Source organism: Nannobrachium achirus (assembly GCF_963921795.1).
Source record: "Nannobrachium achirus genome assembly, chromosome: 21".
NCBI lineage: Eukaryota > Metazoa > Chordata > Actinopteri > Myctophiformes > Myctophidae > Nannobrachium > Nannobrachium achirus.
In genome coordinates, this window is record NC_137828.1 from 47082938 (window position 1) to 47227116 (window position 144179).

The 144179-nt window shown below is 41.9% G+C and overlaps 4 protein-coding genes across 6 annotated transcripts in view; 1 reads left to right on the plus strand and 3 right to left on the minus strand.

Annotated features, from left to right (window-relative positions):
• LOC308307025 (uncharacterized protein) overlaps nt 1-41247 on the plus strand; it is a 154238-nt gene extending 112991 nt beyond the window's left edge. The window contains exons 7-17 of one of the 3 annotated variants that reach the window (XM_080752114.1): nt 21829-22844; nt 24423-24713; nt 28415-28598; nt 29004-29054; nt 31304-31620; nt 32562-32618; nt 34302-34394; nt 36474-36555; nt 37121-37233; nt 39730-39922; nt 41115-41247. In XM_080752114.1, the coding sequence (XP_080608240.1) occupies nt 21829-22844; nt 24423-24713; nt 28415-28598; nt 29004-29054; nt 31304-31620; nt 32562-32618; nt 34302-34394; nt 36474-36555; nt 37121-37233; nt 39730-39922; nt 41115-41119 (2402 nt within the window). In that variant the 3' untranslated portion in view covers nt 41120-41247. The other 2 variants (XM_080752113.1, XM_080752115.1) reach the window with 2 other exon arrangements.
• Nucleotides 41248-55536: 14289 nt separating this feature from the next.
• LOC308306456 (myosin-7-like) lies at nt 55537-75205 on the minus strand (the record flags this gene model as incomplete). The annotated part of the gene is made up of 37 exons (XM_080751464.1): nt 55537-55557; nt 55661-55792; nt 56798-56893; nt 56997-57101; nt 57807-58103; nt 58489-58692; nt 58805-59113; nt 59193-59317; nt 59420-59585; nt 61280-61463; nt 61586-61782; nt 62513-62631; nt 62803-62929; nt 63014-63403; nt 63650-63740; nt 63856-64001; nt 64090-64266; nt 64347-64589; nt 64682-64937; nt 65029-65165; nt 66948-67071; nt 67162-67367; nt 67480-67538; nt 67642-67957; nt 68103-68273; nt 68803-68952; nt 70830-70948; nt 71261-71399; nt 71954-72057; nt 72151-72249; nt 72344-72407; nt 72533-72625; nt 72800-72905; nt 73026-73053; nt 73197-73353; nt 74743-74886; nt 75005-75205. 37 exons carry the CDS (start codon nt 75203-75205, stop codon nt 55537-55539), a joined length of 5802 nt encoding a protein of 1933 aa, XP_080607590.1.
• An 11394-nt stretch (nt 75206-86599) lies between these two features.
• On the minus strand, nt 86600-102836 carry LOC308306760 (myosin-7-like; the record flags this gene model as incomplete). Its single annotated transcript, XM_080751805.1, has 37 exons — nt 86600-86624; nt 86710-86858; nt 88284-88379; nt 88460-88564; nt 89247-89543; nt 89660-89863; nt 90408-90716; nt 90797-90921; nt 91017-91182; nt 91272-91455; nt 91577-91773; nt 91895-92013; nt 92222-92348; nt 92435-92824; nt 93258-93348; nt 93486-93631; nt 94015-94191; nt 94277-94519; nt 94823-95078; nt 95165-95301; nt 95905-96028; nt 96121-96326; nt 96475-96539; nt 96894-97206; nt 97334-97504; nt 97592-97741; nt 98529-98647; nt 98742-98880; nt 99205-99308; nt 99396-99494; nt 99592-99655; nt 99749-99841; nt 99972-100077; nt 100190-100217; nt 100612-100768; nt 101819-101962; nt 102636-102836. 37 exons carry the CDS (start codon nt 102834-102836, stop codon nt 86600-86602), a joined length of 5826 nt encoding a protein of 1941 aa, XP_080607931.1.
• A 24784-nt stretch (nt 102837-127620) lies between these two features.
• The window catches only part of slc22a17 (solute carrier family 22 member 17), a gene marked incomplete at both ends in the record, with an annotated part of 24047 nt that continues 7488 nt past the window's right edge, over nt 127621-144179 (minus strand). The window contains 7 exons of the mRNA XM_080751946.1: nt 127621-127897; nt 128505-128616; nt 134241-134464; nt 135295-135400; nt 137002-137126; nt 138325-138490; nt 139609-139763. Of these exons, the coding sequence (XP_080608072.1) occupies nt 127621-127897; nt 128505-128616; nt 134241-134464; nt 135295-135400; nt 137002-137126; nt 138325-138490; nt 139609-139763 (1165 nt within the window). The remainder of the gene's footprint in view (nt 127898-128504; nt 128617-134240; nt 134465-135294; nt 135401-137001; nt 137127-138324; nt 138491-139608; nt 139764-144179) is intronic.

Consider the following 144179-nt stretch of genomic DNA (forward strand, 5'->3'; position numbering starts at 1 on the left):
AGGACCCCTTAGTTGAGAAAGAGATGAAGCAGGGACCCCCACAACCTCTTCGAAGATTCCATATTGTTTGACAGCACAATCGTCAGTGTATTTTGGATTCATGTCAATTTGTGTTTTCAGATATTTAACTGCTTGAACCGTCGATACTTAATAAACTTGACCTTTCACTCTGTACTTAGTCTGCTCTTTTTCCCCTCTTTGCCGAAAATAGCCAATCTGAAAGCTTGTAGATCTGCTATTTTTGGCTAAAGTTCTCTATATGGACGCTAGGGTTCAAGTGGTTAATATAAAAAAGATTTGGAGGACCCCCTGTAGTAACTCTGAGGACCCCCTAGGGGTCCCGGACCCCCTGTTGAAGACCCATGCCATACAGTATAAGGTGTATATACACAGTATAAATATACACTATACTGTATATAAAATGCAGACTACAAGTGCATACCCCCTCACCAAAACTATACAGTATGCTACTTTGGGTTATTGATATGCTTAGTTTAAGTTTTGGACAGGAGCGCATGTGATGCTCATTTGATCCTGCTGGATGTGTCTGACAACCCGGTCATTTACGACCTGGCGTCGAGTCGTTCGTTACCTCAACCATAGTCTCTCAAGAACAGCCGAACTGAGCTCGAGTTAAAACTGAGCTCCAGTCGAGGGGAAAGAGCGACCGAGCGACTTTTCCCTGGCGATGGCTAGCCAGATTGCCTCAACCATAACCTCGTCGCTCAGGCTTTTCCACACAGCGAAGAAACTGCAACCGAGAGAAGCCAATGTTTACGTTGTTTGAGCTAAGCTATTTGTGCTAATAACACAATGTTCTTTCAAACATTGTCATTAAATTCTAGAGTGCTCTGCACATAAATACCCAAAGCGTTTGGTACCCAGCAGCATTGCCTGGATTATTGCATGGGTGGAATAGTCTCTCTTTCTCTCTCCCAACAGGGCAACCACACATATTATTTTTGAGCTCCTACTTCTGGCTTTGTGTTTGTGAGCACGGATTTGTGTGTATTATGGTCAGAAAGGCCAAAAAACATTTCTTAAACGAAAACATCGAGGAAAACAAAAGCCACCAAAAAAGGTTGAGGAAGCTCTCAGCTCAGAAGTCACCAAAATTTGTACTTGGCTTACTGACAACAAACTGTCTCTACACCTTGGTAAAAGAGAATCCATTCTTTTTGGGACCAGACATTCTCTGAGTGAGATAAATGTAAACAATTTCAAGGTCAAAGTTGATGACACAGTAGTCTCTATTAAGGAAGAGATTACCTATTTGGGCTGTATTCTTGACAAATACCTGTCTGGGGATAGCATGGCAACAATGGTGATCAAAGAAGTAAATTCCTGGGCAGAATCTCCACTTTTGTCAACAAAAGTGCCCTCAGGACTCTTGCTGGGGCCCTCATTCAGTCCCACTTTACTACGCTTGCACCTCATGGTACTCCAACATAAAAAAAAAACACTAGACTAAGCTCCAAACCTCCCAAAACAAACTGATTCGGCTACTTCTCGACCTGGGGCCCATGACCCATGTTTCTCCCACATATTTTGCTAGCCTAAATTAGCTCAGCGTTGAAGACAGGGTTAAACAACTAAAAATGGGATTGACTTTCAAAATAGTCAACGCAAATCTGCCCTCCATCCCCTCAGTACCCGCATATCTGAGGGAGCGCACACATTGATCTGATAACACAAACCCATAAGACAAATATGGGTAAATTCTCCTTCTACAACACTGCCACCCAAGTGTGGAATACCTTGACTACCTCCCTTAAAACATGTAGCTCGCTGGCATCCTTCAAAACTGCCCTGAAAACTCAACTTTCAGGAGGCCAGAGAAGGAGGTAGTTATCACTTCTCCCATAGACAGGCGAGAAGTGGGCACCCCCCTACCTTAGCCCAACCCCCTTGTTTCCCCGATCCTGTACATATAGTGTTTTTATAACTGCAATATTATTGAGTGTTAAAATGTTTTCATTTACTGCTTTCTATCGTTTTAGTGATTTTAACGATTTTGATTTCAGTGTGTGGGGGCATGCTTACAAGTGGCTAAATATGTCTGTTTAGACACAATAAGCCCATTCCCAAGATGCACCGCAATCTTTCATGGGCAGATGTGACTTATGGCGGCTAGTAGCGTTACTGTAAATAGTAATAAAGAAATTAGCGGCTTATTGTGTAGTATCATCAAATTAAATGCATGTATTTGTATTTGTATCTGCTAAAATGATGTGATTATTCATATATATATATATATATATATATATATATATATATATATATATATATATATATATATATATATATATATACAGATAGTTTGAGAAACCAGTTAGATTGGGAAAGGAGCGCTTGTTGTAGTTCACCTGGATGTGGAAGAAGCCCATGTCTCAGTGGTAGAGCATTTGACTGCATTAGTCCCACGCTGGTGAATGCTAACCTGGTGAATGCTACTATGCCTAAACCTAATCCTAACGCTAAACCTAACCCTAACCTCAGTAAAACTATGCCTAAACCTATCCCTAATCCTAACCTCAGTCAAATTATTCATAGTTCCCCGAAGGAGGCGCCGCCTCCTTCGGGGACAAGTATTTGTGGTAAATAATCGCATAGTCTTGTGGAGTCGCAAGCCTGCTTCTGAGGAAAATAAAGGGGTCCAGACAAAAATCTGCTTCTATGTTAATGCCATCCTGGTGATCACAGCAATTCTGATGAAGTGCGAAGCCCCTGTTATGTTTCTACTTATTATTATTCTTCTGCCCTTATAAGAATAGTAATATGCAAGAATAGTAATTCTTGCATATTACCTATCTGTATTCAGTCATTTAGAGGTGGCACAAGACAACTGCTGATATTTTATACATATATTATTGTATGCTAGCTTTGGATCAAGACTATTTGTATTTTATTGATTTTTATGTACTATAGGCCTACAGTATGATTGCGACCGCAGGTCACAGTTATTGTGAAAAACTGCAGCAATTGTGTCACACGTTACTCTTGCCTGTCACACTGCCTTTAATGCTTGCCTGTAACGCCACACACACACACACACACACACACACACACACACACACACACACACACACACACACACACACACACACACACATCTGTCTCGCTTGCCCTGCTCTACACTGATTGCACTCAGCTGCGACCCCTACACACACACACACACACACACACACACACACACAGTCTGTCTCGTTTGCGCTGCTCCACTGCACTGATTTTCTATTGGAATACTTTTAGGGTAGAATATTCGAATACTAGAAATCACTATTCGTGAATGCCCTAAAACACACACCTTTCTTCTGCAGTGCTCTAAAAGTGACTGGAGTCTGTCTCATTTCTGTCTAAAAGCCCTTGAATATGATGGAAAATGATTAAGGATAAAGCTGGTTAAACACTGCTGCGTTTTTCGTTGCGTTTTTGAAATCCGCAAAACCCTTTTTCAGGCCAAGGAGAGAGAGAGCAAGGCACCAAGTGGCGACAGTTGCGAAAATTGAAAAAAAGAAAAAATACAAAACGGTTGGCAGTATGCAAACGTGATTGACATAACGTGAGGTTGACAGACAGACAGACAGACTGCGCCTATATTCGGATGAAAAAAACGCAGAAGTGTGCAACGACCTTTACTGTGATTATGGTAAGCTTACATTTCATATCACTTTCACCATACCTGCAACTTTCCCCAGGCCCCCCAAAGAAGTTAAAAAAAAATACAGTTGCCCCTCGCAGGCTGCAAATGGCCCGCGGGCCGCCTATTGGGGAACCCTGGTCTAATGCAATCCTGCGACTTTCACCAGGAAAGATATTTATAATGAGCTCAGCACTGTGGTATGCATGCATCACTCAGAACCACGTTATTGTGGTAATGTGTTTATTATCCCAGCACCATTTCTCACTTCTAGAGTAATTGTCTCTCTGATAATACAGCCAACACAATGCACATATCTCATGTTTCAAACTAAAACAATTTGTTTAAGCGAGTGTGTATAACTATTCTAATAGCAGATCTACAAGCTCACAACACATTGCAACATTAATTTTGTGAGCCTGGTGTAAAGGAGAAAAGGGAGCGAGGGGTCAAGTATAGACCCCTGGGGGATCCCAGTCAACAATATAGGGATTAAATTAACATACAGTCCAACTCTTGGATAATTCATTGTGGAATGGAACATTGCTTCACATGGCACCGTACATAGTGTACTCTCAGTAGAATTAATCTCGGATGCGCACAGAGAAAGAGATACAGACAATATTTGAGAGTGTCTGTGTGGAATGATTGGGACTACGGGGTAAAGTTCTTATCGGTAGCATAGTAACTTTTGTCTGGTCTGTGTGGCCGGCATATGGTCTGTATGGGCTATTGGCCACGGTGCCTCTGTCACACCGAGGGATTATATAACACTGAAGGCTTACGTGTGCGTGCGCGCGTGTTGTGTGTGAATGCCTGCTTGTGTTGTTTGACAGTGAGCTAGTCAGGCAGGGTGAGGTCATCGTTTTGGGGTTGTGTGTGTGTGTGTGTGTGTGTGTGTGTGTGTGTGTGTGTGTGTGTGTGTGTGTGTGTGTGTGTGTGTGTGTGTGTGTGTGTGTGTGTGTGTGTGTGTGTGTGTGTGTGTGTGTGTGTGTGTGTGTGTGGGTCCTTGTTGGACTATTGCTTCAGTGTTTTACTTGGGGAAGCCAATGTACTGCAGGGGAGGTCAGTATGTCAGATATGATAGAAGTTAACAACACACCAGCATGAAGTCTGTTTGTCACCTTGTCATAACTTGTTTACCTGTCTGTCACTTCTATCGGTCCATCCATTTGTCAGTCTACTGTCCTATCTAATAAAGTCATAAAAGCCGGCAAAGGTTGTCCGGATCGGGAATCGAACCGGCGACGCCATCAGACATCAATGCAATGCCTATGTGGTATGCGTCTGGACCAGTAGGCCAGCGGGCGCCCCAACTATGTTCTCAACACTGCATACAACCAGCTCAAAGGCGATGGCTAATAGCAACTTGATTTTTACTCCACTACATTTCAAAGATAAATATTGTACTTTTGAATCCACCACTAGCATTTCTATGAAGGTTGTCATTACTTGTTACTTTTTAACATAGTTTCTGAAATGTAAATTACTCACAATAGGAAACCATTCACAGTACCTACTCTCAGTCTCAACCGTATGTAACATGTATTAAATGCTTTCAACTGAAACTATACTTTACAGAGCAGTCGATGGCAATAATGATGACAGACGCATACTTGGCATTTACAGTTAGAGTTATTGACATCTTACTACAAGGGATCGTTAAGATTTTATTTATTTTTCCGGTTCCGCAAATCGACCGATTCCTTATCGATTCTCTTATCGATTCTCATTGGGCAGGGGGGGGAGAGAAAGAGTACTAATGGCTTCATTAACATACATTCTCTTTTATATGATATTCTCTGAATAGATGATGCACAGCATACACAGCCCCTGTGGTCATCTATTGTGCTATAGTATAGTGCTTGCAGTCATGCTGGGGACTGGTCAGAATTAGTGGCCAATGTTCTTTTCTACCTAACCCTCCCCTCCTTATGCTCCTCCTGTCATTTTATTCTTTTTGTATTTTTATTTTTATTTTTCACCAAAAAAGTAAATCTTTTACAGTGTGCTCAATCCAACGTCCCTGTTTTCGCGGTGGTCAGAATGTAATTTTTTACAGTGTACTCAATAGCGTTGGTCAGCTGCTTAAGGCTTTTAGTACAGCTGGATTGATCCAGCTGGATTGAGCACAACTAATACTAGTGGACACAATGTCATTAATGTGCCATAGTGTCGTAGTAAATCACTGTCATACATATTCTGAAGAAAACCTGGAGACTTGACTTTCAGTAATTGGATATTATGATTAAAATAAGAACATTATAATGGTGTGTAAAACAAAAAAATCTACAATATTATATGTTGATATTGATATTGATGACCCCTGGTTATGTCATGTACAATATGTGTGCAAGTGTGGATGGGGGTGTCCAGTATCTGCTCTACACTTACAGTAGCTGATATGTTAGGGTCTGTCTGTCTCTCTGTCTACATTGAGTTGATTTCCTATAGTGTGATTGTATGTTCATCCTTGTCCTATTTGTGTGATGAAATGTTTCCTGACAGGCTGCAGCAGCACTTCACTGGAGGCCTTCATGCTTCTCTCTCTCTCTCTCTCTCTCTCTCTCTCTCTCTCTCTCTCTCTCTCTCTCTTTGAAAACACTGCATGTGTTGCCCTTACACACACATGCACATGTATGTATGTACTTTTGCATGTACTGTACGTACGGTAGACATACAGTGTACATACAAAATGTATTCACAAACATTTTCTCATTTCCTTTCATTCTCATACATTCAAACACATTTATTCGCTACAATATCTCCGTCTGTCTCCATTTCTATGTCGTCCTCTCTCTTGTTGCTCCACCTTCAAACATACTACTGATCACCTAATTAATTTAAACTATAATGTATTAACTGTTTTTAGTTCTTGTTCTTTTTTTTCAGTTTTATTGCATTCTACCCCTTTTCCCCCCAATATAGTCGTTTGATTCCTCCCCACACGCATTTCTGTGTTGTCACTGCTGTTGTATCCGACTGACTCACCTGCCAGTGAGGAGCCCCCACCGGGAGGACGTAGAACATACATGGGCAACTAGCGGCCCGGGGGCCACATGCTGCCCCCACCTTCACTTAATACGGCCCGCAGGTTAATATCGGAATACTGATATTAGTGATTTCAGCTGTTACAATTCCAAACATGCAAACATGACCCCCCCACTTTAATTACTTCAGTCTATATTAGTAGTTGAATGACTAGTATAGTAATATTAAAATGTTAGTCTTTTTTATCCAATGTATTTGTATTTAAGCTCATAAAGTTAACATACAGTAAGTATAACTAAATGCCTTCTAAATGAAATCAAAATGTAACATTTGAGGATTCCAATTAAAAAATAACAAAAGATAATTCACGTTTCCAATTCTAAAGTAGCAAAAATAGCCGATCTACAAGCTCAAAACGAGTCACAGCAGTAACAATATGCGGACATATAGTGGCCCTCTCTATCATCAAAGTTGCCCACCCCTGACGTAGAGCCTTCGACTTCGTCCTTCTCCTCCCGCCCAACACTCCCTGCTCACAGGTGCCGCCCCAGCCCGTAGGATTACGTACGTCGTGCAGTTACAATATTCTCCCTCCTTGCTCGGCTTCCCTTTCCCTAAGGGCTCATACACACTGCCCGACCTTTTGAGCCGATTATGCTGTCGCCGACCATTTTTGGCGCTCGCCGACAAGACCGCCGACTGCTCGTTGTGTGTGAAAGGAACTACAAAGAATCTGGCCACGATAATAGTGCTCGGCGATCCCTTCCCGAGCCTTTCTAGATATATAGCAGTTTGATATTTGGCTCTGTCGCAAACTGGACATCATACTGTATGAAGGAGGTTGCGAGCGCCCAATGAGAAGATCTGTGTTAAATGAGAGCACAGGACAGCTGTGCTCACAGACAGAAAGTCTGTCTGTCTGGATAGATGTCTATATCATGAATATATATAGTCCTTTATTCCGAGGGTAAATTCAGGTGTCTTATTGGTAGTAATATTGCTGTTAAATAATGTTTCATTGCAATATAAAACCAACGCATCTCACTTCAATATGTTGATAAAACTGTGCAGCATCACTGCTGGTGTTATTATGAAAACATTGAACAGGTGCGCAGTGTGCTCTCTGTGTGTGTGTGTGTGTGTGTGTGTGTGTGTGTGTGTGTGTGTGTGTGTGTGTGTGTGTGTGTGTGTGTGTGTGTGTGTGTGTGTGTGTGTGTGTGTGTGTGTGTGTGTGTGTGTGTGTGTGTGTGCGCGTGCGTGCGTGCGTGCCTGATCGCTCTTGTGCACAATTGGAATAAAGAATAAAGGGCATTCGTGTAGACACTCGACAAAGCCGGATGCCCCAAGGTGGTTTCAAACCCACGACCACTGTGGTGGTGGGCAGGCACGTCCACTGTGCCAACCAAACGCTGAGGGTATTAACCTTAACACAAAGGTTTGCCCCCCATTAACCCTTTAACAGTTTATTGTGTAGAGGGAAAGAGAGTCCAGCCTCGCTCAACCAGTCCCCATGCGGAAATAAATTCTGTCCTGAACCAGTCTAAAAGTCAAACCAGTACCAGCAACAATGTGTTGAACCATAGCCAAATGTTGAAGTGAGAAACATCCTGACTCAGATTCAGGACCAGAGGCTGACAGAGAGCGATATCTGCATCATGATGAGGACCAGCACACTGATCAGACATCAGACAGACAGACTAGAAAATACGGTGTTGGAAATGAAGTGGAAAAAGTAGGTGTTCAAGATAGCCGAGACAGCTGTTGGGCCGAAATGGATCACTTTGCTATTTGAATGTGTGTGCGTATGTGCGTGTGCATCTGTGCATTGGCATGTGTGTGTCCATGCGTGCAAGTGCATTTCTCTGTGTATGCCTGGAAAATGATACAAATGATACAAATGATACAAATTGTGTGTGTGTGTGTGTGTGTGTGTGTGTGTGTGTGTGTGTGTGTGTGTGTGTGTGTGTGTGTGTGTGTGTGTGTGTGTGTGTGTGTGTGTGTGTGTGTGTGTGTGTGTGTGTGTGTGTGTTGCATGTCTGTGGCTGTGCTCCTGTTTGCGACAGACTGGGAAAGAGAGAGAAAGGGGGCCAGGAGTGAAAAACGTGGAGTGAAAGTGAAAACAAGAGGGGAGGGGGCTTACTCACTCCACCAAAGGGGGCGTGAGCTGTGAGCCGGCAGCAGCCAGTCGGCAGCCACAATGAGGTCACGTGATCAGGCCAACAGTCAACCAGACAGAGAGAGGGAGGGAAGGAGGGAGAGAGCCTGCACATCGTGTTCGCTCTCAGCATTTCTTGCTTGATAGAGAGCTGGGAGGCACACAGACGCTACACACAGCCATGCAGAGCACACCTGTGTGACTGAACCACAAGGAGTGACGGTAAAACAAAGGAGAAACAGAAGTGAGTGCTACGAGAGAAACACAAGATACCAACACCTGGGAGAAAGACACATTTTGATATATAGCATAACTTAAGGAAAGGATAATAATAGAAAGGAGAGAAAGCATGTCTTCTCTCTCCGACCAGCCCGCTGGCTCACCATTCACAGAGTACAGTGAGCTGTGCAAGGTGACTCCCAGCGGTGCAGCTCAGAGCTGGGACTGGCAGGACCACGGAGCGGGCATGGATGACCCCCGGGGCCTGGTGCCTCCAGCCGGACTCACGGACGAAGACAAGCTGTGCTTCTTCGAGCAGCCGGGTGGGCGCGCCGCCGACCCGGAGCTGAAAGCAAAGACGGGAGGCGGGTCAGCGGGGGGCATTCCCGGCAGCACCTCGCTGGGCAACGCCTCACTGGGCAGTGCCGGGGAGGGTCCAGACAGCCCCCTGTCGTCCTCCCCGTCGCCCTCCCCAGCCTCCCCAGGCAGGCTTCCGCCCGCGCTGGGCTGTGGGGCTGGGAGCCGCGGCGGCATCCTCCTGCCCTCGGTTCCTGGATCTCCGCCCGGGAGCATGGACCTGCCGTCGCCCTCAGGCCCCATGAGGCCCCTCGGGTCCTCTCCGATGGGCGCGTCTCCGGAGGACGGACCCTCCCCTATGGAAGCATGGAGTATGTTGGGTTTCGGCGAGTCCGTCCCCAAGGCCGCCGTGCCCCAGGCCGCCCCCAACTACTGTGTTATAGGCATCAGCGACAGCTACCTGGAAAGGGGTGAGGAGTTCGAGATGGGAGAGGCTCTCGGGGGCCGGCAGCTGGCTGAAGGGTCTTCGGCGGACGAGAGCGAGGAAGAAGAGGAGCTGGAGGAGGAGTTGAAGCCGTGTTACATGGGGCGTGCGGAGCAACAGAGGAAGGCCATGCGGCGCGCCATGTCTGACTGCTCCCACCTGTCGGTGCCATCCAGCCTGGAGCTGCCAGACAAATACCCAGGAGGAGCCGAGGTGGACGAGCTCCCTTCTCCACGCCGCTCACCTCACTCTGTCATGAGGCGCTCGCTGACTGTGGCGGACGGCCAGCCACGCTCCCCGTCCCCCACTCTGTCGGGCGCGGGCGCCACTCAAGTGGACCTACGACATGACGCCCTGGAACCCTGCCGCCTTGGCCTGTCGCCCTTCCCCCCGCTGAAGCAGGGCAGTGCCAGCTTCCCGCTCTCTCCACTAGAAGGCATGGTGATGGAGGGCATCAGGACGGATAAGGAGACCGGGGGCGTTGTGTTGCCCGTGCCCCTCAGCCCAAAGGGGTTCCCTGCCGGCGCAGGCGCAGGCTCTGACTTTGACCTAATCGCTAACCAAGGCGTGGAAGCTGACAGCGAATATAACGCAGGACAACAAGACTCTGGACGGTTGGGAGGCATCGGGGGGCCTCTTGATCTGTGCATGGTTACAGGGGTAGACTTTGGCCTGGAGGCTGCTGCCAAGTCGACCGTGGGAGGGGAACTAGTTGATGACTTTACCCTCGGTGGGGATGGAGCCAAGCTCAGCTTCAGCTCCAGCACTAACCCTTTCATCACAACAGATGGTAGGTGAAAGTGGGGTGTCGCCATGTGACACAGTGTGTGCAGATTGGTTCCCACCTGAATTCTATTATTTAGACGGCTTACATTGATTGCCAGATACTGTATGTATGCATGGCATATGTGGACTAGCTCACAGTGACATACAAGCAGGAAAGCAGGCCACCCAGTTGAATCATTTGCAATTGGTTATGTTCCTTTTTTTCAGCAGTTAACGTATTAGAAACCTACTGCTTATAGTACCCAACGAAAACAACACCAATGGTAATCATGCTTCCATACTACTACAGGGTGAACCAAAGACAGAAATGGAATCAACCACTCTCCAGCTAACCTTTGGATTGAAATGGCAAAACGTATTGAAAGAGAGAATGACAGTGGTTTGTAGAAAGAGAGTAGCAAGCGTAGGAACAGCCCTCTTGAGTTTCGTACTTGACATTCAGTGGCTGTGTGTGCGTGTGTGCGTGCGTGTGTGCGTGTGCGTGTGTGTGTGTGTGTGTGTGTGTGTGTGTGTGTGTGTGTGTGTGTGTGTGTGTGTGTGTGTGTGTGTGTGTGTGTGTGTGTGTGTGTGTGTGTGTGTGTGTGTGTGTGTGTGTGTGTGTGGAACACTGTGAACTGAATGTAGAACGGTTGTGAAACACATGTGCTACAAACTGTCTTATGCATTATGTAAATGCATGCAACCAGTGTGTATGTATGTCAGTGTCCATGCGTACAGTACTGTACTGTATGTGTTTCAGTCGCTCTGTGCAGATGGCTGCTTGCGCGTGTGCTTGTCTGTGTGTGTGTCACAGAGGGCATATCGTCCGCAATGCATTGTGAGGTTAATAGTATTTTTGGTCTGCGGCGCCGGTGACAAACTATAATCCAGTTGTCATTTTTTAGACACAACACACGTGCTCTCTTCCTTATCTCTTTCTCTCTCTGCTGCCCTTGTCTCCTGACGACGTTCCATCTCACTTTACTTGTCTTTAGGAGTACTTGCCTCTCCTCTGACTTTCTCCTTCTCTACCTGTATCTCTCCATCTCTCTGTATCTCTCTGTCTCTCCTTGTCTGTCATTAGATGGTTGGTAGTGATAGTCATGGCTTTACATGGCTGAATAGTGGGTGAAGTCTGTCTGGCTGAGTGTCAGAAGAGGTTGGAAGACTGGGCCGTGAACCACGGTACTCTGCAATCGTCTTTTATAATTTCCATTCATTCTGTTAGAAGACTCACTCTCTCTCTCTCTCTCTCTCTCTCTCTCTCTCTCTCTCCATAATGAATGCACTCTCCCCTCTGTTTATTTTTCTTGCTCCATCCATTTGAATGTCTCCTTCCCTCCGTCCGTCTCTTTATCATCTCTCGTCCACTGATCTCCCTCTTTTTCACCCTTTGTCTCTCTCTTTCTCTCTTCCTCCCCATTTCTCTCCATCAAAGGGGCAGTGCTCTGTATTGTCTGCATGCGAACACATTTTGCTTCATTTACAGGGCATTAGAACAAAGAGTACCATGCCTACTATAGGGGATATACTGTACAATATATGTACAATCTCTCAATTAATTAACACTGGATTTGACTGTGTACAGTATAATGTATATCTAGGTCAGTTATATGAATTATGTGTCCGTGATGCCACAGATGGCCTGTATGTCGCTGTTTTTAACCCCCAATGACCCCCCCCCCCCCCCCCCCCCCCCCCCCCCCCAAGAGTGGTTGTGGGAAACAATGATAAGCACATGTATAGCAAAGAGGGGCGGGGCAGGAGGAATTATGTAAAAAAAAAAAAAAAAAACAGGCTTGATCGAGAGTGCAAGAAGAGTCAATCCATCCATCTATCCATCCTTCTTCGATAGAGAAATGAAGTCTAAAGGCAGTCGCTGTGTCTGGAATGAGACAAAGGACGTCACGTCACATGTCTAGCATATGCCACTGCTCACTTAAGACAAGCCGTGGCCAAATAAATATAATTTTGGGGGTCCTTCACATGAAAAGGTTTGAGAACCACTGACATAGTAGTCTCTCAAGAACAGACTAACTGAGCTCCATTTAAGTGAAAAGGACCTTTTCTTTGACGATGGCTGGCCAGATTGCTGACATAGAAACATAGGTTTTTCAAAAAACCTTAGAAGGATTCAAAAGACACTTATAGAATCGGGTCAAAATTCTAATTTTTACGATTTTTCAAAAATAGCAGATCTACAAGCTCGAAGCTGTGAGCTTTTATATCTGCTATTTTTCAATAGTTAAAGCATAAAATAATGATACACAATAATGTGTACCCGTTCTAAATGGGTTAATTAGTTGTCATGTTGTTTTTGTCTGTCCTCCATGTCCTCAGACTCACAGATAATTGTCACACTATGGTTTGTTATGGTCTGTGGATGAAATAGGGCTGTACCGTGAAACTCAATTCATTTCAAACATGATATTTAGTCAGCTGTTGCACCTTGGCCTCGTCTCCTCACCATAACACAAGGATTGACAACCAGAACCGTCTCTCCATCTATCTGGCTCACAAGAGGAACAATAAAATCACAGACGCAAATCAATTACTCTTTAAATGCTTTTTTTTTTTTTACCAAATATATGACACAGAGGTGAAGCCCTGTGAAGCCCATGACACAGAGGTGAAGCCCAGATACTGTCACAGGTCCATTTGCGTGGCGCCCGCAGCGGACGATGTGGGGGGGCAGTTTAGTGTTTAGTGGATGTGCGCTTGCTTGGTTCTTGCCAACGCTTGGCAGAGCATTGAAACCGCTCCGCTGTCTGCTAGATCTGTCTCCATGCTCCTCGCTTGTTTGTCTGGGTGTCAGTCACTTTTGCTCTCTTTATGCTTATGCACTTTTGTGAAAGGGTGCACGACTGCAAGTACTGCAAATGTGTATTGTGCGTATTTTGCTTGGTTGTGGGCGTGCGTGATTATCAGCGTGCATGAAGTACATTTCATCTACTTTTTTGAGTATCTGTTCTTTACCTGAGTATTCTTCTTTTTGGATACTTATGACTTTCACTCCGCTATTATATATTTCAAAGACGAATGTTTACTCCATTACATTTATAGGAAGGGAAGGGATTATGAATTTGCCACTTACTGTAAATCCTACAAGCCCACAATGCTTGGTGAGCTTGTAGATCTGCTATAAGTATTAATATGTGTTGAATATTTCTAGCAAATCTTGACTTGTTTAATAAAGCAATGCATTGATATTAAAACTAAAATGACAATGTAATTTGTACTTTTGAATACTCAAGTATTAGTAAAAGCAAGTGGTTTACTCCAGTACTCTAACTCAAGTACAAATCTGACTGATCTCTTATAGTAATATGTAGATGTTTTAACATGGTTGGGGACTGCATGGACCTTAGAACACTGATAGAATCATAGCTGCTCAAGTGTTGGTCTATTTCTGTTTTGTTTCGGGTGGTTGTATTGGATCTACAAGCTCAACGTGTTGAAAAATTGGCTATTTTCGCTATCGGTCATACTATGACAAATAAGGGCTGAAGTGTTTAAAGCAAATTAATAAATCAGGCTGGAATGTTGTTTATAGTAATGTAGTTGTGTGTGTGTGTGTGTGTGTGTGTGTGTGTGTGTGTGTGTGTGTGTGTGTGTGTGTGTGTGTGTGTGTGTGTGTGTGTGTGTGTGTGTGTGTGTGTGTGTGTGTGTGTGTGAGAGCAGTGACAACCCTGTAGTGTAGTATAAACCTTTTCAGGACTCCTTGAAGGCAACCTGAGCGTGTTTGAAGTCGTAGAGAATGACTTCACACTGTGTAGCTTTGGCGGCTGGAGATAAACCCTCTTGTCAAAACTAACAGACCCCCCTCCCTCCCTCCCTCCCTCCCTCCCTCTGCCAGCCACCGCCAGTTGTTGTGGCAGAGAGAGAGAGAGCGAGCGAGTAAGTCAGAGTAATTCAGAGTAATAAGACGTTGGACGGACTGACGTGAATCACTGCTCACGATCTCCCCCTTAACCCATTTTGTGCCCCAGAAATTAACGGATTAAAATGTCCAGAGTGCCTCTCGCTGGCTCCATAAACGGCCAGTCTCTTATTTTGAAGGCCAGAAGTCCATAGCTTAAACACTTCCGGTTTGACGTCATCGCATCATTCACAGGAAGCGGTCATCAACCACGTGGTGTTGTGTAATGGCGGAACGGAGCTTTTCAACATGTGTTTTATTAGCGAGCATCTATTGCCATCCTCGCTTTGAAAGTGTTGTTTGGAGATAATGGACATTAAAGATGAGATTCCCCGTCTGCCTCAATGTTATGGGATTACTATTTTGTGCTCGTGGATCCGTGATGATGATAAATCAGCGAGGGAGATCGTCTCGGGACCTTCCGCCCATGTACCCGGTAGGATAACCGCCGTTACAGTAATATATTACTTTTCGCGAGACATCTCGCGATTTGCACTGCGAACATCAAAGGGAATTTCGCCGGAAATCTCAGGAGAGGCCTAATGGCTCAATAGAGGGTTTGCACGTGGCATCATCATCATACCTGGAAGTTATACGGGAACGCCTACTGAGTGGCAAAAAACTACTTTCTGGCCTTGACAGCCCATACATCCAAAAAGAAAAGTCCTATCTAATTGCATTAAAAAACTTTAAATGACGTTAAACTCACTTTGCCTCTCAATTTGCCATTCACTTTATCCTCTATACTGCCCTACAAAGGCAGAGTGCAGTAACTACGTTTTCGGACACACCGACTTATTTGTGTTGCCCAAAGGTCAAATTAGCCTTCATGATATTGGGGGATGAACATTTAGCTCAAGAACAGATATACAATCAGTGTAATATCATATGCCTATATCTCATTTGACTGATCAGTTGTAACACTTTTAAACCAATTTTTTAGTGAAATTCTTGTATGTAGTTACTGCACTCTGTAGGGCAGTATAGCGCCCCTATAATACAGTTTCACCTATATGTATAAAACCTGGTATACACCTATTTTTGTTGCATGTTATTCCATTCTCAATGGGGAGAGCATGGTTAGTATATTTTAGCATATTAAACAGAAACACAGGCCGCTCTTTTAGACTCCAGAGGCCAGGCACAGCAGCTTAATTGAGTCATAAGTGTTATGATTATGCTGATGAAACCCTCGAACGAAGCGGCTTGTTGCAGCCAGATGCTTATTGTCCTTCTATGCTGTCCAGAGCATCATACAGTATCAGTGGGCTCAGTGGGCTGAGATCAAGCCCCCAGAACCCAGGGCTAGATTTGAAGCAACCCCGATGGTGGCCAAAGTTGGAACTGCAGCCTAAACGCGCATTTTGGCCCCGCCCCCTCCACTCCAGACAGGAGAGGAGAGCAGCGTGACGTCATTTTGGAACCACGGTGGTTCCAATTCCCCCAGAATGCACCTGGATTTAGCTACATGCTAGCACGTAGCCGTTGCTTCAAAACGCCACTGAGCACTTGCATTGAAATGATAGTGGGGGGCGGGGCTCGTCCGCTCTCTATTTTATATATACTCTATGGCTGAGATCCAGCTCTCGTACCCCATGTCATTCATTTCCTTGTGTGTTATTATGAGTGGGAGTGTATTGTGTTGCTCTCCAGAAAGTAATGTCTGGCATACCTTCTTTTTTTTGGTGGTCTGGCACACCATAGTATAGGGCTCATTTCACTCGCTTCTCTGCTTGGTATTCTGTCTTTTCTTCTCTAGTGTGGTCTCCAGTTAAAGCAAAAAGTGTGAGGAAAACCCCTCTTACATTTAGTTTTTAAAATACCGTCTTTGTTCTCAAAATAATGTTGAATTTGGTTAAGTGATAATTAAGTAGTATATGAACTCTGGCATTATCTATTAACTGCTTTAGCCTCCTTAGCTGGTATAGCACTAATTGCACAGCTGTCTCGGGTTTGTATTAGCGGTATTAATCATTTCACAAGTGACGTCCACACCAACGTTTAATAATATACAGTATGGAATCCTAATGTCCCCATGGGCGCTGAGCCCTGAGACTGTGATGGATGCTTCCAATCGTTAGTGCTTTAAATTATTCAAGCCCCCTCCCCTGTGTTGGGGTGGTCCTCCAAAATGGCTGCCTGTTTACGTCTCGCACACCCTGTTGCTATGTAGTCCTCCGCCAGACAGGGCAGATTTTGAGTCTGTCTGAGTTTAATGCTTCTCGGAGTTAAGAGCTCTACGTATTCTCTTACTGTGTGTGAGTCTGTCTGCTTCATTGGTGTGCGATTGATGGAGTGGAATTGTCTGGTGAAAAAAATGTCCCTCCCATGTGATTGAGGGAGAGGTGGGAGAGAGAGAGAGAGAGGGAGAGGAATAAAGAGTGACAGGTAATGAGAGAGGAACTGAGAGAATGAAGCAGAGATGGATGCTGGAGAAAATGTGGATTTAGCATAATCTGAGAGACAATTTGAACAGGAAGGAGAGAGTGTGAGGGGACAAGATGAAAGGAGGGAAGCAGAAAGATGAGGTGAAATGGGGAAGGGAGAGAGGAGGTATAGAAAGAGAGAGAGGAACATAAGGAGAGAGAGATCACCTGTGCCGAGGGTTCTGACACCTGCTGTTTACTTACAACAGTAATGTTCAACAGCCTTGACAAAAATTGCATGATGCCGATTAGTTCATTATTAATGAGAAATTCATTCATTAATTGGCACGATTAATTAGAAAACACACCTCAATGTTTCCACTGCGGAAGAAACAAAAGAAAATCAGTTCAATCAATCAATCAATTGTTTGTTTTCTCACATTCCTCCTCTTCTGCATCCTAACCCCTCGTCTACCCACACCCACCCTACCGAACACACCTGCCTCTTGTCTCATCAAACACAGTGTCAGTGTTTTGTATTGTTGTCTTATGTTAATGTGTTTTGTTAGCCATGCATCTGCACTTGACGCATTCATCGTGAGTCGACGAGTGAGATTGAGGGGTTCATTCTTTTGTAAGGTCTCTCAGCTCAAGGGCTTAGCCTTAGACCCTCATTCACTTCTAGTATTCTCTGTCTCTATTGTTCTCTCCTCCTCCTGTTGTCTCCCCTCTCTCACTCTGTCCTGTTACACAGTGTACCCTCTCTCTCTCTCTCTCTCTCTCTCTCTCTCTCCCTCCCTCTCTCTGTATCTCTTTTCTCCTCTCTTGTTCCCCTCCTTTCTGTTCTTTGATCTGTCTTTCTCAGAATCTCTCGAGTACTGTATCTTCATTCTTCAACCTGCTTGTTGCCAGCCCTTTTGTTTTTCTGTTTTTCACCATCGCTCGCTCCCTCTCCCCCCACTCTCCCACACACCGCTCAGCTCTAAATGTGCATGTCGATATTTCCCACACCCACTTGAGAGTTGGGTCAAAGTCTTTGTTTCTCTCCATGTCACGCTCCGTCTCTGTCTATCCGTCTGTCTGTCTTTCACCTGCCCTCTGTCTGTCTGTCTTTCATTTGGTCTGTCCGTTTCCGTTCCCTCAGTACTGTATCTTTCTCTGTCTCCCTGTCTCTCGTTCTGGCTCTCTCTTCAATAATGGTCCTTCCTTCCCAAACCACTGCTCATCAACAACTTGTTTGTTTCCTCCGCCAAGATCAATTGAAAACTCATTACACGAAGGCATTTGGAGAGTCTTGTAACTGAAGTGGAGACGTTAACCGGCTCAGCAGAGCAAAGCGAAACGAGGCCTCCATTAAAACAAAACACTCAACCTGCTGCTACCAAAAAGTGACATTGGCAGAATAGCTCATTTGACTGCTTAAGTGTTACACGCACTCAGTGGAAAACACAAGTAACAGGATTCTGATGAAAATGAGATACTTTCATTAATGACTCAGTGATTGTGACTGAATTTCGGAGCACGTAAATAAAGAAATCAACCTCACGTTATCTCAATCACATTTATTTTCGGACCACTGATGGGTCCCTTGTTCTCTCTCTCTCCTTGGCCTGAAAGACGCATTTCGCAAAGAATAAACGCAGCAGAGTGCAACCAGTTTTAGTCATTTTCTACAGCTTTTCTGATCATCTGCAACAGTGACAGAAATAGGTCATTTGTTCTTCCGTGTTTTGCAAAAACGGACTGTTCTGTCGCAGATAGTCACTAGAAACCACCATGCCGCCCCGGCGTCCCCCATCGTTATTTCAACCTGTAACGGAAGTGGAATGTTGCAGATTATTTACTCCATCTCCAAAGACAAGAAATATATATTGTTGCTGTTGTGCAAAAACCTTGTATCTCCATGTTTCACATTATTGTGTTTTGTCACAAGTGAATGCCCTATGTTATACTTATATTATATGATATGATATATATGACATTTGTATGCCAAAACTTGTAGATCAGCTAATTCTTTAAGCGTTTGGAGCACAGGTCTCTGCCAGGGTTGGGTTGGGTGGGGTCGCCTAATGCCTACCCAGGGCCCGCAAACTTTGGAAAATGTATCTTTATCTTGTTTTGTGTTTGATAGATTGATTGAATATTTTATTAGACAAAAATGCAGAACAGTACAAGTATAGTCAATACAATAGAAATGTAGTACAGTACAAGTACTAAAGGAACATCCCAAATAAGTCCTTTTACGGTCTTTTTTTACGTTGGAAGTCCTGGTATTCAATTCATGGACATAACAAATAGCAAGCAAAGAAAACATTAAATATCATCGCAGTTATAAAAACACTATATGTACAGGATAGGGGAAACAAGGGGATGGGGCTATGGTAAAGGGGGGGGGGGGAACCTTGTTATGCTCTAGCCCAGGGGTCTTCAACGTTTTCAGGCCAAGGACCCCTTAGTTGAGAGAGAGATGAAGCAGGGACCCCCACAACCTTAACATAGATTCCATGTAGTTTCATCTTTTGACAGCACAATCACCAGTGTATTTTGGATTCATGTCAATGTGTGTTATCAGATATTTAACCACTTGAACCGTCAATACTTGTAAAACTTGACCTTTCACTCTGCACTCTGCTCTTTTTCCCCTCTACACCAAAGCTCTTTGCCAAAAATAGCCGATCTACAAGCTCACAACGCCTCGCAGCGCGAGCCGTTGTGAGCTTGTAGATCTGCAATTTTTGGCTAAAGTTCTCCGAATATGGATGTTAGGGTTTAAGTGGTTAATATAAAAAAGGAGAAAAAAAAGTTTCTATCACTCAAAGATTTGGACGACCCCCTGTAGTAACTCTGGGGACCCCCTAGGGGTCCCGGACCCCCTGTTGAAGACCCCTGCTCTAGCCTGGTAAACACACGGAATTCAAGTTTAGCTGAATGAAAATGAAATTGATTTCTGCGACCGGGTGGTTTACCAGGCTAGTTGTGCTCTGCTGTTTTCTAGTCTTTTGAATATCTCCAAGCTGAAATCTGAGTATTGATAAGACCAACAGGGCACTGTAATCAGCTAATCTTTATCTTTTATTCTTCCCTTTGACTGGTAAATGAGCAATTGACTTTTGATTTGAGAACCCCATGTTCTATTGGCTTTTGTTAATGAGTTCTACAGATAATAGTGTCATTTGCAAAGCTTGCACAACACGCTGGGAGGATCCCATGTGCTTTTATATTCTGGTATACATCTGGTGAGTCTTGTGTTTTCATCCAAAAACTCTTCTTGGATCTTCTTGGCGCTTGCGAGGCGTTAAGAGCTTGTAGATTGTCTATTTTAGCAAATAGGTTGGGTATAGTGGTAAAAAAAGAGCAGACCAAGTACATAGTGAAAGGTCAAGTTTACACAATTTTTACAAACAATCAAAGTGGTTAAATATCTGAAAATACACATTAACACAAATCCAACATAGACAGATGACAGCGCTGCTAAACAAGTCTATGAATCTATCTATGAAATCAATGAAAATCTGCATCACACATTTATACAATATGTAGAGGGGGTCCCTGCTTCATATCTCTCTCAGCTAAGGGGTCCTTGGCGGCTTGGCCTGAAAACGTTAAAGACCCCTGCATTACTCACATTTAAAATCAGATACGATGAATCTTACCATTCTGCTGTGGCCCCTCCACAGAGTGTGGGAGTGGTGGTTGTCCATGATGGTCCATCTTCCTCGCTATACAGTATGTACTGTATCTTTTCCACCTCCCTAATGAGGGAGCCAGCTTTCTAACTGTTCAGGTTACTCAAGAACTTTGCTTGTGATTTTGTGAACATAACCCACACCGAGTGTGTGACATCATCAGTTTGTCTATTTAACTGTTGACAACAACCACTGGAAAAGATTAAAGTGACACAGTAGCCTGAGGTTTTAATCGTTTTGGATTGCATTTTTATGGCGCTTTTTCTAAGATAATTAATATTATACAGTACAATGTAGTTGAGATTTGATGGACATGTTGGGTTTACATAATGTATAGTGAGAGGGCGTGTCTGTATCTGTTTGGAGATATAGCCGGGGACCCACAATCCGAAAAACTCAAGGAATAGGGTAGGACCTGTGATTTTCTGCCGTACTTTTTATTTCTGTTTTATCTATTCGTTTGGTCATTAACTCATTTGCTGCCAAGCCCGAAAATCCCGAAAAAATCCCATTGTACCTCCCTGCCAAGCCCGTAAATCCCGGAAAAAATAAAATCAAAAAAAAAAAAAAAAAAAACAATTTTTTTTTATTTTTTTTTTTAATTTTGACCCCAAAAAATGTTGTAGGCATGATAGCAATCGCAAAATCGCATGTTTAACCCCCATAGCAACCCCATCTTTCAAGCATGGCAGCCATCTTTGTTTACATTTTAGGAAAACATAATGGCTGTTATCTCATGAATGCCTGAACGGATTTCCATTCGGATTTTTTTGTTTGAAAGCTGTGAGCAATGTGGACACACGTGGTGCATGATCTAGGCATGGGTGTGTATGATCCGTGCACTATGAATTACATGGAAGTCTATGGAGACTTATGGCAGGTGGGAGTAGGAAGGTATTGTTAAATGGCAGCATATGAGTTAAGGTCCACAGAATGAGAGGCCTGCTCTGACGGAAACATCGCGAAAAAAAGTTATGGCCATTTGTATATTCACTGTCCAATGGCCTCCACTAGAAATATTAAAAAAAGGAAAAACGTATTTAATTAGCATGTGAGCGGTTAAACTAGGGGTTCTTTGTGATTCTGAATCCATTGCAAGCATTTGTTATGCATAACAAACATTGCTTGGGTTAACTTTCGGCAACCCAAAACTGTGAAAAGTGGACTCATAGAGGTTTTTGGTCCCAGAAGGTTGTTATTTTAGCTTTTACTTGGTAGCAATTGACTGGTATAACATTCCAGATGGACAGTATCTTGTAACTAAGACATCATTCTCAAGCCATGTCTTTCTCTCTCTCTCTCCCAGGGACATCAGACGTGATGGTCATGGCAGATAAGGAGGAGGAGAAGGCGAAGGACCATGCGAAGGTGAAGGTGGACATGTTTGATCCTCTGCACAACGCAGAACAGAAGAACGAGAAGGCAGAGATGGCTGGCGTTGATACAGCCAGCAAGGTGGAGAAAGTGACAGTGACAGAAACAGAGAAAGAACTGGAAAAAGAGAGGGAGCTGGAAAAGGAGAAAGAGATGCAGAAGGAGAAAGAGAGAGAGCTGGAAAAGGAGAAAGAGATGCAGAAGGAGAAAGAGAGAGAGCTGGAAAAGGAGAAAGAGATGCAGAAGGAGAAAGAGAGAGAGATGGAAAAGGAGAAAGAGATGCAAAAAGAGAGAGAGATGGAAAAAGAGAGAGCGAAAGCGGAGTTGCAGCAAAAGATGGACAAAATGGAAACGATAGAGAAAACACCAGATAAGGCGGAGCCAACGAACAAAAATGAGAAGGTGACCGTAACGTTTGACAAAGCTGAAGACAAGGCTGAGAAAATGGTGAAAGTCGATGAGGTGCAAAAAGATGTCAAGGCCGACAACCTCGAGCAGGAGGCTAAGGTCGAGAAACCAGAGAAAATGGAGGTGATGGACGACAAGGAGCAGAGTGTCGAAAAAGTGAAGACCCCAGAGAAGCAACTGACGCCTGAGAAGTTAGACACTTTTAGTCTCCTCGATGTAACAGAGAAACAGCCTGAGCCCAAAATGAAGGACGACGCAGGGAAGGAGGAAAACCTCGAGGCGGGACAGATCGACACCCACAAAGACGACAAGGCGGCCAAGGAGGAGGCAAAGGAGAAGCATATTGAACTGACAGGCGAACGGAAAAGCGAGAAGGAAGAGAAGCAGAAGAAAGCTGAGGAGAAAAAAGACGAGAAGAAAGACAAGGCTGCGAAAGCAGACACAGCTGAGAAGACCAAAAAGCCTGCCAGTAAGCCCTCTGTCAATGGGAGCACTGCTGCACCAGGCAAAGATCTGTCAAGTCCAGACAAGAAGACCAAGGTACCTGCCTGTATCCATACTGATATACAACATGCTTCTAGTACACAGAGACAAGCTTACATTTATCACACATATGTATGTAATAGTTCTAGAAGACTTAACATACTATAACAGAACACACAGTCTAGACTCTAACACAACAAGAGAACACAGATACTTCTTGACTTGAACACATGGACAAACTTCTAGAACACTCAGACCAACATGAAATAAGAACACACAGACTTGCATAAAACAAGAACACATATTACACCAGAATAAATTCTTGTATAAGACTGAGACTAAAACTTACAGAACACCCAGATTATCATGCTTCTGAACACAAACTAGCATTTCTAGATTGCACAGATTATATTTTACTGTCTAGAATTCATATAGACCATTCATGGTTTAAAAGTCATGCTGTGTAGGAGCTAATCCCCATTTCTGACAAAGAGTCAAAGACTGAGGTGAGTTATAGGATGGTTTTCCCTGTATGCATACTTGCATACTGCACTTAATACTGCATACCAATTATGCAGCCTTTGCTGAGATAGGTTAATGTCCAGCATGACAGAAGTATATACCTTCATGCAGTGTTCTGTATGGGTATTATGCTCTGCGCTGATATCAAGTACGGTCATCCATCACTCATGCTGCTGATGCTTCCGCTACTGCTTTGAGAGTCGAAGCTCTTATTTGTCCAGTTACAACTCTTTAATCAGTGCTAACATTATCATCATAATATATTGATCTTCCTTCATTGTTCTTAATTGAATTGGTTAGTATGTCGTTATGTTTTGCTGTTTTCTTAATCAATGTCGCTGCTTTACCTAGAGTAGCTGCTGTTATCATGCATTCTTAGTGGGAGAAATATGTAACAAAAAAAGGCAAATGTGTTCACTTCCGGCAGAAAGCGTGAAAATCTGCACCTAGGGGTATTTTTGTGCGCTGAATTCAAAAATTGACGGTCCCAAGCACTTTTCCCATGGGATCTGGTGGCTCTCATTCACTTACCATACTAAGGAAAAAAGACCCCCCAAAAAATCTTCTTCAAGTAGCATGTGAGGGGTCAAACTAGGTGTTTTTCGGGATTCTGAATCCATTGCAAGCATTTATTTTGCACGAAAAACATTCCTTTCCGAGAAATGGACACAACACAACTTTGAAAAGTGATGACTCATCACTAAACCATAGTTTGTGGGGTCCATTTCTTGCCCAAGGAATGTTTTTTGTGCAAAACAAATGCTTGGAATGGATTCAGAATCATGAAAACCCCCTAGATAGACCCCTCACATGTTACTTAAAGAAGATTTTTGGGAGGTCTTTTTTTCCTAACCCTAACCCTATGGTAAGTGAATGAGAGAAAAGTGAATTTGAGAAAAGTGCTTGGGACCGTCAATTTTTGAATTCAGCGCACAAAAATACACCTAGGTGCAAATTTTCACGCTTTCTGCCGGAAGTGAACACCTTTTTCACATATTTCTCCCACTATCTCCCCATGTCGTTTTTATGATTTTCTTTTCTCTTTTTTTTTCTTTCTCTCTTGCTTTTCTGCCTTATTTTGCCCTCCATCCTGTGTGGTTTTCCATGACGCAGCTTGTTGCGGGGGCCACCAAACCGAGTGCTGCTGCTGCTGCCAAAGCGCGGCCGCCTCCCACCACCACTGCCCCTACTAAACGCCCCGCCCCCTCTACCTCCACCTCAACCGCCCTCAACAAAAAAGCACCCGCGGCGGCAGCCAAGCCGCCGTCCGCCACCTCACCCGCCGGGCCCAAGAGGCCCACCGCCACCTCCACGGGCCGCCCCGCATCCTCCACCACCAGCCGCCCTGCCTCATCTACCACCAACACCACTAGTATGACTGCTACACGTGATATCAGACCCAAGGTGAGTGCAGGGCCACTGGCAGGAAGGCATGAACAGGACCGCTGGCTCAAGCCGCATACACAATAAACCAAGGGTCCACAAACCTTTCAGAGAACCCCAAAATAGCGAGAGCTTTCCCTATTATGACGTGGTTTAAAAAACCTTGTTGTTGAGTGGCAAACACATTGTCCATTTTTACAGTGACTACACCGATCTCCCACTTACCAGTGGCATAAATAAAGAATGCCAGAACGCTCGCCCCAAAACACACGCCTCATGCGTCTATCCGGCAGAACGGTTGAACGGTCTCTGCCTGGTATTCCTATATGTAATCTCTGTAAACTATGCTTAAACGGTTAAACCTAAACTTATTCGTAACCTTAACCTCAGTAAAATGGTGCCAAAACCTAAAGTTATTTCTAATCTTATCCCCAGTAAAACATTAATACAAGAACCGACCCACTGAGTGGTCGGTGTGAGGTCAGCGGAAAAAAATGGTTCTACAGACAGGGATCTCCATATATGGGCATGAAAGGGATTGTATGTATGATGTCAGATGTCATAGACTTCATAGGACTTTCACATAACGAACTAGAAGCAGTGCTCTTCCGAGCACAGGTCTCCACCAGGTCAGGCATGTAATGTGTTTTACATAAGTCGGCCTCCTGATGGCGCTATAAAAGGCTGATGTAAAAAATGCAGGGAAAAGGTTTTACCTTGGCCTCTAAGGAGTGCGCATACAAAGTTTGACACTAATCGGTGGAGTTATAGGTGAAAACATGAATCGGCCTGTTATAGCGCCACCATGAGGCTGATTTGATTTTTCTTAAGTGGCATTTATTCCTCTGCCTATTGGGAATGTGCATGCACAATTTCACCAAAATCGCACACTGCGTTCAGGATTTCAGGCATTTTATTCAAAACTGACCAATCCTGCAAACTTTGAAAGCCAGTTTTAGCCAATCAGGATGGAATATGGAAAATCTGACACATCCATGTCGATCACATGACTGTAGAGATACTGTCTACTGATTTACGTGATTTTTGGACAAAATCTGTAGGAGTACTGGCAAAAGTTAGTTTTGCAAAAGTCGGCCTCCTGGTGGCGCTAGAACAGGCCCATGTGAAATATTTGGGGCAGAGGTTCTGAATTGGTGTCGAGGGAGTGTGTGTGCACAGTTTGGCAGCGACCGGGCCAACGGCGCCGGAGATTAGCTGGTAACGGACAAACGGACGGACGGACGGACGGACGCACGGACGGACGCACGGACGGACGGACGGACGGAGGGGAAAACATACTCTCCCTCAGCCTTCGGCTGGTGGAGACAATAACTGAATAAGCATGTTTGGGGTCTCACAGCATATCTTCATATACAGTACATGGATCTCCATACAGTATATGGGTACCAGGGGTCTCCATATAACAATATTCTGAATCAGTAACATTTTCTGCTTGCTAGCCTTTCAGTATCTCTGTACGGTAAGCTCAGTAAGCTTTGTTTGTCCATGGTGCTGAGGGAGATTGCTTCCTGCAAGGACCCATGCATTAAAGATAGAAAGGCAGAAAAGATTAGGATGGAGAAAGCGAGAGAAATGAGAAGAAAGCAGTGATAGGGAGAGGGAAGGGTTGGGGCAGTGAGGGGGGCCGAGGGAGAAATGGAGTCCTTGGGCTGCAAGATTAATAAGTCTCCTCACAGTGTTCGATATGAAGGCTTAGGGATTCAGGGAGGGTTTACAGCCTCAAGGTTCCACTGACACTACAGCGCTACCTTTTTATTGTGCTTTCACATTGTGAGCAGAAGAGATAGAAAATGAATGACACGCCAGCCTCTCAGCTGCAGGCTTTTACAAACATCATTATTCCTCACAAGGAGAAGAGAACAGGTGCGCTTCCTCTGATTGCTGCCACTGATTTGGGCAGTGGGTGCTCACTCAGCTCTAGGTACAACTGAACTCAAGGATCCACAGGAGTGGACAGAGCAGCACACCAAAATGAAGATGCAAGACAGGCTCAGATGCAGTGTTCAATTTTATTCTGAACGCTATCGAGTTTCGGCACGAAGCCTTCCTCAGAGCAGGTTAAAAGTCATCATTATTCCTCGCTTCTCACCCTCAGTTTCAAGCACAACAGATCCATTCCATACTGAACATTCTCCTGCTTTAGATGCAAACTGAAGCTGGACATGTATACAGTCCCCAGCTCCTGAACCTGACTAGACATGAAAAAGATTGTCTTCGATTTTAGAAATTACATATTTATTCGTATTAATCCTACACACTTTATATGAATTATTTAGAGAACGAGAGAATGGTAAAAATCTTTTCTCTTTATTGTCATGTATTACTTGTTATAAATATTCATCATTCAATCTTTAATATATCCTAGAATGTACAAAGTACAGGCTGTTATATCCTTTCATAATCCTCTGCTGCCCTGTACTCCACACATGCCATCATGCCAACAGATTTTGTAAAAGCAAAAAGCTAGCTTTAATTGATAAAGCAATTCCAAACTTTACTCAACGAAATCAATGGTCTGAGATCAATACTTATGCCTCATTCACACTACAGATATATAGTTGAACGTTTAGCTTGGTAATTCAATGTAATCTCAATGGAAACCAGCTTTAAAGCTTTCAAACCTTTGTTTGGAGAATCTCATGCATCTTTAAAGCTGGTTTCCATTGAGATTACATTGAATTACCAAGCAAAACGTTCAACTATATATCTGTAGTGTGAATGAGGCATTACACTTCTTCTTTCTTTTTTTTTTTAAAGATACTTTTGGGGCTTTTCTGCCTTTATTGGTAGTACACACTTACACAGTGTAGATAGACAGGAAACCGGGAGAGAGAGACGAGGAGTGACACGCAGCAAAGGTTGTCAGGATCGGGATTTGAACCTGCAAAGCAGCTACATTAGAGCCTATAATATGGTATGAGCCTGGACCGCTAGTCCAGCGGGCGCCCCCTAAGCCCCCTTCTCATGTCTACAACAAACCCCATCAGTGTTTTGTCACCCCCTGCTGGTGGCCTCTTTATCTGCAAACAGTGTGACACTATGACCAATAAATGAAAGTCTTTTCTTAGTCCAGCAATGGCTCCCGGGCACGGAATGTTTTCAGTTACACATGGCCAGTCTGTTTTGCAACAGTGCAGCTGTATGTAGATCATGATGCCACAGATCCAGGGGAAATAATGTGGCGAGGTGGCCTTGAATGAAGGGTCGTAAAACCGGTCTGCATCAAGCTATGAATATGGGCTATTGGGCTAAGATCTGACCGAAATTTCTCAATGAAATCATTAAGGGAGTGAATGACCAGGCTGTATGGAAATTATATTATTATTTACTATACAAACTATATAGGCTATATGCACAGCAGCAATATTTGAGAGAAGTTGGGTCTGGGTGAGCCAACATGCACAATATCAGCACTCTGACTCTGTTTGACCAGAATGGAACAGAGCCTTCATTAGTATTATTGGTTTAACCTGTGTAGGAAGTGAGACGAGACCCAACTTCTCTCCAAAATGGCTGCTGTGCATATAGCCTATTCATTGTTTTGTCTCTGTGTGTTTCTGTTTACAGTCTGACTCTCTACGATCTCTACGATAACATACGTGACATCATGCTTCATGGCGTTCCATGGTCCTCTCCTGCTCTTCTTCTACCCTACAGTACCTCTGATACCTCACACTCCTCTCTTGTCCATCTCTTGGTAGATACCCGCGGAGAAGCGCCCCACAGTGCCGAAGGCTAGCTCCACTGCGTCGACTCACGCCGCCACCTCCGCCACCACCAAAAACGGCACTGCCACGACAGCGACCAGCAGAGCCGCCACGTCAACACGCACGACTGTGTCCACTCGCACTACAACAACCTCCGTTGCAGCCAAAAAGCCCCTGGGTACCACGCACACACATGTACACACACACACTCACTCCTCCACAGCATTTCACAGCTTTGTTTGCGCTGTTAGTTACTCTAGGCTCTGCACACACCTGTAGTTCCCTTTTCCAGGAGATGGCATGAACATTTCCTTTTCTGGGTCAGTTTCCCATAGCTTCATTTGATTGGTCAGATTTGACGGGAAACGCATATGAAGGTGTTGTGTGTTTCCAGTTCAAATCTGCTGCTGAGACGTGAGATGTTTTATGTCGGCTGGTGGATATTGTCCTACATTTATTGACCATTAAATGGTCAATAAATGTAGGACAATATATAGAACAATTATTAATTTTGGTTAATGCCCCTACTGAAAGCACATACTGTGGCTTCAGTTACTCAACAACACATTGTCATGTCTTTCAGCCGCTAAGCCAGGAGAGGAGAAGAAACCCAGCACTCTGAGGACAACTACAGGTAATGATGATAAATTATTATCATAACTCGTTATGTAGCACTTTTCTTAACATTGTTAAACAATTCAGCCATTGATGCTGCATGAACAGTAGTATCTTCACATGATCCCCTACATTCAACTAACAATTTAAAGATGATAAGTTGGAATTTAGTAGAAAACTATGTTGAGACAATGTGACTGTCAACAAAGAATGTTGACATGTTGGTTGATAATCATTTCATTTGCACTTGAAAGATTCTGCACATAAAGTGCATCAAACATTTTCTGGCAGAAGCCAAATTTAGCATCATCTCTTCTCCATTGCTCTCTTAGTTCTCTCTCCCTTTCATCTCTGTTTGCTCTCCTCTTCCCCCCTACCTCCTACTAAACTCCTTTCTACTCCCTCACACTCTCTCTCCCCCCCATCGCTCTCTACACACTGTCACAGCCTCTGCGGAGCACAGATTATAGGTAACAATTTGGCATCAATAGAGCTCTTACAGTGAGGGTTACCTGCATTGTCCATTATCACAGTCATGACACATGCTCTCCGATCCCAATGACACCGGGAAGACATACAGAAATATATTTCAGAAATATCTACAGGGAAGCTAAAAACCCTCAGCGCAGCAGCCTGTGGATTACGCTGGTCCCTGCATCTCCTGCTGATACCTCTCTCTAATAATCTGCTTGGGCTCCAACAACAAGCTAAGCACTGCCTGTCACTGCATCTTATTTCCCCTTTTTCAACCTTAGAATTTACTTTTTTTTAGATGTTTTTTGCTTTGTTTTTCTTTTCTTTTTCTTTTTGTACTTCTTTGACTAAAGGTGTTTTGTTTTGTAAAGCAGTGGTTCTCAAACTCAAGGACGCCCAAATTAATATGTATTTGGCCGCTGACCCCCATCTTGAGAGATTGTCTAGTTTGTTTTTGAAAATAGCTGATGTACAAGCTCACGATGCATCGCGACGCTTTGCAAACTTGTAGATTCGCTATTTTCAAATAGCCAGTGTATCCAGGGTTAAGGTGGTTATTCTGATTGTGATGCTATATTAACACATTTGACAAGGACCACTGCCGGTCCCCGAACACCTTTTGAGAATCACTGTTTTAAAGTGACTTTGAGTTTGCCTGGTAAAAAACAGACTGCACAACACCACCCCCTGGCGGTGGTGGTGTGTGAAAGAGGCTGGCCCGCCAGGCTAACTTTGAGTACCTTGTATACCTATATAAATGCCATGTAATATATTATTATTATTATCTGGGGAGGACATACTACTTCTCACTAGAAGATGTCCGATGGATCAGGAAAGATCAGCTGGCTTAATGTTATTTTTGTCTAGTGGTTCACAATTGGATTGAAATATTATCTGGTTATTATACTGTACAGCTTCAGATAATTGGACTTTTGAGCAGAGCAGAGCATGTAATGAGGCAGAACCACAAAACAAATTCTCTCCAACAACCATTTAGGGGCAATACAATCTGATGAGATCTCAGTCCAGTATTACATGATCCAGATATTAGCAGCCCAATAATAGAGTAACGAAGTCATGACGTGACTCACTCATCCCCCGGTTCCAATGAAGTAATTCTCTATGGAGAATAACATTGAGTCATCTTAAAATCGTCTCATATAAGCATTGTGGTCCAAAAATAAACAAACGGTCTGCTCGATATTGTCGGGGAGGTGGATCTGTGTGGTTTATGATAGGCAGTCACTCATATTTGATAAAGCCTGTTTCTAGCGAAAATGTAACTAATTGGGCGACAGTAACATTAGCGTTTTCTCAGCATCAGTTGATTCTTCATATCCATATGAGTCAAACCGCTGAGATAATTTGTTTATAATTGGAACACAGTTCTTATATGACACAATATGAAAAAGGTCTATGGGAATTCAGAATGGGGGAAGAAAATCGCGAACCAGGTAGGATGTGTAAATTACGTCACACTTCACTACTCTATACTAATGGGAATTAGACATGGCTATAATTCCCCTTTTGATGGGGTCTCTGCAGTTTGCATTTATGTATTCTTTGTTGAAAAAGACAGGGAGACATTTAAATAATGACATTTTGAACATTTAAAAAATGTAATGACTTTCAAACTGTCACCTCCTTGTGTAAAGTTATATTGATTTGACCTGTGGCCCTTTTAGAACTACCATAATTTGTTTTCGTTTTGTAAATAACATTTTTGCAACCCTCTTATTTTAGAAGGTTGATTTGGTAACGCAACTCTTCTCCTCCCTCGTCTCTTCTCTCCAGTCGACTCCCCCAAACCCAAGACCAGCACTGCCCGTACCGCTCCCAGCACTACCAGCGCTCCCCGTGCTGGTGCTGCTGTCCGCACTACAGCCACCAAAACGGCCACCTCTTCCTCCACTGCCACCACGGCAGCCGAGAAGAAGCCCCTGGTGCCCCGCGTTCCTCGCACCAATTCCTCAACCACAGCGACCACCACCGCTGGCAGCACGAGAACCACCTCCCGCCCTGGCACCGGACCATCGGGCCCTGACATACGCAATGCACGGTCCAAAATCGGCTCCATAGATAACATGAAGCACCAGCCAGGGGGAGGGAAGGTACGTAAGCCCCTGAAATCCTTGTCCTTGCACATTGGTGTGTTTTTCAGACGAATTTCGGGGCACGTAAATAAAAAAATCAAGCTCACTTTATGTCAATCACGTTTGCGAATTACAAACTTCCAGTTCGTAATTCAAGGCGCAAATGGGTAACAAAGAAAGATTATTGACAATTAGACTTACATAATCAAGTAGTTCCTACTCTCACCTGTGGTCATGACATGAGGGTCATGAAAGTTTCCAGTTGAGGTCGTTAGGGCATCTAGTAACCTCCTGGTTAGTAGGTTTTCCAAGCACGTCCAGCTGGGGGGGAGGCCATACATGGGGCACGCCGAGAACCAGGTGGAGGAATTATATCTTCACGTCCACGCTGGCCTGGGAAGACCTCTGGACCCCCGGTCAGAGCTGGCTAATGTGGAAAAGCAAGTCTGGGTTCTCCTGCTGGAACATCTGGCTTCCACAACAACCAGACTTGCGATAAGTGGTTGAAATGATGTTGGACACTTGAAGAGTGTCCTGGTTTCCAATCCCGTCTTGGTTCTGTGTTGCAAATCCTCCCTCTGTTCTTTCCTGTATGTGCTGCTTCACTGTCTGTGAAAATTAACGGAAGTGCATTGAAGATACACTTTTAAGAACCCTGTGTGAAGCACTTCTCCTCTCCCTTCTCCCATCTTCCTCCATGTTTCCTCACCCAACCTCCTTATCTGTCTTTGCCTCCCTCATCCCTTTCTTCTTTGTATCCCCTATCATTTTTCATTCCCTTTTTTCTCCTACGCCTCCAACGTTTCTTCCTCCACCTACTACTCCAACTTTGCTTCTCTCTCTTCCTCCCCACATTACTCTCCACCCTCGTTGTTGTTGTTGTTGTTGTTGTTGTTGTTGTTGTTGTTGTTGTTGTTGTTGTTGTTGTTGTTGACTCAGGCCCGGGCTTGTCTCCTCAGGTGTCCTCTGCCTCTCTGAACAGGGGCATTGTCTCCAAAGAAACCAGCCAGGGCAAAGTGAGTTCATACCCCTCCATTACACACACACCACCACAAACCTCCATCCATCCATCCATCCATTGATCCAGCCATATACCTACCCACCCAACTACCTACTGTACCTACATGTTACAGACAGACACCTCCTGTTGATCTAGCTGAGTTTAAGCAGAATTACAAAGCAATAATATTATCTTCAGGTCATGTCTTTGGTTTCATTTGGTGTCATAGATCCCACCAATGGTGTTTTCGAGTGGTCATTTTGTGTGCTCTCCCCTGCTTACCGGTTTCACTCATTTTGGCTACAGGTCAAAGATCAGAGATAAGACCAGATTAGTCCATTCCTGTCATGGGATGTTGGTCTCTCCTCATGCTTGGTACTGAACAAAGTTAAAATATTAAGCTCAACAAAGGTTTTTATAATCCTTGCATTTTGCAGCTTATTGACTGTGGACACTTCTTTACTGTCCTTGCCAAGATGTGCACACTTATTACTGGAGGTATTACTGAACAGTAGAAACTGAGCAGTAGCTTTAAGTGCGACAGAGCATAAATTAGGTATTATTTCAGTGCATGCAGAAAGTTCTTTCTTATGATGTTATAGCTGGCTGACAGTAAGGAGGCACAATTGTCTATAAAACATATTGACTCAACTTGAGCATCTTGAACCATGAGCAGGTTATGGTTTGTCTTTACACAACATGCAATATCAATTATTTGCTTGTTGGGGGCGGCAGTGGCTCAGGAGGTAGAGTGGCTGCTCGGGAAATGGAAGGTTCCCAGTTCGATCCCGGGCTCCCCCAGAGTTACTGTTGAACACTGAACCCATTATAGTACCGTACTGGAATTTTTACTGTTAAAGCTATAATCCCTATGTTATACAGTATGTACCGGTATGTTATCTCTCTCTGACCAACGCTGAGACGTTATTGCAATTATGGCTGAGCTACAATAAAGATGGTGGTGTACAATCCAGTGTGCCGTCTGCTTCAAACCCTGACACCAGGGTTTACATTTCTCAGTGGAAGTAGAGAGACATCCAACCACTGCAGATGTATACAGTGTATTTTTAACATACTCTACCATACAGATTTGTAAATAAATCCTGGACTGTAGATTTAGTTCTGTTGTTGCAACAAACTCATAAAACAGTACAACTGTGGTTTTGGGTTGATCAGTGGCCATGTTTTGGTACTGTATACTATGCTAAACTGCTATTTCTCCTGCACTATGAAACAAACACTGATGTATTATTCCAAGATGTGCATACTGCACATCTTGGACCATGTTGGAGAATGTACTGTGTAACAGAACATTTCTCTCATTATTGGACAGGGACAGGTCTATGTATGTGTTTTGATGCATGTGTGTGCTATTAAAGATCCTGTGTGGCACCCTATAGCTCGCTCTATTTCCCCCTCCAGATTTGGGCAAATCTATAATTGAATACTTGTTTTTAATATGAATTGTAGCACTAGTTTGTCTTCAGTGGTCAGTGAAAGCTGCAGCAAACAAATGCACCTATTATGACATGTGAAGACACTTTCAAATATACTTTTGCCCTGGTCTCAGTTCCTTTCTCTGTCCCCTCTGTCTTTTCCTCTCTAACCGTAACCATGGTGTTGAATACTCCCTCCTCCTCCTCCTCCTCCTCTTCCTTCCTCTCTCTCCTCCTCTTGCTGCTGTGCTGTGACCGTTTAGGTTCAGATAGTCTCCAAAAAACTGGACTTCAGCCATGTCACCTCACGCTTGGGCTCCAAGGACAATATGAAGCATGTTCCTGGTGGAGGGAAAGTAAGTACTGGCCCATTTGGCTAGAGCTGGTTAGAACTCCTATGCACTGGGCCATTTGTCACTACAGTAAGTACTGGGCCAGCCGTTTGCTAGGGCCTCGTATGCTCTGGGGCATTTGTCACAACACCTCTGTTGAAACGTTGTGTAGCCTACCTGAAAGAGTAAAGTCATCAAAAGTCATCATTTAGGAACCTGTGGTTAAATGTTGTCAGGGCCGTTTTTAGCTATAGGCGAGCTAAGCGGCCGCCTAGAGCGCCATCCTAGAGGCGGCGCCGAAATGGAGGGAGTGGACCCAAACCAGCCCCAAACCGGCCCAAAACCGACTGAAATCACGCCAAAACCCACAAAAAATTAGTGGAGAGAGGTGCTGATTAGACGCGAAACGGCCCTGAATGTTGTTATCCTATATTAAAATTAGGCCTGCCGGGCAGGTGGGCAGACCTCTGACGCCATTCTACCTCAGCCATAAACAAATCACGGCCACGTCAGTATAAATAATTATAGTAAAATAAATAATTCCCCTAAATCCACCACTGAGTGAGAGGCAATGGGCTGCTCTGAGCAGGCACTTGCTCCCACAGATATAAAAAGCTATATACCTCCCTCCGGTGGGGGGGGTTGGTCAAAGAGAGCTGGCAAGCCTCCCAATAACTCTACGCAAGCCTCCAGAATTCTGAGGTGGGGCTCTTGGGAATTCTGAAGGACGCTTCCTTGTGCGTCACAGAATGGGAAGCTCGGTAGGCCAATCAGATGCAGGGCTGGCAGGACTCCCTCTTTCCCATTGGAGGGGGCAGAGTGCCTTCCGCAGTTCCACAAGTTATGCACTTCCGCCAGCGGTGTGACCAGTCGCGCTAATGAACTGCAGCGGCAGAGGAGGTATCTAGCTTTTTATATCTGTGCTTGCTCCTAGTGGCTCACCTAGAGCCTCATGGCCTCACTGTTTGTTTTTGTCTCTTAAGAGCAAAATCAGTTGTGATGTTGTATCGGCCAGCACGCTAATCATCCTTTTGCACAAGCGCAATCTTTTGTGTTAGTTTATCTCTGAGAGTGTAAAAGGACCACTGCCATTGCTTAAGCTAACACTCAGAATGTTGCTGTGCAGTACTAGTCCCGTTTCTACTGTCCCTTGCTTCTGTAGACTCCCCTGTCCTTTTCTGTCCTGTCCTGTCGCTAACTAACCCAACACCAGTCAACCAAACTAGAACCTGTCTGACCGATATATATCGGTTATTAACCGTTAACCGTTAAACATACTAGCGTGACACTTTTTGCAGACACTTGTATGTGGGTTAGTTGACTTCCACAGTGGGCTCTATCTCCACAAAGGCCACTTGGTTTGATTTTAGGAAAAGCAATGAGAGGATAATATCGTCATAAGAGCTAAAGTTGAAAACCAAAGCTGTGTGTGTTTTAATAGTTGGAGTTCATCGGTAGGTGACAACAACATAAGACATAACATCCACAGACCACAGCATCTGGGGACCTGTAATTCTGTTTCTCTGTAACTGTCCTCTCCTGCCTTTATTTATTTAGGTTGTAGTGGCTTTATTCTTACTGTTCTGATTGTGCTACACTGTTTGTTAACACACGTACAGAATGATATCTCTTAGGAACTACCTGTCACCTGTAAGTGACACAATTATGTTTTGATCTTGCTTGGCACAGAAAGGTTTCTGTTTTAGTTATTGAAATCCTCCTCAGCTTGTGAGTGTTTGGTTTTTGTCATCAAATATTGCCATCTATCAAATTGTTGGCGTTGCTGCCCTTGATGAAACAAAGCAAGCCATGACCATAAAGCCAACCAAATATAGTAATTAATAATTCTGTATTAAATCACTGAAAATCTGCTTCTGTGCATATCAAAAGAATCCTAGAGCAGAGTGGATGTTGTTTATACAATTATAGTTATAATTATCAGGGAAATCATCTCACTTGTCAATGTACTGTAGTAGCTGAAGGGTAAAATACTTGAATTGTCTTCGTTAAATCCCCAGTGTGAAATGTGCCTGAGTTTATACATAGGCATATATACTGCACCTACTGTATGTGATGATGAAGTCTTTAAATGTTAATTAATAGGTGCAAATACTCAACAAGAAGGTGGACCTGAGCAAAGTGACGTCGAAGTGTGGCTCCAAAGACAACATCAAGCACAAACCTGGTGAGGTGCTGCTGGGAATTGTAATCCTGTCCTGACCTATTATATGCTGGTACTATCCACCTGTTTCCGCGAGAATTTACCATAGAATTATCTGTGGGACACTTCCGGAGAACAGCAGACATACAAGCTCACGTCGCGTCGCTAATGCAACCGTTGTGAGCTTGTAGATCACACTCGGCTGCGACGCCGGAACTGCCGCACACCTTCTGCGCAATGCACGATGGGATGTTGGAAAGTTGTGGATAGCCTGCTTGTCTTTAACCACTTAAGTCCTATTTTATAGTACGTATGATGGTGTCAAGCTGCAGAAATAGTCGATCTGCAAGCTCACAACGCATTGCATGGTGACGCATTGCACGGTGCGAGCTTGTAAATATAATATTTTTGAGATTTCTGAAAGTTTTTGCTTATAATGCCATGCCCAAGATATGGATGGCAGGTGGTTAAAGTTACTAAATGTTTTGCTTGTGGGTGCATGTGGCAGCCTGCACTATAGACGTGAGTGCCTGCCTATGGTTCAACTGTGTGAGTCATGACACCAACTAAGTTTGTTTGTGTCTCCTAGGCGGTGGGGTCGGGAAAATCGAGTCCCAAAAAGTGAGCTTCAAGGACAAGGCTCAGTCAAAAGTGGGCTCTATGGACAACCTGGGCCACTCACCTGGTGGTGGCAACATCAAGGTGACATTATCACTTCCTATATAATAGCCTCCCCGTATAATAGCCTCTCTCTTTCAATCTTATTTCTTCAACTATGGCTCACAAAACCACGTTATTATTATGGGGTTTACCGTTATGGGTCAGGAGGTTCCTAAATTGGCTTCAGGCTTACACTCCTCAAGCAGAACTAAATACAAGCGGATCTGGTGTGATGTCACCTGTCCCCTCAGCCTACAGCGTTCCATTTGTGTGTTGTGAGCATTGTTTCCATGACCGCATCATTCATGTACTTGTTGTTCATTCAGGCCTTTATTTATTTTCGAAAAGACATTGAGGTTGCCCTCATTTGCAGTGTCATCGAGATACATCACATCAGTATTCACATCAATGATAAAACAAAACAGAACGGAAACCTTCCCCTAAAGTGTGATACAAAACAAGTTTAAAAACAGTTGTAGACATTTGTGGGTAGGTCTGCAATTAAAGATTTAAATTGACCGTATGTTATGGGAGAACAGATCTTTAATTTAGGTTGTAGTAGACCAAGTGGTCGTATGGGACATTAAAACAAAAGACTGTCTTCCCCAGTTCAGTGTTTGTTTTGGGTACCTTTAGTATGAGCTAGTCACTGGAGCGTGTCCTATATGTCACAGGATTCCAATCCAGCAGAGATTTAATATTATACAACAGTAAAGTCCCATCAATTGCCTTAAAAATAAACCTGTACCAATGTTCGTTTCGCCTCTTGGCCAATGAAGGGGAGTTCCACAGTTTCAATAAAGATTCAATGTATCCTTTTGTAGGCCAGCATGGGAGTTACAGTACCACCACTGCAGTCTTCTAGTGGATTTCTTGCTATGGGTTTTGATAATTTACTAAGAAAATAAGCTCTGTGACTGTTATTGTAGCAAACAAAGGCTTATGATTTTAAAAGCTTTTATTCAAGATAATCTCCACAAATCAACGCAGACTTATGATTATTAAAACAAGCACACAATTAATTTCAGTTACAACTTAAAAAAGTGTGTGCCAAGCTGTGTTGCCGAGCCAGAACCCACAAACTGTGATCACAGCCACTTATGGAATCTGAAAAATCTATCTTGATCACATCACATGTGTATGGATTTGTGAGAGTTTTGGACAAAGTCTGTCTGTTACTGAATAGTAGCAAAAAGAAAATGCAGAAAATGTCTCAAACAAGGCCTATATGTTGGGTCATGATTCATGGGATCCAGGGGAAAAAGCTGTTGATTGTACGACCTACAGGTATGGTTCAAACCAAAAACGCAAAGTGGGCTGTTGTAGCGCCACTATATGATGGATTTGGACAAAAACTGTAGGAGTAATATAAATATAATTATTACATTTTTGTTTAGCAAAAATCTGCCTCCTTGTGGCGCTATAACAGGCCGATGTGAAAAATGCTGGGCAGATGATTGGTGACTGATTGGTTTCTCTTGATATCTGTAGTAACTGTAGCCTTAATGAAAGCTGATTCCATTTTATTTGAATCTTTTATTATACCTAAAATAAATAGCATCAGGTGTTATATATATAGCAGATTAGCAGTTATTCATTTTGATAATTTCTCCACCTCTGTTCATATTTTGCTCCATAGCTGACATTCTTTCTTATTTGTAATCTATTCTATTCCATGTTTTTCCAATTAATTTCTCTATTATTACATCCAGTGTTGGAACAGCCATAACCTGATTTGAGTTATTTTTGTAGCATTAATTCCTTCATCTCTCCATTGTAGCCTGTCTCCAGATCTGTGACAATATAGCTTGCCAAGGATTTTTCTTTTTTTTAATTTGCGTGAATTATTGAACGTACTAGATCGTCACTGTCAGGGTGAAACTGTGTATGTCCAATACTGTTTCCTTTCGGAAAATAGGTTTCAGAACCTCCAATTGATCATTAATCTCGTTAATACCTTTCATTGGTTTAATATTTCTGAAGCCCACAGACACACTTAACCACTTTAATCTGGCATCCCAATTTAGGGCAAGTGATTCTAGGCAATTGTAAATTTCTTTCGCAAAAACTAGTAGATATACTCGCTCACAAAGTGTCACAGGCAACATGTTACAAGCTTGTAGGTTGGCTATTCTTGCTACGTTTGCAAAAGTACATAATGGGCCATTCATTCATGAATAAAAATAACACCTAGTGTAAAGTGAGTGGTGCTATTTATGAGTTAATTTCATTAAGCATCCCGCAAAGCTTGGCCAATGAGACCCTGGGTGTACAACAAACTTTGTGCCAAGATCATGTAGGCCACATGTATGCCACGCTTCGCATCCCGGACAAAGCCAGATGTTGGAGCTTAGCTGCTTCCAGGAGCAACACTCAGAAAAGTAAAACATAATATTGTGGAGGTTTTTATTTTACTTTTACATTAAATGACATAATAATCATAGTCATAATGTTCAGTCATAACGCCCTGCCAGAGTTGGAGCCAGGCTGTTCCATCCCCATCGCCACCATTTTGACACCCCTGCTGTGTGTTTCTAGGCTGAGGGGCCCAAGGAGACAGAGGAGGGGAATGGGGCTCCACCAAGTGGTCCCCCGACCCCGGCCCCAGCCTCCGAGCCAGGGCAGGCAGGGAGCCCTGCTGCCCAGGAGAATGGGCTGAAGGAGGGGGTCCCCTGTGGGAGCGAGGGCATCCGGGACCCCCAGCCTCTGGACACACGCATCCCAGAGACAAGTAAGTAGAAATTAGGTCGAAAAGGAGATAAAAGTTCCTGAGCCCCTGGGAAAGTTCCTGCAAAAAAAAGAAAAGAAAAAAAAGTTTAATAAAGACTGTGTGCGGGTGACCAAATGGCAAACAGTGAACAGTAACTGTATCTTTTTGGGGTAACACTGATTGACAACAGCTGGCTTAGGCAGTGTAATCAGCTGCTGTAATCACATTTTATCATCTTACCGACAGGAAACATCTTTAGCAAGTTTCCACTCCTTGTTTTACATTTGGCCATTGGAAGAAACCACACACATCAGCATTGCTGCCTTCACTGTGTGTCGTTTGACACCTCTAGAGTGTGTACCATATCCAAGATCATGGATTTGGGAAATGCTTCTCTTTCATCTGTCCCAATGTTTTATTTCCTAGTCTGGTGAAAGATGCCAAGGTAAGAAACCTTGGAATCTTTTCACCACATGAATCCTAGTATCCCTATTCTTGGGCCAACCTTTGTTGAAAGTAGTCGATCTACAAACTCACGTGTTGCTCACATGTTGTGACGCATTGTGAGCTTGTAGATCAGCTATTTTTGGGGAAGAATAAGATTATGTAATATAGAAGGGAAATAGAATCAAGCCTCTGGGGACTCTGGTCAACAAAGTAGGACTGTACAGTATGCAGTTAATCTTTTCTATTATGTACTTTCTACTTTGCATTACCTGATGCAACTTGATATATACTGTACGTGTGTTACAAATGCTGCAAATATAGCTGTTCTCATGATCTACTGATTATCAATTTTATTGTGTTGTGACTTTTGCATTGCTTCTGTATTTGCATGAAATTGCAGAGCACACCTAGATGCAGTGCATGCGTTGTCAAATGGGTAAATGTTTTTTTTTGTTTGTTTTTTTCAGATTTTGCAGTGCATTTCTTAAATATTGTCTCAGTGTTGTCAGATTAGTGCAATTGTTGTCTCTTTGCAGCATGTCAGGCTCTCACAGCCCCTTTATACGTGCTCTGCTGTCCGAAATACCTGACCACCCGTCATCTTTTGACTTCTTATTTTGCAGGCATCTAATTCTGCTTTCTTGCTATCTATCCCTCTCTCCTCCTCATTCCAACCCCCACAACATCACCTGCCCCCTCTTGCCCCCCTCCTTGTCCCTTCTCTCTCGCTGTCTTTTCTCCTCTGTTTCCAAACTTTCTGATGCAGATTGAGTCTTTCAAGCTCAAATTCCGCGAGAACGCGCTCTCTCGCACGGACCACGGTGCCGACATCATCACCTGGCCAGCCCTCACGGGCGACAACCCCTATCACCACCAAACACCCCCCCGCAGTGTCTCCCTCAACGATTCCCTGTACTTTGCAGGCTGTCTGGGTTCCCTCTCTACCCCCTCCCTTCAGGTGGAGGTCAGGGGGTCGACAGTAGTGCTCTAACAGGACTTGGATTTTGAACCTTCTATTTTCCCTTCATCATCCTCATCATCATCACAGTACTGTTCATCCTTAAACTTTGTGAATCTGTCAATCAGAGCCCCATCATCCCAACCCTACATCACTGGTATAACAGATCTGAAATCACCCTCTACTGTCAAAATCGTCCTGACACAGTTTGATTCATGTGTGAACTTTGTCTTTAGATAATGAATACACTACCCTCTCTTCCTCCTCCGGCGCTACTAGGGCCCCCCTTTGCCCCCATTCATTTGGCTGAGTTGACTGTGTATAGACTTGAGCATTGGGGGGCGGTTATCAGCGTGTGTGAAGAAAGAAAAAAAAAGAAGGGATTGCAGCGTTTCAGATGAATCCCCATCACAGTATACACACTGGTGGTTGGCTTCACTTTGTTGTATCCTCTGTCGTTGTCCCCCCCAAACCCTTAACAACTACAGCTCTCATTTCATCCATGAACTGACCACCACTTCCATAATTATATGGGACACCTTCCTGGACTCACCTGTGGCTTCCGTATACAGAGTCAAATGTGTAGTGTACCTTTTATTTGTGACCATAAGCGTGCTGTTGTGTGTTTTTTCCCTGCAATCGCATATTCATACTCACTGTTCATCTCAGCTAGTTCGTCACTTGCGGCCGCCCGCATAGCCACACCTCTTTGTCTCTCCTGTCCGTCATAACAGCAGGCACCTATACAAGCTGACAAACACACAGAAGTTACTAGACTACTAGTAGGCTCTTTGAACTGTTTTAGGCTATTTAACTCTTTATTCTCTGTGTTTGTGATGATGTGTTTGAGTGAATAATACTGTAACAATGAACTTTGGCGTTTTGTTTTGTTCTGAGCATAGTCTTTTATTTTTATCTTGTGCTCGATGACTTCTTGTTTCTGTTTCCCCCGTCGGTTTTGTTTTGGTTTAAAAAAGGTTTTATTTCTTTATTTATTATTATATGTTTCGTCATGTAGTAAGTAATGCGGTGGATGGTCCTTTTGCCAATAGCACTCAAGAAACTCGTAAACACGCACAGGTTTTGTGGAAAGCGAGGCACACAGTCGTTGAGAGGAATCTAGACGTTCAGAGGGCAGAAGGATGTGTCTAAAGGAGGTGAGGACAACAGAGGTGTGAAGGAAAAGAGAAAAGTGACATTTGAAGAATATTGTAACGTTATGACAAAACGATAGCTTTCAAACATGTTACAAACTGAAAGAATATAGAAAACAGATAGAGGAAGCCAACTCAAGTGTTGATGGTTTTATTGGGAATGCTGTCCAGAGGGACATAGTTGAAGGAACGGTTACTGTGTGCCTTGTATGTGCCTCCTGTCCCGCGTCCCCAAACACCGCAGTACACAAGCATGATGGACGCTCACACACTAACAGTGGTGAGCCTCCTTCTCCGTGGAGAGACAGACAGACAGATGGACAGATAGAAGTTGACAATAGTTAACAAAACAACGAGAAACGGTAGAAGAAGCTGCCTGGCGTTGCTGTAGTGAAGACGTACCAACTGTCTGTCCCGGTAGTCATGGATAGGGTTGTGGACTCGTTTGGGGTATTTTTTGAGGGTTATGGTAGTATGTTTTTGGCAGTTGACAAAACATAAGGTTTGATGGAAAAGGATTAATAAATATGTATTAATTGGTTTTCTTGTCAAGGTATCGGCAGTGGAACAGTCGACGTGGCTTATCTTCTACTATTGTAGCAATGTATTGAAGTATTGCCTCCAATTGCCTTTATAGTGCATGGCTAGATAACATAATATGCCCAGAGCTGAGCGCCTTTGTGCATTATGACTTGCAGTGTTGTGGTTTAGTACTGTATCTCTGTCCTCGGGGCAATCCTAGATATAGTAGCTTTCCTTGTTATAAAGTCAAATAATGATTGAATGATAAACAGGCAGAAATAATTATTTTGTATTTGTTGGTAGCAGTTCTACATGTTAAACTCTTGAACAGACGACGTAAGATGCATTTACATTGCTGCAATCTATGTGCATTGTGCAGACTTCTACAGCAGGAGAATGGATGCAACATTTGCGTCCCAGCACAATAATGCAGCAATAATGGATTGTCAATATGTTATCCTCCATCATATAACGATTAATTGAATACATTGTGATCCCGAATTATTATTAACATACGTTCCCCTCTATCTATCTATTACACGGATAAGCAATTTAAAATGTTGGTTTCATTTTATTTTCAACAAGTATCTTACACTCAGGGGTTAAAGTTCTCAGTCCTGGGGACTGATTTCAGTCTTGAGGATTCCATAGGGTCTGTTTCTGAGATCAGTGCAAAAACACGAATAAATAAAATAAGGGGGAGGTGTAGCGATGGCCACGGTGTGAATGACGAAGTTGTCAAAAAGTCTAGTGATCTCCAAACTAAAAAGCAGTTACAATTTCAAGATATGAGTATTTGAATTGGCCAGACAAGCAATAGAAGACAACAGAACTTCAGAAGATATTTCTATAAAATAAAGCATAGATTGGCACACATACATTCAGTGAAAGCAGTTCAGAACTTCAGGAGAAAAATAATAATAATATAATTTTAAAAGAAAGTGTGCGCTGCACATGCCATGTTTCAAGAAATCACATATTGGGACATGGTCTGAAAATAATTTCAGTCTTGTGATTCTTTTTGGCTTTAACCCCTGTACACTGTCTTTACACTCTTTACACTGTTCCCCTAATCCCCCCCACCCTCATATTAAATGTAGACTATCAAGTTTAATTGAATCCACAAATTCCCCAGCCCTGATGTCCAAAACACAGATATACAGTACCATGCAAACTGCAAAACGCAAATTAAATTGACACTTAAATGTCACCTTTTGTAGAGAGTTTACACAAGAGAGGGAGAGAGGGGCATAAATACAAATCAATAGCACCTTAATGCTTGAATATCAAAGAACATCATTTGATTAATGATTTAAGGAGAAAAGTTGTAATATTGCCCAATAAGAGCTTTGCACATGCTCTTTATACTAGTAAATACTCTTATTTTTTATTTTATTTGTGTTTTCTTCCCAATTAACAAAATTATATCCCTTTACATTTGAGGAATAGCTTATCAAGCCAACTGAGAAGAATGCAAGTGTTTTGGAAGATATTGGCAATAAACTTTTACTGAGCGAAAGAGTGATTTCTTCTAAAAATGGAAACCTTTTAAATATGGATGTAGGAATGCTTTTTAAGTCCAAACCAGGGCAAGATTTGTGAGAATAGCAGTTGACGCCGTGGATAGCTTTCTTGTGCCACGGTTATTTTAAATTTTCCTTGTGCCTGTTTGCAGCCGTGTTATCTTCAGCTTTTATCCCAGGGTTTTTATTTTACTGTTCTTTAGCACTCTATTGAGATTGCACACGGATGTATATAGATATGTTACCGTTTATGCACTCTGTATCGCCACAGGAACAAAAATAACACCAATGGGGGTTTAAAGCCTAATTTATACTTTCTATACTTTCAAGTGTTGCTCACCAAAAATTTCAGTTTTCTTTAAATCAGTTATTTTCACAGAGCGGCATAAATTAGGCTTAAGTTTGTTAAGAGTAACCTTATGTTCATCTTCCTTTTATGAGTTAATTATAGGAAGTGTTTTATCATTCTGATTATTACGATTATTAATATGATACTATTATTATTGGGCAAGTCCAACGTTTTTGTAAGAAAGGGGTCGTTGAAGTGAAAGAATGTCTTTTGAGAAATAATGTACTAAAGATGCAACACTTTTGTATATGTATTTATCGTTGTGTTTCAGTTGCTATGTGGTGGTTGCGCTGAAAGTGTTATATTCCCCAGGTAGTTGCTCAAATGAGGCCATTTAAGTGCAGCCACATTGTCTATCTACAGTACACAGCCTGCACAAAACAGTGCTCTGAAGTTACAATTTGAAGGGGGGAGGGTGCACACAGCAAGGTCTTTGCTCCAGCACACAAGGCTGAAAATCCCACATAACAGGCTTTGTAGCAATGGCTCAGATTTGAAACTTTAGCTGGCATGTAAAGGTTAATTGCGGGGGGAAAACAAATCTTGTGGTCTGCTGCATTTACCCTTAGAAACAACACCACCCAGGTAAACTTTTAAAATAATACCAGAAACCCCAGTCTTAAGAACTGAATATATATTTGCTGGAAATGTATCTTGATATTAACATGCAGGATACAGTGACCTCTGTGGGTTGGCAGGGAAATTACAACAAAATCTGAATCTAATCTGTATGAGTCACATTGGACATAAATAATGACTCATTGGACCAGGGAATTAGCCAGTAGCTATGCCCCTCCCAAAAAGCTTTTGTCCAATGCTAGCTTAGAATAACTTCCTGCTTGCCAAGTTTTGCCTTGGCAACAGCCTTGGCAAGCTGCTGGTTGCTAAGCTAGCATTGGACATAGCTTAGCATAGCTACTGGCTAATTACTCGTTAAAGCAGAGTTTTGGGGGTTAAGGTCAATGTGCAGATTTTTACTTTGGGAGTATTGTTGCCCATGCTGTTTTGGGGGCATCAGTACAGATTGACCGTTGCATAACTTGACAGTCCTTCACAATAACACAGCAATACACTTGGATATATACATGCCCTAGAGTGTCACAGACAGCCGCACCCTAACACAAACCTTGTTGAAGTTTAAGAAGACTAACTGTAGCTGTCAGGTTTGGCTTGTGTAATAAAGGCTCCCAAGTAATCCATGCTAGGAGTAGGGCTGCATCTAGTGCACACATACCCAAACATGCAAGTGTACTACTAGTTAACAACAACACTTACTGTACCTAAAGAGCATGCGGAAACACTGGGGATGTGTTTGCTAATTGCTAGACCTACATCATTTGCAGAATTTCCTTATTGTTTTATTTTTGTTTTTCATTTATTTCGAACTTTATTTTTATTTTTTGTTTGAAAGAAGTTTTTATTGTGATTACTTGTTAACTCATTAACTGCCAAAAACGTGAATCCCTTAAAAATCCCGTTGTCCCACCCTGCCACGCCCGTGAATCCCGTGAATAAAAAAAAAAAAAAAAAAAAAAAGTTTTTTTTTTTTTTTTTTTTTTTTTCAAAAATTTTTTTTTGGACCCCAAAAACGTTAGTAGGCATGATAGCGATCGCGAAATTGCTTGTTTAACCCCCATACAACCCCCATACAACTCAGGTAGCAGACCTCCAAGCTCACAACAGTGTAAAACATAATGGCTGCTATCTCATGAATGCCTGAACGGATTTCCATTCGGATTTTTTTGTTTGAAAGCTGTGAGCAATGTGGACACACGTGGTGCATTATCTAGGCATGGGTGTGCATGATCCGTGCACTATGAATTACATGGAAGTCTATGGAGACGAATGGCAGTTAAAGAGTACGAAGGTATTGTTAAATGGCAGCATATGAGTTAATTAGTGATGTGATTATTAAATATGAAATAAAATGCATAAAACTGTTAAACGTTTAGACTTGTGTCTTGATGTCCTTGTCCTATACTGCTATCTATCTATAAATGCGACAGATCTCTGTGAGTATGTATGTATGTGCCCCGCGTATCTCGAGAACCGTTCGTCCCACCGGCTTCAGATTTGGCACGCGCGCTCCACGCCACGACGCAGAGTTCAGTGCCGGGCCTCGACCCGACCCGATGCGCGGTTTTCCGAAACCGGCGCAAAACGTTCGGAATCTCCTTATGCGGAGCTGATTGTTGACATCAGGCTGTTCCGGAGGAAGCGCTGACTCATTGTGACATCACTTCATAAAAGGCTCTGACATCACGTACGCCACATGAGTCAACAAAAAATCTCTGTGAATGTGTATGTAGTTAAAGCGTGGAAGCTTCTGCTTTGTTTAAATCAATTCCGTCGCAGACTCGACAAGAAGAACAAACGAGTGTGGAATGTGGATCATAATATCACGCAGCGTGCTCCAGTCCAGTGACACAACAACGGATCACATCAGCGAACATTGGACACAATGGACAGGGATGTTATAAAGCTAAACGTGGTACTAATCTTGCATGTTTAACCAGTGGGCTCACGAGTGCTGTCTGTCTGTATCTGCATTCGGTCGTGTCGGGTGTTCACTGCGCTCCGCTGAGCAGCTCAGTGCTGCTGTAAAAGACGCATGTCTGTAGAGTCGCTACAAGTGCTTTTTGGGGGAGGGCTGATGGGGCATTCAATGCGCCTCTTAAACACAGGATATAATGAAATACTATTATGCAAAAACCGATCCAACCGTGGAATGTACCGATCCAAACGCTCACGATACGATACATCACGATTCCAGCCGTCAATTGTACCGATCCACCCTGAATGAACCGATTCACTCGTATCGCGCACGTTTGTATCGCGATTACGATCCGTACCGGTATATCTTCGCATCCCTAGTATGTATGTATGTAATCCGCGTATCTCGAAACCGTTCTTCCCACCGGCACACGCGTTCTCCATATATGGGCATAAAATGAATGCCCGTATGCGGAACTGATGTCTGACATCAGAGTTTTCTGCAACCGGTACTGTGTGTGCAGAGATCTCCATATATGGGCATAAGGGGACAAAGGCAAACAGATGGTCAAAACGGGTCCTATGACAACAGGTATATTGGGGTTTGCATTAAAGGGTGTGGGCATTCATTCCCTATTTCAAATTCGGCACGCGCGTTCCCCACTGCAGCAGGTAGTGCAGTGCTCGGCCTCGACCCGACACACGATTTTCTGGAACCAGCATGAAAGGTTCGGATTCTGATGTCTGACATCAGGATTTTCCGGAACTGGCACTGTGTCTGCATAGATCTCCATATATGGGCATAAAATGAATGCAGACAGACAGATACAGATATCTACATATATGGGCATAAATGGACACAGGCAAACAGATGGTCAAAGATCTCCATATATGGGCATAAAGTGGACGCAGACAGACAGATACAGATATCTCCATATATGGGCATAAATGGACACAGGCAAACAGATAGTCAAAACGGGTCCTATCTGAAGGGACACTATCTGCGGCATAAAATGGACGCAGATAGACAGATATCTCCATATATGGGCATAAAATGGACCCAGAACTATATCTGCAGTGATCTCCATATATGGACATAAAATGGACGCCGACAGACAGACAGCTACAGATATCTCCATATATGGGCATAAATGGACACAGGCAAACAGATGGTCAAAACGGGTCCTATGACAACAGGTATAATGGGGTTTGCATTAAAGGGCGGGGCATTCATTCCCTATTTACATCGTTCCCGAGTTGGCCAGGTCGCCGACTAGACGCTGTAGTATAATATAAATAAACAGACAGACATATAGGTCAGTTTGAGACGTGAAACATTTCATGTCATTTATCTTCAGATTGAACTGATAATTGGCTAGTTGACCTAAAATTTGTAGAAACTTACAGTTTGTTACTGTAAGGCCTTTCTTAGCTGGCAAAATAACAATCTTGACGCAAACTTGTTGCACTATAATTCTATTTTCTAGTGGTTTTCAACCAGTGGTCCTTGAGGGGGTTCCAGGAGGTCCCCAGCTAAATGATGGAGAGTTGGTAATCTCATCAATGGTGCATGGTCCGTGGCTCAAATGCTCAATACATTATGGAGCTTATGAAAAAGGTTGAAAACCACTGCTCTGTCAGGCCACAAGGGGGAGCTGGGAACGAGAGACCGTGGTGAAGTGGTTTCAGGTTGGATGTTCGTAGCCTGGTTATATAAACCAGACTGCACAACACCACCCCCTGGCAGTGTGTGGCTGGCCCGCCAGGCTAGATTTAGCCGGACACATATATAGTCCCATCAACTAACCCTGAAAAACCACTTAGAGGCAGCAGCCGTTCGCAACTGGTAAAAAACAAACATATCCCATGCAGCCCTACCCTCCCCTGACCCCTCTTTGTATTTACCTACTGTATGTTTTTATTTTTTTATTGTCTCCACCAGCCGAAGGCAGGGGGAGAGTATGTTTTCGCCCCTGTCCGTCCGTGCGTCCGTCCGTCCTCCGAGTTTGTGTACAGCTAATCTTCGGCGCCGTTGGCCCGATCGCTGCCAAACTGAGCACACAAACTCCCTGGATGCCAATTCAGAACCTCTGTCCCACATTTTTCAAATGGACCTATTCTAGCGCCACCATGAGGCCGATGTTTGCAAAACACATTTCTGTACACTACTACCTACAAATCGGTAGACAGTATCTCTACAGTCATGTGATCATCATGGATACGTCCGATTTTCCATATTCCATCCTGATTGGCTACAATTGGCTTCCAAAGTTTGCAGTATTGCTCAGTTTTGAACAAAATGCCTCAAATCATGAACACAGCGTGCAATCTTGGTGAAATTGGGCGTGCACGTTCCCACTAGGTAGAGGAAGAAATGCCACTTCAAATTTCTCAAATCAGCCTCATGGTGGCGCTATAACAGGGCAATTTGTGTGGCCTGGTGGAGACCTGTGCTCGGAAGAGCACTGCTTCTAGTTTTTAAATTGTTTTCCCCTTTTTTCCCTGTCTATATCTACTGCATAGTACGGTGTTCTATCCATCTGTCATTCAATGTTATATGAGATACTTCAATCGTTTCCTATGGAAATAAGCTTAGTCTTTTCTAGGATCTCCTTTTAGTAGACCTTGTACCAGTGAACTGTACTGTCATGAAACTGTACTCTTTCCTATGCAAACTTCTAATAAAGTCTTCAATCAATCAATAAATCAATCAATTTTTCCATGTGTTTGTGTGACATATAGGTTTTTGGTATGACTGTTCTCATGCCCAGTTCTAATGGTTGACTGATAGATAGATTGATAGGTTGGTTGATTGATTGATTGATTGATTGATTGATTGATTTAATGCTTTATTAACAGTCATGCAAAAACAAGCAGAAAAACTCTAGTGCATGTCAGTATTGATTGAAAATTTGTTAAATTACCATGGTCAAAATAAAATATGCTTTCCCATGTTTTTGTGCACGTGTTGTTTAGAACCGCACATTGCACACAATCAACTCAGGAAAACATATAGGCCTACTGTAATAAACATGTAAATTACGATCACACAACTAGACTTATCATACAGATAAGATAACCTATAATACATTAACACACACACACACACACACACACACACACACACACACACACACACACACACACACACACACACACACACACACACACACACACAACCACACACTCACAACACCGGGTAGTATAGGGCCTCTTACGTAGCCTGGCGGGCCAGCCTCTATCACACACTGCGTTTTACCGCCAGGGGGTGGTGTTGTGCGGTCTAGTTTATTAACCAGGCTCTTACGAGGTATCTGCTCGGGTCTCTCTCCCCCTCCCTCCCTCCCCTCTCTCTCTGCTCAGGGGCTGTTAAGTCTGACATCATTTTGTAGGCAGAGGAGAACTTTTGGGGCCAAAAGGCCCCAGCGCACGTGAATCTTTTTACTATTTACACATTTTTCTTCTCTTTGTAAAGTGGTAGAATTATACTTTAGTCGTTGTTTTTGTCTTGGATCTGTTCAAATAGCGAGGGACAGATATTGACAATAAATCTGCTTGGAGGTCTGACTACAAAATTATGTCACGGCTTAAAAGCCCCTATATGTGTCGTCCAGAGATAACTTGTTATGATGTGACACTTTAATAACATTGAATTGAATTGAACAGAACAAACACAATGAAAATGGCAGTGGGCAACGTCTTGTCATATGGGATTGACCTTAGATTACACTACTATGGAATCACAGCAATGTTCAAAGACTCAAAGACTGTTTTCTTTTTTAATGGAAACCACAACTATATGTATTTAAGATACCTTGCCAGAGGAAATATAACATGATATCCTCCTGTCCTCAAGTAAATCTGTCCTCAGCCAGTTTAATAAATTTACTTAGTTGTAGGCTATGTATCTGTTTTGACTGACATGTTTAGCACACCTGCTACAACACACCTTCACATGGAATCACAACAATGTCCAAAGCCTTTGTCATCAACATAGGACAACTGTTCACCTTAAAGGGATATTATATTTCATTTTAAAATAAAATGAACATTTGGACATTAATTTTAAAGGGGGCCTGTCACCTAAAGGATTACTGTCACTTTAAGAATCATCTTAAGCAGTGCTCTTCTTCTTTGAGAAATTTGAAGTGGCATTTCTTCCTCTACCTAGTGGGAACGTGCACGCCCAATTTCACCAAGATTGCACGCTGTGTTCATGATTTGAGGCATTTTGTTCAAAACGGAGCAATCCTGCAAACTTTGGAAGCCAATTGTAGCCAATCAGGATGGAATATGGTAAATCGGACGTATCCATGATGATCACATGACTGTAGATATACTGTCTACGGATTTGTAGGATTTTTGGACAAAATCTGTAGGAGTAGTGTACATAAATGTGTGTGCTCAGTTTGGCAGCGATCAGGCCAACGGCGCCGGAGATTAGCTGTACACAAACTCGGAGGACGGACGGAAGCACGGACGGACAGGGGCGAAAACATACTCTCCTTCGGCTGGTGGAGACAAAAACAAGTTAATATTTGTATGATGTCATTGTGGGGATGCGCAATTATAAGCCAATCAAATTAATTGTCTACATATCCTGACTGTATGACTACTTACTGTACTGGTCAGCTGTTGTTGGGGGGCGAGGGGCAGATTACACTGTGACATGAGCTTCAGACTGTTTCAGACCGTTTTCAGAGAAGCTCATGTCACAGTGTAATCTGCCCCTCAACCCCTTTAGGTGACAGTTCCCCTTTAAGTCAGGAGGACTTCTCAAGCTCAAGGTTGTAACTTGTACCCACTGCACAACTCAACTCAGGAAACCATGTAATAAACCATGTAAATGAGGATCACACAACTAACACAGACGCACGCACGCACGCACGCACGCACTCACACGCACGCACGCACGCACGCACGCACGCACGCACACACACACACACACACACACACACACACACACACACAATTCAACTGAGTTTTTATTGGCATGAGAAAACATACGTTTACATTGCCAGAGCAAGTGTCAAAATATAGGTCTAATGAAAACAGTTGGAAAGGGGGTACAGCGCTGTGTAAACAGAGTTATGTTAGGCTACATTGTGTCGTTATATACTTGTGGGTATAAAGCTTTTTTGAAACAAATAGCAGCAATCTGTTGCAGTCACTTTGGAACAAATTTCACTAGAGCATCCCATTGAGTTGTGCATCAACTTGTTTTCAAGGGCATCCTTGAGAACGTTGAAAACGTGTTCTCGATACGATTTAAATACTACAAAAAAGCCTCATATTTAAAAGGTGTTTAAAAGTAGCAGCTCATACAGTATATGTGCAGCCAGCCAAGGTATCGTAGGCTACCTGCCAGGCGAGTACTGGTGATGGCCCCTGGGCCCCATAAAAAATGGGCTGTGTGTCCATGACGGATGATGAGCCACGTAGGCCTATGCCCCATTGAAGCAGGTGGACTTTCTTTCCACAATTAAAACCATTCTTTCTTTTTTTCGAGCATGGAAGCTGGTTTCCATAGAGATAACATTGAATTACCAAGCTAAACTTTAGCTTTAAAGCTCCCTATGTGAATGAGGCAGACGATCTGCTATTTTCACTACTTGTGTGACACTTTTGTATGATGATGAAGTCTTTTATTTTACCAAAAAACATTTGAAACTTGGAGATACAAGGTTTTTGCCTGACAGTGACTTATATTTATACCATATTTTAGCGATTATGTTGTGAGGAAAACATTGAGATTATAGACATTTTGGTTAGAACTGACTGAAAATAACGTTGTACTTCAAGTTTAAAACTAGAAGCAGTGCTCTTCCGAGCACAGGTCTCCACTAGGCCGTGCGTCCTGGTGGTGCTCGGTGCTCAGGGTGGTGCTCTGGTCCCCTGATTCAGCCCGGGAAAAAGACTTGGAGAGGCTGCGCGCTATAGAGAGAGATCTCTCTCTATAGCGCTGCTGCTACTCAAAGATTTGTGACAAAGTGACAAGCCAGTGGGCCAATTACATGAGTTATATTTCGTCGTTGTCGAGTGGAAACCTTGTATGTCCTAAACCGTTTGTTTTGAATTTATCATTTAAAAAATGATTTAAACTAGTGAAAACAGCCGATCTACAAGCACACAACGCCTCGCACCCTTGAAACAAATTTTTAATGGCCGGCCTGGACCGGCCCGGAATGAACCGGCCGTTCGGGAGTTGTCCCGCTTTTCCCAATGGCCAGCACGTCCCTGGTGGTGCTACTGTATAATAGGCCAATGTAAAAAGGGTGGCATATGTTCTTCACCTTACTGTAGATCTTTCATGGCAATCAGACGCAGCATGCATGATTTGAAGCATTGTGTTCCAAAAATGTGTTTTGCTAAAGTCTACCTGCTGGTGGCGCTGTAACAGGCCAATGTGAAAAAGGTAGCATTTGTTCCTTGACCTAGTGGGAATATGTGTGGCAAATGTCACGGTAATCGCAAGCTGCGTTGATGATTTGAGGCATTTTGTTCAAAAACTGAGCAATCCTGCAAACTTTGGAAGCTAATATTAGCCAATCAGGATGGAATATGAAATATCAGACGGATCGGACTTGATTACCTTCTAGAAATAGCTAATCTTTCACTCAATAGGGGAAATGCCCGTCGCAAGTTGATGATGTCATATAAATGTAATTTGTGATCTATCCCTATGGAATTTATGGCATGCATATGTACAAATAAAAACAAACGTAATACTTCCTATGGTTAATATGAGCATCAAATCAATATTTCAAATGTGTTTGTGTTTTGTTTTTGCCATAAAAATGACGCATGACATTTATGACATCATCAACTTGCGACAGGCATTTCCCTGTGAAAGATTAGCTATTTCTAGAAGAAACTAGACCAGGTCAACCTGGTTGTGCCAGACCCCGGTTCTGCCAACCCTCTGGGCCTATAAACTTAATGGTACATTTATAGGCTGTCTGTCCCTTTATAGGCTGTCTGTCCCTCCCTCATGTCATCATCATCATTTGTGACATCATTGTGACCAAATATGGAGAAAAGAGGGAGGGACAGACCGACACGGTCTGTCCCTCCCTCATGTCATTGTGATGACATGAAGGCTTTGTCTGTCGGTCTATCCCTCCCTCATGTCATCATCATGTCATCATCATGACCATCTATGGAGAAAAACCGGACAGACCGACATTTGCTTATGTAGGCCTACCCATTTCATGGGTCTGGCAATAACATATTTAAGGTGTTTTTAATTTTACATTGTAGTTATAGAGGACAATTATAATGTATTAAGGCATATTTGTCGTATTAGCCACTAAGCCAGGGATCCTTTTAATGCTATCGAGACCGAGATCTCCCCTGGCCCATCTCTGTTGGTTTACTGACTGTCCATGTTGTTACCAAATCTAGCCACCAGATGGGGCAGATGTGTTGACTAACACACAACATATTAGTGAATGAATGATTAGTTACTTTCCATCAAGCTGCACAGTCTTCGAGGATAAACATCAAAGCTGGCTCATGGAGGATGGTGAACATCACTAAGTCTTCAATTTGATCAAACTTTATGTTTTGGGGTTTCTGGGAGTTGATGTCCATCAACTTCGTTCACAGTCTCTGCAACTTAGGGCTGTTATGAGAATGAGCCTTGCCTCAGCTGTCCAATCTTTTCAAGTTATCAGCACAGAGGTACAAGGGTATTGTCTTTCAGACCAAAAGAACAAAGGCTGGAACTGCTAATCTCCTGGCAAAACATGTAACCCAACCCAACTTTACTATTGTTAGGATGTGCTTGCCAGTCTCATTTGATGTGGAGGTCATGCATTTTATTTTTGTCTTGCTGGTGTTTTACATTCATATACTAGACATATTGCATTATTTACATATTGCATTATATGGAGTAGCTATCTGTCTATTGGCCCAGCATTCTTGAACTATATGCCACAGACCTTACATTTATATATATAGGCATATATATATATATATATATATATATATATATATATATATATATATATATCATATATATATATATATATATATATATATATATATATATATATATATAGCCACCAAAAACAGGTACACATAACACACACTTGAAGCAAACACAATGCTTTTAGAATGCTTTATTATCTTTTCTGCTATGTTACATAGACAAAAAGATTTGAATTAGAATGGTCTGTCTGGGTGCTTCACTCCTCATCTTTACCTTTCTGTATGGGGAAAGAAGATTTAAAAAAAATGATGAGCTCACTTTATAACCTCTTTAAAAACATTTAGAAAATAGTCAAATTGTGACATTTGTTCCATGCTTACCTTGCTCACATCACGACTCTTGGCTCTCATCTTGTTGACCTGAGACTCAGCAATGTCAGCCCTTTCCTCTGCCTCGTCCAATTCATGCTGCAGTTTACGGAACTTGCACAAATTGTTGTTGGCTTGTTCCTCCTAAAATAATGTACAGTATGGAGGATTATGCCATGGAGTAGATAATATCCGTTCCTTCTTTACAATGCCTTGACGTTAGTTAGGAGTTAGAACATTAACTCTAGACTCATGGCAGAGACAGCAGCTATTTTCTACCCTCTAGCTTTTCATCTGCAATATTCTGCCAGCCATGACATCTTTGGTATTTAATGTAATCTTTTGTTCTTCTCAAATGTAGTCAAATATTTACAATGTCCAGATTGAATCAAGAAGGATTGATTTGTCTCTCACTCATACAGGTAGCAGGTAAAGCAGCAAAATGTTGGGGTGGCGTGCTCGGCAAAACTGTGCTAACAGCAGCCACACTTTTTATTGTTGAATATTCAATGTAATACTAACATCATTTAATATGAGTGTTACGGAGGAAGTAATTACATTTATAATTAATTGTTCACGATAAATACAGTATTTAGTTATGCCTTTTTGTCTGGTTTAAGGTTCACCCTTTGTTTTGTCAGTAATCCTGTATGAGTATGCTGTCAGGGGCCGAAGGGGCCACAGGTGCACTGATGCTCTAATCCGCACCAAAGTTGAAACAAAAACTGTTCAGGGGTCTAGCATGAGAATAGTCACACCAGGGCCCCCAGTTGACCAGTCAGGGGCCCCAAGGGGAAACAGTTGCTCAGTTTTTCCAATCCGTAACAAACTTGGCACAAACACTGTTCACGGGTTTGGTATGAGAAAAGTCATGCAAAAAAAGCTAAATTCCACACATATGGGGCACTACAGCAGTGTTACAGCACATGTTCTAACTCTTCAAATTACCATAGCTTGGTAAACATTGCTCTGATTAGCGCAATATACCTGTAGGACTAGATTTGAAGGCCACATAGCAGCCTGAAAACCGAATTCTGCTCTGTGTCAATGACTGAATAGCAAATAGGAAAATATAACTTCATTTATTCATGTGTGTAGATAATTCTTAATATTCCTACAGTATAATGACTGAATAGCTGAAATACTCACAGCCTCTTCTGCAGATCTCTTGTAGCATTTAACTTTAAGCTGCAATTTATCCACCAGGTCCTGGAGGCGCGTCAAATTTTTACGATCCTCCTCTGTCTACATAAAAAATAAAAAATAAACATTCCAATTTGAATTCACATTTAATTCAGGTATGCATAAAACCAAAGGTGTATTAAGTCAGCTGGAAATATAAAGATACCTGATAGATGAGCTCCTTGATGCGTCTTTCATATTTTCGAACTCCTTTTACTGAATCAGCAGACTTTCTTTGCTCTGCTTCCACCTCAACTTCCAGCTCTCTTATCTGTACATGAAAGCATATATGTTTGAGGATATAGCATGAGTTTAGGAAAAAAGAGAGTCAAATATTTAGGCAGTCATCAGACCTTAAGAATGAAGCGCACAGTTCTGGGGTTTTTGAGATGATTATAATTAGGCCTGGGACTTATACTGATTCATTTCGATTAATTAATTACAGAAAAAATAATGAGATTTAAAAGAATTAACACATTTTAATTGCGCTTAGTTTTTGCACTCACTGCACAAGTTTCAGGTGTACCGATCATACCGTTGCACCAACCAACAGACAACAAACCCCAATGCAATTAATGGTCATGCAATGATCAGACCGCTTTGCTTGGCCTATTGGGTGAAATTTTGATTAAAAAAAACTCACTCATTGATTCAATCGTTTAATTGAAAAAGAAAAAAGCTTCTCAGTTTAAATATTTATGCCCATAGTCCCTCTCTGATTGGCAACGGGCATACATACACGCCCGCGGCCCGTGATTGGCTAGGGGCGTAAACACAGACAGACGGCCTCCATTCTTCTTGCTTTGGTTCTGTTAGATGTTGCCATTGTTCTTGCTTTGGTTCTGTTAGATGTTGCCATTGTTCTTGCTTTGGTTCTGTTAGATGTTGCCAGTTTACACAGTAGTCAAATTTACCCCAATAGCACTTCCTCTGAACAATTATAAAGTAGTTTTAGAAACCAAGTGTAGTCGCTCACCCTGGCCTCCAGTTTCTGAACCTGCTTCTTGCCACCTTTCATGGCGATTTGCTCAGCTTCATCCAGACGGTGCTGAAGGTCCTTGATGGTCTGCTCCATGTTCTTCTTCATGCGTTCCAGGTGAGAACTGGTGTCCTGCTCCTTCTTGAGCTCCTCAGCCATCATGGCAGCATCAGTAATGGCCTTCTTGGCCTTTTCCTCAGCATTTCTACACTCCTGCACAGCCTCTTCCACTTCATTCTGAAGCTGGGATGTGTCTGCCTCAAGTTTCTTCTTCTGGTTCAACAGGCCGGTGTTCTGAACACGGAAACTTGTTATTAATCTTTTTTGAACCAATTGATCTTTCGTTAAAGGAGTAGTTCACCCCTAAAATGACTTTTTTCCCCTATCGATTACTCACCCCATGCAGACTTGAACTCATGAATATTTTTTCTTTTGTTTTTGTCACATTCCTGAGCTAATAATTTGATGACAATAATAAAGACCCTAGTGTACACAAAGTTTACTCTTTGTGTCTCCTACCGGAATAACTGGTGGTTATCAAATTATTGGCTTAAGAATGTGACAAAAACAAAGAAATATCCATGAATTCAAGTCTGGGGTGAGTAATCGATAAAAAATACGTCATTTTGGGGGTGCACTACTCCTTTAATGTTCACAGATTTCTTATTATTTCTTATACCTGAGAGTGCAGTAGTTGAACTCTCTCACTGACATCGAGCAGTTCCTGCTCAGCCAGTTTACGACCCCTCTCAGTCTGCTCCACCATAGACCTCAGTTCATCAAGTTCAGCCTGCAGCAGATTGTTGCGTCTCTCCACAATGGCAATGTTCTCCTTCAGATCATCATTGGCACGAAGAGCATCGTCCAACTGCAGCTGAGAGTCCTGTTACCATTAAACAAAATGTAATCTTTTTGTCTTGCATCTCTGTCAGTATCTGAAAGAAATTGACAGATTTGTAGTCTGCGATGTTTCTGTTTTCATCATATTACTATACCTTCAGATGGGAATGGAGTGCCTTGAGCTGTTTCTGAGCTTCTGCTGCCTGCCTGTTGGCCTGGCTGAGCTGGATCTCCATCTCATTGAGATCTCCTTCCATCTTCTTCTTCAGTCTCATGGCCTCGTTCCTGCTGCGAGTCTCAGACTCCAAGGAACTTTGCAAGGTGTCCACCACTCTCTGCTGGTTCCTCTTAGCCGTCTCCATCTCCTCGTCCTTCTCAGCAAGTTTGCGCTCGATATCAGCCTTGACCTGGTTGAACTCTAGTTGAGCCCTGAGGATCTTGCCTTCCTCGTGCTCTAGGGTTCCCTGTTGGAACACCACACATCATGAGAAATGTGTCTGACATTTACCTGATAAACTTCTTTAGAGCTTATACCACTCTCACCTCAGCTTCCTCCAGAGCAGCCTGTATATCTGCCTTTTCTTGCTCCAGTTGTTTCCGTGCCTTCTCCAACTCATGGATGCTCTTTCCACTCTCTCCAAGTTGCTCAGTCAGGTCAGAAATTTCCTCTATTTTAAAAGTATTCAATTAATTAAAATTGATCCCAGCTGTGCAAAGCTATCCTCTACACATCCTTTTGATAATGAAGGTTAATGAAACTGTATTATCACCTTGAAGGTTCTTGTTCTCTCTCTTCATGGTGTCCAGGTGATCCAGAGACTCTTCATAAGAGTTCTTCAGTTTGAAGAGCTCAGTGCTGAGAGACCTGGCCTCTTTCTGGGTGCTCTCCAGTTCAGCCTGAGATTCTTCATACTTCTGCTTCCACTCAGCCAGGACCTGGTTAAACAATGGGTCACATTGGATCAGAAAATGCAACACATGATGTAAGTATACCACATTGTCTTTCTAGCATACAACTTTTTTCCCTCAATGTCTATAAGTTTCCAGATCCCAGGAGCCCTTGCATGAAAAATGGTAAATGGTGCATTTATATAGCGCTTTTCTCCAAAACGCTTTACATAGATTGTGCATTACATTCACCCATTCACGCACACATTCATACACCGGTGGCGGAGGAAACCATGCAAGGCACCAACCTACTCACCGGGAGCAATTAGGGGTTCAGAGTCTTGCTCAAGGACTCTTCGACATTAACTCAGGGGGAGCCCGGATTTCGAACTGGGAACCCTTTCGGGAACCCTTCGTGCTTTAATAACGGTTTCTCTACCCCTGAGCTATGCCGCGACATGAAAGTTGGGCATCACTTTCCTGTTCCTCTTAGATGTAGCATAACTCGTGTCCCGTGTTTCATTCTGACTGGTTGCTGTGCTGCTGTGAAACCTGAATCTCTGTTGGTGCTTGTTAAGTAATTTGAATCAGCCGTGTGGAGGAAGTGAAGCCCACAAAACCTTTTCCCCATTAAATAACATTAAATAACATCTAGGAAGTGAAGCCCACAAAACCTTCATTTTCCTACTTATATTGATCCAAAATCACTGGGGGAAATCTCGCTCTTTCGAACGACCGTCATTTCGACGGAGCGTCGGGAGGGTTAGCGACTCATACCAGGTTAGGGTTAGGGTAAGGGTTAGGTTTGGGTGTCAAAAAGATGACACATAGAAACAGCGAAACGCTCCCAATCACTGTCGATGGGGTCTATTAGGCAAAAATGCCCCTGTTGTCCAGTTTCCTCAGCAGCACCCAGCAGCCCAGACCTCACAGCATTGAGTGGAGCCTAAAAGCCTATCCCTTTTACACCATTTGTTGCGGTCAAAAGTGTGTTTTGTTTTCATGAATGTGTTTCTAGTTGTCGTTACAAACACATCCATGCCTTGGTTGTCCCACACAAGCCACCACAATCTCATAAATCATGTTTTGGGGTGAGCATTCGGCACAACTGCCAATCAAAGTGACTGTACCGGCCAATCACAGTGTGTCTTTTCCGGTACTCAGCTAAACATCTGTTTAGCTGAGTGTGGCGGCTTGTGTGGAACAACCAAGGCATGGATGTGTTTGTAATGACAACTAGTAACACATTCATGAAAAAGAAAAATCACTTTTGACCACATTACAACAAATAGTGTAAAAGCGATAGGCTTATAGGCTCCACTCGCTATGAGGGTTGCTGGGTTCTGCTGGGGAAACTGGACAACAGGGGCATTTATGCCTACTAGACCCCATGGACAGTAATTTTGGATCAATGTAAGTAGGAAAATGAGCCTAGATGTTATTTAGGGCGGAGTCCTTGTCCTTTAAGTTCCCTTGGAAACTTGTGGATAGTCGTTATGCCAATTAATTCATCCAACTGCTTGCAACTGTTGTTGTACCCTACTGGGATGTAGCGCCTCAATCCTACTCCTCCTGCTCAATGTTCCCTGCTACCAGGGGCTGGCCCACCCCGTATGTGTGAATTACAAATATAACCCTTCCCGCCTGGCTTCCCTCCCCTGAACATGGGTGTGTTGTGTTCACATAGATGACAGGCCAAGCCGTATTTTACTCCTGCGCCACCCGAGCTAACATATTATTACCTTGTCAAAGTTTCTTTGCTTCTTGTCCAGAGCTGCAGCAGCAGCATTAGACCTCTCCACATCCACCATGAGATCTTCAATCTCATTCTGGAGCCTGGATTTGGTCTTCTCCAGAGAGGAACATTTAGCATTAACAGCCTCCACAGCTTCCTCTGCATCCTGCAGACGCTGAGCTAACTTCTTCCTATTTACAGGAACCAGAAGCTATTAAGATTAATCCACATAATATAATATTAAAAATAATCCACATCTAATTCAGGTGTTTCCTGTCATCTCATAATAACTTTGGCAGATTGATTTTCTTACTTTGCCTCTTCCAGCTCCTCTGTCCTCTGGATGGCATCAGTTTCATACTTGGTTCTCCACTGAGCCACTTCAGAGTTAGCCTTGGACATTCCCCGTTGGAGCTCACACTTGGCCTCCTGCTCCTCTTCATACTGCTCCCTCAGCAGGTCAGAGTCATGGCGAGCAGACTGCACTGCATGGGCCAGCGCATTCTTGGCCTTTTGTGAGATAAAAAAAAAGATTTAGGACTTGTTGCAGAATTCAAAAAGACTTATTGTCTCCATCAGGGAGAAGGCATGGCCGAAACTATGTGGACACGGGTCCAACCTTGCGTGTGCACGCACACTCCATCGAAGCCAGAGCAGAACCTCTGCTCCAAATCTTTCACATCAGCCTGTTATAGAGAAACCAGGAGGCTGATTATTGCAAAACACCTTTTTTTGCTACTATTCCAACAGTTTTTGTCAAAACCTCACGCAAATTTGGTACATCTTATCTCTGTAGTCATGTGATCAAGACGTATCTGTCAGATCTCTTTATATTCCAACCCAATTGGCTATGATTACCTTCCAAGCCTTGCAGGAGTGGCTCATTTTGCACAATCATGAATGCAGCTCCAGATTGCTGTGAAACTGCACTCACAACCACCTCACCCCACATTTTTCAAATCGGCCATATTGTCCGTTTTGGTCAATAACTCTTGAACCTTAGCTCATACAATAAAAAATGTTATCCCCCGGATTCCTTGGATTCGCTCATTCTTTTTAATCTATGGGGTCATGTGATCAAGATGTATGAGTTTGATTTTTCAGATCCCATTCCAAGTGGGCTTGGGTAGTTCTCTTTTAAACTTTGGATCACAATGCTTTTATAAATGAATTTAAGGTAGAGAACAGATAACAACATCACATTTCTAACTACATACCTTTTTATTAAAACATATTCTACCTTGACTTCCTCCTCCAGTTGTCTCTTGAGGTCCTCAACCTGCTGAGTGTATGACTGCTTCCCTCTGGTCAACTGGGAGACAAGAGAGTCCTTCTCCTCCATCTGCCTGATCAGCTCACCTGTAGACAAACACGTTTTTCTTAAACCTTCAGTTGTTTAAATATACAACATTTAAAATAAAGGTGGAATCAAATCCGTTGCATAACCTGAAATAAAACTCCATCTCCAGAATGAGCTAAATGTGAATATATTTTGTTGTTTTGTCATGACACATTTTAACAGTGTCATACCATTCTCAGTTTGGAGCTTTGCTTTCTGCAAGGTGAAGTCATTAATGGCGCGTTGACCCTCCTCTGCTTTTGTTCGGTATTCGATCATCTGGTCTTCCAGAGTGCGGCACATTTTTTCCAAGGTTGTCTGAAAACAATGTTTAAATCAATTTATTATGAATCAACAAGACCAACTTTACTTTATTCTGCATAGCTACAAATGTTGACTCACTTTGGTCTTAGCGATTTGCTCCATGTTGGAGACCACATCGTCAAGCTCCAGTCTGAGCTCGCTCTTCTCTTTCTCCAGTTTCTGCTTGACTCTCTGAAGGTTGTCAATCTGCTCTCCCAGGTCAGCCACACTGTCTGCATTCTTCTTTCTCAGAGTAGAAGTAGTGGCCTCGTGTTGCAGAGTGGACTCTTCAAGGTCTCTGCGCATCTTCTGGAACTCGGCCTCTCTCTTCTTGTTCATCTCAATCTGGGCAGTAGTGGCCCCACCAGCCTCCTCCAGCCTCTCACTGATCTCCTCCAGCTCTCTGGCCAAGTCGGCCCTCTGTTTCTCCACCTTGGCTCGAGCAGCTCTCTCAGCTTCCAGCTCTTCCTCTAACTCTTCAATACGGGCCTGATAATCCAACATACTTATTTAGCTGAGCACTTTGATATTACCTCTGCCAAGGAGGTAATGGGTTCACTCTGGGTCGGTCTGTCTGTCTGTCTGTCTGTCTGTCTGTCTGTCTGTCTGTCTGTCTGTCTGTCTGTCTGTAATAATCTTTGTTTCTAGATGCCACTGAGTTCTGGTAGCCTGTGTTCATGTTAATGCATGATAAATTTAGATTGGACAAACATTTTATGTTGCGTTCATAGTTACCTGCAACTCCTTAAGTTTCTTCTGGAGTTGGACCCCCATAGCCTGTTCATCCTCAATCTTACTGTTGTACTGGCTAATCTCAAAGTCTTTCCTATCAAGAAAACAGATTAAATGCATTTAACTAAAACAAAACAGACATTTAGGGCATCTACTTTATGTATTTCTAAAACTGCTGCATTAGATTTGTAAGGTTTTGCATGATATACTTCTTCAGCCTCTCCTCAAGTTGCTGCTTGTCATTCTCCAGGTCCATTAGGTTCTCCAGGGTCAACTTCAAGTCTCCTTCCAGCTTCCTCTTTGCTCTTTCAAGATCCATCCTGATTTTTTTCTCTTGTTCCAGTGATCCTTCAAGCTAAAAATTAAGCCATGTCAAACGGAACCCATTGATTATACGCTAACTCTGACAAGACTCTGACAATAACAGTGTTTAAAATACTCACATCATCAACCTGCTGCTCCAGCTTGACCTTGGCCTTGGTCAGAGTGTTGACTTTGTCCTCCTCACTCTGCAGGTCATCCAGCGTTTGCTGATGAGCCTCTTGAAGAGCTTTCTTCTCCTTTGTCAGCTTGGCAATGATTTCATCCAATGCTGCCATCTCTTCGGTCATGTTTTTAACCTAAATTATTAACTAGTTAGTATAATTCACTTGAGTAAATTCTTCATCAACAAGAGTCAGTGCAAGACTCTGTCTCTTACCTTGTTCTCGGTGGCATGCTTCTCCTTTTCCACTTTAGCCAGAGTGAGCTCCAGATCATCAATGTCTTTCTTGAGTTCTGAGCACTCATCCTCCAGCTTCCTCTTCTTAGCAGTCAGCTCTGCGTTCATCTCCTCCTCGTCTTCCAGTCTTTCTGTCAGCTCTTTGGCTTTGGCCTCAAGCTGGATCTTGCTCTTGATCAGACCCTCACAGCGCTCTTCAGCATCTGAGAGGGTGTCTTGTTCCTGTTCAACACAATGTATTTACATGTTTTACTCAGGAATTGTCTTTCTAGCAACAAACAATAATTGATGTTCATGCGAAATGTGTGGCTTACCGACTGGACTTGGAGCTGCAGGTCATTCTTCTCTTGGAGAAGACTGACCATTTTTTCTTCCAGTTCCTTCTTCCTGGCTTCGGTTTTAGCAAACAGCTCTTTTAGCTTTGTGAATTCCTCCTTCATGGTTGCCATCTCCTTCTCAGACTCAGCTGATTTAAGAAGAGGCTTGATCTTGAAGAACATCTTCATCCAGGGCCAATTCTTGACACCCATGAAGGCACGTACATTCCACTGGATCACCAGTAAGGAGTCCCTTTTGATATAAACAGCTATTTTCAATAATTCCTCTTCTATTACAGTATGTGCTGTTTGATTTAGGCAAAATCTGTGATACTATACTGTACCTGCGCTCTACAATTTTCTGGTATTCTATCCTGGCAAGTAATCCTCTGGATCTGGCCTGAATTCCAGTGATGATGAGAGAGAGACGGTCGTCTCTCATCTCCTCAAGAACACCCAGGAGACCAGCTTTGAAGAACACCTAAAATGGATAGAGGACTGTGTGTATGCAACTATAATTATATTTGCAGTAAAATGCTTGGTATACGCAAGGAACCCATCCTCTTCCTGAAACATGCATCTCATTATATGAGTACCTAAGACGAATAAGAGTCCATATTAGATTTTTTTTTTTACTCTTTGCCAGCCAAAGGGGGCCCCTTAAAAACAGGGGTACAGAGGTACTGCCGTGCAATCTTCAATTTATTTATAAACATGTTAAAAAAGCAATGCACCAAATGATAACAACACGCTCGGATCGCTCAGTGCAAGCCAGCAAAACGTGCATGAAGAACGTTTTTTGGTCGGCCAACCTACTTTGATGCTGCTGAAGGCTGATTCCCACCGTTCATTTGCGTGGATCCAGACAAAACAGCGCCCGAAAGTACATTACGTCCTCGTTGCACGCACAGCGATCTAATCACATGTAATCCACTTATTCTGAAGCCTTGATTTCGTCTTTCGTCTGATCGAAAAAGACGAGGAGATGCACTGGCCAACCGGCTGCATACACAATAGAATGGCACGTAATGGCCGCCCGTGGATCCCAGTTTCTCAGTTGCAGATGACGTCATCACGTCTCTGACACTTTACCCCTTTAGATGCTTTCTTAAAGAGACAGAGCACGACCGGCGACTGTTTTTTTTTAAAAATTATAATTAATTTCATTTTTACGATAAAAGTACGGGAAAGTACGAGCGGCTGATTGCGTGGTCCGGACAAGTACGGGCAAGTACGGCCGGCTTAGAAAGTGTTTAATATAGATATTTTTTATTTACCAGACTGTAAACCACAAACTAATCATTTTTAATCTGTTAAATCGTTAATGCACTCCCCCTTCATTTTGTTCAATTGTCTGTTTTAATGTTATCTGCTCCCTTTGTCTGCTGAATATTGCTTGTACGGACTTATACTGTTGTTCCACAAACTGTTGGAGATATACTGTTTTTCCACTTTCCATTATCTATACTATAATTTTGCAAATGTCTGTCTGTCTGTCCCAGCGTTTCTCCTCGGTGGCTGGAGCAATTGATCTGAAATCGCATCACCATCAGCATATGAACACACCTGACATAACTGTGAAGGCCGTTTGTCACTTTCACAAATCGTATGCTGTATATTAGCATTTTTATGCTGTATCTACTATCTATTCTGCATCTAGCATGAGGCACATCTATTCTGCATCTAGCTTGAGGCAAAATGTTTAACCAGCTCTGTGTGTGTGTGTGTGTGTGTGTGTGTGTGTGTGTGTGTGTGTGTGTGTGTGTGTGTGTGTGTGTGTGTGTGTGTGTGTGCAGGCAGGCGGGTGTGTGTGCAGGCGGGTGGGCGGGCGGGCGGGCTGGGGGGGGGGGGGGGGGGGGGGGACAGTATCTCTGTAGCCATTAAACAAAACGTGTTTCTTACATTGATGCTCCTACATCATGCAAGCACCAGTTAAAGTTACTTTCCATCCCTCATATACTGTGTGCACAGTGCACATCCCATAACCCACACACTGCACATCATTTTGGAGCTCATATCTTTGAACGGGTAAGGGCTAGTGTCTTATAATTCCTAATATATATGAGCTAAGTAAAAAAATCGAATTCAACAAAATGAGGGGGGAGTACATTAAGAATTGAACAGATTCAAAACGTCTAGTTTGTGGTTTACAGTCTGGTAAATAAAAATAAAAAATCTCTATCCAAAATTTAAAAAAACTGACTGATTGTTTTTCATCTCAGGTACTCAAATGTTGTGGAAGAATTTTGTACTAATAACCAACCTTTGTGTGTCCAAACTTATACTGCTCAGTATCGAGATCCAAGGAATTCAGCAGTTTTTCTGAAGCCTTCTTGTTGTCCATGAACTGTCCCTCAGGAATTGCATTTGGATTGAGAATACGGTATCTGAATGAAACGTTGTAAACATATTTAAAATCATAGCACATTTAGAGAAGCAGCTGTAAATAGCTGTTGGGGTAAAAGCTTGAGTTTAACCTTTGTTTGAAGTCACCATAAAGGATTCTGTTAGGAAAACCCTTTCTGCAGATCCTGATGCCTTCCAGCACACCATTACAGCGTAGCTGGTGCATAACCAGAGGATTCTCCATGACCCCAGGAGTCTTGGTCTCATTGGGGATGAGGCAGCGCACAAAGTGGGGATGGGTAGACCTCAAGTTGGTCATGAGTTTACCCAGGTTCTCCTGTGGGTTCAACAAAGAATGAGTGTGTTACAATATCTTATTGATGTATTTTGTTGAATTTCAAATGGAAAATATTTTGTCCTGCAATATTTTGCAACTGAGAAATGATCACCCTGTGCAAGGCAGACACAGTCTGAAATGAAGACCCTTTCTTCTTTTTTCCTCCACCCTCTATAAACGACATAAAAGTGGTAGACCATCTTTATTATCAGTAGCTCCTTTAATATTATCTGAACTGCATCTGTTCACTGAGAAGTAATCTCACACACAGTACCTGCTGCAGATTCTGCACCAGCATAGCTAGCGAACAGTGTAGCCAGTAACTTGAGGTTTGACTTCTGGAAGAGGCCCACCACAGTCTCGTTGAGCGGGTCCTTGTTCTTCACCAACCAGTTACCAATGTTGTAATCCACAATACCAGCATAGTGAACCAGGGAGAAATGGGCCTCTGGTTTCCCCTTGACGATCCTGGGCTTCTGGAAGTTGGGGGTCTTGCCCAGGTGGTTGTCATACAGCTTAGCCTTGAATGTTGCATCACTGGCTTTGGGGAACATGCACTCCTCTTCGAGGATTGACATGATACCCATGGGCTGGAGAAATGTGGGGAAAGAGATGCCAATACATATGTTTAATACATTATGAAAAAACAGAGGATGACTATTACTGCTGAGAAAATGGAATTATAAAAAATATATCTGGGATATGATTCATTACTCTAAACTCCCAAAAACCAACCTTTTCAATGAGTTCAATGCAGGCAGCCAGGTCCATGCCAAAGTCAATGAACTCCCACACAATGCCCTCTTTCTTGTACTCCTCTTGTTCCAACACAAACATGTGGTGGTTAAAGAACTGCTGCAGCTTCTCATTAGTGAAGTTGATGCAGAGTTGCTCAAAGGTGTTGAACTGTAAGGGATCACATTACACTAGAATAACTTGTAGTGGTTTGTGGGTCTCTCATAATACCTGTCTCAGTTTCACACAAAGCAAAAGTACTAGATTGCTAAATAGATGTATATTTGTGTTGCTTTTAATGTTGAGTGAGGCCACTGAGTATAAAATGCATGAAACATTCAAATATTCCCTGAGTTATACTTAATGGATATTTGTACCCTCTTCACATGCACACAATTAACCTTGTTGAGCGGTGCCAGCAGCTCCACTGTTTGACAGTGTGTGTGTGTGTGTGTGTGTGTGTGTGTGTGTGTGTGTGTGTGTGTGTGTGTGTGTGTGTGTGTGTGTGTGTGTGTGTGTGTGTGTGTGTGTGTGTGTGTAGGTATGTATGAATGTTGTATGACATACACTGTATGTCTGTATGTATGAGGATGGCCTCAACAGCTGCAATTCCATTTGCTCACAGACAAACAGTACATGTATAGATTTAGAATATTATAACCATCTCTCATTACATGTTCAGTGTGTTCAGAATACTCACATCAAAGATCTCAAAGCCAGCGATGTCCAGCACACCAATGTAGTGCTGACGAGCATTCTTGGTGTCCAGAGACTGGTTGATTCTCACCACCATCCACAGGAACAGTTTCTCGTACACTGACTTGGACAGTGCACCAATAGAGTAGTAGACCTGACAAAAAGACATGTTACACCTTAAAAATGAAAGACTTTTCCCAAATATGGAGATGGCTGACGTCAGAGATGTCTGACATCATAGACCATTTGAGACTGACACAGTATGTCCATATGGGCTTTCCAAGATCTGTTTTTGGAGCTGTGTGAAGCACAGGCTCCCTATACGTGGCCGTGTGGGTGTGTCTGTGTGTCTGTGTGTGTGTATGTAGCCTGAACTTCCTAAACTTCGGCACGCCACTAGTCCCACAGTTTTGCCACCACACACTCGCGCCATATGTCAAATCGACCGGCTTACTCGGGAATCGTGGGCTATTACTTTTCTAAGAGAAAGGTTCTATAGTTTAATTGCTATTAATTTATTAGTGAATAAATTTTCCCCATTGACTTATAATGGGAATCGCAAAAACTCACATTCAATTATTTGTCTCTCGCAAACCATAGGGGCTAGAGTTTCAAGACTTGGAGAGGAGGTTCATAATGATTTCAAGGATTAAATAAAAAATAATTGTGTCATTTGGCCGCATGGTGGCGCCATAACACCCCACTTTACGTTTTGGCCTGTAACTCTTGAACCGTAGGTCGGAAAATTAAAAATATTTTTTCCCTGGATTCCTTGGGTCATGACGCATCTCCCCATATAGGCCACGCCCATTTGCGCCATGATAGATTTTCCGCCATCTTGAATTTTCTCCAAAACACACTTTTTGCTCCTTTTCCTACATATTTTCTTCAAATGTCACAAAAATCGGTACACATGATCCACACACACACACACACACACACACACACACACACACACACACACACACACACACACACAGCTCCACTTCACACGGGTGTGATTTTTGAGATATTTTAGTATTTCAGCATGTACTAGTGATGCGTTTAGCATCATATGATGCAAAACGCATCACTGATGATGCAAAATGCATCACTAGTCATGCTGAAATACTAAAATATCTAAAAACACAGATTGAACACAAAAAATAACTCAGGATTGTGTTGATCGTGTCCCAAACAACAATAAAATAAGATAGGGTTGTCTCAGAGGTGAAGTGGCCCTTTAATGATGACATCAGGGATAATAATAATAATAATATCTCAAATTTATATAGCGCTTTTCTTAGTACCCAATGGGACAAAATGGGGCATGGGGCAACAAAAATATTTGTTTATTAAAGATTATAAAACAATATGACTAAGGAATAAAAACATTTAAAAACAATTAAACATAAGGTAGGTTAGCTGGGGAAAGCAATATGAAAGAGGTGGGTTTTGGGGGAGGTTTTGAAGGTTTGGATATAGGCATAAAAGGGACAAGGACCGACACAGAGATCTCCATATATGGCCATGAATTTATTAGTGAATTAATTTTCCCCATTGACTTGAATGGGGAACATTCAAATGGTAAGACGAAACACATTCCCCGCCATTGAGGAGAATGTTCGGCTTTAAAAAAAAATTGCGGTTCCCCGCCATTGATGTTCCTCAATTGATCTTTTCATTGTTTTATATTACATAGCGGTCTCCTGTACACAGAGATATGCAGGAACTCAATTTCCCATGATGCTTTGGGAGATGAAGTCACCAACAAGTATGGAAGCCTCCATTTCTTTCAATAATAAACCCTAGGCAGATAAATGGCTTTATCTCAGAATGTATCTCCAGATCGCGAGAAACGCTTTTTTTCACCGCCCCTATCTAAGCAGAGGATGTTCGCGGTAACAATGTTTCTTCTCTGGGTGAAAGAAGATGAGAATGTGCATAAACTTACACAACATGGACACGCGGTGTACCAACCTGAATTTAAAAAACAACTCTGGTGGTATTTGCGTTAATGTAAATACATTAGTACAACAAATTGATACTCACTTGATTGACACCCTGACCTTTGGTGACCCATTCATTTCCTACTTTGACCCTTGGGTGGCACAAGCCCTTCAGGAGGTCAGCAGAGTTTAAACCCATCAGATATGACACTTTGTCGGCATCTGCAGCAGCAAGATTTAAAGTCATTCTCACCACAAATGCACACAGTAGCTTGATGTACATTCTATATTTATGTTTTTAATCATTAAATATTACCAGTGATGTAAAGTAACTAAGTACATTTACTCAAGTACTGTACTTAAGTACAATTTTGAGGTACTTTTACTTAACTAGAGTATTTCCAATTTTCAATACTTTTACTTCTCTGAGTTCCACATTTTAGTATTGATACTTATCTTAGGTAGAAAATGTGAATGTTTTTTCCACCACTGCTGAATACATTGTGTATTTATGTTTTAATCATGAAATGTTACCCTCAGTGCCATCAGGCTCAGCCTGTTCTTCTCTCTGCTTCTGCTTGAACTTCATGTTTCCAAAGTGCATGATGGCACCAGTCATCTTGTAGATGCCATTCTTCTCCTCTTGGGTGAAGCCCAGCACATCAAAAGCATCCTGAAACAGTAGGTAATGTAGGTAACTTAATAGTTAAGTTAGTTTTATACTTCATTTACTCTTTAGATATTCTTCATTGTGATACTGTTTTTCAACCATTACCATCGCTTTTCTACTAGTGGATTATTTAGTTTTGCACTTTAGTTGTTTCGCGTTTTGATATTGTCTACCTATGCCACCAGAAGAAGTGTCTCCTCTTTTTCTTTTCTTTTTTCCTTTCTCTTCCTGTCAAGAGTGTTTTCTTGGGAGTTTTTCTTTGTTTCTTTCTTTGTTTTCCTTCTTTCCTCCCCTTTACTCCCTAATTTATTCAAATCGATTCCTCCCCACACACATTTCTTCCCTGAACACGGCCAATTATGTAGACGCTCGACAAAGATGCCCCGCTGTGGATTTGAACCCACGCCCTCTGTGGTGGTGGAAAGGAATGTTGTCTGTTAGGAGTTTTTCATTGCCCAATTGAGGGTCTAAAGACAGGGGTTGTCGTTTTGTTTCCTTTGTTAAATAGTGGCCTGATCCATGATCTATCAATCAATAAAAATCACGAATTCACCTACATCAGTAGCCATCAACTCGTCAGCATCGTTGATGGAAGTTACAGCTATCTCTCCTTGGGAGATGAAGCTGTAGTCATAGGGATTGTTGGTGATGAGCAGCATCTCTGTGAAACATCAAGAATTGCATTTTATACATTTTTATCATATTGAGTATATTTATTAATTGGCACAACATGGTATTATGTTTCAATATTCACCCAGCAGTTCTGGTTTCTTTTGCGACAGAATCTGGTAGAAAATATGGTAGTCTCTCTCAGCTTTAAGCTGATAAGTGACACGGGACTTCTCTAGCAGATCTGAAAGACACAGAAGTTGTATCTGGAAGTGAGTTTTACTGTTTAAATACAATACATTTATAAAAAATAAATGTAAAAACACTTGGATACTTACAAGTCTCAATATCAGCAGATGACAACTTGCCGCTACCACCAAAGTGAATTCGGATGAATTTACCCTAAGGACAGACAAAATACGTTGTTCTTTATGAGTGCAGAAAATCTGGAGGTCGAACTTTCAAGAACTTCTACACACAAAACTATAATCTGACCGTAGTGTGTGTAGGTTGCGTGATAAACGTACAAATCTGGAAGAGTTGTCATTCCTGATTGTCTTAGCATTCCCAAAAGCTTCCAGAGCAGGGTTGGCCTGAATGATCTGATCTTCAAGGGTTCCCTAGAGAGAAGCGTTCTTATCAAGGTCAGCTTTAAATCATGCACTATATCTTTTACTGTAGACATACTGTATCAACACTTTATATTATATTATATTATATTAGATTAGATTAGATTAGATTAGATTAGTTTACATTAGATTATATTTGATTTTTGTCTTGAGTGCAAAAGAAACCTTTTTCTCCTGAGCAGCATCCTTCTTTCCAGAAACAGCTGCAATGCTGGCAAAGTACTGGATGACTCTTTTAGTGTTCACAGTCTTTCCTGCACCAGATTCTCCACTGATGAAGAAGAACATGTTTGCTGTTGTTTGTTTGTTTGTTTTTTATTCTTTAAAATAAATGTGTAGCAGATCAAGGTAGTCATGATTCTGATTCATGATTCATGAACGTTTTACTCACGTGATCAGGACAGACTGATTCTCTCTGTCTGCAAAAGTTAAAGGGAAGGTAATATGATACACAAGGTAATATTTTGGGCAGCCACATTAATATTATTGGTGGACACACCATGCTAGTGTTTTGTAATGTAAAGAGTCACATTTACTACTCAAGTGAGAAGGTTTGCAGTACCTGACAACATGTATTGGTAGGCATTGTCAGAGATGGAGAAGATGTGAGGTGGGGCTTCACTCCTCTTCTTGCCTCTGTAGGCATTGACCACTGACTGGTCGTACACTGGCAGCCACTTGTAGGGGTTGACAGTCACACAGAACAGCCCTGAGTAGGTCTGTGGAGGAAGTCAGTGTCACATTAGTGAAGAAGACACATACACTAGATCACATTATGTCAAACTCAAGGCCCGGGGGCCAAATCAGGCCCGTGAATGAATTATGTTTGGCCCGTGGGATGATATTTATTTACTATTGGAACTGGCCCTCTGGTATATTGCACACACCACCATAATACTACAAGTCCCACAATGCAAATTGAGTGCATTGGCACTTGTATCGATGGCCCGCAAACACAAGGAAGCCTGTGGTCAACTTTCAGCAACCCCTCTCCCCAAAAATGGTTAAACAGAGGTGAACTCTGAAAACAGGGGTTTTCAAGCCAGGTGGGAGGCAGAGTAGCCTACATGTTCACAGATGTATAGGGCAAACCTTTGTGTCTTCTGTGTGGATTTGGTTTACTTTCTCATTTTACTATATGAAATCGGTGATTGGAGCAGAAAACTAAGCTTTAATAATGCATTTTCCTTTTCTAATGCATACAGTTTCATTATTGCATTTATTAAGGGACGTGTTAGATTTTTGAGCGGTGCAAACTGCTCCTATAAGTGGCTGTGCGTGTGTCTGTAGCCTTTTTCCTCAGCGTTTTGTCATAGTAAAATGTGTGTACGTAGCATCATGTTTGTCATATGTCGTATGTCTGTAGCCTTTTTCCTCAGCGTTTTGCCATAGCAAAACGTGTGTGTGTGTAGCCTGTACATCCTAGACTTAAATCCTAGTCTGAAGATGTTATGCAAGCATGACCACCGCTCACTTCACATTGGGTGTGATTTTTTTAAATATTCCAACTGATTTTATGATTTTATGTTTTACTTAAAGTTGTACCATGTAACTTTTTTTATAAAACAAATCTTAAAATTGTCCTAACTCTTAAATCGCTAAAGTTTTAGAACACCCACTCCGTTATTTTCAGCTTCTGAAGCCTTCTCTTTATATGTTTTCTATGATCCTGACCGGGGTCCGGTTTTCGCGCAAAAACTACGTCATCATACACTATCGGCCAATCACAGCGAGGGTTATACACTGCCGGCCAATCACAGCGCATCTTGAAGTGGGGTCGCTAGCTATCACAATAGGGCGGCCATATTTGTAGGCGCCCGTGTGTCTCTATCTATACTCGGGTGAAACACTCCATTTCTCCGGAATGCCTGAACGCACAGGAACCAGGGACCCCTCTAAAGATAGATCTCGGCGAGGTGGAGGCAGACGCGGGGGTGACGCGGGGGTGTGAGGCCCGGCCCGCGGCGAAAAACGGCCGAAAGACGCGGACGCTACTGACCACTAATTGAGCAACTTACACAGTATAGCTTTAATTCATTTAATGATTCATGTTAATAATATAGGCTGTGTACATGATCTTCAGTTCACATTTGGTTGAAGTGACTCACATAGATCATCCAGGCTGCATAACGCTCTTTGAGGTTAAACAGCACGGCAGGCTCATGGAGGAAGGTGAACATCGCCATGTCTTCAATTTTATCAAACTTTGGCGGGTTCTGGGGATGGACATTTTCCTCCTTATGGGTTGCTGTCTGGAAAGAAAAGACCATATAGTATATTCAGTTTATATGGTCATACTTTAACTTCAACCATTTTTCTCCCTCTACTAATGGTGAATTGCCCTCATTTATTAATACACAACACACTTACTTTTCCAAACTCAGTTTCCACGGTGCATTTGTCCCCATCTCTACTGGTAATGGAAGCCTTGACAAACTCAACCTCAGGGTCGGGCACAAAACACTCCTTTTTCATGTCAAATGGTCGAGTCTGGGCCTCCAGACGCTCCTTGTCTGACTTTCGCAGAAAAGAAGCTGCTGCCCCAAACTCTGCCATCAGGGCGTCCCCCATCTCTACGCTTTTAGATGTTTACCTGCAAACAAAGACACAGCACTTAATATCCAAACACCAAATGGCTTTCCCAATGTCACAGAATAGACATTTTGAAAAAAGGAAAAATATAAATCAGTTCAAAACGTAATAGAAATTAACATTTGTTCTTAAAATGTGAACCATATTATAAGAACACAAAGATTGCAGTAACTCTGAGGACCCCCTAGGGGTCCCGGACCCCTTGTTGAAGACTCCTGGTTTAAATATACCAATCATTACAACGATGAAAACTATTGACAGAACTACAGTAGCATTTCAAAAATGTTTTTTACAGTTGTAAACAAATGGCTGTGCCTACAACATGAGCTGTTTCACTTAAAGGACAACTTTAGTTTTTTACAACAAGGGTTCATATTTTAGATTGTAATTAAAGAATATGTAAGATGAGTGTTAAAATTATTTCATTTACTTGCGTACAAGTGGCTAAATATGTCATTTTACACAGAATAATCCCATTCCCAAGATACAACGCAACCTTTCATGGTTGGATGTGACTTATGGGGGCTAGAAGTGTTACTGTAAATAGCAATAAAGAAACTGCTGGCTTATTGTGTCTAAAAAGACATATTTAGCCACTTGTACGCATGCCCCCATGCGTACGCATGCCCCACATTTTAGCATGGTAAACGCGATAAAACAATAGAACGAAGCAAATGAAAACATTTTAACTCTCACTTTTTCTTTTCTCTAATTACAATCTAAAATATGAACCCTTGTTGTAAAAAACAAAGTTGTCCTTTAACTCAAAGTATCTTCAACAATTGTTATTCTGTGTAACAGGACAGTCAAGCACTGTCACTCTCACAATGCTCAACATAATGGACATTTAAAAAGCTGTTTCAGTTGCCTCAAAGGATGGTCTCAGCTTTCCTCATAATCCTTGTTACAGCTGGTTTAATTAATGTTCTCCCTGAACTGGGAGATGGTGCCTCTGAAAGCTTTGTTTAAATCAGGGGTCTTAAACGTTTTCAGGCCAAGGACCCCTTAGCTGACAGAGAGATGAAGCAGGGACCTCCACAAACTCTTCATAGATTCCATATAGTTTCATTGTTTGACAGCACAATCATCAGTGTATTTTGGATTCATGTTAATGTGGGTTTTCAGATATTTAACCACTTGAAACATCAATACTTAATAAACTTGGACTTTCACTGTACTTAGTCTGCTCTTTTTCCCCTCCAAAGCTCTTTGCCGAAAATAGCCGATCTACAAGCTCACAACGCCTTGAGGCGTTGTGAGCTTGTAGATCTGCTATTATTGGCTAAAGTTCTCATAATATGGACGCTAGGGTTCAGGTGGTTAATATAAAAAAGGGGAAAAAACAAGTTTCTATCACACAAAGATTTGGAGGACCCCCTGTAGTAACTCTGAGGACCCCCTAGGGGTCCCGGACCCCTTGTTGAAGACTCCTGGTTTAAATATACCAATTAAGAGATACAGTAAGTAATTGTTTGCAAGGATATTATAGGTGGCTGACCATCAAGTATCTATTTCACACAAACAGTGACTTGCCTTGTTTTGGAACCCAGTTGGATGACTTGGATTTGGTGGTCTCTATTGAAAAGTGCAAACATGGATAATAATAAATGAAGTAGCACTATCCAATCCATTTGCTATTCATAATGTGTCAACTTGCATTGCCTCTCCAGTTTATCTGTTATCTCTCACCTTCAAGTGTCCCGGTGGCCTGTGTTCTCCCAGCCCTGTTCCTTGCTGTATATAAACACTAGCATCTGACCATATTTGGAAGGACGTCATTAATCCCTTCTTCATACTTATGGCAGTTGTTCTGTTTTGGGGGGTTGAGGTGTGTAAGACTTGAGGGGAGCAAATGGAGAGCATCACCCATTGTTTTACTTCCTTTTTTGGAGGCTCCAATGAGATGGCTTTGTGATGCTATTCAGGATGAAATAGCACAAGCTTTGTTCCTCACCTCTTTATAGGGCATGACTGTAAAAGGAACAGAAGTTCCTAGAAATGTCATATTTAAATAATCTAATTTAAATTATATTAAAACATATCTAAATTCCCATCTCAAATCCCACAATCCCACTCCACTGTAAATAATATTAGATTAGATTAAGATTAGCTAAATGTGTAACCATTTCTTCCTGTGTCCTACCCATAAAATCCCTGTGTCATAAATTGAAAAGTAGCCTAAATGTAACACATTTATACTGCATGACAGTGATTTTCTTTTATCGCTCACAACAGTTGTCACAAAGTATTGAAAGGCTACAATATCTTCCATGTAACAAATTGATCTATACACTTTTATCCAGGGATTTTAGTGCTCATACTTTACCAAGTAAATGTAAGTAAGTAAAACTGGTGTTTATCAATCATCATGGTGGATACTATATGTTCTCAAAGATGCAGACAGCTGCAGCTGTTTTCCATCGTTCACGCTATACATTGACACTGAAACTCTATAACTCGACCCCACATAGTGTTGGTGATGAGACTGGTATTGTTCGCTTCTCCCTCTATCCTTGAGGACAAAGATAACGCTGTGATATTGTTTTTGGATTCCTTCTACTGACCATAATGCATACTTGAAAGTCTTTTCTGTACACTTAGTACATCTGATCTCTCCTTTCAAAGATGTAATTGCCTGTGAATAATGAAAGGCCACATACATTATGGCAAAGGGCATGAACTTAAGTTGTTGAGGTCTTCTATAATTATAAGACAAAATAAACATTTTCATAATTTTTAGATGGCATTTCTTTATATAGTTGTTAAATTACTCATCTTGGTGACTGTATTAATATTAAGACACTAATAAGATAAGCTTTAAGCTCCTTACATGGTGCTGAACCAAAGGGTTTCACCTTGTGAGTCAATGTCAAGGGTCGATGTCACGAGTTGTGCATCAGTGAACGTGTAAGGCTGTCTGCAATGCGTTAATTGGGACGCAAACAATCGGGGATAGTGTTACCTTCGAAAGGAACGTTGGCATTTACCAACATAAACCTTTTCAACTCTGAGTGGTGATAACTTACACATTTAACCCTGGATTCCTCATGCAGAACATAATCGGACTCTGCCAAGGGATCCAACAGTCAGCTGTCTTGAGTTATTACTGCAGGGAGGATTTGAGTCTTTTGTGATGTACTTGAATTAATTAATTAACTCACTTGCCACAGTAGCTGCTTATATTTCACTCGTCATGGTCAAACCACCAGCCTTCTCGTTAGTATGATTATAATTTATAAGTTATTCATGACCATTGTTAATGTTAAGACCAACATTTTATGTACTTTTATCCATAGTCTTAAATAAAATGTAATTTACTTTAGTCATATTTGAGTCATCTGTTGTTGACTAAATATCATACGATTTTTGTCATCTAAATCTGCAGTGGATTTAGTCCACACAAATAGAATGGGTTTAATTTAAGTGTTATGCAGTGTTTAAATGTTTCTCGAGAATATCAAAAGTTTTTAAAAAGTAAGAAACTTCTTGACAGTTTATAGACTGCTTAAACTCATTCTGTGCCATCTTTTCAACCACTAGAGGGCGCCCAATGGCCATAGAATGCTACATAGACAAGTGCTGGTATATGCACAAGCCCTGTGCAGCCATGACTCGCCTGAACACTTTCCTTTGTTCATGTACAGGAACAGGATGAAGTTAGCTTGAAGTTAGCTATTGACTACCATCTACCAAGCATTTTAGAAGCCCTATTTTCGGCTATTTAGCCATGATTAAACCTAGCACACCTCATGGATATGCATGGAACAGAGAAAATGAGCTCTAAAGATCCTGGATTGCATTGGAGTAGATGGTAAATATCGGTGGCGCGACGCTCTCGCGGGCCGTGTAAACAGATGACGGCCGAACTAGTTCGGGATCGGCACCCTGATAAGGACAAATAAAGCCGAACTAGTTCGGGATTGGCACAGTAAGAGTTATGGGTAATACCAACAGTTATTATAGGTCAAAATGTAAAGCATCCTTGTATAGCACAACCATGAAGCCTAGAAATATCTGTCAGAGATGACGTGTGCACACACACACACACACACACACACACACACACACACACACACACACACACACACACACACACACACACACACACACATGCACACGCGCGCGTGCGCGGAAAGATGTCTGTCAAGACACAAGAGTAGTTACCTAGTACTTAAATAAACATTGTTATACATTAAGGAAAGTGTAAGGCTGTCTACAAGGCTGTCTACATAGTGATAATGGTCAGGGCCAGACATTGTTGGCTACTTGGCTTATATCCTCTTAAGACCTGTGCATTGCTGATAAGAAGCCCTTTCAACGCTCAAAATGTCTTGTCTAACCTTGAGTGTCTCTGATTAACTTCCAGGGCTGACAATTCCAACCTATGTTAGTCCAATTATCAGCTGTCTTGCAGTCTGGAGTGTGTGTGGGGCCCCTTGCCACTCTTACACACTCTTGCTTGAAGTACAATAGACTGTGTCCTTTTCTCCTGTCACCCCTTTGTTTCCGTTTACTGACTCACTCTGTCCATATATTGTACATTTCAGCCCAGTGGTTTACCCTGTAGGATTAGGACCACATCACTACACTTCATGAAAACTCGAATGTGGTGAGTTATATACATTTTAATAATGTCAATAGCATTACTTTAAATTAAATTATTGCATTCAAATATAATATGTAAAGATATAAGACTGTATCTGATGTATTCATTTTCAAGGAGTTTGTACATGCAGATTGCAATGTGAAAGTACTAATTTATGTAACTGTAATGGTGCAACTGACAAAATGAGTGGACATGTATTTTTCTTTTGATCCACTACACTTCATTGTTCCTTTTACGGCAACATTCATATAGGCCTACTTATGACTTACCTAAGTGTGTAAACTCTTCCCTCTTGAATCTTTCATTTTTGTACCATGGATTACACTCATCGTTAAATAGGCTTCTTTGAAAGTATGTTGTCCTTAAATATCAGAAAAGGATACATTTTAAAGAAGAAGAAACATTTATTAAAATAACTTGTGTGGAATAATGATAACATTACAAGAGCTGCTATGATTTTAGAATATCACCTGTTTTTTGTTTTACAATGTTAGTGGCATGGTCAAAAGTGTCAAATTCTTTGCATGCAGCCATGCACACTCCCAGTAGACCAAATACTTCCATCCCAAATGTTTCACATTGGCCTGATGATGGCTCTATAACAGTAACAGCTCACTCCACATTTTGCTCTATAAGTCTTGAACTGTATGTCACACACTCAGATTAAATATATGTACCGGTATATATTTTTCCCTTCATTCCTTGGATCAGGACAAAACTCCCCATTTAGGCACCTGCCATACTGTATGTGCCAGACTTCTTTTTCATCCATTTTAGGTTTTCTTCAAAACACACGTGTCCCCAAATCACACAATATTATCGGTCACATGATCAAGACGTATCAGCCAGATTTAGCAGATTCCAATCCCAATGGCTATGACTGCCTTCCAAAATTCCAAGGAGCCCAATTTTCTAGTTCATTGTTTATGGATCTACGATTCCTTTTCTTATACTGATATAATTAGACCTTCGTTGCATGTTTTCTATTAATTAGTACAGTACAATTAGATCTGATTGGTAGTTAGATGGAGGGGGCGGGTCTCATGTCAGGAAAATGTTTCATCCCATTTCATAATATAATTTGCAACTGCACTCTCAACTATGTTGTGTATTGGTGGTACAGTAGGCCTATACAGTAGTTGGTAATGATTGTATTGCCATGACTACGAACACTATGGATGGAGAGCACACACACACACACACACACACACACACACACAGATGGATGGCCATATTTCACTCACACAAATCAAGCATGCCATTGCGCTTCTGTATTTTGATGTACAACACTGCCTCACCAAAACATGCTATGTATCCTCTCATTCCTCTGAGGACATGTATGCTAAAAATATGGTGCCTTAATCATATCCCCTACGTCTTTGTTACGCATTTAACATTTCTGCATCCGTTACCTAAACATTAACAATGTACTGTTTGGGGGCACGGTGGCGCAGTGGTTAGCGCTTCGCCTCACAGCTAGAAGGTCCTGGGTTCGATTCCCGCCGGGGGACGCTGTGGGTGCTGGGGGCGTGTTTCTCCCTCCGCGTCATCAGCGCCCACACCCTAGGTGGGGTTGGCGGTAGGGCCTTTCTGTGTGGAGTTTGCATGTTCTCCCCGTGTCTCCTAGGGTTGATACCCTCACAAAAACATGCAGTAATCCTGGTCTCAATAATGCCTCCCCCTGGCCAGCCGGGGCGCTTGATGGAGGGGAAAAGAACTGGTTGGAATAACGTGTTCCTTCCACGCGCTACGTCCATCCCGGGGAAATCCCCCCTGTCAGGTGAAAAGAAACAACTAGGACTACTCATGCATTGAGGGAAGCATGAGGTTAGTCCGTTGTCTCCCCAGGCGCGGCAGAGGGAGAGCAGAGCCCAGGATTACATAGGCAATTGGCACTGGGTGAAAAATGGGTTGCAAAATCGTGGGATAAAAATTATATAAAAAAAAAAAACAATGTACTGTAAATTTTAATTTATGCATTAGAATGTCCTTCTATAATGCGTGAGGGGGCTGCGAATTTTTCCATACATTTTTCCATTTATTTATTTTTACATATTTTTTATGTTTTATTTGAAAGTGGAATACCCCTTTAAGTACAGTACTTGAGTAAAAATGTATAGTTTTGGGTTGTTTGCACAATCTTTAATGAGAAAGGCTCAGGTAATAGGGAGACATAACGTTTTATGCAATCTTATATGGTTTTGAATATATTGACCAATTAACTTCAAAAGGGTGTGGCTCAACATACTGTATCTAAATACACCAAAGTCAACAACTAAGTGCCTCTGACAAGTTTCATTCAAATTGATGACTAGGGGGTACTTACTACAAATGGCCCCAAAAATTGGTGTGGCATAACACAAATCAAACTATAGAAAAAAAAGATAAAACTTGTAATTTATCTTTAATCTAGACCTGTCCGAGGTCTACAGTTTTGGCTTGAAACCCTAATCGCCACTCTGCAGCTATATTGTTCTATTTTCAGTTCCTTATTATTACATTTTGTGATAGCAAAATGTCTTTACCTAGCCCCTGGAAGTCACTTTGGCAGTGACGTCAGAATGGAAAGTGGATAAATGTCCCTTGATGATAAACGCGGGCGGTTCTCTCGGCTGGCTCCACGTATTCTATTGAAGTCAGTGGGCGCCGCCCCGCTCAGCGTGTAGATCATGTGGAATCAACTGCTCCTCCTTCCGTGGGCATTGCTAGTCGCTTTTTTGCCCCCCTTCTTTGGTTTGGGAAAGGCGATAAATGTGTCAGAAGGTGGATGGGCGGGCAGCACAAGGCTTTCTCCTCCTATGCAGTGCCCTCGCTATAGCAAATATGTGGAATCGAGCGCCACAGCCCACCAGCCCTCCCTCTTTTGTGCCTTGATTTCATAGGGGGAGTGGTCTTCCTTTCTCCTCTACGGTTCTACAGCGTACACAGTACACTGTCGTTTTACTCACGTTCAGAGCGATTTTTGGGACTATAGAGACATTGACAGCCAAGAAAAATCCATCAGAAGGACTTCGCCGTCGGAAAGTTCACTTATTATTAAGCACCGATGTGCTCGGATATTTTTAATTTTTCAACGTGTTACACCCATAGAGTTATAATAAGTAGGCCTATAGGTTACACCACGGACAACCGCTTTTCGCTCGCGTCGCGCGCGTGTGTGTGTGTGTGTGTGTGTGTGTGTGTGAGAGAGTGAGTAATTTTTCAACGTGTTACACCCATAGAGTTATAATAAGTAGGCCTATAGGTTACACCACGGACAACCGCTTTTCGCTCGCGTCGCGCGCGTGTGTGTGTGTGTGTGTGTGTGTGTGAGAGAGTGAGTGAGTGTGCGATATAGAGAGAGCGACAGATACAGACAGCGTCTATAAAAACTGCGTGTGTATGATGTTTTAAGCATTGTTGTTTCCCAAGTACTGGGTCTCGACCCACGGGTGGGTCGCGGAATGGGACTGTGACGTGTGTGTGTGCCAATGTTGTGTATTGTAACTGCGTCTTCTATTGCAAACAGTGCTAAACTCTTCAATCAATCAATCAGTCTATACAACAACCTCGCGAATTTGCCTATACAGCCCCCACCCCCACACCACACAAAAGTCCTCAATTCAACATATAGGCTACGTCAGTAAAAGTACAAAAGTATTGACTTGATTTCATAGGCAATTAATTGTTAGCCTACTGTCAAATATTTTGTCCCAGTACAGTTTTTGCTGAAAGACTGTCAGCCCAGACTACACTGGACACCTTACACATGACAGTTCCTGGGTACCCAAAAAATATATGTAATGTCGGTACTGCCTATCGGTTCCTAGATGTGATGCGCAAAAAAAAAAAGACAGCACAAACAGCACAAATTGCACAATCCAAGCACCGCGATGCGTCGAAGCATAACGCTGGAGCGTCTCTGTGTTGAAGTTCGGCGGTCCTTCGGGCCACTCACCTCTAGAGTTAGGGCCACTTCTAGAGTTCACAGCAAGATACTGTGTGTGTGTGTGTGTGTGTGTGTGTGTGTGTGTGTGTGTGTGTGTGTGTGTGTGTGTGTGTGTGTGTGTGTGTGTGTGTGTGTGTGTTGCTAAAATGAAACTGAAAGTGAATTCTCCCCAAACATTGGCAGGCCTATTATAGTAATAATAATAACACAATTAGGCCATAAATGTGCAATTATGCAACTGGAGACATATTACCTTTTATTACCCAATAAATAAATAAATAAAGAATGTTTACAAATAATGTGTGTGTATATATAATAAAAAAAAAATCTCTATTCAGTTTCAGCTAAAAATATATATTTTTAACCATTTTGGAACCGAAATAGGAACCGTTAGGAACCGGAACCGATAAGCAGAACCGGAACCGGAATCGTAAAAATCCAAACGATACCCATCCCTTGCCTGAGCACCACTAAACCCCTTATGTTGATCAAATATAGAGCAGTCGTGCCTGAGCGCCCACAGGGCGATCTGTTTTTTTTCCGACCCTGCTGTCCTCTGCCCAGCTCAGCCTCTGGCCGGACACCTAATTGTCCGGTTTTCAGAGTGGTGTTATTGCTTTAATGGTTACATTTACATATCTCTGCTAATCTCCCGTTTCATTGGTATAGAAAAATAGCAGATACACAAGCTCACAGACACACACGTGTGTGCATTTCATTTATAGAGCTCGCTCGGCAGTCATCGCTTACACTGAACGCTCCGGTCCACCGTCACTCCTCCGTCCTCCCACGCTTATTGTGGATGAAACCACGGCGAAAGTAGTTAGATGAACTGCAGCTCAGATTTGCCCAAAAGACGCCGAAACGAAACGTCATTTAGCCAACAATGGAGCAAAGTAAATTAGTTAATAAAGAAGCGCAGAATTGACGAGTATTATCATGCACTTTGCAGCACTGTGTGCAGTGGCGTAGGGGAGGGGCACGCAACCCCCGCAATGCAGAGGGGGCCCCCACACAGCACACACCCAAATGCTCCCTACTGCTCCAGTCTAATTCTCTCTCCCCCTCCCCCGCCTGCTTGCCCAGTCTCCACACAGCTGTGTGGAATGTAGTTAATGAGCACTCCTTTAGCTTTCCCTTACCAAGAAAGGAATATACATTTACTGCACCCAGCATTTAGCTAGTGGTCGTGTTGGAGCGCCTCAGTCCGCCAGCAGAGTTCATGTGCAACTTCTTCCAGAGAGATTGATTGATTGAAGACTTTATTAGAAGTTTGCATAGGAAAGGGTACAGTTTCATGACAGTACAGTTCACTGGTACAAGGTCAACTAAAAGGAGATCCTAGTAAGCTTTTCAGCTTATTTACATAGGAAACCTTTATGTATGACTCATATAACATTGAACAGATATAACTCCGTCATCATTTGCAAAAGGGCCCCCACCCCCCTCCTCGCAGGGGGGCCCCACAATTTTCAGGAATGATGTCAGCAAAGAAAAGGTAGAACGCAATGCATGTTTAGGTTTTCCTCTTGTCACTAGTAACAAAATAACTGCAGCTGAGCATAATTATATCCACAAGTCTCCCCTTCTCTTCCCCTCTCTCTGTTCTATTATTTGTGCTATGCCAGTCATGTGGATTAGATTTCTAATGGGACAATTTAACTCAAGAATAATTGCAAAAAAGATACAGTGTAGGGCCATCATGAAATAAAATAATTCATGAAGGGTATTTGGGTGCATAATAAATAAAGGAGGTAGGCTAGTCTTAGTTTCAGGGCCGTGCAGCCCATACAGGCAAAATAGGCAGCCGCCTGGGGCCCCACACAGGCTGGGGGCCTCATGAGATATATATTTTCTTTTTTAACTAACATGGGCATGGTGATTCAGCAGTGATTCATGGTGGTCCATTGGCTAATAAGTGTCAATTTAGGGGTCCTTGACATAAAAAGTGGTGTAACTTGGAGGGCGCTGGTTTAAGCTTCGCTTGTTTAGCCTTGGATCAAGACAGTCATAGGTCAGTCTTGTTAACTCAAATATTTACTTCTGGGGGTCCCTGGAACAAAATATTTTGGGATGGGCAGGCCATGGAGCCGCTCCGTGGACCAAATACATATCATTTGTGCATTTCCAGGGGTTAGCTGACATTTGGTGGGTGAACACTAGGCACAATCATTGTCATTTTGTGCCATACATTTTAGGCAGATTACCCCCCCGGACCCCCTGCGGCTTAACACATTAAGAAAACAACAAGCAACAAAATGTTATTATTGAAATATTCAATTCTAGTTTATTTATGCATTTGTTTGTTTTCAACTCATCAAGCTTTTTTAATCCACAGTCTGTACAATTTAGAGCTACTGTGACTACCTTGCCTAGTTGAGTCACATTCTCAGCTGTTATCAGCACAGAGGTGCAAGGGTATTGTCTTTCAGACACAAGGAACAAAGGCTGGAACTCTGCTATTCTCTTGGTGAAACATGTACCCAGCCCTACTTTACTTTTGTTGGATACTGGTATGCTTGCATGAGTCGTTTTATGTGGTGGTCATTGATACATGTTTTGCTTGCTCTCGTTATAAATTCATATCCTAGATATCTAGCATTAGGCTACAGTAGCTGTTTCTATCTCATTATAATGTATATGACAAGGTGTATAGGCCTAGACTTAATTGTAACAATGGGCTTCTTTCTCCACATTTTTAATGGACATAAAAAAACGGTAAGCACAGGACACAAATTCACAACTAAAACAAACAAATGTTTTTAGATTGCTTTATTATTATTTTCTGCTATGTTGCATAGAGAAAAATGATTTCATAACAACAGTCTGTCAGGGAGCTTCACTCTTCACTCTTCATTACCTTTCTGTGTGGGGAAAGAAGATGATACAAATAGTGAGTTCACTTTCAAAACTACTTTCAAAACATTTTCAAAATAGTCAAATTGTGACATTTGTTCCATGCTTACCTTGCTCACATCACGACTCTTGGCTCTCATCTTGTTGACCTGAGACTCAGAAATGTCAGCCCTTTCTTCTGCCTCATCCAGTTCATGCTGCATCTTACGGAACTTGCCCAGATTGTTGTTGGCTTGTTCCTCCTAAAATGATAAATGGAGGATTATTCCATGGTGTTGATTTTTTAATGTCCTTCTTTACAGTCCTTGGTTTTATTAGGAAAAGTACAGTAGACTCATAGCGCAGATAGCAGCTATGTTCTAGTCTCCAGTTTTCCCCATCGGCAATCATCTGCCATTCGTAGCATTGTTGATATGGAACGTTATACTTTCTTCTAGTCTATAATTGTAGTTCATTGTTTGGTATGGAAAAAAGAAATACTGGAAAATGCATAAATAAATGTCAAGTGTTGGAGGAAATCACTTGCAAATAAAATAAAAATGAATAGTTTTAGAGAAGTTGATTGTCAGAAAACACATTTATGTTGGAATGGTTATTGTGAAATATCCCAAATAACCTTTGTTTAAGTGAAAAGGTTACACAGTATGACTTTAATTTACAAGAGCCCTGCTTATATGCAGTGTTGAAAATTAACAAAGTACATTTTTACTCAAGTATTGTACATTTCTTAGGTACTTTTACTTTACTGGAGTATTTCAATTGTTGTAAACTTTTACTACTCCACTACATCTCAGAGACAAATATTGTACTTTTACTCTACTAGAATTATTTTAAACTTTTAGTTACTAGTTACTTTGTAGATTTCGATTATTATTATTACAAAACATACATTACCCACTTCAGCCCTATACATTTCAGCCATTTGAAAATAGCCGATCGATCTACAAGCTCACAGTGCGTCGCTATTTTCAAAAGATGTGTACTTTTACTTTTGGTGCTTTAAGTACATTTTGATGCCAATACTTTTGTACTTTTACTCAAGTACATTTTGAATTCTGGACTTTTACTTGTAACAGAGTATTTGTACATTGCTTTTACCACCACTGCTTATGACAATATTTTAGATACACTACACTACACTACACAACACTGCACAGCAAATAAATCACAGCTCTTTGTCAATCTTTAGGTCTTCACCAGAACAAATTGGCTGGACATGGTACTAATTAATATTCCTATAGTGACTGAATAGCACAGTATATAGCAGGGGTCAGCAACCTTTTTGAAATTAAGTGCCATGTTTTTATTTTCTAGATAGTCAGTTTGCCATGTCAACATAAGTTTTAATGACACGCCATAAAGATTTGGACATATTTTGATTGGCAGGACATTGTTATAACTGTCATTAGTCTCAATAATCCACCTACCGGTATCTCCCTGACTCCCTCCCCAGTCAGAGTTTTAATGAATGTAAAATTATGTGCAGGATGTAATTTGCTGTAAATTAGGTAACTTAATTTAGTTGACCACGTTTAAAACATAATGTGATCTCTCACACTTCTGCCAGTGTGCCAGCGATCACCCTCCCCTGTGCCAATGTTGGCACCCGTGCCTAAGGTTGCCTACCCCTGCTATATAGCATACAGTAGTATCTAAAAAATACTCACAGCCTCTTCGGCAGATCTCTTGTAGGACTTGACCTTAAGCTGCAACTTATCCACCAGCTCCTGGAGGCGGCTCAAATTTTTACGATCCTCCTCTGTCTGCAAAAAACACATTTGACACATTTGGTACATATGAAACAAAACTGAGTATGAAAGTAAAATAAATCTAAAGATTATACCTGATAGGTGAGTTCCTTGATGCGTCTTTCATGTTTGCGAGCTCCTTTTACAGCATCAGTAGACTTTCTTTGCTCTGCTTCCACTTCCACTTCCAGCTCCCTTACCTTAAAGGAAAGCAATATGTGTGAGTATATAGTCTGAGTTTAGTTAAAAAACAGGCAGTGATCTACACTGGTGTCTAATTTACTCCACTACCACATCCTCTAATGCTTGCCAGTGTGATCGCCCACCTCATCGTTTACCCAGAACCGAGAGGTAAGTGAAGCTCGGCACTCCTGGTGGCCAACTCTGGAAGTGCAGCTGGGGCACAATACATGAACGAGCGAAAATGGTTTAAAGATGCAGTCCCCCCCCCCCCCCCCCCCTCCCAAAAAAAAACAAAAACAAAAACAAAACAAAAACATCATGATCAGGTATTATGATTATATTAGGAGGAAGATTAAAAAAAAAAGTTGACAGAAAGTGTTAAAATTGGGTTTTTATGTAGCCACACCCACCAGTTCATTAAAGGGATATTCCACTTTCAAAAAAACTTTTGGTAATTTTATTGTCTAATCAGGCTTTTATGAACACTTTGAACAGTTTTTAATTTGCTTGATTCAATATTTAGATATTTGATGTAAATGTTATGGAGTTGCGCATGGAGGTTACCCTACTGCGCATGTGAGACATTATCTCTATGACGCGAAACAACACAGAGGAGGCCTGCGACGTCACCATCCCCAAACTCGGGCAGGGATTTCCAGTCATCACTCTAGTTCTTTTGTGACTTTGTTGGTCGCTCACCCTGGCCTCCAGTTTCTGGACCTGCTTCTTTCCACCTTTCATGGCGATTTGCTCAGCTTCATCCAGACGGTGCTGAAGGTCCTTGATGGTCTGCTCCATGTTCTTCTTCATGCGTTCCAGGTGAGAACTGGTGTCCTGCTCCTTCTTGAGCTCCTCAGCCATCATGGCAGCATCAGTAATGGCCTTCTTGGCCTTTTCCTCAGCATTTCTACACTCCTGCACAGCCTCCTCCACTTCATTCTGAAGCTGGGATGTGTCTGCCTCAAGTTTCTTCTTCTGGTTCAACAGACCGGTGTTCTGAAAACAACATCACAACATTGTGATAATCTTTTTAAATTAGGCGTAATACAACAATTTTATAAGATGCATCCTAAGTTCTTCGAATGTTCACTGATTTGTGATGAAAGATTTACCTGAGAGTGCAGTAGTTGAACTCTCTCACTGACATCGAGCAGTTCCTGCTCAGCCATTTTACGACATCTCTCAGTCTGCTCCACCACAGACCTCAGTTCATCAAGTTCAGCCTGCAGCAGATTGTTGCGTCTCTCCACAATAGCAATGTTCTCCTTCAGATCATCATTGGCACGAAGAGCATCATCCAACTGTAGCTGAGAGTCCTGTTAAAATGTTAACCATTAAACAAATGTAATATTTTCGTCGCTACTTATCTGTCATTAACTTACATAATGAAAGATTATTGACAGACTAGTCCTGTGCCTGGGGGTATGCACACTCACAGAATATGAGGGATGTCTCAGCAGTAATGTTGGAGAACCCAGACTGGTGCCCGTTGGGCAGAACAGTCACCATTGACGTTAGGTTGTGCAATATCCGTTGTATCAGTCTGTGATGTCAGTACTATGATGTCAGAGTATGACGTCAGCATGCAGACAGACAGCCATGGTGGCGACACTGTTTATTATCATCATGCTCATCTCCAAATTTGGGCATCGTTTCTGCAAGCGGCTGTTACCATGGAGGATGTCAGCATGCTGATCTCCAAATTTGGGCATTGTTTCAGCATGCGACTGTTACCTACCATGGTGGCAACACTGTTTAGTATCAGTGATGTCAGCATGCAAACAGACGGTCAGACGTTGGACGCCGTACGGACAGACATTTGTTAACAGTGTTCTTGTTTTCACAATATTATTACTATACCTTCAGATGAGACTGGAGTGCCTTGAGCTGTTTCTGAGCTTCTGCTGCCTGCCTGTTGGCCTGGCTGAGCTGGATCTCCATCTCATTGAGATCTCCTTCCATTTTCTTCTTCAGTCTCATGGCCTCGTTCCTGCTGCGAGTCTCAGACTCCAAGGAGCTTTGCAAGGTGTCCACCACTCTCTGATGGTTCCTCTTTGCCGTCTCCATCTCCTCGTCCTTCTCAGCAAGTTTGCGCTCGATTTCAGCCTTGACCTGGTTGAACTCTAGTTGAGCCCTGAGGATCTTGCTTTCCTCGTGCTCTAGGGTTCCCTGTTGGAACACACATCATGAGAATGTTTCTGACATTGAGCCAATAAACTCAATATATTCAAAGGTTATTCTAGTCTTACTTCAGCTTCCTCCAGAGCAGCCTGTATCTCCGTTTTTTCTTGCTCAAGTTGTTTCCGTGCCTTCTCCATCTCATGGATGCTCTTTCCACTCTCTCCAAGTTGCTCAGTAAGGTCATGAATTTCCTCTATTTTAAAAGTATTCAATTCATTAATTGGTCCCAGCTGTGCAAAGGTTTTCTCTACATCCATTAGATAATGACGGTTAATTAAACCTTATTACCTTGAAGGTTCTTGTTCTCTCTCTTCATGGTGTCCAGGTGATCCAGAGACTCTTCATAAGAGTTCTTCAGTTTGAAGAGCTCAGTGCTGAGAGACCTGGCATCTTTCTGGGTGCTCTCCAGTTCAGTCTGAGATTCTTCATACTTCTGCTTCCACTCGGCCAGGACCTGGTTAAACAATGTGTCACATTGGATCAGAAAATGCAACACAATTATTACAAATTGCTTTACCATGTTGTCTTGACTTTCTCACATACCTTGTCAAAGTTTCTTTGCTTCTTGTCCAGAGCTGCAGCGGCAGCATTAGATCTCTCCACATCCACCATGAGATCTTCAATCTCATTCTGGAGCCTGTGTTTGGTCTTCTCCAGAGAGGAGCATTTAGCATTAACAGCCTCCACAGCTTCCTCTGCATCCTGCAGACGCTGAGCTAACTTCTTCCTATTCAATGGGCACAGAAGCAATTAAGATTGGCTACGTCAAATAAAAGTAATCGGCCTATATATTTCGGGTGTCTCTTGCCATCTCATAACAATGTTGTTTGGCTAGGTGATTTTCTTACTTTGCCTCTTCCAGCTCCTCTGTCCTCTGGATGGCATCAGTTTCATACTTGGTTCTCCACTGAGCCACTTCAGAGTTAGCCTTGGACATTCCCCGTTGGAGTTCTCCCTTGGCCTCCTGTTCCTCTTCATACTGCTCCCTCAGCAGGTCAGAGTCATGGCGAGCAGACTGCACTGCATGGGCAAGCGCATTCTTTGCCTTTTTTGAGGGGAAAAGGATATTTAGGACTTGTTTCAGAATCCTCAAACACTTTTTAACACATTTATAAATGAATTCATAGTCAACATCATATTTCTGACTATACTGTAGCATATTCTACCTTGACTTCCTCCTCCAGTTGTCTCTTGAGGTCCTCAACCTGCTGAGTGTATGACTGCTTTGCTCTGGACAACTGAGATACAAGAGAGTCCTTCTCCTCCATCTGCCTGATCAGCTCACCTGTAGATAAACACGTCCATCAATCCTCAATTATTATAACATAGCCTACACATTTTTCATTGTAGCTGAAATCAAATCCATTCGTCAATTCAGTTAGCTTAGCTGCAATCGAACAAGACCTCCTGAATGATCTGCATATACTTATATTTCAATTTTTCTGCATGTTGCCGCAGTGGTTTTGTATTTACCCATTTTAACAGTGTCATACCGTTCTCAGTTTGGAGCTTTGCTCTCTGCAAGGTGACGTCATTAATGGCGCGTTGACCCTCCTCTGCTTTTGTTCTGTATTCGATCATCTGGTCTTCCAGAGTGCGGGACATTTTCTCCAAGTTTGTCTGAAAACAATTTATACATATTTTGTTCTTCAATCAATGTCACAATAACATGTACTGATTCTGCATAATAAGGACTTTTGACTCACTTTGGTCTTAGCGATTTGCTCCATGTTGGAGACTACATCGTCAAGCTCCAGTCTGAGCTCGCTCTTCTCTTTCTCCAGTTTCTGCTTGACTCTCTGAAGGTTGTCAATCTGCTCTCCCAGGTCAGCCACACTGTCTGCATTCTTCTTTCTCAGAGTAGAAGTAGTGGCCTCGTGTTGCAGAGTGGACTCTTCAAGGTCTCTGCGCATCTTCTGGAACTCATTCTCTCTCTTCTTGTTCATCTCGATCTGGGCAGCAGTGGCCCCACCAGCCTCCTCCAGCCTCTCACTGATCTCCTCCAGCTCTCTGGACAAGTCGGCCCTCTGTTTCTCCACCTTGGCTCGAGCAGCTCGCTCAGCTTCCAGCTCTTCCTCTAACTCTTCAATACGGGCCTGAAAATACAATCTATTGTACATATTTAGACGAACACTTTATTACCTCGGCCTAGGAGGTCATATTTTTGGTCCTGGGCCAAGGAAGAACTGATTAACTACACTTTATTACCTCGGCCTAGGAGGTAATATTTTTGGTCCTGGGCCAAGGAAGAACTGATTAACTTTTCAGACCGATTTGACTTCTCAAGAGATTAACATTCATCATAATACTTTGGGGGAAAAAAAGTTTTTTGTGGACCCATAAGTTAGTAAGTAGTACACCTTTATTGTCAATCTCCAGAGGAGTGTTATATGCTAAGGCATCATGAATTCATACTGTATACACCTTAAAAACTGACCCTTGGCAGAGGTCTGTGTATGCTTTAGGCCCTACTCAGTCATTTTCTAGTTGTGCATGCATCATTTCATTTTATATTGGGTTGGTAGTTACCTGCAATTCCTTCACTTTTTTCTGAAGTTGGGCCCCCATAGCCTGTTCATCCTCAATCCTACTGTTCAGTTGGCTAAACTCAAAGTCCTTCCTATAAAAACAAAATAAAACGTTTCATTTAAGTAAAAGGAAACAGACATTTTGGACCTCTATGTTTATCTAAAACTATTGTATAAGATGTGTAAGGCTCTGCGTGATGGTAATATACAGTAATATAAAGTATTGTACTTCTTCAGCCTCTCCTCAAGTTGCTGCTTGTCATTCTCCAGGTCCATTAGGTTCTCCAGGGTCAACTTCAAGTCTCCTTCCAGCTTCCTCTTTGCTCTTTCAAGATCCATCCTGATTTTTTTCTCTTGTTCCAGTGATCCTTCAAGCTAAGACATGAACAATGTCAGGATAAGGAATAATACATTGATTACACTCTGCTCAGCATTGCAGTAAGTAACTCTATGCTAGTAACTCCAAAACTATGCCAAAAGGTACTTTCAGTACACATCAGGAGCTTGAGGAATACATGATCTGATCGTCGCAAATATTTCACATCAAACTGTTATTTTGAATGATGCCTCATTCTGAATAGTGGTTGTTTGATGCTTTTATATGCTGTGAAAAATCGACCTTGTTTCTAAAAATAATGACGTTGCCTTCATGTTCTGTGTGGATGTACTCATAACAGCCTTTTGAATTAAAGTGAATTAATCCCATGAAATAAATGCTCCTGGTGTGTTAGGACCTTAATAGTGCTTAACATACTCACATCATCAACCTGCTGCTCCAGCTTGACCTTGGCCTTGGTCAGAGTGTTGACTTTGTCCTCCTCACTCTGCAGGTCATCCAGCGTTTGCTGATGAGCCTCTTGAAGAGCTTTCTTCTCCTTTGTCAGCTTGGCAATGATTTCCTCCAACCCTGACATCTCTTCGGTCATGTTTTTAACCTAAATTATTAACTAGTTAGTATAATTCACTTGAGTAAATTCTTCATCAACAAGAGTTAGTGCAAGACTCTGTCTCTTACAATACCTTGTTCTCGGTGGCATGCTTCTCCTTTTCCACTTTAGCCAGAGTGAGCTCCAGATCATCAATGTCTTTCTTGAGTTCTGAGCTCTCATCCTCCAGCTTCCTCTTCTTAGCAGTCAGCTCTGCGTTCATCTCCTCCTCGTCTTCCAGTCTTTCTGTCAGCTCTTTGGCTTTGGCCTCAAGCTGGATCTTGCTCTTGATCAGACCCTCACAGCGCTCTTCAGCATCTGAGAGATTGTCTTGTTCCTGTTTGGAACAATATATTTACTTCGGAAAGGTTTTTATGGCAACAAAACGATTACAGCAGAGGTCATCAATATGTCCGGCGGACACAGACAAATGTGTCAGTGGCAAGACTTGACCCCCTAACTCTGGGAGTGTACAAATGGAACCAAATGTACCCTTTGGTTCATTTTTTCTCTCTTTGCGTGTTTGCCCTTCATTTTGTAAGCAAAGTTTTACAAAAATGTCCACCACAAGCCAGCATGGCAATGAACCTTGTATTACAGTGGACATATTTATGTGAATTGAGTTAAATTGATGACTTACAGACTGGACATGGAGTAGCAGGTCATTCTTCTCTTGGAGAAGACCGACCATTTTTTCTTCCAGTTCCTTCTTCCTGGCTTCAGTTTTAGCAAACAGCTCCTTTAGCTTTGTGAATTCTTCCTTCATGGTTGCCATCTCCTTCTCAGACTCAGCTGATTTCAGAAGAGGCTTGATCTTGAAGTACATCCTCATCCAGGGCCAATTCTTGACTCCCATGAAGGCACGTATATTCCACTGGATCACCAGTAAGGAATCCCTTTTGATATAACAGGTTGTTTTTCAGTAATTCCTTTTTTATTACAGTATTGAAGTTTTACTTAAGCAATGGCAGTGATACTGTACCTGCGTTCCACTATTTTCTGGTATTCTAATCTGGCAAGTAATCCTCTGGATCTGGCCTGAATTCCAGAGATGATGAGAGAGAGACGGTCGTCTCTCATCTCCTCAAGAAGACCCAGGAGACCAGCTTTGAAGAACACCTAGTAATGGATAGAGAACTGTGTGTGAACAAATAGAATACAGTATTATTTGCAGTGACATATTTGTTCACTTTTGGATGAAGGTCGGGTGTTTTTAAAGTGAGCTTCTCAATTCAACAAAAAAAAAGTTTGATTGTACTGTATATAAGCCTATGAGAAAATTACCCTTCTTTTCACTTGATGTATTTTTATTGTCTTTGTTTTCAAATGCTAGTTTCAAGTAGACCTATATCAACACAGCATGATGTTCAGTTTCTAAATCATGGTCCCATTTAGAGTAAAATAGATGATAAAGAATGGCATGCTTTTGGGCATACCTATGTTTTATTGACAAGCCTCTACCATTGTTTTAGCACTCAGAGGGCCGGATTGAACACTGTGAAAATATGACATTTATTTTTCTGTTATGACCGATCTTTGGTGAACTGCCCAAGAATGAGATACATCCATGCCAGTTCCGCGCCAGGTGCCGTTGCCGGAGAATAGGCTACATTCGCTCATCCTGGAGGTGTGTGTGTGTGTGTGTGTGTGTGTGTGTGTGTGTGTGTGTGTGTGTGTGCGTGTGCGTGTGCGTGTGCGTGTGTACTATTTAAAAATACCAACCTTTGTGTGTCCAAACTTATACTGCTCAATATCGAGATCCAAGGAACCCAGCAGTTTTTCTGAAGCCTTCTTGTTGTCCATGAACTGTCCCTCAGGGATTGCATTTGGATTGAGAATACGGTATCTGAATGAAACGTTGTAAACACATATTTAAAATCATAGCACATTTACAGAAGCAGCTGTAAATAACTGTTGGGGTAAAAGCTTGAGTTTAACCTTTGTTTGAAGTCACCATAAAGGATTCTGTTAGGAAAACCCTTTCTGCAGATCCTGATGCCTTCCAGTACACCATTACAGCGTAGCTGGTGCATAACCAGAGGATTCTCCATGGCCCCAGGAGTCTTGGTCTCATTGGGGATGAGGCAGCGCACAAAGTGGGGATGGGTTTGCCTCAAGTTGGTCATGAGTTTATGCAGGTTCTCCTATGGGTTCAGCAATTAATTCATGTGTTACAACATCTTACTTATTATGGATATATTGTATAGTCTCAAATGTAAATGATTTTGTCCGGGACGTTTTTGCCACTAATAATAATAATAATAATAATTTTTGCCACTGTGAAATTATTACCCTGTGCAAGGCAGACACAGTCTGGAATGAAGACCCTTTCTTCTTTTTTCCTCCACCTTTTTCATCTGTAAATGACATGAAAAGGGTAGACCATCTGTATTACCAATCCCTCCCTGAATATTAACTGAACTGCATCTGTTCACACAGAAGTAATCTCATATAGCTAACTCTCCTCCGCTATATAACTCTGAGATGAGGTCCCGCTAGTACGTAGGGAGCTGGCAGAGTGCGCCGCTGGCGACCAGTTGCCAATGTTGTTGATTCTTACATTTTCCCGCACATTGTATCCAAAAGGATTTCCCCCTGCTCTAAGATGTTTTAAATGTTAGTGGTCAAGAATCTATTAACGACTTGTTGAAACAAGCATTTAAATAGCTATTTTAGTCAGGAGCTTAAGCAGAAGATATCATATAGCCTACCTGTAGATTCTGAACCAGCATAGCTAGCGAACAGCGTAGTCAGTAACTTGAGATTTGACTTCTGGAAGAGGCCCACCACAGTCTCGTTGAGTGGGTCCTTGTTCTTCACCAACCAGTTACCAATGTTGTAATCCACAGTACCAGCATAGTGAACCAGAGAGAAATGGGCCTCTGGTTTCCCCTTGACGATCCTGGGCTTCTGGAAGTTGGGGTTCTTGCCCAGGTGGTTGTCGTACAGCTTAGCCTTGAATGTTGCATCACTGGCTTTGGGGAACATGCACTCCTCTTCGAGGATTGACATGATACCCATGGGCTGGAGAAAAGTGGGGAAGAGATGCCAATACATATGCCTAATACATTATAAGAAATCTAAATATTAGCCTATATTACTGCTGTGAAATTATTTCTTATTTTGAATTCAGAAAGTAGCAGAAACCAACCTTTTCAATGAGTTCAATGCAGGCAGCCAGGTCCATACCAAAGTCAATGAACGTCCACACAATGCCCTCTTTCTTGTACTCCTCTTGTTCCAACACAAACATGTGGTGGTTAAAGAACTGCTGCAGCTTCTCATTAGTGAAGTTGATGCAGAGTTGTTCAAAGGTGTTGAACTGTAAGGGATCACATAAGAACAACTTGTAGATAGATTTAGAATATTATAACCATCTCAAACATTTTCATTCGTTCAGAATACTCACATCAAAGATCTCAAAGCCAGCGATGTCCAGCACACCAATGAAGTGTTGACGAGGTTGCTTGGTCTCCAGAGATTGGTTGATTCTCACCACCATCCACAGGAATAACCTCTCATACACTGACTTGGACAGTGCACCAACAGAGTAGTAGACCTGTAAAAAGACATGTTGAACTAAGCATTTAAAACATTTAGGGGGCATTCACACCACAATGTTTTACTGCGATTTAAAAGAAGTCTGGAGCGTATTGTCGTAGTGCGCTTGGTTTGGGCTGGTGTGAAGGCTCATGCGAATTCTGGTGGGGATCAAACAATCAAATTCTATTCCGCAAAAAAACGGTGGTCTCTTTTTGCTTACAAGCGCACTATAGTTAGGTTCACTGTTGTCAGGAAATTAACCAAACCATGTGGCATTGTGGATTGAAGAATTTGTAAACATGTGGGGGAGAAGGAGGAGGCATTGTTACGCAGCGGAAAAAGATGCCCAGTGGACCGCTTCATATTTGTTGTTTGGTACGATTCCTTGTTGCGGTTGACAAAGAGCAGTGTGAACGCAAACGCACTAAATTAAAAATGCAACAATGTTGCAACTTCAGCCCCCAAAATCAAATTTTTATAAATTCCGGATGGGGACCCGAATGCATTTGGGTCCCCATCCGGAATCAGTGGGGGTAAATTCACTGTCTTGGGAATGCGACAAAAAACAAAAAATATTATTGAACCCAAGTATCCATGGCGTGAGTAATCAATAGAAAAAAAGTCATTTGGGGGGTGAACTACTCCTTTAACAAATAAGATCTCAGCTTAGTTCTGGGTGCAGTAGGTAGGCAGTGTGGGGTCTGTCCGACTCCTAACTATAGCCTGCACCGCTGTTACTACGTTATGTTATGATCTAATTCGAGTTAGTTAATTTGTACAGCAGTACAATAGCTGATACTCACTTGATTGACACCCTGACCTTTGGTGACCCATTCATTTCCTACTTTGACCCTTGGGTGGCACAAGCCCTTCAGGAGGTCAGCAGAGTTTAAACCCATCAGATATGACACTTTGTCGGCATCTGCAGCAGCAAGATTTAAAGTCATTCTCACCACATATACACATCATCTATAAGAAATACATTCTGTATTTAAGTTGCAATCATGAACTGTTACCCTCCGTGCCATCAGGCTCGGCCTGTTCTTCTCTCTGCTTCTGCTTGAACTTCATGTTTCCATAGTGCATGATGGCACCAGTCATCTTGTAGATGCCATTCTTCTCCTCTTGGGTGAAGCCCAGCACATCAAAAGCAGCCTAAAACAGGAGATAATACTAATGGTCTCCCTCCTTGTTTGTTTTATTTTATTACGTATTGCTATTACAGTACTTAATTCTATGTTCACCATTACTGTAAAAAAAAGAAATTTCACTAGCATGGACAATTAATAGTCTGGCACTTTTGCTATTTTGCATTTGGATATCCCACTTTGCACCTATTGCACACAATCACACATGCATGGAGGAATTAAGTGATTAAGGTCTATACAAATATAGCTGACTTGACTTGTGAAATGACTTGACTTGTGAAATGACAGTGGTAAATCATTTTTTATTTTTTTTATCCATAAATTCACCTACATCAGTAGCCATCAGCTCCTCAGAGTCATTGATGGAAGTTACAGCTATCTCTCCTTGGGAGATGAAGCTGTAGTCATAGGGATTGCTGGTGATGAGCAGCATCTCTGTGAAGCGTCAAGAACAGTTTAATTGTTATCATATAATGAGTATTTATTTATTGGCATGACATCGTTTTATGTTTCAATATTCACCCAGCAGTTCTGGTTTCTGTTGAGACAGAATCTGGTAGAAAATGTGGTAGTCTCTCTCAGCTTTGAGCTGAAATGTGACACGGGACTTCTCTAGCAGATCTGAAAGATGGTAGAAGACATGGTACTTTTAACTGATTCTGTATTTATTTTTATTTTTTTATTGCAACAAATGTATAAAAGTCGCTTACATACTTACACGTCTCAATATCAGCAGATGACAGCTTGCCACTAACACCAAAGTGAATTCGGATGAATTTGCCCTAAGAAATATGACAGGCAGATTAGTTTGGTATTTTTGAGTGCAGAACACCTGGGGGACGAATTGCTAGGTTTGGGGGCGGGGGTAAACGTACAAATCTGGAAGAGTTGTCATTCCTGATGGTCTTGGCATTCCCAAAAGCCTCCAGAGCAGGGTTAGCCTGAATGATCTGATCTTCAAGGGTTCCCTAGAGAGAAGCAGAGTTCATATCAAGGTCAGCTTTAAGTCATGCACGATACCTTTTACTGTAGACATCCTGTATCAGCACTAGATTAGATTAGATGAGATTAGATTTTTGTCTTGAGTGCAAAATAAACCTTTTTCTCCTGAGCAGCATCCTTCTTTCCAGAAACAGCTGCAATGCTGGCAAAGTACTGGATGACTCTTTTAGTGTTCACAGTCTTTCCTGCACCAGATTCTCCACTGATGATAGAGAATACGTTTTCATTCGTTTGTTTTTTGAGGAAATTATGTTATGCTTTTTTTTCTTTTCTTTTCTTTTTGTAGCAGATCAAATCTGTAATATTTTACTCACGTGATCAAGACAGACTGATTCTCCCTGTCTGCAAAAGTTAAAGAAATGTTAATATCATATTCAGTACTCATTTGGGCAGTCACATTAATATGTTGGTGGACACACCATGACTATGTTTTATAATCTACAGTCACATTTACTAATGGTAAATGGGCGGTATTTATATAGCACTTTTCTCCAAAGCGCTTTGTACTTCACATTCACCCATTCACACTCATTGATTGCGGAGGAAACCATATGCAAGGCCAACCAACCAACCCGCTCAGTGGGAGTAGTTAGGGGTTTAGTGCCTTGCTGATGGACACGTTGACACATAGCCAGGAGGAGCTGAGAATCAAACCTGGAACCTTCAGATTCCAAGACGGCCACTCTACCTCCTGAGCCACTGCCACCCGAATTAAGTGTGAGAAGGTTTGCAGTACCTGACAACATGTATTGGTAGGCATTGTCAGAGATAGAGAAGATGTGAGGAGGGGCTTCACTCCTCTTCTTGCCTCTGTAGGCATTGACCACTGACTGGTCGTACACTGGCAGCCACTTGTAGGGGTTGACAGTCACACAGAACAGCCCTGAGTAGGTCTGTGGAGGAAGTCAGTGTCACATTAGTGAAGAAGACACATACACTAGATCAGGGGTGCCTAAAAGGTAGATTGTGAACTACCAGTAGATCACAAAGGCATTTTTAGGGGCATGTCAGGTAGAACACAGGACATGTGACCAAAAAAGAAAAAGAAATCACAAAACCTCTCTTTTTGACATCTATCAATTAAGGTGACTTGATTGATTGACATCAAGAAGGGCCTGTGAGCTCCCTTCATAGCTTGTAAAGTAGGGGTTAACCCCGCCAAAGCAATGCTTTGTTTTCAAGACTCAGTAGCATTACAAAAGAACCCGAAAACCTACCACTTCCATACAGAATGGATCAAGTGTGTTTGCCTTATATGTAACGCCAGTGTCGCTATAGACCTTATTCACACCGTGGCCATCTTGGATCACATGACTTCCTGGAATAGCAGCCTGCATTACAAACCATTGTGAACAATGGAGCGATGGTCCCAAAATATGAGTTCTATTCAACCAATTTCTTTTTACCAAATTGACAAATGGCCAGATGACAACATCAACATCCCCAAAATGATTAAATAGAAGGGCTACAGTAGATTGATTACATCCATGGTAACGATATTCAAGGTAAGTTAGGTTGCAACCTCACTGTGTATAAAGACTTGCTATCTGTGCAGTGCTTGCTCCACCATCATATTAACTATTTGATGTTAGATTGTTCCTGATTAATATGCAAAGATCACGATACAGTAATATTAACTATGATGGCAGAGCAAGCACTAGTCTACACAGATACAGAGTAACAGTGTAACCTAACTACCATGAATATTGTGGATGTACCCTTCTATTTAATCCTTTTGGGAATGTTGATGTTGTCATCTGCCCATTTGTCGATTTGGTCAAAAGAAAATGGTTGAATAGAACTCATATTTTGGGACCATCGCTCCATTGTTCACAATGGTTTGTAATACAGGCTGCTATCCCAGGAAGTCATGTGACCCATGATAGCCGTGGTGTGAATAAGGTCTATTCCAAAGCTCCCTCAGGTATATTGCAGTGACTCACATAGATCATCCAGGCTGCATAACGCTCTTTGAGGTTAAACAGCACGGCAGGCTCATGGAGGAAGGTAAACATCGCCATGTCTTCAATTTTATCATACTTTGGCGGGTTCTGGGGATGGACATTTTCCTCCTTATGGGTTGCTGTCTGGAAAGAAAAGACCATATAGTATATTCAGTTCATTGCGACCGTCAGGTCCCAGTTACAATCAAAACCTCCATTGGCTGTCAGTCAGTCTGTCAGTCTGTCTGTCTGTCAGTCTGTCAGTCTGTCAGTCTGTCAGTCTGTCAGTCTGTCCTTCACATGTCACGTCACACTTTTGCCCTAATCATATCTCTGCCACCGTTGCCCCGATCCATGCCAAACTTTGCACACACACTCCTTGGCTGCCAAACCACAACCTCTCATTTCTCACATGGCCCTCTTCTAGCGCCACCATGAGGCCAATTCTTGCATTTTTGGACATTGCTCCTACAGATTTTGCCATGAAATCATGCAAAGCGGTCTAAAGTCATGTCATCAACATGGATCTGTCCCATTTCCCATATTCCCTCCTGATTGGCTACCATTGCCTTCTAAAGTTTGTGTATGCGACCTGACAGTCGCTTATCTCCCGATTAGGGAGTCTTACTGGTATGGTCATACTTTAACTCCAACCATTAGTCTTTTTGTTTTAAAATATCGTACATTTGACTGCTTTATTTTGTGTGGTTACAACGGTATGGGAAAATGACATTAATTGGCAGCAATCAATTGGCAACATTTTTCTCCCTCTACTAATGGTGAATTGCCCTCATTTATTAATACACAACACACTTACTTTTCCAAACTCAGTTTCCACGGTGCATTTGTCCCCATCTCTACTGGTAATGGAAGCCTTGACAAACTCAACCTCAGGGTCGGGCACAAAACACGCCTTTTTCATGTCGAATGGTCGAGTCTGGGCCTCCAGACGCTCCCTGTCGGACTTTCGCAGAAAAGAAGCTGCCACCCCAAACTCTGCCATGTGGGCGTCCCCCATCTCTACGCTTTTAGATGTTTACCTGCAAACAATTAGATAGAACTTAATATCCATAGTCCAAATGGCTTCCGCAATACTTACAATTAATTCTTGATACAATCATAAGATAATCTAGTGTCACTGAAGGTGACACTAGACTTACATGGACGGACCACATCAGAAATGTGGACCTCTATGGGGACCTACCACGGGTCACAAAGTCAGAGAGAGAAGGATGAGGCTGGCAGGGCTCTGTGTCAGGCACCCAAAACTAGAGGCAAACAAACTAACTTTGTGGGAGCCAAACCAGGACAAAGCCAGGAAAGGCAAGAAGCGCACCGCCTATGTAGATGCACTGCAGCACAACAGCTTAGCTAAAAACACTGTAGAGCTCAAGACCCTGATGTTAGATAGGAGAGTGTGGAGGGCAGCGATCCAAGAGTCCTGAGTTGATGTTGGCTAGACCACACTAAAATAGACATTTTCAAATTAGCTATATGAATCAGTTGAATTTACAAATTAAAAAAATATAAATGTGTTCTACACCAACATACAATGACTGCTGGTGAGTTATAATCAGCAACATCACAGACATTAACCAGTTGATTACAACAGATATGATGAAAACAATTAAAACAGGTGTCCCAAATTAGAAATGTAAAGAGCTGTTTCACTTGCAGCCTCACAGGGTGCTTTCCAGCCTTCCCTATAACCTTGTTACAATACAGTAGGTTGAATCATTATCTCCATAAACTCAGATGTAGCAGAGTATCCTCTGAAGGCTTTACTTCAATACATCTACAAGAAGATAAGTATTTGTTGCAATGATGTTTAAGGTGTCTGACCAGAAATAACTACAATATATCACAAAACAGCAACTTACTTTTTTTGGAACCCAGTTAAATTACTTTGATGTGGTGGTCTGGTCTCTGTGAAGAAATGTGAACATGGATATAAACAATTGAAGTAGCACAATCCTATCTTAGTTGTTATTCATCATCGGCTAACTATCTCCTGCTATCTACCTGTTATCTCTTACCCTCAAGTGCCCTGTTGTCCTGTGTCCCCCCAGCTCTGTTCCTTTCTGTATATAAACACTAGCATCTGACCATATTTGGGGGGAGTTCATTAATCCCCTTGTCATACCTGGTGTAGTTTTTCTGTTTTGGCGAGTGGAGGTATGTAAAACGCAGAGCCAATATGGCCTGATACAATGAGCTATGATTAAGGACAGAGGAGGGGAGCACATGGAGAGCATCACCCTTGGTTTTGCGTCCTATTTTGGAGGCTCCAATGAGATGGCTTTGTAATGCTATTAAAGATTTAATACCATAGCACAAGCTTTGTTCCACCTCATATACACTGGGCCATTATATAACCAATGAATGTCATTTTAAACTTATCTGATTAATATTCAAATCTTTATATAAAAACATGAAGAAATGTATATACTGTATATTTCCTTCTCAAATACCACATCATTTTAAAGAATATGTGCACTCAAGATAAATCAGTATGTAAGGTCTTCCTGTGTATTTCACCATCAAATCCCTCAAAATTTAAAAATACATTCCTGTGGCAGTGATTTATTTATTTTTTATCAATCAATGCTGTTTTCACAAAGTAGTGAAAAGCTATATTATTAGTAATGAATGGATGTACAGGGATTTTAGTGTTCATGTTGTTTGTTTACCAAATGTATTCATTCAATCATCACAGTGGTTATTCTGCAGTTTCTTCTTAAAGATACAGACAGCTGCATCTTAGCCATTGTTCATACAATTTCATCTAAGGATAATACTGTGAAACCTTTTTAAATTAAACAAATTTTATTTTAGAAACTTTCACTAGTATACTTTTCACAATAACCAATCCACATAAAATGTGTTTTTGACAACTTTTCTAAACACTATTAAACACAATTTTGAATTGTGAGTGTTTGCCCTCGACACTCACTCCCCAAATGACTTAGGCGCTGGAAATAAATGGTACATTTGTATAGTGCCTTTATCCAAGGCGCTTTACATAGATTGTGCATTTACTTTATTCATACACAGATGGCAGAGGAAACCATGCAAACCAGGAGCAACTAGGAGTTCAGAGTCTTGATTAAAGGGGAAGACCACCCATTTTCAATATTAAACTATGTCATTAATATAACTTTGTTAGGAGTTGTGTGGAAATAAATAAAAAAGTTCCCCCCTTCTGTGTTGCCTAGAACTGGAGGATTGATTTTGGGGTTTGTATTGTAAAGTACAACTGTGTGATGTCATCAAGTTGTACTTTACAATACAAACCCCCAAGGTTAGGCAACACAGAAGAGGGGGAACTTTTTTTTTAATTTCCACACAACTCCTCTAAGTTATATTAATGACATAGTTCAATATTGAAAATGGGTGGTCTTCCCCTTTAAGGACTCTTCGACACTAACTCTGGGGCCTGGATTCAAACTGGGAACCCTTCAGGAACCCTCTGTGTTCTAAAGACGGTTTCTCTACCCCTGAGCCAATGCCGCCCCTGCCGGAAATATATATGTATGTGTGTTTATGTACATTAATAATTACAGCTTTTGACAACGTGATGCTGTTCCAAAATATCCTCGTAGTTAGGACCCTGTAGCATTCCTTGCTGACACGGTAATGGCGTAACTGGAACAAAAAAGCTTTTCCTATTTCTTTAGGGAAAAAAAGAAGAAAAAAAAAACTCCACTTAGCATAATGTGTATGTGGTGAGGGGCTGGACGCGAGGTTGATGCGAGAGCCTCCATCTTTCAAATGGATGGATGCGTCTGGACCAGGATTATTTTCAGAGCGTCGCACAATATTCTGTGATTTTTCAAAGGTTAGTGTGGCGGGGAACGACCAAAGACAGAAAACTATTCTGGCAGTAAATTAGTTAAAGGAGTAGTTCACCTGCACACCCATGAAGCCTTGAATTCAAGGAGATCTTTTAGTTTTTGTCACGTTCCTAGAAGTGTTCACGTAACAAAAATCTTTAGAATAATTATTGTGAAAGAATACGGCAGTGAAAAATAACATCAACCATGACTTATTTTTTTCCCAATACACATTACATTACACATTACATTAGCCTTTTTCTATTGTTCACCCTATTAGTAAATTGGCATTACACCAGACAATATTCCTCAGCATAACTCTACACCACATTGTTTTGGTGACGTGAGTGGTATTGTTTGCTAATCTCTATCCTTGAGGACAAAGATAACACTGTGAAATTGTTTTTGGATTCCTTTTACTGACCACAAAGCATACTTCAAAGTTTTGACTGTACACACTCTCTGTGGGCCACATACATTATGGGACATGACATGATCTCAACGAGTCATTTAGGTCTACTATACATACAACTGATGACATAAAAAATGTCATCCGTAGTACATGGCATATTTTAAAGCCATTTCCAGACAGTATAATTACCAATCAGTGTATCTATTTATTTTAAGAAATAATCTTCAAGTTCTTTATATGGCATTGATCCAAAGCTTTTCACCTGCTGAGTATATTGTTAATTACTAAGGTCAGGGGTTGATGTCAACAAGTATTTATTGCGCATCAGGGAAAGTGTAAGGCTGCCAGGAAGGTGATCATTTTGGCCACAGACAATTGGAGATAGTGTTACCAACAGCTCGTCATTCATCAACAGAAACCGTTTAAACTCAGGCTAGCGCAGACTTACACTTTGACCTTGGATTCATGGAAAATGCAGTCCCTGCCAAGGGTTCAGCTGTCTTGAGTTATTACTGCAGGGATCATTTGGGTCTTCTGTTATGTACTTGAACTAACAGACCTCAACTGATTCGCCTGCTGTCCATTGTCTATGTTTAGCTGACAGACCCCAGGAAACCACTTGTCATGTTCAGACCACACTGGTTAATGTGCTGTTCCACCATTATCAACTTGAACTTGGCAATGCACACTAATGCCTCTAGTGCATTTGTCTCAATGCCTTATGAAAAACCCTACTGGGAACTTTCACATGGCTGAAAATTATGACACATGTACTGTGTAGGTTAAATTCAATATTTGACTTGTATATTGTGATAAGCTTGTCCTTGTCTGAGCACTAAGTACCCTGTGATTTCTTTTCTGAATAACTAACTATGAAAATAACAGTTCTTATACTGTATACCTAATGTACAGTATGTTGTAATAGTAAGATATTTATATACCTGTATTACATATTTCCATATTACATATAGGGTAATATGGAAACAAGTCAGTCGAAATTCACGTCCAGTGCCAGTTCACGGCTCAACAAGATTCACTGTAAAAGAAATGCCAGAACTCACAATTCCAGTCTGGTATTTTAATAAGGCACAGGCAGACACAGACCAGTGTTGCCATGTCTGGCTATTATAAGCGACTTTGGGCTTGTTTTTCTGTAAAATATTGGTAGTTGCGGGTTGCATATAAATTAGTTTGGGCTTGTTTTTAAAGACTTCTTTTTGGGCTTGCTTCCAACTAGTGTTTCACAAACATTTTCATGTCATGGACTCATGTAAATGTATATTAAATTTGTCCCAAACCCAAATCCGAAAATGTTTGCTGACAGGGAGACCCGTAGCTGATTTGTGTTGTGAGAATGTTTGACAAATCTTCCACATTTAATATAAGATTTTTAGAAAGAAAAATCTTGTAGATTGGCTAGTTGGTACATACAGTAGATTTATTACGTCAAGGAAAGTGTAAGGCGGTCTCCGGTCTACCAAGTGATAATTTGCGTCAGACATAGTTGGAGAGAGTGTCATACTGTATATCCTTGAAGACCTTTGCATTGCTGTCTTGTCTAACCTGCAGTGTCTCTGATTAGCTTCCAACGTTCTCAGAATATGGACGCTAGGGTTTAATATAGAAAAGGAGAAAAAAAAGCTTCTATCACACAAACATTTGGAGGACCCCCTGTAGTAACTCTGAGGACCCCCTAGGGATCCCAGACCCCCTGTTGAAGACCCTTTCTCTAGTCTACATTTCAGCATCAGGTCAGATTGAGACCTCATCCCTACACTTGATGAAGACAGATGTCTTTTCTACTTGCAGAGTAAAGAAAACTGCAATAATGCAATATAGTCCGGCTGCCAACTTAGCATTTATGCTAAGTTGGTATCATAGATATGATATTTGGTATATAGTTTTTTTTATTGGCCTAATATGTTGTCTATATATATACGTTCATGAAACCACCTGCTGACGGCCTGTCAGCATTGAGCAATTTCTTTTATAGGGGGTAAAAGTTTGGGCCCATCACTTACTATACAAGAAAAAAATACCCCCAAAAATCTGCTTTAAGTAGCATGTGAGGGGTCAAACTAGGGGTTTATAATTATTCTGAATCCATTGCAAGCATTGGTTTGGCATAAAAAACATTCCTTGGCCTAAAAACAGACGCACAAAAATATGATTTTGTGATGAGTCATCACTTTTGACAGTTTCGTTGGGGCTGAGGTGGGGTATGGAATGAGGTATATAGTTTTTTTTATTGGCCTAAAATATTGTCTATATACATAGAGTCATGAATCCACCTGCTGACCGCCTATCAGCATTGAGCAATTTCTTTTATGGGGTAAAAGTGTGGGGCTCATTCATTTACTATACACTATACTATAAAAGGAAAGAAATACCCCCAAAAATCTGCTTTAAGTAGCATGTGAGGGCCTGAGGGGTCAAACTAGGGGTTTATAATTATTCTGAATCCATTGCAAACATTGGTTTGGCATGAAAAACATTCCTTGGCCTATAAACAGACAAACAAAAATATGGTTTAGTGATGAGTCATCACTTTTCACAATTTCTTGGGGGGATTTTTAAGCCCAAGGAAGGTTTTTCATGCAAAACAAATGCTTGCATTGGATTCAGAATAATTATAAACCCCTAGTTTGACCCCTCACATGCTACTTAAAGCAGATTTTTGGGGGGGGTATTTTTTTCTTGTATAGTAAGTGATGGGCCCAAACTTTTACCCCCTATAAAAGAAATTGTTCAATGCTGACAGGCTGTCAGCAGGTTGTTTCATGAACGTATATATATAGACAACATTTTAGGCCAATAAAAAAAACTATATACCAAATATCATACCTATGATACCAACTTAGCATTTATGCTAAGTTGGCAGCCGGACTGGTCATCATCCCAGAGTTGCTTCTTCTAATTTGGAGTTTGCCGTCCACGATTATGTGATCCTTTGAGGTTGATGTTTTCATTGACCAAAATGCTTACCCACAAATTCATACATTTGTACATACTGTCAGGTATACTCCAGTACAACTGACCAAGGCCGCAGGGGCCGAAAAATTGTGTTTACAGTTTAATAAAAAATATATTTTTGGAAGCATTAAGACATTGTGTGGAACTTTCTACAGTTGTAAAATTATTGAGTAGATTTCTTATTCTAGAGTACAATGATCTCAGAGGCAGATGTAGACGATAAAAATAACAAAAATAAGACGTGCTTAAAGTGTTGAGGATTGAGGGGAATGAGAGGATAATAAGGTGGTGAGCTAAGGGCCACAAGGTGTAGGATTTACAACTTGTTAATCGCCAAGGGTCAAGATACCAGTCAAGAATAACATTACTTGTCTATCTCAGCGAACGTGATCTATAATGTGATAATAAGGTCCCATACATTACAGGAGAAATTGTTTGTGTCTTTTACGACCTTTTGCTTCTGGCTTCTCTTCATGGCTCTCGACTTTCACAACTCAACACCCAATTGTGTTCATAGTGCCGCTCTAACCTTGAGATTCAATACGGAGCTTCCAGGGTGGAACATTTCAATCTATGTTAGGAGTCCGTGCTCAGCTGTCTTGCACTCTCGTTACAGGGATATTTGGACTTCTTGTTGAATGTCATAACCACCCCCTCATCTTTCTTTGTCTGCAGCAGACAGGCTGTTGTCAGCTGACGTGAGCGGTGCTGCCAGCCAGATTCGTGTGATCTCATCTCCACCCTCCATGGACTCTTTGGAGGAGAATGTGACTGTGCTGTACATGAAGCAAAGGTGGTCTCTGTCAAGAACATTACCATTATAATTATAATGTGCTACTGTATATGCTTTTTTCTTCTTCTTCAAAAAAGACAAAATAGTAAAGCTACAAAAACAAAGGCTAAAACTAAACAAAAACAAACACATACAAGTCAGGTTCAACACCGCACAAGACATCCAACAACATATGAGTAGGTTTACAATGCAATATCTAGAGTTTAAACATTAAGAGGCATTGTCAGCTGATCAACATATGAAAGAAAAGGCTGACACACTCTAGTAAACTTATCAGCATGACCTCGCAGATGTATATGAAGCAGAGGTGGACAGAACTGTCCGTCTGTGAATTGGGAGATGCGTTATCTATGCCAATGGTGGTTCTCAACCTTTTTTGTCTCAGGTCACCCCTGTAAATATGTTTTTCATCCACGGCACCCCTGAATTACATTGGTACTTTATAGCACCGTTTGTCATAACGATACGTACCGGTAAATATGTAAATCTTTCCCCCAAACGATACAGTACAGTATGTCATGAGAAAAACTGGAGGGAATATTTGTTTCTTAGGACAGACTGAAAATAACTTTTATAATTGGTGTTTACCCCCTTACACCCCAGTTAAACTGAAGTGACAATAGAGTAAATGTATTAGGTAAATGTCTCTGTCAAGAACATTACCATTATACTACTAATGTGCTACTGTATATGAACCAGAGTTGGACAGAACAAACGTCTCTCCATCTGGGAATTGGGCCATGCGTTATCTATGCTGTAGTTCTCACTGCTGCACACTGGCTCCTGCAGACGACTGTGGGAGGGTTACTGAGCACAATGGTAAGAGAGACAACACTATCAGATAATTTGTATAATGCAGAGGTCTGTTTCTCAGTCAATATTTATATTTTTCAATTTCAATTGGATTTGACATATTCTAAATTAAACATGACTAAACTAAAGATCCAGTCACATGCCAGGGTTTGATGTCTTTTAATTAGAAGTGTTGGATCACAGACAACTATGTCTATGTACTAACTAGATCAAGGCTGTTAACACCATCTCCAGAAGTGCCCTTGAACTGCGGTACGTTCGTCTATGAGCTCATCAAATCACATTTTAATTGCTCAGACAGAGGTAGAGAGCCTCTGTCTGAGCTCATTTTGGGCTTTCTTTTTAAGGAGTTGTTTGAACCATGTACTTATTTGGTACTATACTAAGTACTGTAAGTAACTTAAGTGGGTATAAGTAGACCAGAGTCTTAATTGTCTATAATATAAACCCCCCCTTATTCTTTTCCTCCACAATAAATATCTTAGCTGAAAATAGCTGATCTATCAAGCTCAATGTGCAACGCTTTATGGGCTTGTCGATCTGCTATTGTTGCCAAATGTACGCCCACAAAATAGGGACACTAGGGCAGGGACGTGCAGAGAATCTTAGAGAGGCAGGGGCTGTGCCTTTTGGTGGAAGCACCGAAAATAGCAGACCTCCAAGCTCACAAAGCGTTGCGCTGCGTTGTGAGCTTAGAGGTCGGCTATTTTTGGTGTGCGAAACCACACTGAACCATAACCAAGTCAATCCTGGAGATGTGCCGTAATGGCATGGATTTCTACACAGAGAGGGCAATTCTTTCAACATAAGATGCTGAAGTTCAGGAGAGTTTTGACAAGGCAATATTGCAATTCTATTGAATGCTGCCTTCAGGTATGGCATGGAAAGAGAGCATTTGTATTTCTTTCACCATAGTAAAAATTGCATTTATGGTCTGGAAAGGGCAGTTTTTACAGACAGATAAAAGGGCAGGGGCTCAAGCCACCTTTGATGTCTATGTGTGCACGTGCCTGCGCTAGGTATCAAGTGGCTATGTCATGAGTGATCTGCACACACTAGCTAACAGTGTACAGTAGATGTCTTTGACCAGCTCCCATTCACAGCTGTTCAGAGCTCAGAACCTTCATGTCAGCAGTATCAATAAATCGTCTCAATGTTATGTTCCATTTCCACATACAGTATGGTTCCCAATTATCCATTTTGTATCGCTGTCTCCATTCAGATATTGCGTGACCAAACATACTGTATATGTTGAAAGTAACCTTTTCATGAATGGTTATTGTAAACAATGTCTGTTTTACTGTTTTAGCAGATCCATAAGCTCAAAACCCGGCATGAATTGATGCGTTTTGACCGTGTCGATCTGCTACTTTTGCAGTTTTTGAATTTTAATCCTGAAAAGTAACAGTTTTGGAGGTTTCCACCCGACAGATTATTTATATTGAAAGTTGCATATATATATTGTTGTTATCAATTGTTTATTCATCACATAAGGAATATAATTATGCAGTATGGACAGATGCATCATGAATAAAAATAAGAATGAAACAAACAAAAACAAGATACATTTACATACAACACATACACAACTAACACAACAAAAAAATCAAGAAAAGAAAATAAGCTTATAGTTTATTTGTGTTTAGGTTTACAATATAATTTATTGTATTTTGTACTGCATGATATTTATGGCCTGAGAGGTATGCCTTTTATCATGTATTGTCTTACAGTACTGTATGTCTGCATGTACTGCTGGTTTTAGTCTTTTACTTCAAGACAACTTTCTCCTATGGAAGACAAATAAAGTGAACCTTAAACCTTGCTTTCTGGTGACTCATGTAGTGTTTTGAATAATTCCTGATTGAATCAGAATTGTGCCGTAACTTCATCTGAATGTACTGTAGGAAATTACATCATAGTGGGAATGCACGTGAGGCATCATGACCACAGTCAACAAATTGATTGATTGAAGACTTTATTAGAAGAAGTTTGCATAGGAAAAAGTACAGTTTCATGAGTACAGTTCACAGTTCAAATAGAAACAAGTGGGTCAAAAGGATCATTTAATTTCCTCAGTAACATCACTAGTAGTAGGCATATCTCAGCCCCCTGCTACATGATGAGAATGTAGCAGGGGGCTGAGATTCAGCTATTCTGAATTTGTGCCTTTTAAATTAAATTGAAGTTCTGATCTCAACATTCAAGGTGTTTGTCACATGACCTACAAGCAAAGCAGGTTTGACTTTGACTCACCGCTGACTGAGTGTGTTGAGTTTACATCTTATATCTAAAGGAGACACAGTTTAGATGATTTGAATATACTTTCTCTATGTCATAGCAAAATAACATAATATAACATAACATCACTGAGCAAGACAATCCTGTGTGTGTGAGTGCCATCTACTGGACTAGGTGCATTCCACTATTTAACAGTGGGTAGAAAGCATAGGTGGAAAGCCTCTGCGCTGTGTCATTTCCTCAGAGGAGGAAAAGATGGTGGATTTTTTCAACTTGGTCAATTTATTTTTAAATACATCTTTATTCAAAAGTCATGACATACAAGACAATACAAAACAGACAGTGAAATACAGAAAATACTTTTCACTGGTCTTGAACCACCAACCTTTGACTTTGCAGGCAAAGTTCATTCCTCTGTGCTATAGAGCCATAGAAAGACTATGGGGGACAAGAAATATATCAAGCTTATAGGATTCAGAAGCCTTAAGCTTTCTTTTCATAATTTAAACGTTTTTTTCCCCATTTAGGTGGACAGTGAAAGACAGAAAATGTTCATAAAGGTGTCAAAGGACATTCATTTTTGCCATTTGTCTCATGAATGATGATAGGGTCATGGGTGATGTATTGACAGCTAGCAACTTGCATAAAACACATTTAAAGCCTTGTTTTAGCTTGTATCCACGTAGATGAGAAGAAAGAACGTTCTGTCAGTAGGCCCTAACATCAATGCTGATTGACCGCTTCTTTCCTCCATTCCACCGAGGAATGGATGATTTTTTTTCCTGTGTTGATGTATTGATAACTTGTCTTTTGTGTTTGTGTTTGTGTTGTTCTGTACTGTATTGTCTGTTTTGTATTGTCTTGTATGTCATGACTTTTGAATAAAGATTTATTTATTTTTAAAAATAAGAAAAAAAAACTTGACCAAGTTGAAAAAATCCACCAAACTTTCCTCCTCTGAGGAAATGGCACAGCGCAGAGGTTTTCCACCTATGCTTTCCACGAGGAGGAAAGCGGTGGAAAACATAGGTAGAAAGCTTCTGCGCTGTGCCATTTCGTAAGAGGAGGAAAAGTTTGTGGAATTTTTCAACTTGGTCAAGTTTTTCTTTTTTTTTAATAATAAATCTTTATTCAAAAGTCATGACATACAAGACAAAACAGACAGTGAAAGACAGAAAATGCTTTTCACTGGCCTTGTACCACCCACCATTGGTTGTCTAGGCAAAGTCCTTACCTCTGTGCTTTAGAGCCACAGTAGACCTACAGAGGACAACAACGTTATTAATCTCATAGGATTCAGAAGCCTTGGGCTTTCTTTTCATAATTTAAAAGAGCTTTTTTTTTCATTTAGGTGGACAGTGAAAGACAGAAAATGTTCATAAAGGTGTCAAAGGACATTCATTTTTGCCATTTGTCTCATGAATGATGATGAAGTATAGGGTCAAGGGTGATGTATTGACAGCTACATTTAACATTTAAAGCCTTGTTTTAGCTTGTATCCACGTAGATGAGAAGAAAGAACGTTCTGTCAGTAGGCCCTAACATCAATGCTGATTGGCCGCTTCTTTCCTCCATTCCTCCATTAGAGGAACTAGACGCTGGGCCGCCCTTCGGGCGGCCCAGCGTCTAGTCGGCGACCTGGCCAACTCGGGAACGATGTAAATAGAGAATGAATGCCCCGCCCTTTAATGCAAACCCCATTATACCTGTTGTCATAGGACCCGTTTTGACCATCTGTTTGCCTGTGTCCATTTATGCCCATATATGGAGATATCTGTATCTGTCTGTCTGTCGGCGTCCATTTTATGTCCATATATGGAGATCACTGCAGATATAGTTCTGGGTCCATTTTATGCCCATATGCCCATATATGGAGATATCTGTCTATTTGCGTCCATTTTATGCCTGCCCCACCCTTTAATGCAAACCCCAATATACCTGTTGTCATAGGACCCGTTTTGACCATCTGTTAGCCTTTGTCCCCACCCTTTAATGCAAACCCCAATATACCTGTTGTCATAGGACCCGTTTTGACCATCTGTTTGCCATTGTCCCCTTATGCCCATATATGGAGATCTCTGCACACACAGTACCGGTTGCGGAAAACTCTGATGTCAGACATCAGTTCCGCATACGGGCATTCATTTTATGCCCATATATGGAGAACGTGGGAAGAATGGTTTAGAGATACTCGGATTACATACATACATACACATTCACAGAGATTTTTTGTTGACTCATGTGGATGATTTTTTTTCCTGTATTGATGTATTGGTAACTTGTCTTTTGTGTTTGTGTTGTTCTGTACTGTATTGTCTGTTTTGTATTGTCTTGTATGTCATGACTTTTGAATAAAGATGTATTAAAAAAAAAAGAAAAAAAGAAAAGAGAAAACTTGACCAAGTTGAAAAAATCCTCCAAATTTTCCTCCTCTGAGGAAATGGCACAGCGCAGAGGCTTTCCACCTATGCTTTCCACCGCTTTCCTCCTCGGTGGAAAGCATGGGTAGAAAGCTTCTGCGCTGTGCCATTTCCTCAGAGGAGGAAAATTTGATTTTTTTTCCTTTTTAATAAATCTTTATTCAAAAGTCATGACATACAAGACAATACAAAACAGACAGTGAAAGACAGAAAATGCCTTTCACTGGTCTTGAACCCCCAACCTTTGGCTCTCTTGGCAAAGTTCTTGGCTTAAAAGTGTTTAAGGGAGTCTTGGGATGGCGGAATGTGTTCAGAATGTGAGGTGGGGGCGCCCGCTGGTCTACTGGTCCAGGCGCATACCAGGCATTGCCACATAGGCATTGATGCCTGGTTCGATTTCCGATCCGGACGACCTTTGCCGCATGTCACTCCCCGTCTCTCCCCCCATTTCTTGTCAGTGTACTGTCCTATCAAATAAAGGCATAAAATCTTAAAAAAAGGGAGGTCTGGTGTAATAAACTGTACCTACCTACAGTTTACAGTATGTTTAGCAAATACATATCATACTTAGATCAATGGATAAATAAGGAAATGTGGAAAAATAAGACGCTTGGTCACTAATATACAAATAAATATATATTTTAATCTCTGTTGACCTCTGATCTCCTGTCTAATATATGGATATTTGGTGTTATTTAGTGCCCACTAGTTCAGTTTGTCAGCAGACAAAAAAAAAAGAACTAGAAGCAGTGCTCTTTTGAGCACAGGTCTCCACCAGGCCAGGCGTCCTGGTGGTGTTATAATAGGCCAATGTAAAAAGGGTGGCATGTGTTCTTCGCCAATCTTAGACCTTTCATGGCAGTCGGACGCTGCATGCATGATTTGAGGCATTGTGTTCCAAAAATGTGTTTTGCTAAAGTCTACCTGCTGGTGGCGCTATAACAGGCCAGACTTATTGAAGTTCTTAGGTTGCAGAAATTCATGAAAATTATATTTTGAAGGAAATCTTTCAAAATAAAGGGTGTGCATCTTGTAGAAATGACTGACAGACAATCTGAACAAAGATTTAGCTCTCAAAGTCATGTGACGTAAGACTTATTGAAGTTCTTAGGTTGCAGAAATTCATGAAAAATATATTTTGAAGGAAATCTTTCAAAATAAAGGGTGTGCATCTTGTAGGAATGACTGACAGAAAATCTGAACAAGGACTTAGCTGTCAAAGTCATGTGACCTAAGACTTATTGAAGTTCTTAGGTTGCAGAAATTCATGAAAAATATATTTTGAAGGAAATCTTTCAAAATAAAGGTTGTGCATCTTGTAGAAATGACTGACAGAAAATCTGAACAAGGATTTAGCTGTCAAAGTCATGTGACCTAAGACTTATTGAAGTTCTTAGGTTGCAGAAACTCATGAAAAATATATTTTGAAGGACATCTTTCAAAATAAAGGGTGTGCATCTTGTAGAAATGACTGACAGACAATCTGATCAAAGATTTAGCTGCCAAATCATGTGACCTAAGACTTATTGAAGTTCTTAGGTTGCAGAAATTCATAAAAATATATTTTGAAGGAAATCTTTCAAAATAAAGGGTGTGCATCTTGTAGAAATGACTGACAGACCATCTGATCAAAGATTTAGCTGTCAAATCATGTGACCTAAGACTTATTGAAGTTGTTAGGTTGCAGAAATTCATGAAACATATATTTTGAAGGAAATCTTTCAAAATAAAGGGTGTGCATCTTGTTGAAATGACTGACAGACAATCTGATCAAAGATTTAGCTGTCAAATCATGTGACCTAAGACTTATTGAAGTTCTTAGGTTGCAGAAATTCATGAAAAATATATTTTGAAGGAAATCTTTCAAAACTAGAAGCAGTGCTCTTTTGAGCACAGGTCTCCACCAGGCCAGGCGTCCTGGTGGTGTTATAATAGGCCAATGTAAAAAGGGTGGCATGTGCTCTTCGCCAATCTTAGACCTTTCGTGGCAGTCGTCGGATGCTGCATGCATGATTTGAGGCATTGTGTACTAAAAATGTGTTTTGCTAAAGTCTACCTGCTGGCATTTGTTCCTTGACCTAGTGGGAATATGTGTGGCAAATTATAGTTATAGCAGTTATAGCAAAGAATGTGTTTTACATAAGTTGTCCTCCTGGTGGCGCTATAAAAGGCAAATGTGAAAAATGCAGGGCAAAGTTTTATCCTTGGCCTCTAGGGAGTGCGCATACAAAGTTTCCCACTTATCGGTGGAGTTAAAGGTAAAAACACAAATTGCCCTGTTATAGCGCCACCATGAGGCTGATTTGAGAAATTTTAAGTGGCATTTCTTCCTCGGCCTAGTGGAAACGTGCGCGCCCAATTTCACCAAGATTGCACACTGTGTTCATGATTTGAGGCATTTTGTTCAAAACGGAGCAGTCCTGCAAACTTTGGAAGCCAATTGTAGCCAATCAGGATGGAATATGGAAAATCGGACAGATCCATGTTGATCACATGACTGTAAAGATACTGTCTACCGATTTGTAGGATTTGTGGACAAAATCTCTAAGAGTAGTGTACAGAAATGCATTTTGCAAACATCGGCCGCGTTAGAACAGGGCCATTTGAAAAATGTGGGGCAGAGGTTCTGAATTGGCATCCAGGGAGTGTGTGTGCTCATTTTGGCAGTGACCGGGCCAACGGCGCCGGAGATTAGCTGGTAACAAACTGGATGGACGCACGAACGCACGCACGCACAAACGCACGGACGGACGGACGGACAGGGGCGCAAACACACTCTCCCCCATGCCTTTGGCTGGTGGAGACAATTACCGATTCAAACTTCGGAAGTGTGAACATGCATGCATGCAAACTTTATGCACATTTTATTCAGATAAAGACAAATCTGCACTGGGTTACATACTAGTGCTATGTCATATTTTAAATAATATTTATAGCCCTGGGGGACCGTGACAATGGCGTTGAACTTTGAGGTGTCAAGAGTGGCTGTTGCCATCACTCACACTGCTGAACAATGAGGTGTAATCTGACCTTGCTTTCTGCACATGGTCTCCTTCCATTTGTCCTTGAATACAAAGATAACTTGCTGGGCGCCTTTATAACATGCTGCCTGGCAGTGGTGTTAAGCAACTATTTACTCATACATTACTTACATTTACTCAAGTACTCAGTACAATTTTGAGGTCTTTGTACTTTGGTGGAGTATTTCCAATTTTCAGTAGGCCTACTTTTACTTTTACTCCACTACATCTCAGTGGAAAATATTGTACTTTTAGTCCACTACAATCAAAACTTTAGTTACTACTCTAGTTACTTTGTAGATTTTGATTATTATTTCAAAACATACATTAACCACTTCAGCCATTTGAAAATAGCAGATCTACAAGCTCCCAATGCATCGCGATTCAACGCATTGTGAGCTTGTAGATCGGCTATTTTAAAAAAATCATACATGTTGAACACGTGAAATGGGACATTCTATATAATGAACTACTTTTACTTTTTGTACATTAAGTACATTTTGATGCCAATACCTTTGTATTTTAACTCAAGTACATTTTGAATTCCGGAATTTTACTTGTAGTATTTCTACATTGCAGTATTGATACTTTTACTTACTTTTTAAAAACTTCTGCCTGGCTCGCCCACATGGGTGCCTTTCTCTGTTTGAGGTTATTACAGATATGCAGGATGTTGGGTAAACATTGTCTGGCTTGGCCGACAAATACAACTACGTAGATATGTATTTACCCTAATTTGCTGAGGGCAAGATTTCTCTTTTGCATTAGAAGATTAGACTTGAACCAGACGAGTGCAACATGCACTCAAGCATTCAATACAATTCATTTTACTTGCAGCTCACTGTCAAGGACAATACAAATGAAATGAATTATATATTTTACTTATATTATATATTATATATTATTTATTTTACATTTGGTGATTCAAACCCAGGTCTCTCACGTGGGAAACCAAATATATCTACCAAAAGGCCAGGGGGGATTCCTCCTGGGGAGATATTCGGCTTTTGGACTTGGCTAAGCCAGCCCCCTATAATAGTTGTGATCCTCATAATAATCCTCTACCTGATCTGTTTATGTTTCTGATTTCTCACTCTCACTTGAATATTTTTTACATTTACAGGTGATGGTTTACTCATGTAAACCCATTTATGGCTAAGTAGATTCACTTTATTATAGTTTATTTGTCCTGCCCCTGAAAATGCCATAGTTGTGTGCTATTTCTAATACATGGCATTTATTAAATTGTTTTTAATTTATTAAATTCTTGATTCATGATTTATAAAAAATAATAATAAAATAATAATAATAATAATAATAATAAGATAAAACCCAAAATGTAGGAAACGAAAATTAAAGGCATATTTACTTGCAACGCATTAAAATAGATTCTGACCCACTGTTTGGGAAACACTCTACATAGCCATGTACAGCTATGCTTTAGAACTAGAATCAGGCATTTGTTGTGACTAACAGGTGAAGTTGCCATTATAAGGCAAATGTATTGCTTGAACAAAAAAGCTTCAGTTATGGAGACCTATAAATAGAAATATTAAAGACTTAATTTGTGTCTTTCTTTGCATACTGTAGAAGGTCAATTGCATTATAAAGGTTGCAGTCTCATATATAGACTTAGCCACAGAACAGGACAGATGGCAGATCACATTTTCAGAGCAGTTGGCATGTACAGTACAAGGTGGATTAGGAGATCAAAAGGCAGTTCACGGATTTAATGACAGATTATCATTAAATGTGGACCAGCTTCACATTTTCCAAATCTGGGCGAATTCCATTCCTAGTCAACTCCTTGGTTAATAATGATGTTCCCTAATTCATTTTAACACACATTGCCAGTGAAAATGAGCATATAGCCTGTACTCCATTAATTTGTATTTTCTCTATTGTTAGTGTTTTTGTCAGTACATGGGCTGTAAACTACAGTAATACTAGTAAGATGCCTCAGGGCGACAAGCGACCTCGCCCACGCTATGACTTTGCCATCTTGCCAGTGATGTATATCGGACCAGTTACCCATATATGGAGACCCCTGGTACTCATATATGGAGATCCGTGTACTGTATATGGCAATATGCTGTGAGAGCCCAAATATGGTTACTCAGTTATTGTCTCCACCAGCCGAAGGCTGAGGGAGAGTATGTTTTCCCCTCCGTCCGTCCGTCCGTCCGTGCGTGCGTCCGTGCGTCCGTCCGTCCGTCCGTCCGTGCGTCCTCGCAGTTTGTGAGCGCCTAATCTCAGTCGCCGTTGGCCCGGACGCTGCCAAAGTGAGCACACACACTCCCTGGATGTCAATCTAGAACCTCTGCCCTAAATTTTTCAAATGGGCCTTTTCTAGCGCCACCTAGTGGCCGATGTTCGCAAAACACATTTCGGTGCACTACTCTTCCAGATTTTGTCCAAAAATCCTACAAATCGGTAGGCAGTTTCTCGACAGTCATGTGATCGACACGGATCTGTCCGATTTTTCATATTCCATCCTGATTGGCTAAGATTGGCTTCCAAAGTTTGTAGGATTGAGCCGTTTGGAACAAAATGCCTCAAATCACAAACGCAAAGTGCAATTATCATGAAATCGCGCACACACGTTCCCACTAGGCCGAGGAAGAAATGCCACTTATTTTTTTTTTAATCAGCCTCATGGTGGCGCTATAACAGGCCGATTTGTGGTTTTTTACCTATAACTCCACCGATCAGTTTCACACTTTGTAAGCGCACTCCCTAGAGGCTAAGGATAAACCTTTGCCCTGCATTTTTCACATCAGCCTTTTATAGCGCCACCTTTGGGCTGAAATATGTAAAACACATTTTTGGATATTACTCCTTGAGATTTTATGCAAAAATCACGCAAATCGGTACACAGTATCTCTATAGTCATGTGATCAAGTCCGATCAGTCTGATATTTCATATTCCATCCTGATTGGCTAATATTAGCTTCCACATTTTGCAGGATTGCTCCGCTTTTGAACAAAATGCCTCCAATCATCAACGCAGCTTGCGATTACCGTGAAATCTGCCACACATATTCCCACTAGGTCAAGGAACAAATGCTACCTTTTTCACATTGGCCTGTTATAGCGCCACCATTAGGTAGACTTTAGCAAAACACATTTTTGGAACACAATGCTTCAAATCATGCATGCAGCGTCCGATTGCCATGAAAGATCTAAGGTGAGGAACATATGCCACCCTTTTTACATTGGCCTATTATACAGTAACACCACCAGTACGCACGGCCTGGTGGAGACCTGTGCTCGGAAGAGCACTGCTTCTAGTTCGTTATGTGAAAGTCTATGACATCTGACATCATACATACAATCCCTTTTATGCCCATACATGGAGATCCCTGTCTGTAAAACCAGCCACACAGATATGGGCTGTCTTGGCCATCTGTCTTGGCCATATACTGTATGGATTCTGTTAGTGTGGTATGTGGCCGATGTGGCCTCCATATATGGGCATTCCCATATGAAGTCCTGTTAGATAGAGACACGTCCGTCCAGACAGACAGATAGACAGAGTCAGCATGTGCCGTTTCACAATAAAGAATAACGACTCTACTTAATTACCGTAAATTATTATTTGTGATCCAGACACTAATTCATACTTACTTCATACTTAGCACACATCACATCATTCTGGTATATGCTCTAATGTTGTTGGTCAAGTATGACACTCTTTCTATTTACTGCTCAACATTTAAAGCATCATACTAATTTGTTTTTTTTTTATAAAATATTCATTTTACTGGACACATTTATGTGAAGGCAGCTCCTCGACTCTGGCTGTTGGGAGTGCAAACCTCTGGAACCATGATATCAGACAACATAACATGCCACAGTTTTCTTATCCAGTTTTATTTTCCATTAAAACCAGGCTATAGTATTATTAACATAATTGCATCACTGTCATCATTTAAATGGATCATCAGTGTTGTCAGACATCATATTACTATGGTCAAGTACTTACAATAACAGTGTTAAAGTATTAAGACTGGGTCAAGTGCATTGTACAGAAAAAACTACCAAAGGCCAGACGTAAAGGGGAAGTCATCAGTGACAGCGTTCCTCCATTGACTTTTCCTCTTCAAATTCCAATTTACACAAACTCACCTATCTCAGCTCACTGTGGACTTTCGTGATTAGGAGAGGTCTAAAACATGTTGTAAACCCTGGCAAATTACCCAAGCACAGTGTCATTCTGGATTTATTCATATTTTTACGTGCTTGAGTAATTCGAAACCAAGTTTTAACGTCCTTTTAATTAATGCAATATAGCCAGGATCTCATAGGTTCAGGGGTCATCTCTATGTTGGCTTGCCTTGTGGACATTTTGGTATTATTATTATTATTATAATTGTTTGCCACATACATATAAAATGACTGGACAAGAATATTAGCAGAAACACATAAAGAGCTACCCCTGAATGACCACTATAGGTCTGTTACTCTGAAGGGGAACACACACCGGGCGCGGAGGCGGCGCGTCAAATCATTACGGACCCATTATTTTCAATGAACTAAGCCACACCGGCGGTGTCAGACGCACGCAGCCGCGGGTCTGCCGCCTCGCCTGCCGCGCCGATACGCAGCGGTTCTATTTTTCTAGCGTTGCCGTGCGGTGAACATATTCTCCCATGGTTCTCCCCACCGGGAGAAATGGATGTGCTGTGTGGCGGCGCCGCTCACGTCCAGTGTGTGCTCCCCTTGAGAGTGTTCAAATGGAACCAAATGGACCCGACACTCTCAGAGTTATGGGGCGTCCTCCTTGCAAATAAAACATTAAGAGAACCACTAGTGTAGTTGGACTCTCAATATGCCAGTGTTGTAGTAAATCAGTGTCTCAGTGTCATACATATTCTGAAGAAAACCTAGACACTGACATTCAGTAATCAGGTCTTATGATCAAAATAAGAACATTATAATGGTGTGCAAAAATTTGCAGACAAGACTAAGTATTTGCCACGGACACATTTATCTGTGTACGGACATATTGATGACCCCTGTATAGGTTCCATATTAAATTGGATGTTGAAACGTTTTAATTTCTCTCCAAATCGTAGCCAGTGCCAACAGTCGGAGACAGAGATGATATGGAGCTCTGGGGCCCTCTTCAGCTACAATTAAGTCTAAATGAACCAATTTACACTGAATTCACACCAACAGCAGAAAGGAGTTATGAGTGACACTCTCGCAAATAAGCGAGTTGTGGTAAGGCGCGTGCTACGCTGCTCCGGCAGGCTCAATCCAGCAGCTGTGCCCCATAGGAGAGCTCACAGGCAGGAGGGGGAAAGTACAGACCTGGCAGCTTGTTTGTAAATTATCTATAAACTATAGACAAGACAAGGCCATGCAGTTTGCTCAATCTTGATTCATTTCACGTCTACATGTCTTATGTTGTAAATATTCAGTACTTTCCATACAGTATGTATGCCTAGTCCACGCCTATTTCAGACCACAGCACGTTTCTTGTTGGCTGCCACTCTTTTCACTACTGCAGTGTGATGAGATAGTTTCACTTATATCTACTCTCTGCCTCCTGCCACAATCAGGGGCGTCACACCAAATTCTGGGCCCTGGGTACAAGGATTCACTGCGGGCCCCCCATGAATTATAACTATTGAAAAATAGCAGATCTACAAGCTCGCAGCGCGGCACTCTGTGCCACGCTGTGAGCTTGTATATCTGCTATTTTTCAATAGATAAAGTTATTAGGGCCCCTCCACCTTGGGCCCCAGTAACTCAGTCCCACTTTCCTACCCCTTGTGACGCCCCTGGCCACAATAGACCATGCATTTAACATTGCTGTTTTCACTTTAAGCGAAATGCGGCTGCAGGTGTGAATTCAGCGTTCCGCATACTGTAATATTATCATGCGATCTGTATCTGGATGAGCAATCTAATCACACGCTTAAGCTTTACACCAATGAAAACGGGCCTGCCTGCAAATCTAGGAAATTAATGTTAGAAAATCGGAATGGAATATGAAAATCGGACTGATACATCTTTATCACACGACTCCAGAGATCATGTGTACAGATTTGTGTGAGCTGAGTAGTAGCAAAATGTGTGTTTGGAAGAATACACGAAATGGCATAAAATCTAGCCAGGCACAAATGGGTGGGGAGTAGTTGCATCATGATCGAAAGAAATTCTGTGTAAGAATACAGGGAAAACTAATTTTAAATGTGGGACCAAGCGTTCTGTTAGAGCGCCACCATGAGGCATTTTGGAAAGAATTGGGCATGCCGGTTCTTCCTTTACTGGAAGTGTGCGTGCAAAGTTTCACATCAATTGGTCCAACGGCGCTTAGCTGTTCACAGTCATACCGACAGACAAAAAAATAGACAGATGGACAGGGACAAAAACATCTCCAGCCTTCAGCCGGCTGCCAGCCTCGCAGAGATTTTGGTTAAAAGAAAGCGTATGAAAAAATCACGTCAGCTTCAAGTATGGTCTGGTAGGTCCAATCACAATGCACACCATACCACCTTCACGTAACATCCGGAGACAGATTGCATGTTAATACCAGGTGTAAACGGAGGCCTATCATACCCTCATTCATTGTGGCTAATCATAAGGCCCCATCTCTATTAATAACCACTCAGTTGAATCCTGTTAAAGGAGAAAACTATCCGTCTCACCACGTTAAACTGATGTTATGATATCCATGAACGATCGGTACTTACCATGAACGATTGGTTTCTTTCTTTTCTTTTCATCTTGTGTCCTCGGCAGCTCTGACCGCAAGCGGTGGGATTTTACGCTATATTGCTTATTTGTGTCCTTCGAAAATTATTATTATTATTTTTTTGTTTACATCTGACTTTCATAATGGCGGAAATGTCTCCAAAAGGTTTGGACTCGTGGAGCTGCTGTAAAGAGGCGAACTGCCGCTAGATCCCACGCACCTCCGGTCAGCGATAACTTGCTAGAAATGTACCCTTTCTTCTCGCCTCTACCACTTGTTAAGGATGGAATAACATCAGATTACCGAAAAATAAGCGTTTGTCCGGAATTCTCCTTTAAATTTGTAAATAGCACACACCAAATCCTAGTATTTGGTTAGTTAAGTCACAACTTCTACTACATTAAGTCCACTAACTCGTCTAGTCTCTCTCAGTGGAGATTGGTCTTCTAGTGAGTGTTGTGTGTGATCTATAAGCGTCTCAGGAGATGCACAAATGCAAGACTTTTTCTGCTTCCACTCATGCAGGGATTAGCAGAAAGGAATGTTGTGACAGTCGATATTATTCGCTCCCCAGATTGCTATCAATCTGCTATTGCAACCGTCAATCACTCAATTTAATACTTTACAAAGTGTGAGGTCTCTAGTTATTTATTTTCTATCTGTTTGTTAAACAGGGCCTCTAGTTAGGCGGATCTGGCAGACGACCAGACAATTATGCTTATTATGACATAAATAGGACATAAATAATGCTGGCTCCAGGCCAGATTTAGTAACTGAACATATTGCGCATGAACACTTTACCACGTTTCAAGGCTATTCTGTGTTTTTCTTTTCGTGTGAGCACTACTGAAGTAACGGAGGGTTCATTCATTGCAAAATGTAAGAATATAATCAAACATCTACAAATTCAAACTCTGTCCTGTGTTCTCTAGAAATATACATTTGAAGTATTCTGTCATGTCATGTTTGCACTTGATTAGTACTTCATCAAACTGCATGACAATGTTGCCCAGAGAACATCAGTTATTTTCTGTAAGCGACCCTGTCATCATACAATGAAGTATCATTCAGGCTTTTACACAACATAGTGTACCTTTTATTCTGCCTCAGAGTCGGCTTTAACCCATTTAGGCCTAGAATTATTGAATGCTTTAACCAGTGAAAAAAGCAGATATACAAGCTCACTGGAGCTTGTAGATCTTCTATTTTTGAAAAAGTCGTGAAAATGTGTGCAAATCTTTGAATATAATGTATTTTCAAAGCGAACGATTGTAACTCAAATGTTGCTTCTGGGTGGTCCCTGGAACTAGATATTTTGAGATGGGGGTCCGTGGCCAAATACACATCATTTTGGGGGTCCTTCACATGAAAAGGTTTGAGAACCACTGACATGTGGTCTCTCAAGAACAGACTAACTGAGCTCCAGTTAAGTGAAAAGGACCTTTTCTTTGACGATGGCTAGCCAGATTGCTGACATAGAAACATAGGTTTTTCAACAAAAAAACACTTATAGAATCGGGTCAAAACGATTTTTCAATAGTTAATAATGATGCACAATAATGTGTACCCGTTCTGAATGATTAACAAAGCTCCTCTTATAACCCCAAACGATCCCCTCACAAGTTAAAGAAACTACATTTAAAGGTATTTACAATACAAACTCCCTCTCAAATAGACCCTAAGTATCTGTGCATGTCTTCTTCTAATCTAGGGGTATCCGTCAAATCATGTGTCCTGTTGTAACAGAGGGCGTCTGGTGCAGACCTGGATCAAACAACTATTCCAAAATAACTCTAGTGTTTGCTTTAGATCTCTTGGACTACCAGAGGGTTGGGGTTTACCACACCGTGTCCGCTAAGCTTACTTTCCCATGCTTGCCGTGCTTTCATTCTATAAAACTTTCTCGCAAATCAATTAATTGCTCTTTGTGTTGGAAGCTCAAGCCTCCCAGCAGCACTCCAAAGTCCAAGCTAAAACATTCCCTATGTATTTGTTAATCTTCATATTTAACCCAAGTTTGGTCTGCCGTGTACAAGCAGCTGGTGTCTATCAGACGTCGGGGACACTGGAACCAGCAGGACAGGGTGCAGCAATGCTGGTGTTTTGCATGTCTCTAAAGTGTGTGTGTGTGTGTGGGGGGGGGGCACCTGATCCTGACGAGGATGATGCGACAAAATGTCACCGTGCACTTGTAGGGCACACATACGTTTGGACGACAAAATGGAAACCTATGGTGTCAAATGGTGGACAGGACAACCAAGCCTGCTGCGTTAGGAATGACTGGAGGATGATTAATACTCAGAAAAACTGTGTGTTGTCATTCACCTCACTTCTTTTGTCTCTACACAACCACAGAGTCACAGAGCGGACTGTTTGTCCTCCTCTCGCTCTCTCTATCTCTGCCCACCTTTCTTTAGGTCCTGCTTCGTTTCGTCTCTCCATCAATCTGTGTTCTCGGCTGGACATGGACATGAATAGATGGGGGCGGCTCTGGCTGACCATGCGGCAGGTCGACAGGTTAGGGGAGTGACATCATTAATGATTGGAACGCAGACCCCTGGCCCGGCCCTTTTTTAGGTCGCTGGGGTCCTTTTTTACGTCTCCGGGTTGGGCGTGGCCAGTAGGGGCACGTTGTCCCGCCTCCTCCGGCCCAGCGGGGGGCGGCGGTACTGCTCCCCGTCGGCCAGCGTCTGGGGCAGAGGCTTCCTCTTGCTCTCCGGGAGCAGCAGGATGGAGAGCACGGCCAGCAGGGCCAGCGAGGAGTAGACCACGTGGTGCAGGAAGTAGCCGTAGTGGTTCCTCAGGTCCATGATGGGCGAGCTGAGGCGGCCCACGCAGCCCAGGGCCAACACCACCCCCACACCACTGCCCCTAGTGGAGAGACACGTTCACTGTCACTTTATATGACATGTACACCACACCCACACCACGAGACATATAATATTGGCAATAAAAAAAATGGTTGGAGTAGGGTTTGAATTCATGAAAACTATTCAAGATCAGGGGGGTAAGCGCACATCATGACACACAGGATAACATGATACAATTTGACAAGGAACACTCAAAAGGGTTTAACACATAGGGACTAACAGGACACAGGTGAACTCGAATGACATGATTGGCTAAGCCTTAGCCAATTAGGCCTATTCTATGGCCAAGGAATCATTTTAACTGAAAACTAATGGTTGGAATGGATTTAGCAGCCTAAACATACCCTAATTACACACACCATATGCTCATATTGGCCATTTTTTCATTTTATCCCCTTTAAACCCAGGCCCAGGTATCCCGATACCCCCAACTTTGATTGGCTCCCACGTTTCCGAAGGGAGTTGTGATTGAAAAAGTTCAGAGGTGATAGTAGACACCTTTATGAGCACATTTGTGAAGAAAGCTATTGATTTAGATTTAGTTCCCAGATTGGTCTAACACTCGGCTAACTTTCCCTTACTATCAGGATATACAGGTGTTAACTTACCTGACAATGGTGGGCATGATCTCAGCGGTGAAGAGGATGCAGAGGGAGGCCGTGGCCTGCGAGGAGAAGAGGCCCATGACGGAGAACACTGTGATGGCTGCTTCGCTTAGATCTAGAGGGGAGGAAGGCAGCACAGTAAAGACTTATTGGCAAACGACACAAGTACATTTACACAAGTAATGTACTTTACTTAAAGGGGCACTCCACCACTTTTCAACCTATGTTCCTCACTCAAAAATAGCTTTTTCTTTTTTCTTTTTTTTTTTCTCAGAGGAGGGCTGTGGGCAGGTCAGAAACCCATCGTCTTGTGACATCATCGATTGCCAATCCAGCTTATAGAAACTGCAGGCTTTCTATTCCTGAAAAGTTGCAATTTTAAAGTGGAAGCCATTGTTCTTGCGATAATACAAATCTAAATATTTTTTTCAAAAATATTGATTAGATTTTTTTTTGGAAAATGAGGATGTCACAAGACGATGGATTCTGAACTTCCCACAGCTCTCCTAGGAGACTTGGACTGAGTAGAAAAAAATTGTGATATTTTATCATGAACATTAGTGAGGACCTATTATATGAAGACAGGTTGAAAAGTGGTGAACTACTCCTTTAAGTACAGTTTCGAGGTACTTTTACTTTACTGGAGTATTTAACATTTTCAGTACTTTTACTTCCACTTATTTTACAACTTTAGCTACTAGTTACTTTATAGATTTCGATTATTATTACAAAAAAAAATTTGAGGGAAACTTTTGAAAATAGCCGATCTACAAGCTCACAATGCATCACAATTCCACGCATTGTCAGCTTGTAGATCTGCTATTTTAAATAGATTTTTATACATTTGAAAACCTGTGAAATGGGACATTCTGTATAATGAGTACTTTCTACTTTTGGTACTTTAAGTACGTGGGTCGGCGCTACTCACACGTTTGGCTGTGGTGCTCATTCCACAAATGCCCGATCCTTACAAACTGTACCTCCTTGTAAAGGTGATGAATCAACGATAAAAATGATATAAACACAATACGAATTGGTATTATTAAAGGGGTGATATAATAGACCGAAGTCAAGTTTCATTCCTTTTTGTGCTGAGTTTACATTGCAGTATTGATACTTTCACTTAAGTAAACAATGTGAGTACTTTTTGCACCACTGCATGCCACCTTAGTGATCATTTATAAACAAGGTAAAATAGTGCCATCTTAGCACTGCCTACAGTTACTGCCAAAAGCCTCTGGTGCTGGATTAAAGTTTACTACCTGACAGGGCTTTGACTTTACTGCCACTGCAGTGCCCTATATAAAGTGGGGTGCCATACCCCGTTTCAGCCACAAGAGGGACTCTGAGACACAGACAACAGTGGGGCAGAGGTAGCCTAGCTGAGCTAGACATCCCAGCCATGTTAAAACAAGGAGGGGATGTACGCAGTTACTAGTTAGCTGCATTGTATATAGGCTGGCCCCAGGCTAGGGCAGAGGTAGACTCAAAAGTTTGCTTAATTGCTTAAAAAAAGAGAGAACTAACAGGATAAACAGGATAAACTAAATGAGCAGACAAAATTGAAACAGTAACCCCTTCAAATTTAAGCTGTTAAATGGGTACTTATTGGCTGAAAATTGCAACCCACTTGAACATAGTATTTGCTGTTTTTTAAGGAGCTGGGGAGACAGGGAGACCCCTGTTACTGAACAAACACTTTATAGCAATGAATACTAACAAAATATAGTGCTTTAACCTTTTAACGGAAAACGTTTCTTTTTTTTTTTCTTTTATTATTCTTTTTTTTTTACCAAAAAATATTACGTAGCCTACCTTTAATCCCTTAAATTTGTGAAGCATGCTGTTGTGAAAGAGGAGTCTGGACTAGATCGTGCTAATAAGGGTTTTAATGACGCTGTGTTTGAGGAAACAACAAGACTACTCAACACAGGGGTCATATATCCATAAAGCCAGTGTCAATGTGTTTAGCATAAACTAACCATACTTTTTTCCTATCGATTACTCACCCCATGGACACTTGAAGCTGTGGTTCCCTATGGAGACACAAAGGGCCTGCTTTGTTCCCTATGGAATGCGACAAAAACTAAAAGAAGAATTCAAGTATTCTTCATGGGGTGAGCAGTATTCTTCATGGGGTGAACTACTCCTTTAAGCCCTATACAGTATACTTTGTTTTGCGTCAAATAGCGAAAGTAGTCGATCTACAAGCTTGTAGATGTTCGCCGGATGTTCACCTATTTTCGCCAAATGTTCATTTACTTTTGCAGAATCTTCTGCCTTTTATGACATACAATATATTATGTAGTGTTGGCCTTGCTCACTGCAATTTGCTCTGGAAATGCTTAAATTGTAAATAGTACCCAGAATAGGGATGCCCTAGCATCCCTATTCTGGTTACTATTTACAAGTTACGCATTTCAGTAGGGCCCAAGAACACAATTTTATTCTCTCTGTCTCATCTCAGTCTTGCCTGCAATTCTACTCTCTATCGACTCGGTTTCAGACCAGAGGACTCAGCTCATTTCTCCAAAGTTGTCATTTCTCCAAACTTCAAATATAGTCCGGGAGCCAAATGGTGATTTTTGGCTTAACGTGGAATCGGCTGATAAAGTTTTTTTCTCAACTGATTCTTGTAGCTTGGGGTCACCTCTTAAGGATTCAAGACGATGACCAGCGATATCCACTGAGCATTTTTTGTTATTAACCCCTTAATGCCTGAAACACAAGAAATCCACCCAGGAGGAAAATACCCAGAAAAAGATTTTTTTTCTGGGTATTTAAGGAGGATCTGAGGGGTCTAACTAGGGGTTTGTCATGATGCTGAATCCATTGCAGGCATTTGTTTTGCACAAAAAACATTCCGTGGGCTAGAAATGGCTTCAGAAAACAATACACGTATGGGTGAGTATTCATGTTAGTCGGAGGCCTTAGGGTTTTTTTTCTCGTGCTAATCAGTCTAAAAGTTCAAAATTTTGCACAGATGTAGCTCAGGGCATGCTCTAATGATTTAGCTAGGGCGCCCGAGTCTGCGACATTCGGGGTCGCCACAGTGGCCAAATCAAGTTGGGCTCCCATCGACTTAAGTGATGAGTCAGAGTTTTGTGGGTGCTGTGGTGACCCCGAAGGTCGCCGACTTGGGCGACCTAGCTAAATCATTAGAGCATGCCCTGAGCTACATCTGTGCAAAATTTTGCACTTTTAGACTGATTAGCACGAGAAAAAAAACCCTAAGGCCTCCGACTAACATGAATACTCACCCATACGTGTATTGTTTTCTGAGGCCATTTCTAGCCCACAGAATGTTTTTTGTGCAAAACAAATGCCTGCAATGGATTCAGCATCATGACAAACCCCTAGTTAGACCCCTCAGATCCTCCTTAAATACCCAGAAAAAAAATCTTTTTCTGGGTATTTTCCTCCTGGGTGGATTTCTTGTGTTTCAGGCATTAAGGGGTTAATAACAAAAAATGCTCAATGGATATCGCTGGTCATCGTCTTGAATCCTTAAGAGGTGACCCCAAGCTACAAGAATCAGTTGAGAAAAAAACTTTATCAGCCGATTCCACGTTCACCCCCACGGCTCCCGGACTAATAGATGTGTTTTAGTTCTCTTTTTTTTGTCTATTACATACTGTAGCCTAATGCAGGTGGTGTAATTAATGTACACATATGAATTCAGACATATACCTATAGACCAGCGGTTCTCAAACTTTTTGATCTCACGGCCCCATATTATTAGCGAAAGTTTTTGGCGACCCCATCACCCCGTATCCCACCCATACTCGTCCTCCGTGTGCAGCCCCTCCCCCACTGTTGTCTGCTAGCGCCGGCTCTCTGTGCAGTTGTAAACTGAAGCATTTTGCCAAAATATAGAACAGAGTTTCTTAACCCATTTAGTGCTCCAGACATGAACGGGTTAAATGTCCAGCGTGCCTTTCGCCTGCTCCGTCCGCGGCCAGTCTCTTATTTTGAAGGCCAGAAGTCGATTGCGCAAACATTTCCTGTTTGACGTCATGACGTCATTCACCGGAAGTGGTCATCTCCCCATGCGGTTGGAGAAATGGCGGATCGTTCCCTTTGTTATTATGTTATTATAGTGAGAATCTAATGCCATCCTTGGCTTCAAGTGTTTTTTCGAGAAAATGGACATTAAAGATGTGATAGACCGTCGGCTACCATGTTAAGGGATTACTATTTTGTGCACGTGGATCCGCGATGATGATGAATCGGCGAGGCCGATCGTGCCAGCACTTTCCAACGGACCGTATGGTAAGCTTGCCAGCTTTACTGTATATACAGTATATAGCGCGAGTATACTCGGGATCGGCACTCCGAGTACTCGAGTATTTTTCACAAGTATTCTCGGGATCGGCTACAAATGGGTTAATAATCCAGGCAACTTTTGATTTTATCTTTGCCCGTGGCGTTTTTCTCATTTGTGAGTCTGTGACACAACAACTGTTGGTATTTACTTGTCTTGTAACTGTCTGGTTGTCTGTCTCTGTGAGAATGATCTCCACTCTCGCTTGTTAATGTTTGTTCGTGATCCGTAATTTAACTTCTCGAGCCGCGAGGCTGGATAGATGGAACCAAATGGACTGTTTTAAGCCGCCTGCTCACATTTAACATAATTCCTCTGCAGTGTGTGTCTTGTTGTGTTTCTCTGCTTCTCCTCCTTCGGTTTTGGAGGCGGAGTGTGTAGTCAAATTGCCGACTTGCCGTCCTGTTGGTCGCTTTAACTCTATGGTTGGTGGCGAAGACCCCACTTTTTTTTTCTTTTTTAATTGATAGAACCAAGCCAATGCGCGACCCCACTGTCACCTGCTCGCGACCCCATTTTGGGTTGGGACCCATAGTTTGAGAACCGCTGCTATAGACCTACAAGATTATTAATCTTCTCATTATCTGTACTAGCAGTAATGTGTTTAATTATACCCAATTCAAACATTTCTAAAAATCTGATTGCAGTGTTTCAGATCTGTCTAACAAATAAATAAATAAAAGATAGTTAAAGAATGTCAGCATGAATGGTCAAATCGGAGACCTAACATAAACTAATTGGTGGGTCTTTGTGAGATCAACAATGTTATCCTGTGACCCTTTTTGTCCTTACAGGTCCAGGAGTTAAAGTTAACCTCCACGATACTGAATTCTAACACACAGACGGACACTTGAGTGAACTAGCCTTGTAATCATTCACCAGGCTTCCACAACGGATGATGGATCTGCAATTATTAACAGGGGTTCATTTGAGGGGATCTGACCGCCTTTATCCTAATGAAGCATAGTGTTAGTTCATGCAGGACACAAGAGTCTTGCCCGCCTCAGCTGAAATCAGCTCCTATTCCTATTCCGCATTCACAGCTCTGCTGGTCATTATGTCACACTTTCATACTCCAATCAGAGCTCACGCTCTGTAAGGGAGGCTTCTTTAAATACAGCTTGCATTCCCTAGAGCTCTGCTTGTCTTGATGCCTGCTTCGCATCCGCTGCTGCTTAGCTGCCTTCTCCACCCCAGCCTCCACCTTTTGATCAGAGTCTGGCATAGGCTCAAATACTTGTGATTTATGTCTGCTGATTCAAGCTAATATATGTCAATGTATTGCTATTGTACTGCTTTTAACGCCAAGTTTAACTGTATTCCATTTGTTGCAATAAATGGTTAAAATCTACTTTGACGTGAGTCTCCCTGACCGAAGTTCAGTCAGAGCAAATTGCCTGCATGTTTTGACTTACACTCCATCAGCCCCAGGAGGATGAGTGACGCCAGTCCCGTCATGGTCATGCCGAGGAGGAGGATGCCACGGCGCCCGCACCTGTCCACGGTGGCCCACAACAACAGCCAGGCGCTGCCCCCCGCACAGACGGACAGCAGGTACGTCCAATAGAAGCCTGGCGCTTTGCCTCTGACGTCACCACGGAAGGAGCTGTAACAGTGACTGATGCCATGGGAGATGAACCTGAGGGAGAGAGAGAGAGAGAGAGACAGAGAGAGAGAGAGAGAGAGAGAGATGTAAGCAAGATAAATAAAAAGGGAGGGCTTGTGTAAATGTCATCACTGTCGGGCGGAAACCTTGTATGTCCAAAACCGTTAGTTCTCAGGAAATGGTTTCAATGGATCCAGTGATTATTTAGTCACAACAGCTCTTGTAAACACTTTTGCTTGGTTAAATATTTATAACCACAGACAGACTTAACTGCTTTCAACAAAGTGGGGTATTGATTTACAAAACATAAAAAGTTGAAATATAGTGATACAAGGTTTCTGCCTGACAGCAACAGTATATTAGCCAGTATAATTAAAGTATGCATGTATGCTTTGTGCTTGTCTGTCCTTTGCATATTGCACGCACGCACACGCACGCGCACACGCATACATACACACACACACACACACGCACGCACGCACGCACACACACACACACACACACACACACACACACACACACACACACACACACACACACACACACACACACACACACACACACACACACAAGGGGTGTATTACTGAGGACCCAAAGAAGTGCGGTGTCGAGTGTGAAGTCGATCGGAGGAGTGGTTCTCCAGAACCGGCCCGCTCCAAACGGGCATGCATATCTTAACCCATCCGATCGATGAATGTGGATTGGATCTGTGGTCAGTGGCTCTGCAGAACCACCGATCATCTCAAAAGAGGTTACTGACAAAACTGCAGCAGGTTCTGTGTCTGTACAGGAAGTGTGACTCCAGGACAGAGGGGCGACTACCCCCTCGGCAGTGTAAATGTCAGCAACTCCTGGTGACTTACGAGGTGAAGCCGAGCACGCAGATGTTCTTCCAGATGTTCCTGCTGTGGAAGAGCTCGGGGAAGGACAGGTGTGGACGAGAGGACGAGGCTGGCTCTGAATCCAGCTCTGCAAGTGAAGGAAAACAGGACAAAATGTTTCCTCAAAACAGGGTTTTGCCATTTAGTTCACCATTTGGTTTCTGAAAGGCTGGCCATAACCTTTCATAGCTCTAGCGATAAAGTAGATTATGAAAACTAAAAACCAACACAAATTGTGTGTATTCATATGTTCATGGTAGGGCTTTCACTTCAAGCATTTTTTACAGATCGACTAGTTGAAGCCACTGGTAGTCGACTAGTCGACTAGTCGTTAACATAATATGTCATAATTTTTATTTATTTTTTTCGACTTTTCGACTAGTACCTACAAGATCGACTAGTGGTTATACTAAGGCATGTTTTCATTACAGTTCCGGAATTTTTCCTGCAAAATAATTAGCATAATAATGTTCAACTTGCCGGGAGTTTTGTTTTTTGGGTGTTTTCACATGAGCAAAAATGCAGGCATAGCCATAAAATACATCGTTTTCACCAGACCAATTGTCACGGTATAAAGTCTGTGTTGCCAGACTTTGCGAGAGAAATAAGCAACCAGGTGTACGAAAATAAGCCCAAAAGGTGATATTATCTAGGCCACAAGACTAAAGAGCACTTTAAAACTAAACGCATCGCCGCATCAGCTACTTGAAAAGTGATCTAGAAGCTTACAACAAATAAAACGCAACCAGAAACTATCAAATTATATATAAGCAACTTTACGGAAATCAAGCCCATAGTCGCTTATAAGTAGCAGGCATGGCAACACGCCACACAGTCTGACTGCTTGTTGAGCAGCCGTAACGGATGCTTCGAGTCTTTGCTTCTGTCTTTCTTTTTCTCTCACCCGGCCTGAACGGTTCCTGAACCCTTCAAATGGATTTAATATAACAAGTTACAAGACATATTCTTCATGCAGCAACACATAAGGTTCAGAAAGGATCGCTGCATGATGCAACGTGTTGCACTTGTGGGCTTGTAGATTATTAGCTGTGTTTTTTTTCTTCACGCGGCACTATAAACGATGGATGACCAGAGAAAGAAAGAGACTTCTGCTGTGTTTGTCAATGCGATTCTAGCCTAAATAATGAATCCCCAATACAAGGTGAAGCTGTAGACCTACTTTATTTCTATATATTCCTTTACATTCAGGTCGTTTTCAATCCCAGATACAATGTTTTAAACTGTTAACTGGCTCCTTTCATGCACCTGTTTGTCAAAAAAACGGCAAATACGCGGCATGCGTTTTCACTGGAGGGAAATTTGTATTGTCACGGTACTTTCACCAAAAATTACTAGGTATTTTCCCGTCACGTTTGGGACACCAAAACTTCCGGCACACAAAATAGGTGGCTGTTTTCACATGGCGTGAATTTCAAAATTGCCGTAATTTTTTAAAAAACTTCCAGAAGTTTTGCTCTATGAAAACGGGGCTCTAGTCGACTAGTCGGTGAAAGCCCTAGTTCATGGCATCTTAAATGTCGAAAACACAATTAACAGCCCTGCACGCACGCACGCACGCACGCACGCACGCACGCACACACGCACACACACACACACACACACACACACACACACACACACACACACACACACACACATACACACACACCCACACCTCTCAATACATACCAGTGAAGCTTTCATCGTCCCGTAAGTCTCTGTTGGAATTCCTTCTCTCGCTGAAAGAGTTCATGTCCACAGATCTCTCAGACAGCAGGAGCCACCGTGGAGACTCTGGAAACACCCCTGGAATACTGCAGGTATGGAACCACAAAACACAAGTAAGGATCACTGCTGCTGTACGTCTGGAAGCCTTTACACTAGTTCAGGGGTCTTCAACGGACCCCTTAGCTGAGAGGGAGATAAAGCAGGGACCCCCCACTATATATTGTGTAAAATTGTGTCGCAGAATTTCATCAACTTGTTTGACAGCACTGTCATCAGTGTTATGTTGGATTCATGCCACCGCCCAGTGTTACACATGAACTCTGAAATGTTGACATGACTGATACACCAAATGAAAGTAGACACTTAGAATTTGGAATTTAAAAATTGCTTGAGAATTTTCCGAGCTTCTGGGCTCTGCATGTGTAAATGTCAGACGCTTTTGTTTATTTGTAAATCCAATGTTATTGCACTCAAGCCACTACAACTTATTAATTTGTAGTTAATTCGTTTTTGTAAACTATAACAAAACTAATCTTGGTACAGGTCTTACATGAGCTACGGACCTATTAGACAAAGTAGCCTTTAACGCATTCTGATACAAGCTAAAAGGTTGGCTGTGACGGGGGGATTGCAATCGATACGATCCAACAAAACCTCTCAGCAAGTCAGTTTGCATCTGAGCACTTTAATCAAATGATCATCAACTTCCTGCATTCTCTTGTCCTTTTTTCTTCTTCTTTTTTTTACATTTGTTTATTGGGTTTTTTAACAAGCATTCATTGTATGAATCAACAAAGTGTTTTAACAATGCTTCATATATATCCCCATTATCACAAAAAACATCTTCATTATATATCATTTATCATTTTCGCTTCAAGTAGATCGAACCTTTTCCCCTGCCTCCCTGTTCCTCTGAGTTTGTATAAATTGTATCGTATACATTTTGGAATGGTTGACACATCGGTTAAGAAACTTGGTGTCTGAGATTCACTTCACGAGGAAGCTGATCAATATCGGATCTATTTATCATTGTTTTCACAGAGGCAAGAAGCGCCTCTGTGAGTGTGGTGTTATTTTCTTTCCATTTCATTCATTTCTTTCTCTGTAGTTTGGAAGATTTCCGAACGGGGAGGTGGGTGAAAGATAGGCAACATGCACACACGCACGCATGCACGCACGCACACACGCACGCATGCATGCACGCACGCATGCACGCACGCACGCACGCACGCACGCACGCACGCACGCACGCACGCACGCACGCACACTCCTATACTCCTATACCTGTAGCTGAGGAACAGTGTGAGAGGGGCGGCCCCGGTACCCAGCACTCCCCTCCAGGACTGGCAGCCCAAGGCCACGGGCAGCAGCAGCAGCTCCCCGGCCACCGTCACCAGACCAGCCAGCATGGTCGCCAACATCCTCAGAGATGGTTCACACAGCTCCAGACCTGACAGTCAACACATAGAGTAGCAATCAATGTCATGAGCGGCAGAGGATTTCACTTGATGTAGCATGATCTCCCACGTGTGTCAGTAGGGGCGTCATTTGGGGCATCAGTAATCTGAGTCCCCAGAAGTTCTTTTGGGCATCAGAGGATGGCAATTGACCTTAAATTCAGTTATTTTATGCATATTGTCCCCAACTCTGAATTGTTTTTGCAGATTAATCTGATGCCTGTCCATCTACAAGTGACATGTATAATTTATTCATTATTTATTGCACCCATTAATTTATTAACCACTTTAAACATCCATGGATTCCCTCCCTATTTTGGGAATGTCATTATATATTATGATATTTTTTTTTTTCTCTCTCTCTTTTCGCCCCCAAACAAATAGTGAAAATAATAGGATCTACAAGCTCTCAACGTGTCACTTGGCGACGCGTTGAGAGCTTGTACATTCACTATTTTTGCTATTTTAGAAATGGGGCTTCGGTCATTTATTTTTTTGCCACCCCAATTTCTTTCTGAAATTACGCCTCTGTGTGTCATTCCTCCAAGTGAGACTCTTGAGTAAAAGAAATGGTACGATAAAATGTTCCTTTAATAATTTAGCACAAACCACCAGCCAGAATCCTCAAGCCACAAACTGTAGGTGGCAGCTTGGTTTGAGGTCCTGGTCATAAATATTAAAGCCCTGTGTTAATTCTCTTAACTCTCATTTCTGCAGGCACAGCAAATCATGTGTTTGAGAAATGAGTGCAAAGATAATCCGCCATATTCCATTCCTATCCCTCTGACTGAGATTTTTGAGTTATAATGAATCCAAGTCAAATCATTGTGTCGCCATTACACCTCTTAGTTCTTTTTTAACTGATCACAAGTTACAACTACTCCATACAGCTAGACAAAAACTAGCACTAAATACACTAAACTTGCTGTTGTTGTTCAAAGCCACCAGTATTGGTGAGGTGCTGCTGACCTTGGTAAGTAAGTGCTGTATAAAGGTAAAGAAAAAGGTTGCACACTCGTAACCACAATGCAGGATTTATTTAAATAGAAATCAACGTTTCCACTGGCAAAGGTCCCTTCTTCAGGGAATGTTGTTGTTCAAAGTTACTCACGGGTGATGTACAGAGTGAGGTAGACTCCAGCACTCGCAGCAGCCAGACAGAAGCGCATTGCGATGAAGATGGAGGGCTTGGGAGAGACGCACACCAGCACCCCAAACACCACAGACAGAGTCAGGGAGATGAGCAGGGTCTTGGACCGACCCAGCCTAACAGAGAACAGAAAAAGTCACACAGACATCATCAGGGATGTGCAGAGAATGTTAGAGAGGCAGGGGCTGACATTTCTAAAAGGGCCTTGAAGGTCAGCTATTTTCGGTACTTCATAACACACTAAACTAAGCATAAAAAAGGCAATACTGGAGATTTGGTGTGGATTTCTGGACAGTGAGGGCAATCCTTTCAACATTCTGCATTCAAGTTCAGGAGAGTTTGAACGAGGCAATTCTCTTGAATGCAGCCGGCTTCAGGTATGGCATGGAAAGAGGGCATTTGAATTTCTTTTACCATAGTAAAAACTGCCTTCATGGTCTAGAGAGGGCTCTTTTTACAGACGGATAAAAGGGCAGGGGCTCAAGCCCCCTTTGATGTCTATGTGTGCACGTGCCTGGACATCATGAAAAAAAGTAATATGTTGTCACGATCAGTCAGAATCTCTGAAAAGTCTTGTATCTCTGTATGTCAGCCTTTCATAAATCATAAATCAGTGTCCTGTTTTATACTTTGTGGTATGACAGTGTCGTGCAGAACGAGTGATAATAGCTTATCTACAAGCTCACAACACGCTACGATGCGATTCATTGTGAGCTTGTAAATTAGATATTTACGCTATTTATTTTATTTTGAAACACTTCGAAGCTCTAATATCATTCAATAATACTTACACATTCATCAGTAAATGGATGAATATAGTGGATAGGGCACTCATCAAAACAAGTACAAATCATTTTACAAAAGATAGATTCCAACTAGACTTTAGACAAACCCAGTTCTATGTCTATTTTAATGTCCATGTATAGAGAGAAGATTTATAACATTACCATAATTTGTCATGGGCAATTTGGCTATTTGTCATACTCACACTTGTTTTTCTTCTTTTTTTTTATATATATCCTTTTGACAGATACAATATGTTTATTATATGTAAGTGCATTTTTGTCAATAAAGATGTTAAATCAATCAATCATTCAATCAATCAGATGTCGCCTACATCAGTGATATGCTGTAAAGAAAGCAGTATTTTCCAGTGTGTGAAATGAGCCTTGAAAGAGCTGAGCTTTGATCACACAGCTGACATCTCAGCTGGAGGAGAGCACTGCAGCACTGACAACAAGCCTCCAGCTAGACAATGTTTCCTTTTTTTCCTCCTTGAATGTTCTGGCAATATTCACTAGTCTTAAAAGGATCCCTCGCTAATACGACAAATATGCCTTAATACATTATAATTGTCCTCTATAACTACAATGTAAAATTAAAAACACCTTAAATATTTTATTTCTTCTAGAAATAGCGAATATTTCACTCAATGGGGGAAATGCCTGTCGCAAGTTGATGATGTCATAATTTTTATGGCATGTATGTGCAAAAAAAAAAAACACAAACACATTTGAAATATTGATTTGATGCTCATATTAACCATAGAAAGTATCACGTTTGTTTTTATTTGCACATGCATGCCATAAATTCCATAGATAGATCACAAATTACATTTATGACATCATCAACTTGCGACAGGCATTTCCCCTATTGAGTGAAAGATTAGCTATTTCTAGAAGAAATAAAATAATTAAGGTGTTTTTAATTTTACATTGTATTTATAGAGGACAATTATAATGTATTAAGGCATATTTGTCGTATTAGCCAGGGATCCCTTTAACAAACAAAGAGAGGATAGGCCCAATTGATCTGCAAATTAACCATGGTTGTTGGTCAATTCTGACTCGCTATTCCCTCAAAAACAATGTTTTTCTCAGCGCTACCCTTGGCTAGATGGATTGATTGTCTATTACCTAAAGAGAAAGAGAGATCAGAAGCACTCAGGATAAACCTGGTTCAGCAGCATGTATCTATTCTGCATCTAGCTTAACCCATTCAGGCCGGGAACACATTTTAGTGTATGGGAGGGGCTTACAGTACATGTACAGTATGTAGCAACATATTTGTTTTTGTAGGTTAATTTCTGATTTAGGCCTAAGGCAGGACCCAAATTCAGAGTGAATTGAAAATATTTGCTTCTGGGGGTCTCTGGAACAAAATATGTTGTTCCAGGGACCCCCAGAGGCAAAGATTTTAGTTAAAAATGTTCACTCTAACATTGCCTTAAAGGTGATACACCATGCATTTAAAAAGTATTTATGTCATATTGTTGCCAGACCCAGGGGGTCGGCCTACAAAAGGCTTTGTCGGTCTGTCGGTCGGTCGGTCTGTCGGTCCCTCTTTTCCTCAGTTTGCCTGTCCTCTTTTCCTCTGATTGCCTTGAGTGCCGTCACCTGTACAGGACCAGCTGAGTTGAGTTGGCTGACAAGCTGCTGACACTATAAATTCCTCAGCCCAGCTCACAAACATTTCCAGCTGCTCAGCCTATACAATCCTGTGTGTTCATGTGTTAGTTCAGTGCCATACTAGTGAAAAGAGCCGATCTACAAGCTCACTACGCTTTGTTGCTGAGACTATAAAATCCTGTGTGTTCATGTGTTAGTTCAGTGCCATACTAGTTTTCATTGCGGGTCTGGCACGTCCAGGTGACCTGGTCTAGTTTATGTCCCAAAAACGTTTTTCAAAAGGTTTGAGGCTAAATTACCACTCCTGAATAGAGAGCCTGTCTCATTTTTGAATGGCTCTCAGAGCATTTTCAGCTGCAGTACCACCTTTGGCCTGAACTGCCAGAGAAAGACACAACGGTCAGAAATGGGACTTTGTGAGGATAGAAGGTGCTAGTGGGACCCCAAAAAAAGGTTTTAAAATAGGAAAAGTGAAATTTCATGGTGTATCCCCTTTAAGCTAGACGCGGTTCAGCATGCTGTGCACAGAGTTAGCCCTCGCAAACAATCGTAAACAGGATGCCATTGACTTGCATACACCATTACATTATTTACTGGCTTTGTACGCCACATTTTCCTTCCAAAGGTTAAGTCATCTGATAAAGAGTATTTGACACCATAAAGCTATTGAAAGCAATACTAATACAATTCTTGCAGGGGCTGTAGCAGTTCCTCTAGGCAGTGTGGCCTACACCAGCTATTGATTAGTAGAACAAAAACACTGGCAGCCAACAATAAATCCATGACTGATTTAATCTGAGGTATTAAAGCTATACAGCGTCTGATACTGTGTGTTTGTGTGTTGTTCAGTGTGACATATGTGTGTACATTGTGTTAGAGAACAAGACAATGGCAGAACTTGATAGTCATTTCATTAGAGCAGCTCGATGCAAACCAAGTTGCTGCCTTGTGTCGATCCTTCAGGATGAATACAGGGGTGTAGTGGAGAGGGTTGCAAGGGAGTGACACTCACTCACGTCTATAAATAGGAGTTCGAATTTTTAATTCAGTTTGTCTTCATATTGGCACTGCGTCTTGACACCAATCAACGTGCAGCGTCACAACCATGCGATGTCACCCTGACAACCAATCAATGAGCAATACATCTACAGCAGTTCCACTGTCAGCGGAACATGTTCACCTGACCAACCTCCCCTGCAGGCTATTGGATCCGGGAGATTGGATCAAAAGTGTAGGCATTCAAGCCCTGATAAGCGACATTTGTGTGCTCATATTTCAATAATGCAAACATGTTTATTTTTAAGTGGATTGACAAAATGGCCCAGTAATCATTTACACAAAGTTTATTGAAAATAAACCCCCATCTGATGAGTTTGTCAGCACTCAGAAGTCTGATATCCTAGTTTTAAATTATGGTCAGAGCAGTTGAAGCATTTCATTCATTCAGCAGTTTTTATTATGTGTAGTAGCAAGTTTCACATCCTGCACAAATGCAGGCTTCTAAAACAGCAAAAACTAAAAACACAGTTTTTTCCAATAGCACTCTTGTTCTGGCTGTCATTCCATCTATATATTATGCTGTACATTCCACTCATAATGTAATGTAATGTTTTCAGATTTGTCAAGGTGCGCTGTAAAACTTTTGACATATTGAGCAAGTGTTTTAAGTGCACTCCCCCACTTCCTTAAAGGTAGGGTAAGTGATTTCACTTAAGTTTCAGTTTTCATGTAGGTGACAGGTACGGGCCTTCCTCCAAGATGCGCGCCTGTGCGCATCTGACGCCGCCGGTGTGGGTATGTTCATTGAAAATAATGGGGGCAGCTGTTTCGACAGTTAACATTCAACAGTGCTACCTCCAGCGCTCCAGGATCGCCCCAGGGTGGATTAGACAGCAAGACATGGCCGTTAAAACTGTCCACAGCACGGGAGGAGAAAGTTAGACCCTCAATTCTAATCCCTGGCGGCTTGTTTGTTTTCGACTTGTACATTTGTAGCGGTAAATATGCCATGGAGTTGTGCAACAGCTAGTTAAAGTTTTTGTTATCCGAATTCGCATTTTCACTGCGGCCAGCTTTCTGTGTTGCAAAGACAGAATGATATACTGGTACATACACGCTAAACCC